Source organism: Vanellus vanellus (assembly GCF_965231255.1).
Source record: "Vanellus vanellus genome assembly, chromosome: 2".
Taxonomy (NCBI): Eukaryota; Metazoa; Chordata; class Aves; order Charadriiformes; family Charadriidae; genus Vanellus; species Vanellus vanellus.
Window position 1 is genome coordinate 115,676,826 of NC_138906.1, and position 144,179 is coordinate 115,821,004.

General features: G+C 42.1%; 2 protein-coding genes across 2 annotated transcripts; both read left to right on the forward strand.

The window, feature by feature from the left end:
• Positions 1 to 29,500: 29,500 nt before the first annotated feature.
• EPB41L3 (erythrocyte membrane protein band 4.1 like 3) lies at positions 29,501 to 91,941 on the forward strand. Its single transcript, XM_082479073.1, has 25 exons — positions 29,501 to 29,682; positions 48,812 to 48,916; positions 51,331 to 51,373; positions 54,922 to 54,997; positions 56,475 to 56,693; positions 57,014 to 57,101; positions 60,673 to 60,825; positions 62,859 to 62,956; positions 64,233 to 64,408; positions 66,560 to 66,780; positions 70,430 to 70,996; positions 75,213 to 75,266; positions 77,799 to 77,834; positions 77,996 to 78,061; positions 78,546 to 78,737; positions 82,097 to 82,171; positions 82,572 to 82,673; positions 83,414 to 84,142; positions 84,675 to 84,797; positions 85,328 to 85,717; positions 86,804 to 86,935; positions 87,369 to 87,467; positions 88,591 to 88,671; positions 88,929 to 89,045; positions 90,303 to 91,941. The coding sequence occupies exons 1-24, from the start codon at positions 29,629 to 29,631 to the stop codon at positions 89,037 to 89,039; spliced, it is 3,990 nt and encodes a 1,329-aa protein (XP_082335199.1). The 5' UTR covers positions 29,501 to 29,628; the 3' UTR covers positions 89,040 to 89,045; positions 90,303 to 91,941.
• Positions 91,942 to 114,926: 22,985 nt separating this feature from the next.
• On the forward strand, positions 114,927 to 121,327 carry ZBTB14 (zinc finger and BTB domain containing 14; the record flags this gene model as incomplete). Its single annotated transcript, XM_082499218.1, has 2 exons — positions 114,927 to 115,022; positions 119,597 to 121,327. 2 exons carry the CDS (start codon positions 114,927 to 114,929, stop codon positions 120,938 to 120,940), a joined length of 1,440 nt encoding a protein of 479 aa, XP_082355344.1. The 3' UTR covers positions 120,941 to 121,327.
• Between the last annotated feature and the right edge of the window lie 22,852 nt (positions 121,328 to 144,179).

The window sequence follows — 144,179 nt, forward strand, 5'->3', positions numbered from 1 at the left end:
AAGCACCTTGCTACCTTCTTTTAAGGTTCGCCAGGGCTATCATTGTTCCTAACCCACAGAATTGTGAGTCTTCTTCCTGGATAGTGTCCTCTGCTCCTGGGATGTTGCAAGAAGGAAAATCACTGCAGGATGGGATTTGGCAAACTAATCAAAGTCTCGGCCGAGGAACGGCATTGTCTGTTCATTTTCTAAACAAAAGTAGTTCAGCCAAAGGCGAGTGTTTTGTATCTGGTTTCCACTGGCTGTATTTTGATTTGGTAAAGTAGGCCTGATAAGCAATTATTTCTGCTTACATGCCGTTGTTTAAAAAAATACTAGCGGTTAAATATTTCTTAATTAAATGTTGGCTGCTGAGCCTGAAAGAAGCTGTCCAGAAATTCAGAAAGGATAGCACAAACGTTGACAAGAGTCTGAATAAGTGTTTACATGATGAATGAGATTATTTCCTGCTTAAAAACATACTAGTTTGAGAGGTGGGCTGAGCAGAAGTCACTCTTTGAGTAGTGGCACATTTAAGCCCAACATCTTGGCATTCTCAAGCAAGGAATGCTGCTTTCTGGTGGCGTTTGGCCTTCATTTTAGGACCTTGTGTATAACTTACTCTGCTTTAACCTAGTCTTCTGAAATTGTGGTGTATGGAAACCCCGTTTTAAGTTGCTCTGTGGACATTTTTAGAACTTAATTAGTTCTAAATTAGAACTTCTAGACTCTAGTTAGATGCACAATAAGGAAATTATTGATCAGTAATGTTAGAGAGATACAAAATGAGTACCCGAGAGTAATATTTAACATCACTTAAGGTGACAGCTCTGCAAAATGCGTGGTATCTTCCAGAATTGGGGTGGCAAGGCATCATGACAAGTGTACTCTGTTAGAAAAAAGGCAACTCCTTGAAAACTTACCGGGAGCTTGCAGTTTTTATTGCCTTCCGTAGGGAAATGAAGTAGTGACTGGTAATAGGTGAGGCTTTCATTCTGATGTGAGTGAAAAGCTCCTCGAGCTCCTTGGTGCTCCCTGCCAGAGCTGCCGGCAGAGAACGAACCACTCTTTCCAGGTGCAGATAAAGCCCTCAACTTCGTTTCTCTGTCACCTTCCTTGCGAACTGCGGCATTTCTTATCAGTGGGTCCTCTCCCACTTCGGAAAACTGAAGATAGGAGGTAATGGTGGGGGCAGGGACAGAGGTCCCGAGCCCTCCTGGCTGCGGCGCCGGCAGGGAGAAGGTCTTCATCCTGGGGTGCTGCAAGACGCTGCTTCCCCATCTCAGGGATGTTCTGTAGTAGCTACTGGGGCTGGTGACTGACTGACTGCTCCGCTTGATCCTTTGTTGTAGGCGCCGCGAAGATTAATAATGCAGTTTGTCAGGTGAAAATTTAAATTGCATCAGGCACACCTCTTGCGGAGTTATCCTGTGATTAAAAATGACAAACAGCGTTCCATGAAACACGGTTTTCGCCTTCTCCTAACCTCTCAAAGCATGCCTATTTGAAGCTTCAGCATGCCACGTGCACGCCTCAAAATTCACTTTTAAAATGATATGTTTAATGTAAGGAAGGAGGAAAGCTTCACCTAGAGTTTAGATAGAACTGAAAGCATATTAATTTCCACTTAAGATGTTGACCTTTCTTGCCTTGCCGCTAGGAACAAGCCATAGCTGTCCGAGCTTTGAATTTTTGCACCTGTCTGGTATGATCTCTTTGCTAAGCAGTGATGCTTTGAGACTTGACAAGTCCCGACTGATTAATCTTGTGGTAGCCTACCAAAATAGCCTTTACAGTAGCTGCTAAATCCTGCGCAGTTACTGAAGTATTTTGCAACTTTAAGGCCTTGATGTTAAATTGTTAACCTCAACCAGCGGGCTAAAATCGAGAGCGAAACGGGTTCCCCTTCCTGAAGGTGCCCCCACTTTGTATAAATAGCAGATAACCTTCAGCAAGGCTGCAGCCTTCAGCCCCTCTGAAACCAGCCCGTGGTTCCTGAAGGGTGAAGGCTTGCATGGAAACACTCCATTTATCTCTCGCCACGTGAGGCAAAAGGCGATGCCAAAGCACTCCGCGACTCCCAAACACGTCAAGAGGAGACACGAGGGTGGCTGGCCCCCAACATCCCTGTGTCTTCGTGGGCAGGCGACGCTGTTGCTGGGGCCTGGTGGGCTGTCAGGATGGCCGGTGGCCACTGGCCAGGTGTGTAATGAGTGGAGCCCGCTCACCGTTTGCAGTGATAGTGCTTCAGCGGTCGAGCAGATGTTGCTCTGCTCTGTAACAGGTAATACTGGGAGATGTTGGCTCCTGGTGCGCGGAGTTGCAGAGCTCTGGGATTGAAGGTGCCATGCGTGGTTATCCAACCTTCAGGTTTGGGGTGGGGGAGCTTTGCGGACTCAGGAGGTGAGCAGATGTCCTGGATATTTGGGGCTTACAAAAGTAACACCGGTTTGTGACTGTCTGGTGGGGTTTTCTTGTCCTCGATCTGCAGGGCTTGTGTCCAAGGCCAGGTTGGATGGGCCTTTGAGCAACCTGGTCTAGTGGGAGGTGTCCCTGCCTGTGGCAGGGGGGTTGGAACTAGATGATCTTTAAGGTCCCTTCCAACACAAACCATGCTATGATTCTATGATCATCATTCTCCTGAAGCGCCCAGGGTGCGTGCATGGGCATTGTGCTGCCCTGACCTGCTCTGTTCAGCTGTGCCCCAGCGTCCTGTCAGGTCGTGTTACCCAAAAATACAGTGTTTGCTTCAGACATCTTCTCCCTTCCTTTTTCAGCTGTGAAGCCAGTAATTTTCTCATAAAATATCAAGTCATCGTGAACGCTGTAACAATAGCATCAGGCAAAAATGTTGCCGTCCATCTCTACTGTTCAAGTAATCATTTCCATGAATGTGAAAAACAGATTTCTTAAGATTGAAGTGCTAACCCCAATTTACTATTGCAATCTAAAGAAAGATGTTTGGTCACTCATGCTGTTTATTCGGAAGGTCTCTCCAAATCTTAATTCTTTTATCTCAGAGCTGCTGTTTAAACTTTGGGCTTGGATTGAACAGCTTTGTAAGTGATGGTGGTCATTATACAGCTCTTTCCAGTGTATCTGCCGTGCAAAATGTGGAAGTGCTTGCAGCATTTATCCATCAGTTTTCAAGCTCTTTGCACTCCACCTATTAGCACTATAACAATGCATTAGTTTAATTATTAAGATAATACTACTCGGCCATTTAATTTCCCTAGTAAAAGATGGGACAATTTCTAAGCAAATGGAAGGTTTTTAGCCTAAAATCTGTAAGTGTAAGAGGCTTTGGTCCTAGCCCATGGTCTTGGAAATTGGAAAAAGAGCTTTTTAGGGACTGTGCTTAGAAACAAATGATGGATATTGGTGCCATCTCTGAGCACGGCAGCTGGAAAGTTTAATTATAGGCTAGAAAGTCAGTGAGGGATTAAGGAAAGTGTTAGCAGAAGGGGTGAATGTTAATGACAGCTGTTTGCTGTGGGCTGCAGGGAGGCAGAGTACGTATAGAACATAAATAAAGTGTATTGCCAAACATACGCTGGCTTTGAACATCCAGAAACTCCAGGTCACTTGTTCCTGGGCACTCGAGCCTGGTGTGTATGAAATCATTTTAACAGCTTGTACACACGGAGAGGTGTGCGTAGGGGGAGGAAAAAACTCCTGCCTTCCTTTCAGAGCCCTCGGCACGGCGGGCTCGTGTTCGCTGTTGGAAAACGGCACCTGGGCTGGGGATAAATATAAACCAATAAACCAGGAGAGAAGCACGCGCCCCATTTTGGTGAGGGGCATTCCTGAGGGAGGGAGATCCGTGCTGTTGGAACGTCTGGGGATGAGGACCTGACGTCCGCTGGCTTTGCTCGCGTCCCAAAACGTGCACTGCTCACGCCTGCCCAGACCTGCAAAGCAAAGCGAGTCGGAAAACCCACGGCAGCTGGTGCGGGGTTCGGAAGCGCACTGTAGCTCGTGTTGGGAACCCACACCAGTAGTTTGAGGGGGAAATTCCAAATCTTTTTGCCTTTAAAAATGTATTGGTTGGGAAATAGATCTGCATCTGCATAAGGTACCTATAAATCCTGTTGTACAGATCAGGCAGCGCTGCTGAGATTAGTAATGGTGCAAATTGCTCGGACAGTCATAGCCCATACAGGGTTAAGGCTGAATCAGTCTTCCCTTTGTCATTTTTCTCAGGACTGAGTTTAGGTTTTTTCATTCAAGTACGTTTGGTCTGGTCTGAAAAAATAGAATAGCTTTTCTCTTTTTTTTTTTTTTTTTTTGGCTTCCATGGCACAGGTTTTTCACTATATAAATTCTGTTTGAATGAGGAGGAGTTGGAAGGGATGTGTGCCAGGCTTAAGCTTGCTAGATGCATACATGACTTAACGAATCTGCTTTCTAACACACTACAGTAACCAGAGGTCATCCTCTGAGAGGACAAAGAATGATAATATGAGCCATCTTTTGGAAAAAAAAAAAACCCCGACAACAGAAACCACCCAAACCAGCAAAAACCCAAAAGCAACCAAAAACACCTCCCACACCCTCCCCCACAAAAACGAAACAAAAAATCTAGCCTTTTTACTTTGAAGAGTGTTTAAAACAAACATGCAACAGTGACTTGCTGGAGTTTCTATTCTTATGTCAAAGGATAATAGCCTATATGGAGAAATTTGGATTTATCCCTGTTGGATGCGAGTTTTAAGAATGCCTTTTATTCAGCTGCAGTAATAGATCTGCTGTACCTTACAGACTGCTGTTGCCAGAACATTAAAGGGATAAACTAAGGGAATCGTCTTCCCCATCAAATCAAACTAATTTGAACGTGTGGCATTATTTATAATACATTTTGTAGATTTATAGCTGTACATGATCTTCCTTGACAATTAAAACCTTGTAGAGCACAAAAATGTGTCTAGTTTAACAATAAGCTACAAAACTGTCCTGTATGAGACTTCTGGGTGTTACAACGCTGAGGCTGTTGCAAAAAGGGAATAATTGAGTCTTTCCACACATAGTTCAGTATGACCGGCCATAAGGAACGTATGGCTGCAGTATATAGGGTAGTACAGCCGGCGGCTTGAAAAATAACTGTGTGATCTTCATACCAAAGATTGGTAGCTTTTGGGTACTTGCCGATTTCGGTTCCAACTGGGGCTGGTTGGTGGTGGAGTGGAGGGGCTGGTTGACTCCATCTCTGGCCCAACTGCTTCCCGCTCGCCGGGGAGGGACATAAGTGTTTCCACCTCTCTTTCTTGGAGGGCTTACGGTCCTTGGGAAGCTCTCTGGCAATGGAAAGAAAGCGCTTTGTGTGGTATTTAAAATGTTGGACAGGAATTCACAGCAGGCGTTTCCTCTCCTCTGAAGTGTGAGCGGGGGGTGGGAGGGTGAAAAAAAAAAAGAAAAAAAAAGAAAAAACCCTAATAAAACGCGGCTTGCTTTGGGGATGGTGAAAGTGCATACTTGAACCTGGTCTACTCAAGGTTATGTCAGCGTAGGTCAAGCAACGTGCTGACCTGCAGATGAAATAATGAGAAATAAGAACAACACTCATCTTCCTGAAGGCAGCACGCTTTTACGAGACCATAAAAGATTACACTTGGGGTGAAACAGGGAAGAACCTCGAGTATGTGTGTTTTGGGAGTTGTGCCCTTTATTGTATGCTTGCGTGTGAGTGTCTACGTGTGAGCAAGAGAATAAATCCTTAACTTGCACAGTCTGCTGGGTTGGTTTTTTTTGGTTGTTTTGGTTTGGGTTTTTTTTTCCCCAGTTGACTCTTTTTTTCCCACCCCAAGCTTGGAAAACCCATTAATTACAGCTGTAATTCTGAGGCTTAGATGCAGTTGTGGGTACAAAGGACCTTGCCATGTTTCTGGTCTTATTTAGTACCAATGGATTAGACAAAAAAAAGAAAAGGTCTCAGAACCCCACCCTGAAATATTGCAAGCTGCTTTTCCTCTTAAGAACTCCTAAATATCCAAGTCCACACTTGCATCTACTTAAGCCAGCTTTAACTAGCGTCTCTGCAAGTTTTTAGTCATCCGAATGCCAGCCATTGTCTAGTGACTGGTTTGAATGAAATGGTATCCTCTCTCTATATATATCCTGTCAACCCCCTCCTTGGCACCGTGTCCACATGGCACATTTACTGTTGATACCACGGATGGGAAGAGTAGATGTTCTCCTCAGGGGTGTAATGTAGGTTGGGGTTTTGCTCCTTCTTAAGAAACCACTATGAAAACTGTTCTTCAAATACAGCTTAAAGGAAATCAGCCTCAATCAGTCTTTTGTGTTTTTCTTTTGTTTTTCATAGGCGAGGCATAATATGCAGTTCATTTCACGAGTGTATTAAGATGCCCAGATTAACCTGAAATTGCAGTCTTTCCTCACCATTTAACTTTTGGTTCAGTAAGGGTTGAGGCAAACATTTGCCAGCAGACCAAAAGGGACCTGACACTTCTGTTGCAAATAACTTTTCCCCAAAAGCACTGCTTGTGTTGAAACAGTTTGGGTTCTGGCTTGCAGCCATGGGTTCACCTAAGCATATTACAAGAAGTGACAGGTAGACAGAAGTAATACATATTTTAATGTGCTTGACTCGGCTAGAGACCATAAAATGGGCTAGGCTAGACTTTCCTTTCCCAGCAGATGTGAGCTTGCTCCCAATTTATTAATAAGTTACGACACCGCCAGCACTGCCACTCGGGTCACCTTAATGGCCCTGAGGCTCTTGAAAGCAGACGAGAACGTTGGAATGCCTGTGGTTTTCTTGGAAGATGGGCTCAGCTCCTCTGAAACCTCTACAGAAAAGGCGCTGAGGAGTCGGCCCAGCCAAATTGCTAATGCCCCTGACCCCTGCCAGGGACTGAGGGGACGGTCTCTGCAGTGGGTGTTCCCGCAGTGGACGGAAGCTACAAGTGAAATTGGAAATGTTTCCAATTGGTACTCCCTAATACTTGAATGAATAAGAGAGTATCGTGGCTTTGAATGTAGTTCGCATACAGGCAGCCACAGTTGTTCTAATATAAATCATGTGCACTCTGTCACTGAAACCAAATCTCGTACATTAATAAATACTTTACTTGTTTGAATGATACTCAGCACAAGAGAAGGAAAATTTAAAATATAAAATGGAAAAAAAAAAATCAAATAATATCTATGTAGTAGATGGGATCTATTCCTTACTTCTTATTGAATATAATGTAGTTCAGACAGTTTTCTCCCACTTGGGAGATCTTTAGGCGGGAGTTTGGAGAAAACAGCGTGGAATTATGAATGGATCAAAGGTTAAAACTAAGTTTGATAAGTGTCTTAATATGGTGAAAATATTGAACTCTACTAGCAGGAGGTATAAAGAGGAGTGTTGTTTTCAGACGTAAAGCCATCCTTGCAATCTGCTCAGCACCAGTAAGCCCAGTTGATCTTCAGCTGAAAGTAGGGTTTGCATGCTATTGCTCGGGGAGGAGGTGGACTGATGGGAAAGAGAACAGAGGAGAGAGAAAAGAGCTTGAGAGGGGACTAAAAATAGGAATTGCCAGAAGAGGCAGAGGAGAGAGTGGTCTGAGGGGAGAACGGCAGCCGTCTGCGCACTGCAGAGCCGCGTTACGCATCCACTGTCGTCAGGGCGAGGAGCAGTGTGCCTACATTTGAAGTAGGAAGAATTAGGTCAGATGTTTGGGAACATTTTCCTAAGCTGTAAGGCTAGGGAATCAATGCAATAAATGGCCTGTGGGGAGCATGGAAACTTCAGCATTGTGGGATTTTAGTAATAGGTGATAGGCTGAGAGAGTTGGGGTTGTTCAGCCTGGAGAAGAGAGGGCTCCAGGGAGACCTTATAGCGGCCTTCCAATGTCTGAAGGGTGCCTACAAGAAAGATGGCGAGGGACATTTTACAAGGGGATGTAGTGATAGGATGAGAGGCAACGGCTTCAGACTGGAAGAGGGGAGATTTAGATTAGGTATTAGGAAGAAATTTTTCACTCTGGGGGTGGTGAGGCACTGGAACAGGCTGCCCAGAGAAGTTGTTGATGCCCCATCCCTGGAGGTGTTCAAGGCCAGGCTGGACGGGGCTTTGAGCAACCTGGTCTAGTGGGAGGTGTCCCTGCCTGTGGCAGTGGGGTTGGAACTAGATGATCTTCAAGGGCCTTTCCAACCTAAACCATTTTATGATTCCGTACTATGATTCTGTAAATATATACCAGGTAGGCTTTAGGCGAGGGGGGCTGGGAAGGGGGCCATGAAGCACCGATGTCAGTATGCAAGACACTTTGAAACGATGAGCCCCCTAATGAAGATTCGGCACCGTTATCTGATGTGCTTGTTTTGTTGGTGGTGCTTTTGGCGTACCTGTGTGGCTCTACCTCTCCAAAAAATGTTTGGTGGCTGCTGCAGTAGGGATAACTAATGCTGTTCTGGAGCCGGGGGAAGGATTCATTGTTTTCTTGCCTCTTTGCAAACCTTTTTTTTTTAAAAAAAGAAAGATAAAATTTCTTAAGGGTAAGGTTTCTGTGGCCCCAGCTGTGGTGAAACACATACGTATAGCGAAGGCGACGGCGAGCAGAGTGGGTTGGAGCCCAGCTGCAGGGTACCGCTTCCCCAGGGCATTCATCACAGCCAGGGAGGGGGTGGATTACTTCATTCATTTTTCAGTTCCGATGTAATGGCCATGTGAATATTGGCATGGAGATTTCTGTCCCCATGGAAAACAGAGTGCAGAGTGAACAGCAGAGGGGAAGGAGAGGTGAAAATGCAGCTCTTGTCATTTATCTAGTATCAGCCATAGCTACTAGGAGAAATTTTTGGGTGTTGAACCACAATTTATGATGAAGTAGGGAGTAATTCTCTATATTTTCTGCATACTTACTAGCTTCTGAGAAGGCTGAATTGTGCCCTAAGATATCAAAATTATTTGATAAGTTAAACTTTCACGGAATCACGGAGTTTTCAGAGTTGGAAGGGACCTCTAGAGATCATCTAGTCCAACTCCCCTGCCAAAGCAGGATGGCCCAGAGCACATTACTCAGGACTGCATCCAGGCGGGGCTTGAAAATCTCCAGAGAAGGGGACTCCACCACCTCCCTGGGCAGCCTGTGGCAGTGCTCTCTCACCCTCACCGTAAAGAAGTTTTTCCGTGAACGGAACTTCCTGTGTTCCAACTTGTGCCATTACCCCTCGTCCTGTCACTGGGAACCAATGAAAAGAGCCTGGCTCCATCCTCCTTCAGCCCACCCTTTAGATACTTGTACGCCATAATAAGGTCTCCCCTCAGCCTTCTCTTCTCCAGGCTAAAGAGTCCCAGCTCTCTCAGCCTTTCCTCATAAGGGAGGTGCTCCAGTCCCTTAATCATCTTAGTTGCCCTTCGCTGCTCCAGCAGTTCCCTGTCCCTCTTGAACTGGGGAGCCCAAAACTGGACACAGTATTCCAGTTGTGGCCTCACCAGTGCAGAGTAGAGGGGGAGAATGACCTCCTCGACCTACTGGCCACACTCTTCCCTATGCAGCCCAGGATTCCATTGGCCTTTCTGGCAACAAGGGCACATTGCTGGGCCATGGATAATTTACTGTCTACAACTTTGAAATTATAAATGCCTTCTTGGGCAAATCTTTCTGGTAAGGAGCGAGACAAATACCCCACACTGCCACGTAATGTAGCATATAAATAAATTAAATTTTACACACTGTGATCTGAAGGGTACTGAAGAAATAGGTTGGCATAAAACAGTCAGTAGATACAGTGCACAGCAGTACTTTATCACATGCCTTGCATTGGTTCCTGCACAATGTCAGGAGGAAGGACGGGAAAAGCCACTGTTTATGGACCTGTTTCACTGATTTGGGCACTTTCCTGGTTAGCGCACGAGACAAGTTTGAAACTCAGCACACAAAACAGGGTCTCTTATCAAAGTCTTGTATTGTGTTTCTGAATTGTAGGATTATCCTTTAAATAAACGTAGATCATTTGGATTATTTAGGAGCTGCCAAATTAGTGGTTTGTAGCCTTAAAAACACACCATCAAACAATTTACCAGAGCTATGTGTAAGAAAAAGTATGTGGAGAAGGAAATAATTTAGATTGTAAAGTCATTCATGCCTGAGTTAAGAAATAGCAGTATCCAGCTTAATTACCTTCACTTCTGCTTTCAAATGATCAATTTGATACAGAGTAGATTTTTATTTTTTTAAAATGCTCAACTTCTGTTCAGTAACCTGGAATGACTTCTGTGACTTATTTTCTTTTTTGAATCCCCAATGATTTATAAGCTGCGATGAGTTTTCTTCTTCCTTCTGCTGCAAGGGTTTGTCTGTTCCCTCTCACTCTCTTTTTTGTGACTGAGCTGCATCACTGCCACACTCTCATTCTCCCCCTCCTCCTTTCATCCCCCATTTTTTTCTGACCACTGTCTTGCAGGGGCACTTCAAGCCTCCTGGCTGTCCCCATTGCCCCCAACCCCTTCTGTTCTCTCTGAGCTGCTGTCACTTCTGTGTGTCTTAAGTCCAAGATAGTCATACACGTTGAGGAAGAGATGCCAGATTTGGTGACATCCATCTTCAGACGCAGCGTAGTCCAGTATAATACTGGGTTGGGAGTATATAATGTAATTACTATATAGCTGTATGTATAGCTTTTGGGGGTTTAATAGGTAAAAAGGGTTAGACCCTCTTTAAAGATAGCTATTTTCTTAGGCTGTATTGGACGCTGGTCTTCAAATCCTCATAATTCAGTGTAGCTGCACAGATGGTGAAAGGTTTGGGCTTTATTGGGGTGTTACGTGAAGATGCAGAAAGCTTGCTCTTAATTCCTTGTAGAGTTCATCATGCAAAGGACCCTCGGGACTTAATTTGTATGCATCGGGACGACATGCGCACGAGCTTCCCGTGCTTTGAAAACACCTACCTAAAACACGTAACCAGAGCATAACTGAAGCTGGGAGGGAATCCCGCTTACTCCGGGATGTTAAGTGAGATGGCTCTAGTCTTCAGACGACATTCTCGTCGTCCCCGCGTTTCCGCTCTTACCAATTCGTTCCTAGAAGCCCCGGCTCCCACACCATCTGTAGGTCTTGGTTTGCATCCAGCACGTTATTTAACAGCTGGTGGCTTTGAGGCGTCGGGGCCAACTGCTAGTACGGGCACTTGAGGTTGGTGGGGGGCGAAAGGCATGCTGAACTGCATTTTTGGAGCTGGCAGTTTCTCCCAGTTGGTGGTTCCGGCGCGCCGTGGGCTGCATGGAGCCAGGAGGATGGTTTTGGAGTGACAGCAGAACCCGGCGCCCGGGTGTCACAGGCTGGCTGCTGGTGGCAAATGGACGGTGTTTTTTTGGTAACCTGTAGCAGGTAATTAAAGCGCTGGGGAGCGTGGGGATCCCAAAAGAGTTTAAGTATAAAAAAAAGTCTGTCTGATGCCACGAGTTTGGTTGTTTAGACTCGCAAGATTTTAATTTGTTTGGGGAGCCGGTGGTTTCCTGATGCGGTGCTCTGAACTGGAAAGTCTATTACTCGGTATCGCAGGGTGTGGTTTACGTTCAAAGCTGACGTGAAAGCCCGGGAGATTAAAATCTAAATACGAAGCGAATAATCCATTTCAGAAAAACAAAAGCTATTAGGATTGAGCACGCTGTGATTCCTCATCATCATGTAGCCTTACTGCATCAGACCCGTTTAATGCCTTCAAAAGTTGAAAAACGGGATGTTGAAATGTATATTTGGGGGGTAAAAAAAACCAAACAAGGCTAACCTGTGTCTTGCTGGGACGGAGCAGTGGTGGAAGGTGGAAACGGCAGTGACTGGCTGGAAGAGGCATCGGCCGGATGGCTCTAAAACATCCATCTTCTCTGCCCCAAATGCTTCCTTTTTTCCATCTCTGAGCCATGCTGGATTGGAGAAAAGGCTACAAAAATATAAAAAATAATCCTCCCCCCTATAAAAATGGGGGAAAAGTATCTATTCACTGCAAAATAAAAAAAAAAAAATTGTAATATATATATAATATATAATATATAATATATAATATATAATATATAATATATAATATATAATATATAATATATAATATATAATATATAATATATATAGCTTCTGCAAGTAATAGGCTAGGGAGGGTTTAATTCATCGTCAGCTAGCAGTTCTTTGTGACTCTTTCAAGCACCATTCAGTAAAATAAAGCAAAAACCAACCGGTTTCTTTGCTGAATTCCAGTTAGTTAGGTGTCCAGGAAATCAGAACAGCCATGTTGACATTTTAAGTTATAGTTCATCACTTTTTTTTCGTTATACCTTGTAGGCTTTTACATCACCTGAGCTGGAAAGATAAATGTCCGGTGGGAGGGAACGGGAAGCCCTTGGAGGAGATGGGCTTGATGCTCTGATCGGTACCTTGCCTATCTGATTCCCTTGTTTCTGTGAGGTGAGGCGGGTCACCAGCTTGGGAGCAGTGGAGCACAGTCTATTTAGGTAGTGTATGAAACAGAAAATATTGTTCACAGGTGTTACAGTATTTTTGGCCTGAGGGTAGTGTGATAATGTAGCACACCTGCCGTGTGTCAGCAACTCGTGCAACTCTTGTTGGTTTGGTTTTTTTTTTAATTTTGAATTTATTCTATTTTCTGCTCAGTATAAGAGAATATGAACTTTAATGATCTGATGCCTGAAGCACTCTCAGTCCTCTGTAGCATTAAATACAACTTTTAAACAGCGAATGATGCACAGGGGGGCCCCACGTGAACGTTTGGCTCCAGAGCAATTCAGAAATGTCAAAACCTCACGTAAATGTAACCCAAGTAATCAAAGTCACTTGTCTGCAGAAAATCAGGGTGTGCCATTGAGGGCTCTTTCTTGCCTTTTTAGTTACTGAATGAAATATTTATCAATCAGTTGTGATCACAGCATTAGAAGCAGTTCTGTTGTGTTTTATTTTGCCTGGGGTTATTTAAAAAAAAAAATGAAATGAGGTAAAGGTGAAGTTGGGAGTGTTTCTATGCAGTTCTGTCATGAACAGCATCTGTGGGATGCTGCTGTATTCTCCATTACTGGTTTCTTCATTTCCTTCCTCCCCTCCTCTTCTTCCTCCCGTCTGCCTCCCCCGTGTAATTCCCTGTTGTTTCTCAGCATGCTTGCTTATTGAGTTATTTGTGTATTATTTCTGCCCCCCCCTTACCTTCCTGCAATTGCAGTATTTGTGTGGATTAAAGCTTTTCGGTGAGCGGACACCTTGCTCAAGTCTGTCATGAGCAGCAGTTTCTTGTGTTTCTCAGGAGTCCTCCTTTTACCTTTTGGGAGATTTTTTGGTGGTGTTTTTGGATTTTTTTTTTTTTTTATGAATGAAATATCTGTCAGGCTTGGGTTTAATCACTGCGCTTTTCTATAGTTACACCCAGTGCTCCCAGTCATGTGTGCGATGGCCAGCTTGCCGGCGTGGTTTCTCCTAGACGGGAGGCGTCTGCAGGAGCCACGGCATGAGTGATGGGCAGTGGCCAAGATGCTGCTTTTGGAGCTGGGGGATGAATCCTGGCACCGGGAGATGGGGGGGACAGAGCCAGCCCCCACTCTGGGTGCAGGGAAGACCTCTACAGGGAGTTTGGTAGGAGAATGCAGTTCCCTCCTTCCTCCGGTAAATCCATGTCTGCCTGTTTGGAAAACTGCTTGGATCAGCAGGGTGGGAGAAACCAGCCAAAAAGATTTATGGTGGCCTGATTTTTCTTGTCCTGTTTGGAAATTAGGGTAGCCTTGGGGTGCTCTAAGGTGATATGACCTCCAGAAGGTGATCTGGTGTCTTCAGGGAACCTGGTCAGTCGTATTCTTCATAAACCTTGCGTGCAGGAGGAGCAACAGAAATTGCAGCGATTCTGGGTTTTATTGCTGCGGGAAGTCACCCATCAAGAGAGCAAAACAGACCCGAGTAATTTGACTGAATCATAGAAATGAAAGGTAAACAGGAAAAAAAATAATGTTATGTGCTGCGTACAAATCCTCTGAAGCAGAAGCAAATATATACATTTTGTGAATTCAGAGTTGCCAACCCAAGTGGAAGGGGTAGCAAAATCAACAAAATTTTAATTGCTCGTGCTTTCTGAAATTGCAAACAGACAATTTTGCTGCTGCTGTTTATCTGTACATAAGTCTCCAGCAATGACTCCACACAGCTATAGATAGCCTCTTCTTGACTGTGATTATACTTGATATACCATCTACTGTAAATCCTACTTGATGCCAATCAAGTTCCTGCTCCACTGTTAGCAAATGCTTGATTACTTTCTGTCTGCAAGAAGCATTTATGTATTGCAAGGCTCTTCTGAGCTCCCCTCTCTCTATTCCCTTTCCCAGCGTAAACAAATGCAGCTCTATAAACCTTTTTCCCCTGGTCACGTTTTCTAAACCTGTTATCGTTCTTCCTGCTCTCTTCTTGACACTCTTTAATGCCTATTTTTCTAAAAATATGAAGCCCAAACTGAAATACAGTATGCCGTATACTTCTCCCTGGTGCTGCAGAAGGCAGAACAGCTCCGGCATCGTGACCCAGACTGAAATTCATCTTGCTTAACGCATAGCTTCAGACCCTCATGCTGGTTCATTCCTGCTACGTAACCCGTAGCTTCCCCGTCGCTTTTCCCTTCTGAGGTCCCCACTCCTATTGCCGTTACCCTGACGGGAATGTAGTAAGATTCGGGATATATATGGTTTTCTGTCAGACTGCTTTTCTCTTTAAAGCTGGTGAGGATGCCGCCAGCATGCCCCAGCCTCCCCGCTGTGATGCTGAGCACGGATCGGGCACTCTCCCTTCACTGGTGCTCAAAGGACTGTGATTCCCTAAATCAATAAGTTCTCACAGGTTGTCATTGTGCTACTGATAACTGTTCGTAGGCCGGGGTTTGGGGTTTTTTAATCGCTTGTACACCTTTTATTTTTTCTTTTCTTTTAATCATTTAAACTATTTCTGTGGTTCACTCATGAAAAAGTCATGTGGGGCTGTTCTAAAAGCCTTTCTAAAGATAGGCACTGTCATCTGTACCACTTTCTTTTTATCAGCTGGGACAGATGCCCTGTCAGAGAGAGCGAGAGACATTACACTAGTTGGACGTGACTTTTTGTTACATTCGTTTTGACTGTTTGTTGCGGTTTTTTCTAATCTCATTATTTTTACAGGATTGGAAATCCTTTAGCGGTGTGCTCCAGTAACTTCTCTGGTATTAAAAGTACACTGTAATTTCTGGCTTGTTCATCCCTACTTTCCTTTGTAAGATTGGGTGCTGTGTTGGATCTTTTAATTTTTTTTAGACCTTACCTGGCCTCTCTGGCGTCTCCAAGGAGGTGGTTAGTGGTTGAGAGATGATTGCTGGTAGGTCACCAAGCACCGTAGGGACATTCCCAGGGGTTCCTGCTGACTTGAAACCGCCTGGCTTACTGATGTGTTTGCTCTGTCCTTGCCTTGCTCCATCCAGCCTGCGCTTGCACATCCTGCACGTCAGGTGAAAGATGCTCCGAGTATCCGGTCCCAGCTAGCTGCTGTGAAAGGAGGCACTGAATAATTCAGCCTTCGCTGTGTTCACTAATGGGCCTGATTTTCCTTCTAATGTATTTATAGACTCTCTCCTTATTGACTGCCATGTCATTTGCTGATTGTAAGTCACTTTGCATCTTAGTCTTCATTTCTCCTCTTAAGTCGATGATGGTCTTTTATGTTCGTCCCTGAGTCATGTGCCCTTGGTTCTGCTTGTGTGTACAATCCCTTTTTGATATATATGATATATTCTCCCTACCCCATCATGTAAAAGCTCCTGATGCTTCCTGTCCCCACCCTTACTAGGCAGAGGATAATCTCTCCAGAAACACTGAGCTTCGTTTTCTTTCAGTGGTGGTGCCAGAGAGGTGCATGCATGCCTTGGGGGGGAGCAGATTTTTGGGTCCTTATGGGTAATTCAAGTCTGCCATCACCTTTTTGTCCCCTCTGAACGGTGTGTCTGTTGGTTTTAAGGTGTCTCCTCCATCTCTTCCATCTCCTCCGGATTATACAACTCCTTCCTCAGATGTTGCCTCCATTTTTCCTTCTTTCATCTTCATCAGGAAACTTTAAAGAAATCTGTCTCGTGCACCTTATTAGAAGGCTAAACAAATATTTTACCTCATGCTATGTGTTGCAACACCTCCAACCAGCCTTTTTTTATTATTGCTTATTAACACAGACTTGCAGAATGGTAGGGGTTGGAAGGGACCTCTGGAGATCATCTAGTCCAACCCCCCTGCCAGAGCAGGGTCATCTACAACAGGTTGCGCAGGACAGCGTCCAGGCAGGTTTTGAATGTCTCCAGAGTGGAAGACTCCACAACCTCTCTGGGCAGCCTGTGCTAGTGCTCTGCCACCCTCAAAGTACAGTTTTTCGTCATGTTGAGATGGAATTTCCTAGGTTCCAGTTTATGCCTGTTGCCCCTTGCCCTGTCACTGAAAAGAGTCTGGCCCCTTCCTCATGGCACCTGCCCTTTAGATATTGATAAGCATGGATGAGATCCCCTCTCAGCCTTCTCTTCTCCAGGCTAAACAGACCCAGGTCTCTCAGCCTTTCTTCATAAGAAAGATGCTCCAGTCTCTTGATCATCTTCATGTTCCTTTGCTGGACTCTCTTCAGTAGTTCCTTGTCTTTCTTGAACTGGGGGACACAGAACTCCATATATGGCCTCCCCAGGGCAGAGCTGAGGGGGAGGATGACCTCCCATGACCTGCTGGCCACACTCTTTTAAGTGCACCCCAGGATGCCATTGGCATTCTTGGCCACAAGGGCTCATTGCTGACTCATGGTCAACTTGTTGTCCACCAGGACTCCCAGGTCCCTCTGCAGAGCTGCTTTCCAGCACATCAACCCCTAACGTACTGGTGCGTGAGGTTATTCTTCCCTGGGTTCAGGACCCTACACTTGCCTTTGCTGAACTTCATTAGGTTCCTCTTTGCTCAACACTCCAGCCTGTCTGGGTCTTGCGCAATGGTGGCACAGCCTTCTGGTGTGTCAGCCACTCCTCCCAGTTTTGTGTCATCAGCAAACTTGCTGAGGGTACATTCTGTCCCCTCATCCAGGTCGTTGATGAATATGTTGAATAAAACTGGACCCAGTACTGACCCCTGGGGAACACCGCTAGTTACAGGCCTCCAACTGGACTCTGCACCACTGATCACAACCCCCTGAGCTCTGCCATTCAGCCAGTTATCAATCCACCTCACTGTCCATTCATCTAGCCCACACTTCCTAAGCTTGCCTATGAGGATGTTATGGGAGACTGTGTGAAAAGCCATGCTGAAGTAGAGATAGACAAGGTCCACTGCTCTCCCCTCATCTACCCACCCAGTCATGCCATAGTAGAAGGCTATCAAGCGTGATTTCCCCCTGATGAATCCGTGTTGACCACTCCCGATAACCTCCTTTAACATCACCCTGTACACCAAGTCTCTCTCCTGCACCTGTGCTTGGGCCCATCGCTTGTGCCATCAGATCTGTTAAGTCATTTAACCTGGAGCACGCAGTGCTGGCACGATAGCAGCTCATCCTGATACTTTGCACCTTTCTCCATTGTTTTTCTCTTGTCTCTCGTGTTATTCCTTTTTTGACTTTCTTTTCATGTTTTTTCCATGTGCTGACTGATGTGTTATATGTATACGGTTGAGCTGCAATGCTAAACTCCGTATAGCCAGTGTGTTTGTGAGTTAAAGGATGAGGGTTGCACTTGCTGGGCTGAGCCTCGTAGTCACGTTAGAGAGACGGGGTGCCCACTGATGCCCGAAGGAGGGTGGCTGCATCCCCCTCCACATGCCGGGGAGGTTCAGCCCTCCCAGCTGAACCACTCACCTTCCCAAATTCCAGTGGCGCTGGCACGAGAAAGGTGACAGGAGCGTGCGGCTGGGACGGGGCATCCAGTTGCCCTTTTTGGGGTTGTTTCGCACTGACGTCCGTTCAGGCCGCATCTCTGCAGTCGCTTCAGGTTGTTGGTGTTCGCCAGAGAAACCGGTGGGTTTCTTGCTGGGGAGATGCCTCCTCTGCAAGGCCAACGGTTGCTGCTGGCGCCAGAAGATGGCAAAGGGTGAAGAAGGAGCTGGTCTGAACTCCTGGTGAAGTGCAGCAGAGGCCCTGCCTCTCGCAGGGATCTGGGCCAAGCTTTTGTGGTTTAGGTGCCTACAGCACCTGGGGGCAAAACTCAACGCAAATTAAAAAGGATCAACGAAAAATGGTCATTTTCCTAATAAGGAACCCAATTGGAATGGAGTGAGCTGAGACTTCAAGCAGTTTGATGAAAACAGTTTATATTGCAAGCTTAGAAGTTGGTGTTCTGGCGTGTATTCTCTTCTTGAAATGTATATTGACATTTCTGTTACTGCTCATAGCAGCAATATTGTTCTCCATATGCTCTTCTCATCAGCATCTCATCGTTATTGGATAAATATGTCTCTACTTATGCAGAACGTTATTTTTGAAGTATGGAATCATTATTTTGTTACGTAACTCCCAAATTTGGACCTTTGCAATGATTTGTAACAATCTTCAGAAATTACTGTAATTAAAGGAGAACTTTCCACAAAGAGAATTAATTAGATCAAAGAAGCATTTAAATGTAAATCATTAATCTGTGCACTACAGGAAATAGTTAGTGGCTATGTATAGTTCATTTAATTATACTTGGTTCAATTTTGTTTTGTCATTACATCACAATTTATTTGGAATTAATTTGCAATTTCTTCTGTAATGTGATTTCTGCCTGCTTAAAATAGCAGATATTTTCACTGGCATGTATTTATATATAAATAAAGGTTTATTAATGACTACTGGGGTTAATTAAACTGTGGACTCTGCTGTCAATTAGCTGTGATTTTTGTTGCTCAGTAGATGCAGCCCAGAAGGTCTGTGCAGTGAGAACGGGAGGCAAGGAGTCAAGCAACTTGTTGGATGTATGGATATATACAGTGACTGTCACTTGCTGGAGGGTACCAGGTGGCATACCCTGGGCTTTGCTCAGAGAATTATTAATAGAGGACAACGTGGTTTTGGTTCCTATATGGAGAAGAGGAAACGAGGTGCTTTAAGTCCCTAGGGAGTAATTGGTAGTGGAGATGGTGATCTCCGAAGCTGCAATATGTTGGTAGCTGTAGGTACCAAGGACGGGGTGTGTTGGCGGGTTTTAGGATGTAGGCTTTGCGCGAGTGGTTTGCAGGTTTTGAAATGCATATGTAACGTCTTTACTTTGTATCGTGTAAGGGTATGAGAAGACTTCTTTTCCATGATTTGACGTAATAAAAATTATTTTAAAATATGCCATGTCATTTTTTTTTGAAGGTGAGTTTTAATACCTTGGTAGTGTATTGATGTTTATCTTCCCTTAATTATTCTTTTGCACTTATATTTTAAAACTTTACACTGGTGAAAGTACATACTTTTTAACTTAATTTTTGAGTAGTCAACACAGATTCACATAAGCTAGTTCATGGCACTTTTTTTTTCCCTTTAATCAAAGCACTCGGTTTTAATTCTGAATGAGTTCTGTAGCCAAATTGACTTTAGCCTTAGACTATCCAGTATTAGCAGCATCTGTGTTAAGTTTGGACTCAGCTAATCTTTTGGAATCCTTGAATATTGGGTTGTAAGCCAAAACTTAGCTCTCCAAGAGCACATCTGGCTTGGATAGTATTACCTCATTTGTATAAGGTAGTGCTCTTAGTTTCTTTTCATTAGTTTGTTTTCTGTTTGCTGGAAAGGGGAATTTGATACGGGGGTTTTGCTGGCAACAGCAAAAGTTTAAGGGACTTCAGTGATTTCTTTCTTCCTGTACTGAAATTCACATCAGAAGTCGTGATTTTGGTACATAGCCAGGTATAGTAAATAAAGTAATAAAATAAGAAGTTCTGAGCAATTATGTGTGTTTGACAAATGTGTAGAGGCTACTACTAGCTATTCTGTCAGGTTTGCTGCATACAAACAAAGGTGGAGTACTATTTATGTTGTTAAATTTCTTAAGGTTACTGTTATTTCTTCCAATAAGTGCATACCTCTTCCTAGGAGGATTGTTGTGCCATTAATAAAAAAATGAAATGCCTTCAAAGTTCTTTTGGATAAGCAGCTGTTCGCTGAGGAAGACAAAACAACCTATTGGTTTGCACTGAGAGAGGAATGTTGTTTTTTGATTTGTAATTTAGGTATTTTCAACCTGCAGTAGGTGGAATGAGATAAATCTTGACAATACAGTCATCGGAGGAGTTTGTAAGAAATTGGATGCAAAATGTGTTTGCTTTGCTTCTATTTATGTCTGTAAGATAACGGCGTGAAATCAATAGTATTTTGTTCTCAGTATTTGTTATTAAACATATTAGTATGCGTAGGGAAATCAAGAAGACATTTGGAAATGGGTAACCTTGGGTTAATTAAATCCATCTGCTGTCTGACTAACGACAGGAATATTGTATCCAGGGAATCACTTATGCTAAAAGATTTGATAATGCACAAAAAGTTTTCTAACAAAGCACTCTTTGAGCAAGCGAGGACTCTCGCGTGTAACTGGAGAGAGAACAGCAGTGCCAGAGAGTAACTCACAGTGTTGTGAGGCTCTGCTTCATGCGGGGATGTCCCAGAAGAACTTGTGAACTGCGTGTGTTGTTCCCTGAGATGCAAAATTATAACCGCCAAGAAAATTAAGACCTGTTTTCATCTCGTGCTACGTGAAGTTGTGTTTTATGGGGCTAGTTTGAATGGCTGTGTTTCCATGCTCGCGAGCAGCCAGGATACAAATGTTCATTAGGAAGGAAGCTGTGTGATAGGGTGTAAAAATGAGCTTCCAGAGATGCAGTGGTGGCAGCTGAAGGAAGACAGACTTTTGAGATTGGTATTGACAGATGGGCTGATCCTACATAAGTTAATGCCTCAAGAGAACTTGGGGTGGCTCTTTGCAAACAGCAAGTATGATGGTTGCTTTCTGTTTATGCTTCCCTAGCTCATATCAATAGGAAAAACATTTAAAAAACCTCAAAAGACTTTGTATAACTTCCATATGGAACACTTCGTATTCATAATCTACGCTGTTGGGAGGTGTTTTATTAATGATTTAGTAGCTGTAAGTTGGGGTTTTGTTACTTGCTAATTCTTAATTTCTGGAAAAGAAAATCAAATGCATAGTTTGTTTTTATTGAGTTAATTATTTGATTAATTTGTATTTCACATCCTCGTACACTTGTACAAAACATGGTTTGAGACAGGGGGGCAAAAAGTTGTGAAGTTTGTGGAGACCTGTACGCTTTTAAAGCAAGGCAACCGTAATAGCATCAGATGAAGGATGGTTTATTCCATGTTGATCTGACAGATGGGCAAAACAAAACTCGGAGAGATTAACATTGTTCTGCAATTTAATTTTTAAAGCGTACGAAAAAGAGTGGCTTAATAGAATTGGAAATGGAGGATGGGTTTGTTTTATCTACATCGGAGGAACTTGTCTAGGCTTCCCTCGTAGAGAGTCAGACGAAGTTGCGCTAGTATGTGATTTATCTCCGCTTAAAGCAGGCATCGAAAGTGGGTCAGATGATTCGCTCTCCGAAACGCCTAGTTTTCTCCTCCGCGTTTAAAGTGACCATCTCAGATGTGGACATCTGAAGTTTGATTAGATGAACACCTGCCTGACGGTCACATTTTAAAAGACGTGAGGTAATTATTGCTTGTTGTAGATGCTAAAGACAATTGTTTAAACAATACATTCTAAACAGTAATCTTGTTATGACCGTTCCAGTTTGAGCATAGAAATTTATGATGTATTCCTAAACAAGTGTGTCACACCTTCGTACTTTGAAAACGTGGCCTGAGCCATATACCCACCATATGTGCTTCCCAGATCTGCTTCCCTGTAGTGCTGTTTTGGCGTGCAGGAGGTCGGAACGTGCACGCGTGTCCTCGCACGCGCTGCGGAAACTGAGCAGAGGCTGAGTGCTGGGCACGTGCTCTACGGAGACCTCTGTTCACTGGAGGGCTTAGCCTCGAATACATAAACGACTTTGAAAATACTGATTGGCCTCATTTAAAACGTTTCTCTGTCAAGCGATGTCGCTTATTAAACATTTAAGTAAAAAAAAAAAAAAGAAAAAATCCTGTTGGGTTTTTTTTTTTTGGTGATCTTTAATAACCCCGTTTCTCTACTAGTAAACATTGTAGTGTATGCTGAGAGTTGATAGTGACTTCGTAGCAGATGAATTAGCAGATGTATACTCTGTGGAACTGCTTGTAATTACGTAGTAGCTATGGTTACCAGGTTAAAGAAATCACGGCCTGATGATGAGCAGAAATAGATTGCAGCAGACTGGTTTGGTTTTGAGTTGCGTAAAAGCAGAATGCTGAAGGATAAGACCATGAGGACTCGGAGCGTACGAGTAACAGACATAACAGCAGACTCTATTTGCTGAACTGGCACAGAATTCGCTTTTTTAAATACTTGTTTTGATACAAAATCACAGTCTGTTTTGAAGTTGGGGGTTGCTTCTATATAGTTTGAGAATTGGGCGCCAACCACATATTTGTAACGAAAGTATTTGACTGAAATAGTTAAGTTTTTTAATTAATATTGCTAATACTTTCATTTTGATTTAGTGCTGGACAGTTATGTTCAAGCAGCCTTTTCACATTCAAGGAAAGTCATACTCACTGTATTTTAAATCTGACACATAGAGTGACTTAATTTATCTTTCTTTTTGGATGCTCCAGCGCTTAGAAAGATATGACCAAGGTGTGGGTGAATTCAAGCGGGAAGGACAGAACTGTGCTCAAGGACAGTTGTACATTCGCAGTGATGTTGGTGGGCCCACTCCAGATGTTTCTAGCGTGTATGTCGCTTGGAAGCATCAAAAGTACTTGAGTCCATTTCCAAAAGGGAGTGCAGGTGTTGAGGAGTTGGAGCCCTGTTGACTTCAATGTAAAGAACAAAAGATGGAATGCTTTCAAAAGTTTCCACATGGTCCAAACTGCAGTGAACTGTGTTGGATTTAGGGCCCTCAACCACACGAGCCTTTCTCAATGTGTTTCTCTCCTTTTATGAATTATGAACTACGTAGAACTGTATGTAACTTCAACATAATTCTTATAATGTCTATTATAATGCAGAATAAGTGTGGGAAACCTCGGCTGGTCCGAGGGATCAGAATGCAAGTTTAACACTGACCTTGAGCAGATATCTGTGTACCCTTGAAGAGACTGGGGAGTCCTGAGAAGAGCTAAGTAAAAAGATAAGGGTTGGCAAACATCCTGGCTTTGACCAGAGCGTGAACAGCGTGTGATGTGAGAGCGTATTGGGCAAAAGTAGAATGCTAGAATATATGCATAGATAAGCACCCGGGAAAAAGAATATAAAAAAGCACTGCTTTTTAAATAAAGAAATTGGATTGCTGCAACTTGATGTTCAGTGTCGTGTCCGTCCCAACAACGACAAATAAGATTTTATGGCATTGCGCTGTTCCTCAGAGTACGTGTGCATTTAGGTCTGTTCTTTTGCCCCAGGGAAGCTTTCCTAGGGATTCTCCTTGGGTCAGCAATAGCCACTTTAGTTTTAAAGGCTGGGGATATTAAAACTAAAGCTTTCCGCCTGATGTTTGAGAGTGGTGAGGCACTGGAACAGGTTGCCCAGAGAAATTGTTGAGGCCCCATCCCTGGAAGTGTTCAAGGCCAGGCTGGATGGGGCTTTGAGCAACCTGGTCTAGTGGGAGATGTCCCTGCCCATGGCAGGGGGGGGTTGGAACTCGATGATCTTCAAGGTCCCATCCAACCTAAACCATTCTATGATTCTTCATTTTGTAAGCCTAGCCTACAAATTCACGGTTACAAGACTGTACTCAGTAGGTCACCTCGTTTTACAGGATAACCAACCATGACTACAGAATCGGGATCGGACTCCGAGTCCAAGGATAAAGAGCAGGATCAGCAGGAGAGCCCCGCGCAGCAAGGGGCGGCTGAGACGCAGCCGCAGGACCAGCAGCAGCAGCAGCAGCTGAGCGAAGAGCATCAAAACGCACTCGAGCAGTTCTCGGCCGTGGCAGCCCACAGCACGCCGGTGAAAAAGGAGCAGGTAAGGGAACCCGAGGACACACGCTCGCTGTATCCAACTAGCTACGTGCCCGCTTAGTGCTCCTGGGAAGTAACGAGCCTGGTGGAAACGAGCGGGAAATATCTATTCAGATGCTCATGGAAGGCTGTTTGGTGTGATGCTGCAGATCTTGACTGGTTGGTCTTTTGCATTTAAAAAAATAATAGTTCTCAGACATAATGTTTTGAAATCCATGCCCTGCTCTGTTCTTTCCGTGTCAGTTGCTGTATTCAGCCACCAGCCAGATCTGATGCAAAGCGCAGTACTAGTATTTTACAAAAACCAGATATTGCTAGTCCGTTTCTACCTCCAGTGCTTAAATATAAGGGCAGTCTTATTCACTAAGCAGGAAACATCTTTCATTCTTTGCATTGGATAGCAAACAGTGCCAATTTTTAAGAAGCTGAAAATGTTTTCAGAGGTCATTTCTTCTTCTTTGACACCTGCTGAAAACTTGATTTCATGCTTGCTTGTCTGATGTGTGAGCCATGAAAAAGCTGTGGTCCCTTAAGCTTCTTGTAGTTCTGAAATGACTGCATTATAATTACTTTAACTTTTCATGTAATAGGTTTCAGAAGAGCTATCCCATGCTTTTCCATTTGGTTCATTGTTGCACTTATTAAATTTGTGGAAGCTGCTTTCTTTTTCCTGTTAATAATTTCCAGTCAATAGGATTAACGGGCATTGTTCTTCATGGGTAAGTGACACACAATTAATGAGGTACCTGCAAATTGCATCCCTTAGCTCCGTAAGGTTATGACCCCCATCTGATCGCATTCGTCTTTGAAAAGTGGAATAAGTTGGTCTAACTCCTCCTCTCCTCCACCGTCTAAAAAAAATCAGATTGTTGGAAGTGAGGTCCTGTTATTTTACCTGGTTGGGAGACAGTGCTGGTGAAGCAAGCAGATGTAAGGCGTTACTTAAAATCAGCATGAGTGCTCCCATAGAAGCTGTTGAGGGCTGGCTGTGGCCTTGGGTTTTAAGTTTTTGTCCACAGAGCTACAGCCCAAACTTGCTGTTGGTGGGGAAAAAATGGAGGCATAAGCAATTTTAGATACAAACAAAGTATTTTTGTGTCTTCCTGGTTTATGGATGCATAAACTAAATGCTTGGGACAACAAGTGTTTCTGGGACCAAATTAAAAGGGGTGTCTTATGTCTGACTTCTAGTATCTCAACAGGTAGACATAACAGGGCAGGATTTCTAAAGTTTATTGCTATTGAAGATCAACCATTGGAAGAACTGTGTATTTTTTTTGATTGCTAACCATTTTTACCATTGATAAACCCGGATCAGCCTCACTCCATGCCCACAAAAGACCTCTCCGCTCTTGCTCCCACATCCACTGGTTATGTGTTAGGACAATTTCGGTCTCTCAAATAGATCAGAAATTACAGGTACTTAGTTTGGGGGAAGAGGCAGGGCTGCTTCTCCATGAGAGGAAGGTGCTGCACAAACTGGTCATTAGTTTGAAATATAATTTGATCAGGCCTAGGCATAAGTATTGTTAATTTTATTCTTCCAGACATCTTCAGTAATCTTTCCACCCCTAGTTTCTTTTCATCTTAAACAAAACAAAACAAACCCCAAAATAACCACGAAAAAAAACCAACAACAACAACAAAAAACAAAACAAAACAAACAAACAAAAAACAAAACAAAACAAAACAAAAAAAAAACACCTTAGGCACCAAAGCTGTGCATCTGTGTTTACAGAGCTGTGAGTTTGGAGACCTGAGATGCTCTCGCGCACTGCATGATCCTTTCTTTTCCCAAAGAAGATCACCTGTGAGCTTGTGTCTGTAGATGCCCTGATAGAAGAACTGGGTTAGTGAAGGGATATGTGAGACCTTCCCATTGGGATTACGAGATTGAATCCAAAAGTCCCTATTGTAGACTGACTGCCAAATCCAGCTGCAGTGATCTGCCCAGTGTACTTCGTAGTGGCTTAAGTGCCTGTATCACAGGAAAGAACCACTTACATGCAGCACTAAGAGCTATTGGCAATGGTGTCATTAAAAAAAGCCAAAAACTGAAGCAATAATGGGTATCATTCTCTCTCTTGCTGTCTGTAATCACAGTGAGGAAGTTGATGGTTTTTGCTATCGCTCGTATGAGAGAATCTTGGGAAGAAAGATTTAAGTAACTGATCCATGACAGTGACTTTTTATTGTCATTCTGTACACATAAAGAAGAACATTTTAATGAAGACAAAAAGGCTTCTCTCATGTTGAGATTAGCAGTTACTACAGAAATAAGTCCTTTCCATCAGGTATAATGATGCAGTCTTACTGTCTTCCTGCCTTCCTATCTTGTTGAAAATGAGCAAGAAGGCATCGCGCGGGCTGGGCACGGACATTTCTGAGCGACTGTCATAAGTAGATGAGATTCATGCGGTGTGCAGGCTTGGTGGTATCACTTCATACCCCAGTGAGAAGCTGTGAAGCGTCAAAGATCATTACTGCTGAATCTTGTACCTTCAAAGGCTTGCTTTGAGAAGGGGGTCCAGCTTCAAAAAGGATTGAACATACTGTCTCATAGTAAGGTACAGTAATATAGATAGAGATGGGATAGCTTATGTTCAAAGCCCACAAACCCTGAAGCAACTGGTGCTGTACTAGAATTGAGTCCATGACACTGAAAATACTGCAGAAATACAGCACAGAGGTATCCTGGGGAAGAATTTTGGAGAAAATGCAACTATGTTTGCAGAGTCTAAAATAATTCACTGAGTACATGGGTTTTACACTGGCTGCTTTGCTTTTTTTTTTTTCTGGGATACCAGGATGTCAGGTTTCTTTAGGAAGAAGAGGTTTAATACAGTCTGAAAGCACCTCAATGCCTGAACACGTCAGCATAGTTTGGGGGATCTTCTCTAATAGTTCTCGGCATGTTTTGTTCTCCAGACAAATGAGAGAAAATCTTTTGTAGGATTTTAACCTAGACACGTTCCCCTGATCTTAATGTAGGTGGGAACCTTGAAAAACAAAATAACCTCAATAGTATTTTTTTTTTTAAATATTTATAAATAAGCAAGTGTCTGTTGTAGGCTTGAGATACCGAGCGTCTTCATGAAGGAAAACACTCACATTAGGCACATTAGGATTCACAGAAATTGTTTGCAGGCGGAAGATGGTTCTAGAATTTACGTGGCTGCTGGGTGCCCTTCTTCTGGGCTTTGCTCTCATGCAGCTTTCCCTTTTTCTCGAAAAAGATTAATTCCATGCATCTGTTTGTTTTTTCTTTTTGGTTGTTTTTTGTTGGGGCGGGGTGTTAACTCTCACGTGAGAGACCTAATGAGCCACCAGGTATGACAGTATATTTTTTCCGGCCCTGGAATGACTTTTGCACCCACGCACGTGCATGTGCACCTTCCCAGGCAGCTTGCTTTAACAAAACATACGGAAATCGTCAAAGACCCCCTCTGCCCAGCAGCAGCAGCTCAGCTCTTCACAGAGGCCCTACCGGGAGACATCTTCAGGCTTGTTCTTCTCTTGGTGCAGTAGGTTGCCCGCTGGCCACGGTTGTGGTGGAGGAGTAGCTGGCCTCAAGCCTTGCTCTGAGCCTGGGGGGACTCTCCCCCTTCGTCACAGCTGCTGTGAGCGCTAAATGCTCAGTGAGCAGCTAATCCAATGACATACATTGTGCCCTTCATCACCCGCCAGCCTTCAAGGTATGCGAGGACCTTGATGTCCAGACACAAAGCTGGTGTCCAAGTGCTGGAAGGAGAAAGTCCTCCAGTGCTGAAGGTGGATGGGGGAAGAGCCAGCTGGTGCTAGGCTGCTCCAGGGGAAGAACATCCACGACTCAGAGGATGAGATGAATTCTGAAAGCAGCTTTTGTGTTGCTTTTTTATCTTTCTAGTCCCACTTCCATCTCGTCTCCCCACCCAGGGAAGCCAAGGAGACCTTCGCTATGTCCTCTCTCACGGGGAAAGGAGGAGTGTGGGTCTTGCTTCGCGTCTTTGCAATTGCCCCTTTGCAGTTTGCTGGGTCTTTGGTGGGAGCTGGCGCTGCTGGTAGCAGAGCCAATTCCAAATTCCTCTTTCTCCCATTCACCCAAAGGCAGAGGGGCAGCTTATGGCTTGTTTGTATGAAATCTGTTGGGGAAAGTTCCCTGTGATTTAAACACTACACTGTTGTTGCTGGTTATACGATGCAAGGTTGTTCTGGCCTCAAAGCTGATTAAAGCTTTTGGACGGATTTACTCCGTCCTCATGAAAGTTTATTATATACAATGAATGGAAACAGACTTGGAGGATTAATTTACAGTATATTTCCAATGATGCTTGTTGCTTGTTACACTGAAAAATCATTCAGAGCCAAAACAGTTGGGTTGGGTTTTTTTTTCCTTGCAGTGAGATAACGGAAGGATTATTTTTTTTTTTTTTTTTTTCATTTAAGCTTTAGCTTAGGTATTACTGCACTCCTGTTGAGGTTTTGTTTGGAGAGTATCAGAGGCATAACTGATGAGAAAGGTAATGACTGCGGCATAGTGCTGTTGCTAGGAAGGGTGAAATGCTGTAGAGCTGTTCTGGCTTTCATCTGGCGCTGTGGAGAGGACCACAGGCTGTGCTGCATCGTGATAACTCTTCAAATGGTCTGACCCTCAGATAAACCCAAGCAAAAGTAACCGCGGTTGTTTCTTCTCTCCCCTTTCCCCTGCAGTATATTTGTCTTTCAAATAGCACCTACTTCTCGCTGGCTTGAGGGACTTATCGGGCATCTGTGGAGAGCAAAATTCAGCCTCTCATCCCGTAGTTATCATCCATTAGCCAGACAGCTGCACATAAAAGTTGTTTAGCCCCTCACTTCCATCCTGTTTGGTTAACCCTTTGCTCGGGCGCTTGGGGAGCCCTTCGCTCTCCCAGGCGTGTCAGCATCTCCCTGCGAATTCACACTGTCACGGGGGGGATCCGTCCCCTCATTCAGGGGACTATTTTCTCACTGACAGTGAAATTAGTGCAAACCTGATGGTCTTTTCCTATTCCATATGACACCGTGGAAGCATCATATGATTTAATAGATGCAGAACTTAAAAGTAATATTAAGAAAGTGTAGGAATATCTGTTCATCACGTTTATCCATTATTCAGCATTTCCAACAGCCAAAACAAACTGGTCCAGGAAGGCCAAGTGGGATTTTGTACTTATGGAAAAAGTAGAAGCCTGAAGTATTTTCATGCATGCTGCTCCTTCATCAGGCATTTTGGATGTACATTCTGGAGTGAGACGGGAGGACTGGGAGGAATATGGGGGATACGGGAAACCTTTTCAATAGATAAAGAAGACTCTGTCCTGCATCAGGGGCTTTCTTATCCAAGCCCCATATTAGGCTCACTTAAATGCTTAGGTGCAGGGTGCAGTGTACTGCATTGCGTGATCGATTTATCTCACTTCAAAATGTATCTTTCTTTCTCTTTATAGGCCACAGACAAAGAACAAGAGTTTGCTGCTGCGAGTGCAAAACAGCTGGAATACCAGCAGCTAGAGGACGACAAGCTCTCTCAAAAATCATCATCTAGCAAACTTTCCAAGTCCCCTCTAAAGATCGTCAAGAAACCGAAAAATATGCAGTGCAAAGTGACACTCCTGGATGGATCGGAATATGCATGTGAAGTAGAGGTAAATTACATTTTGTCTTCTTTTTTTCATCCTGTCTGGAGGAGAATATTTGAAATGGGATTCCTAATTTAAGCAAAAGAATGAATGGCCTGATATTTTGCCAATGCCAAGCACAGACACGCTTCCATTGTTTTCTCTGGAGGTTGAAGACGTTGCACAGATTTGAGCAGGATGAGAGATTGTGAGCAGTCCCTGGAACAGCCAGAGACTTTGAGTTAATTTCATATCAGCACACACCACGACAGAATGCAGAAAATGAATTATGGGCAGCAAAGCCCATAAACAAAGAAGGATTTGATCTCATGGGGCTTCTCTTTTGGTACTCTGCTGAGTTGGGACTCACACTGAGTCACTGTCCAAGGAGTAATTCTGACCATCAGATTAGCGGGAGCATGAGAGACACCCAAGGGGAAGCAGGGGAAATGTCAGGAGCAAATAGCAGTGAGAGTGGTGAGTTTGACGTGCTTCTCCGCGATGTCTGTGAATCATAACTGTGTCTGAACATTACTGGCAAAAGTTGCTGGTGGTTTTCTGCAAGGAAACTTGCCTTCCCTGCTGGGACTTTGCCAGGAGCCTACTTTCGGGAGGGATGGTCTTTGCTGCACTGTCACTTAGGAACCGGTCTGTGCCTGCAGGCAGACCCATGCTAAGGGGCTGCCTTGCCTTCAACTCCAGAAGGCCATGGAGAAGCAGAGCATGAGTGAATTGAGCATCTCATAGTGGGCATGAGCAAATTCAGACGCTCAGTGTGGACCCATTCCTCCATTCAGCCTTTCCAGCTGTGTCACTGAAGTGGTCTTGGGCAGTGGACCAGCCTGTCCTGAGCCTGAGCTTGTAGGTCAGGAGGCCACAAGCAGTGGCCGGGAGGGGAAAAATGTGTTTTTGAGGGCTCAGCAAAGCCAGCCCTCCTTCAGGCAACCACAGGGTACGGCGGCAAAAAAAAAGCCACCTGGGGAGAACAGAGGAGTTTAAAGGTAGAATGGGATAACCTGCAGGCTTGAAAGGGGAACCCGCAGGAACACGAAGAAGGAGAGGGGGAGGAGGAAAGGAGTATCTGACTGGGAGTCAAATCCTGATGTCTTTATAATCAGATCACACTCAGCCCTTGCGTCCTCTAGCCGCTCTTGTTTTAAGTGCTTTGGAGAGTGGCATGCAAGAAAGAACTTTGATTTTTGTTTAACCGCGTCTTTACAGTTTGGGCCAAATTATTCTATGCTAACACCGGAGCTGTGATTTTATTGCTCTTAGAGCAACTTGGCAGTCATGCTAAGTATCTTTTAGTTTCACTGGCCAAGTCCTGTGTTGTTTTCCTTTAGACTAGCAATAGGTATCTGGCCACATACTTTGTGACTGTTAAATTGTCATTTCTTGACCTGCAATCCCAGTTTTGTCTGTCAAGAGTAGTGCATGAACCATTAAGCTGGAAGAATGACTATGCTGGCTTTGATGGAAAGAGTCAAACTTGTTTCAGCTTTTGCCACTTGATCGTAAAATGTGAGTCACTTTTTGGAATACAATCAAGCAAATTTTACCAAATAGGACTTCTATGGAAATCTTGCCTAGCAGGCAAGCTTGTCTAGCTTTATGAGAATATAAGATGGAGCAGAAGGGGAGATTTGTCGTGTTAGACTTCCACTTATGCAAAAAAAATCCTGTGAATAATACTTTCTTTTAGGAAGTTTCACTTTTCTGCTAAACTTGAACTCTGCTGAAGTTGAAGTGTCAAAATGCTAGCATATAGAAGCCGTCATGTTTTATTGCTTGTCAGATTTTTCTGCTTTGCAAGTTCTGAACAGCTCTTGAATAATGTCCAATATAAATTTTGTATGCGTTTTTTCTATTTACACTGCTGAAATATTTTGAAGTTGTATTGACTGTCATCAATAATCACTTTATCTGTTTCTAAGATGGTTAGACTTCCTTGGCAGAATGTAATATTGATGAGAATTCAGCTCCTAAAAGGATGATTCCTCAAATGACAAAGCTATGATGATGAACAGACCATTGGGTGCATTGAAACACAAGTTAGGAGGCACAAATATTTCAGGGAGCAGTTTAGAAGGCAGAAAAATTTCAGGGAACAAGTGCAACTGGAGTGACACATGCATTTATGTACCTTAAGTGGGTGGTCCAGATTTTGCATCCTTCCTAGGTGGTAGTGTCAGCATACTGTGTGGACTGAGGATGCAGCTGCAGGTACCTCTCTGGCACAGCCCACTCTGGCCTGTGGGAACACTTGGTAGACCCCCAGGGGATTCCACTTTCCATGTGCATAAAGTTCAGCTACAGCAAAAGGATGCTGTGTCCAGCCAAGAGAAATGATGTGACTTTCACTCCCAGGGAGAAAAGGGATGTACAAAGGAGTTAGTAGGGCAGGGAGACTGAGGGTCTGTCTCAAGAGACATCACAGGAAACCGTGCAGGAGGCTGAAGGTGAAGTTCTCCTACAGTAATTTTGTGTAATAACGAAAGTTCTGTGGCTGTTTCACAGAAGCTCAGTGCTGCAGCATGAGAAATAATCTGTCACATTTCAAGAAAATGCTATCGTATTTTAAGGATCACCTACATGTGAACTTACTGTATCCCTTTAACTTGGGGGAAAAAATAAAAAGGGATACTGAAAGACCTGACAAATTATGGAGGTCAGTAAATTCCCCAGGATTAATTCCTTAAAAGAAAGGGGAGAGGGGCAGACAACGCATGGCAATCAAATATTTAGTATTTCCATTCCTTGTGTTTAACCCACTTAACTACATCTTTCGGTGTGGTTGGTGGCCCAGGGTAGGGGTGTGACAGTCGGTGGGTGTGAGTCAGAAATGTTATCCCATGCTGTCAGCTCCTGTCCTCCAGCTCTGCCTGCGTGTCGTGCTTCTACCCACTGAAAGCTACAGAGCCGTGTAATCTAGAAGGACCGGAAACTTAGAAACCTAATTTTGAGCTAGAATAATAGCTCTGTCAGTGAATCTTGATTTGGTCGTGGGCCAGATATTTATCCCTCCAGAATTGCATTCCCTAGTCTGGGAGTTGGGGATCATTACAGAATCCATCAGTTACTCTATAGAGTGCTTTGCAAATGACAAATGCTTTTATATACGTTAAATATTAATATCATTTAAAGGAGCTTATTGCTCTCAAGTAGAGCACAACCTACAGCTTATCAATTATGCGTTCATCCAGTTAATGACCTGACAGCCGAAATTGCACGTACTCACAGATTGAGATGCTTCTGAGGCAGGTTTGGTTAATCCATTATCCCCTTGGTGTCCTTTGTTTCAGAAGCCCCTCTTTCTTATTCCATATTTAATGCCGAGCGTCTTTACTGCCTTCTGCTGTATTTTTCAGTCTCTCTCACGTGCAGTACTTTGCATTTGTGACACTAGGACTTTTTCATAATGTATGAGATATATATCTACAGGGGAAAATGTGGCAGAGGTAACTTCAAAGCTGAGGTTAACAGTGGTTCATCTAATGTGGTATCCTTTCGGTGAAAGGATCTTAAGCAAATGCCAGGTAAAAGCTTTCTCTTGAGGCCCCACAGCGTTGGCTGCCTGTGTGCCGTATCTGTCCTGACCCAGAAAGTCTTCCATGCGGTAAGACATTACAAGCCAAACCCAAGTTAAGTAGGTAACCCAACCTGTTCATTCATCCTCCTCCAAAACCATAAACCATAAGCGTTACCGTCTGTACCCCCACTGCCGGTCTTGTCTGGGAACCTACAGATGGTAGCGGTGGGCTTATTTAAGAGGGGTCTTTCCTTTCAGGGGTGGGATGGCCACCTAACGGTGCTTTGCCTGTCCAAGGACAGCTGTTGGCTTTTGCAGTAGAAGTATTTGCTGTACGCTGACATTGTCCCTGATACTGTTATCAAAGAAAGACAGCCTCAGGGTCACTGAGTGGTTCTCCCATGTCATGAAGAAGCTGGAGGTTTCTAGTGGGCGCTCAGTCACAGGAGTCGACGCAGTCTGCTCAGAGGGCTGCTGAGCGGTGATTTCCACCTAGATGTCAACCCCTGCTGGAAACGGTTCTCTTTGGGCTTTTCAGTGCACTCTGCCAGCCAGCATCAGAAATGGTTTTTGTCAAAAGTGGCCAAGTCCACAGCTGCAGCCCAAACTGCACTGCAGAGAGGGTGCTGAAGACTTCTCTGTTAAGCAAGCTAGACCTATACTTCGCATTTGTTGGTTTGAAGAACCAAAGATAAAGCAGGATCCAAGACTGCAAATTGATTTCAGATAACTGTAAAAAAAAGACGGTGAACGCTCTAGTTCAGGTTTCTCCTAAGATACAAAAAAACCCAAGTAGAAATAAATTATTTCTGGAGTCTTCCCACTTTAAGTAGGGGTTTTCAAGTGCTGTAGTACAGTTCGTAATTTCTAGGATTTATTGCCTTCCTTTTTCCTCTCTGCCCCCTCTCAATTTTCTGTTATCTAGACTACTGCGTTTTAATTAAAAGATACAAGTGGAACCAGCTGTCATCCTCTCCCTGACATGTAGCCTAATTTGAAGTGTCTTCCTAAAACAGCTTGGTATTTGCCTTCATTGTTTCTGCTCTAAACATATACATGTTATTAATCACAAAGTGAGACCAGAAAGCTATAACATAATCTGCCTAAATAAGTGGTAAAATAATTAGATTTCATTTTCAAAGGCTCAGCTGTCTGAGCCCATTGGTAATTTATACTCTTTCTTCGTTCCTCTACCGCTCAGACTTTCTTATCGGGCAGGACACCAGTAAATGAAAACAAATGTTTCCATGGCAGCCTGTCTGTGGCATCTCTGCAGCCCTACATCAAACGGGGTGAGTTGCCGTAGGATTGGGATAGGCTGCAGAGCACATTGGAAGCCGACTTCTCAGAAAGCATTCCTGGTGTCCCCTCTTCTTGGTGGGTGGGGGTCAGCCGAGGCAGGAGGGGACTGGTAAAACTATGCTGTGTTTTTTGGGTTTGTTGGGTTTTTTTTTCATGCAGTTTTCTCAGTCATGCTGCTGCTGGGGCCTGGGCGGTAGCTGGGTGTCCTGTAGCCGCCACTACGCCTTTGTGATGAACCTCTGGTGACTTCCTCCCTGATGGAGACCCCATTTTCTTAATGGGTTTCCCTGCGTCCTTGGGTAGCGTTCTTGAGTTGAAATGGTGGGAAATTTTATTTCCATACATTGGAAACCAGGGTTTATAATGTGGGCAGAGGTGGGTTCCTTTCGGCCCTGCACAAATATGTGCTGAAACTCCTCTTTGGAGACAAAATGGACATGGAATAAATGGATTCTCAAATAGGGTGGAGTATTGCGTTTCACGTGAATTTTTCTTTTTCCTGTTAAAAAGTGAGAGTACATGGATGCTTCCTTAAAAATTAAGTTGTTAAAAGATGGTCATAGGACAGGCTTGAAGAACAGAGAACAAGCAGACTTGTTTCTGCTCTGCCACCACTGCCAGAAATGAAAGAGCGGTAGCTAACTTCAGTGCCACGTGTGTTTCTTTTCCTGGTTTTCCAAATCTGGCTTGCAAGACTACCTCTGGAGGAAAAACCCTTCTGCCTTTCTGTATGGCAGTGGGGGGACGCATGGCCCCCTTGTCCCCCTCCCTGTGCGGTGTCGAGCTACCCCTTCACCAGGAGCCGTCAAAGCAGGGACCTGCCATGCCGCTTTTGCACAGGACGTTTAATAACGTTGAACTTCTCATCCATTTTGAGATAGGCTTTAAGGTCAGGAAGGAAGCCTCTGTAATAAGATGCACTCTGCTTTGTGAAGGATACAGTTTCAGTTACCCCCTGCACATTTTAATTGTTTAATGAATTCCACACAGTCTCTCGCAAATGGCTTCACATGTGAAACTGATTACTGAATGCAAGAGGGAATTTTTTTTTAATAAGTCTTTTCCTTTTGACCTACTCGTTGCTTACATTTCAGTTAATGTAATATGAAAAGCTTTGTTTTAGGTTTTTGTTCCTTCCCCGGGACGTGTTTCAGTAAATGCGACTGGGTTGAGATGCGTCGTCGTCATTACACAGAATGTTTTCTGTCCCCATACCCGCTAATTAGGGCTGACTTAGATTAGCCAGGGGATTCAGTTAAGATCTATGTTACCTGACACATGTCAGTAGGAGTCTCAGTATTGCCTGAATGTGTTTCAGCTGAATAGAGTTAATACAAAACTCTTCTGGCTTGCTTCTTTAAAATACTGTGTGCAGCTTTTTATGAGTTAAAATACTTGTCAATTCAGGAACCATAATGTTCTGGAGATTGATCCCAATGTTGTCCAGTTCGTAATAATCAACTGAGAGACTGAGCAGAAAAAAGGCTTTTTTGCTTCGGTTTGGTAATTGAAACAAAAATAAACATGTAAGGGCTACCTTTTTAGTGTTTTTTATTATTTTTTCCAAGGTTTTTCACTGAAGCTAAATAAATCTAAATTAAAAAAAAAAAAGTCACTTCAGGTTGAACCAAGCGTTTTGGAAATGCCACAAGGCAGCGGGAGGATGCTGGTGTGGCACTAGTGGGGCTGGAGCATTTCCACCTTGCGAGGAGAAGCTTGTCTCCTCCTGCTCCCCCACAGCTCCTCACAGCTGGGAACATCTGGGCTGCATGGTATTCAGGGAAAAGGTCTCTTATAACCTTGGTAGGAAAACACACCTAAGCAATTAGACAGCTGGGGTCTCTTGTATTTCCTCCAGTTAATGTGCAAGTATTTTGCAGAGACTGAAGGAGAACCAAGAATTAAACCCAAGTCAATCCTTCAGATGTCGCACCAAGTAAACAGCAGTTTGGGCTTTAAATTCCACCTTCTGGTGCAGTAGAGGACATGGTCACAATCAAAATAAATGCCAAAAGTTTCAAATAACAAAAAAAAAAAAAATTGTACATGTCCTCTCCACATCTATTTTCTGCATCTAGACCTCTTATCTTTTGCCTTTCATTAATAGTTTCTGAAAATGGTTTGGGCAGTGAAATGATGGGTTTAGCAGAGAAAAATCTTCATTTTGATACTTTGGAGGCACCAGCCGTTTTTCATAATGGTGAAAACTATTGAGGGAGGTCGACCTTCATTGACAAATATTTTCAGCTGCCCTGAAATTGTATTTTCTAGGGAATAAATGATTAGCCGAAAACTTCCTAGTTAAATGTTGCCTCCAGTTCACTCCCCTTGGTGCACTAGTTGGGCACGAGCCAGGCAACAGGAGCTCGTTTCTCCATCTGGCGAAGTTTTTAAAGTTTTTTTTGGTCATGCACACTTAAACCCAGGTTCTGCAAGGCTCGTTGCTGGTTAACCTGTTTGCAGGAGCCCATCAGAGGATGATCTTTTACCCACCTTCTACCCTAGACAGATAGAGGTCTATTGGCTCCAGGGCTCCTGTCCTTGTCACCATCCTTGCTGATGGCTTCACCGGGGTGAGACTGCATCAGTCCCTCCGTGTTTGTCTTCTCCAGGTGCGATGCCCCAGGTAGACCTCACCCCAGAGCGCCTGCTGCTTCTTATTTGGAAGCCTGGTGCAGCCAGCACCCAACCTCCACCTGTGTTTTTAAGCACTAGTGGAATGTAAATCACAAACAGTGGATGAAGGGCTTTGCTTACCCCGTTCCCTTCCCCAAATGGAGGGTCGGCTTTTAAAGCCTCCTGCTACTTCTGGACAATGTGTCCATTCCCGCATCTTCCCCATGCCCATCCTCCCAGAGAAGTTGCTGGTTTTCTTGGCGCTGCCTAGTCACACTTCTGCCAAGCCTCCCTGTGTTTTGTCACATTTTCTGCCCGTTTCTGTGTTAGTTACCTGCTCCAGCCATCTGAATTCATCTCCAAGTCTGTTGCTAGTCGTTCCTGTTTTATAGGTGCTGCCCCTGTATTAACACTTAAGAGTTGCTGTTTCCAAACCAAAAGTAGGTAAATATTCACTTTATTACCATCTAAAAATATCAGCTGTCATATAAAATTGTAACACCTCGTACGGGTGATTTTTTCCAGATGGTCCACTTTTATGTTTTCTTATCCCTGTCTGTTGATCCAGTGAACAGAATATCAGAGATGGGACTGGGTGGTGAGGAAATACCTGCTCATAAAGCAAAGCTTTGATAGGAAGCGAGGTCTGTCTCTCAGGGTTTATCTTTCTCTGGCAGAAATGGTTATGGTCTGTAGTAGATAAAGCTTGGATGTAGCTTGAGAATAGGCTACGTCGTTCTTCTCAACAACCCCAGCGTTGATGGTGTGATACTGGGTAAAGTACCCCAAATCTAAAAGCCTGATCATCGTGCCACCTCTCCTGCCTCAAGAGCATCTTTCTCTGCTATGGTTTCTGTGGGATGTTTTGGTGGTGGTGTTTTTGTTTTTTCTTTTCACTCCAGCCTGGCAATGTAGGTCAGGGAGAGCTCTGCGGCTTTTAAATTCATATGGCAAGATTACTCTGTAAATCGGACTATGTTGTCAGCCGAGCTTTTTTTCAGCTGAAAATAAACAAAAAGTTTATGGTTGATTTTTGCTGATATATGCCAGAAACTCTTTATGGTATAGGTAGTGTTGGTTTCTCTTACCGTGTGGGTGCCAGGCTTGTGCAGCCATTGAACACAGGAGAAACGAGTGTTTGCTGAGCTCATCCAAGTATAGGCAGAATAAGGAAAACCATTTATATTTATGGCCCCCACTGGAAAGCTTCAACTGCTGTATTGAATCCCAAGGGACCCGCTTGGGTTACTGCAGAGGGCCGTGCAGGAGGTGGTCGGGCAGTCAGGAGGCATTAAGTCAGCGGATCAGCTGCATGGCTAGTTAAAATCCAAGCCTGGATTTTAATTTAAAATCTGTGTGCTCAAGAAAGCTTGAGCAAGGTGTGTGTGGGGGGGTGTTTTCTCTGATGAAAAGCCTCCAAAATCATGGAGTACGGTTTATTATTTTATGTCAGGGTTTAGCAAACGCGTGAGGCTAATCAACGTGCGGCCTGTATCAGGAATAGTGTAGCCAGTAGGACCAGGGAGGTGATTTTACCCCTGTACTCGGCACTGGTGAGGCCGCATCTCGAGTACTGTGTTCAGTATTGGGCCCCTCACCACAAGAAGGACATTGAGGCGCTGGAGCGCGTCCAAAGAAGGGCAACAAAGCTGGTGAGGGGTCTGGAGCACATGTCTTATGGGGAGCAGCTGAGGGAACTGTGGTTGTTTAGCCTGGAGAAAAGGAGGCTGAGGGGAGACCTTAATCGCTCTCTACAAGTATCTGAAAGGAGGTTGCAGAGACGTGGGAGTCGACCTGTTCTGTCAAGTGACAGGTGATAGAACAAGAGGAAATGGCCTCAAGTTGCACCAAGGGAAGTTTAGATTGGATGTTAGGAAGAATTTCTTTACAGAAGGGGTCATCAGGCAATGGAACGCATTACCCAGGGCAGTGGTGGAGTCCCCATCCCTGGGGGTCATGTAGATATAGTGCTCAGGGACATGGTTTAGTGGTGGGCTTGTCAGTGTTAGGGTAATGATTGGACTAGATGATCTTACAGGTCTTTTCCAGTCTAGGAGATTCTGTGATTCTGTGAATTGAACTGCTGTTTGAGAAATAGTATCCACTGTTTTTTTACCTTTATTGGAGAATGGTACTTGTTAAGGTCTCAATTTTTACAGCGTGAATTCTATTCATGCACTTGGGATGCCCAAGCGTTTGATAATCATCACGTTTGACAGGTATTTCTGTAGCCGTTATGCACATGCAGCCATGGCTGTTTGGCTTCCACGTATAAAGACGTGCTCCAGAGTGTTTATTATTTCTCAGGTGCCTCCTTTTGCTGCTTTGCATTGCCATGAACGAAGTGCCCGCTTTATTCCTAAGCCTGCAAACAGGGTAGTGTGCACATCAGGATGCTTAGAGCTTGTGTGATGGTGTGATCTCTCTGCTGCAGAGGTCGCAGGCGAAGACCCTAATTTGTTTTGATGCCAGAATCGGCACTAGGTCACCAATCTTCTTACAGGGATTTAGCAGTCCCCTGGGGTTTTTTAGATTAGTGCTGGCTTTTTAGGATTGCAAGCTCAAGCGGCATTAAAGAAGGTTGCCCCTGATAAAAACTATGTCATGTTATACAATGTCATTGACACTTGGTGCAGGTATGTAACTATTGCGTAGACAGCGTTAGATATTTATCTAAATGCTTGTATTAAAATACATGTGAGATAGGTGTCAGAAAAAGTTATTTTCAGGAATGCTAATACATTTCAACATGCTATATTACAATAAATATCAAGCTGATAAATTATAGTACTGCCATGATGGGGGAGGGGCGGGAAGAAAACGATCAGTCGTCACTGTATGTCAAAATAGCTTCTATTCTAATGTAAGTTTTCTTGTGTGACGTTCATTTATATGTGCAGAGCAGTCTGGGATAGAATTCTAAATTAACAAGCAGAGATAGGCAAAATAATATTGCAGGTTTTATTTCAGAATGTTAGAATATGTTGGTCACCTACTGAGATGTATATGCAGGTTCACACATAAAAATGTAAATAAAGAAACAGAACACTTGGGGAGCTTGTATTGGCATGCATCTTTCAGGGAAAGCATCTCTTTATATGAAGTACATTCATATTGGAAAAAAGAAAGTCTTTTTAACGTGGCTTTTATTCAACTATACCTTTCTGAAATTGCCTGGCTCTTAGTTTTTCCCACATCTGGCTAAACTGTTTGTTCAGTAGATTGTATTTGGAACTGTGACCTGGGACTTCTCCAAATGCAGTTTACCAGTGAAGTTCCATTATAAGTATGTAAAAGATTAAATGGTATTTCCTTTTGACAACCAAAGAAATGAATGTGTTCTACTTTGAAACTTTTATGTCATTGCCTTTATTTTCTTTGCCACTTGAAAGGCTGGCAGAAAGGTCTTGTTCAGTATCTTCTACACTTGCTGGCGAACTCCTTACAAACTGGTTGAGGATATTATATCCATCCAAGGGGTACATGTGTCCTCCTAAGTGTTCATTTATAATACACTGCATGTGCCAAAACCAAGACTTTTCCCTAAGAAACATAAAATAGTTGGAGTAAAAAGACTGGATGAGTTCAGTTCTTTTATCTTTAAGCTTTTCTCTGTTTGTCTGTGTGGGAGAGGGGAGTATAGGGTATCTGTTGTTTGCTTCGTCACTTTGTATATCTTACCACTGTCTTTGGTATAGAAGGCTGTATGGGAACTTCAGCAGGTTTTTTTTTCAGTAGCAGAAGTGACTGTCTTTAAAATGTTTTATGTAATGCCTAGAACATCACTCTCAACGCTCTGAACTTTCAGATTAACTAAATGTTGATTTTTCTGGAACTGCCAGTGCCATTTTCGGCAAGCACAGCGGGAGACGTAGGGGCCTAAATTCCAGTGGTTAAGTCATGTTATGCCTTTAAAAGCTCTCATCCTGCAAGTTATACATGTCATCTGTAAGATGTACTTCAGTAAACCAGAGGAAAACTTGCTGATTTTCTGCCAATTGATGCTCCAGGAAAGATTGTCCATCCTATTCTTCTTTCTGGATGCTCCCCACTTAGATTGCCGCTGGGGACTTCAGTTGAGAAGTGATAGATTTAAAGAAATTCAGGGTTTCTTGTCTCCTGTGTTGCCTTTCTCCTTCATCTTCTTCTCCCTGTGGAGAGAAACTGTGGAGAAGTGTAAGCAACACAAAAGCAAATCCTCTAAAAATGTAAAATACAAATGTGTAGAATTGAAAGGAAGTTAAACTCCTTTGGAATGATTTCTTCCATTTATCTTCCTTGGGAAAAATAAACCTTCTGCTATTTTTTTTGCATCTTTTAATCAAGTTTTGTTCAAAACCCACATTCTCCCTATTTGAAAATTTTCTGGCCTACAGTCCAATGCTTAGCTTTTCAAATTGTTCAGTTCAGCCCTTCGTATCTTGACCAGCTCAAACTCTTTTGGAAAAGATATGGGAAATGTCATAGGATGTAGATTTTTATTTCATTTGCAGATAAAGATGTTCTCCTTACCAGAATGACTGCATGAGTTTAGGACCTCTGATTGACTCTCCGTCGATGGAGAAGCGCAGTGATGTAGTCACCAGCTCCTCTGCACTTGGAACCACACTGAATGTTCATAAATTTGTATATGTTTGTGTATGCACATATTACATGCATTAAACGCATATTAAATGATGACATATTTGTGAGGGTCAAATCCCTCCCCCCAGAAATGGGGTTCTCAGTACAAAAGTGCATCTGGGAAGCTTGCATACCCTTGAACTTGCAAGTAATGACTACTGGCTCAAGTAATGTGTTTTTCTGGGATTGGGCATATTTTTCTGTAAACTGGGTAATTCATGAGGAAAGAATGAGAAAGCGTGTTGTCAGGAGGCTGGAATTCAGCGACTCAGAGACTCAGCTGGGGGAATTTGCGGGAAGAAAGCGCTCACTGCGGCAAGTACAAAGTATTCCTGACAACCAGTTAATCATTTACATTTGTTTGTGTTGCAAGAATAATTGCAGAAGCTGCAACCTGGGGAGGAAGAAACTTCCCCTTGTGTATGCTAGTTATTTGTTGCCATATACATTTTAACTTTTATGGGTGTTTTCCTTGTGTTTGCACAGAGGAGATCACCACATGGCCCGTGCAGTGTAGAAATCAAAGTGTCAACCAAAATAACTTGCAAAATGCAATTTAAACTGACACAGGAAAATGAAATAAAATCAGCAGTCTGGACACAATCGGAATCTTTTTCATCATGCACATTGTAAATTAAAAAATTAGCTAATACTTCCCCACCAGAAAGAACGGGGAAAAAGGAAGAGGTTAGTACAGCCACATGCCAAAATACATTCCAGCATGCAAGGCTCGAGCCAGCCCCCACATTTGTACAGTGCATTGTTAAGATCCATAGGAGAGTGCAAATGCTAATTAGGAATGTGAACCAGATAACCTCAACCTCAGTCAAAGTCCAATTATTCCTACCGGGATTTCGTGATACTAATCTGTTTGTCCTTCTTCCAGCGACCGTGCCCAACCAGAGTTATTACAGTAATTGTACAGAGTTTTAACACCAGGCTGGTGCGAGCGTTGTGTTGTTCGCTGGCTGCGTGACAGCTTTTCCAAGGAAAGTGGCGATGGCGTGTTTGCATATGTGTTCGCGCAGAAAGATACGTGCCAACTCTTTCCATTTAAAAACCCGGGTCCACAGCTGTGATGCTCGTTCGTCTTGCTGTGCTCCTTGACTGAACAGAAAGGGGGGCAAAGTTGCAGTTCGTGGGGCTGCCCTGACCTTATAGGTACTGCGCGCTGGAGTTGATGGTTAGTGGTGCCAAAAATGAATCCCTTTATGGCAGTTTGGCCGTGGGACTCTTTCTGTCTGCGGGTTTTCCCTTGTCTGTAAAACTTGGTCTGGATGTGAATTCTTGTAATTGCTTTCTAAGAGGAGGGGTATACCTGGCGTGCTGCAGACAGCTTCCTCCCCCAGCCCTTGCTCAGCGTTTCGCATCCACATGAGACTGCAGCGTTAGATGCAAAAATAGAACCGCTCCAAAATGCGACACTTTGGAGGCTGCAGTGGCTTTCATTTCTGGGGAAGCTGAGAGGGCTGTTTTCTGCCTTTCGGCTCCTCATCCTGGTTCCCTATCAGTGAGAGGAAGGTAATCTGCTTGTAGGTAAAAATAGAGTATGAGAGTAGACTCTCTACGCTTAAATCAGGTACACGACGATTAACCCCTTAGCACCTGCAGAGGTGCAGGGGGAGCCCAGTATCACAGTGGTGCTGGTTGGAAGGGACTGGAGAGGTCCCTGATTTGAGCAGGGTGATGGCCGGCGCTGGGTCAAGATGGCTGTGGCATTGCCTGGTCAATGCGTTGAAACCAGCTGAGAATGGAGGCTCCTCAGCCTTGCTGAGATACCAGTCCCAGTGCGGCATTGCCCCTCCAGGTAGAAATTTGTCAGACAGAGGGTTGGATTCAGTCTGGAAGAAGACAGAGTGGGGACAGGTCCTCAGCACAGGCGCCTCTCCGCTGGAATGAAGCTAGGAAAGATGGACGGTCCAGTAGGTTGGTTGGAGGATACTCAGCAAGTAAAGGTGTATTGTTCAGGGGAAGGGTGCATCAGAAGAGAGGGTCGGGCTGCACCTCCAAGGTGGGTGCCAAAATGCCCCACAGACAGCTGCAAGTGGTCATGTTTCAGGGGCAGCACAAGACTGCCAAATGAGGAGCTACAGCAGCTTGAAGGTCACGTTTCTGAGAGATGGTGCCTCCTGGCGTGAGGTAGCCAAGCCTGTGCTCTTGCGAAGAAGTGAAATTTGCCTCTGGGAGGCAGCAGATCTGGATCCTGGTAAATTTTCCTCTGTCACAACTAGCTTCCAGTCTGGGAAGCACCATGCAGCACGTAACATTTGAAGTCTTCCTGATCTCTTCACTCTCTCACTAGATAGCAAAGAAGGTTCCTGGGGTCTTATTAGCACCTGCATGACAAGGAAGTTGGTGTCACATCTTTGTATTAAGTTGTTGGTTGCTCATTTCCCATGTAATTTTCCTCATTGCTTATCACAGTACAGTAACATATGGTTTTGGTAGCTTGATTGCTTCAGTACAGGGTTTATCATTACCTGAGGGTCCTGATGGACAGCAAGGTGAACAAGAGTCAACAATGTGCCCTGGCAGCAAAGAAGGCCAGGGACATCCTGGGCCGCATTAGGCAGTGTTGCCAGCGGGTCAAGAGAAGTGTTCCTTCCCTCTGCTCGGCACTGGTGAGACACTCGTGCAGTGCTGGGTCCAGTTCTGGGCTCCCCAGTACAAGAGAGACATGGATGTACTGGAGAGAGTCCAACAAAGGGCCACAAGGATGATGAAGGTACTGGAGCATCTCTCCTATGAGGAAGGGCTGAGAGAGCTGGGACTGCTCAGCCTGGAGAAGAGAAGGCTCAAGGGCACCTCATTGATGGTTACAAACACCTGATGGGAGGAGTAGAGCCAGACTGTGCTCAGTGCTAGGACAAGAGGCAATGTCCTCAAAGTGAAATACAGAAAATTTCATTTAAACATAAGAAAAAAAACATTTTTACTATGAGGGTGGTGAAATGCTGGCACAGGTTGCCCAGGCAGACTGTGGACTCTCCATCCTTGGAGCTTTTCAAAACCCAAGTGGACACAATCCTGAGCAACCTGCTGTAGGTGGCCCTGTGCTTCGACTAGGCCATCTCCAGAGGTGCCCGCCAGTCTATGATTTTGTGATTATGTTAATGCCCAATACGGATTTTGTGACTGAAGTGACAGTGTATCTGTAACAAAGGCTTGCGTTTATTCACTTTAATAATGTTCATTTATCATAAGTACATTACAGCTTATGGGCTTAATCATAATAAAGGAAAACTTCCTCATTATTTTCCTGCATTAAGAAATACCAGACATTGTACCCAAATGTTTGCCGATGACAATAATTGACTGTATAATAATCTTGTTATCCACCCAGAGCTATGATGGAAGTACTCAATTTTTGAGCTCCTCACCTTCAGTGATGTACAATGTGTTATCTTGGTCTGGTGGTCTTGTAAGGGGAGCAACTTAGGGGACGGGAGAGCCTTTTGTGGCCTTCGTGTTCCCGAGGAAGGTGATGCTCAGCTCCAAAAAGCGAGGAGAAGCTGGTGAGGAGAGAGGCTGCCTCTCCTCCCCGTTGTGTGTGGGAATGGCTGGCAGGCACAGGCTTGCCAAGTTCGCTGCTGCTGGCTCCTTTCCCTGGGAGCTTGACCAGGAGGCTGTTTATTCCCATTCCAGCTTCGAGCGGGAGCCCTGGCCTTTATAGAGCTGCAGGGACCGGGCTGTGAAAAGTGTAAAGTTTTTGCTGCTGGACTTCGGTACTCATTTACACAGTTCAGTCTATGTTTGGTATTCTCTCTGTTGTCTTGATTACCCAAAGCTTAAGCAAAGTGTCTCTCTTTCCACATCTGCACATTTCATTTCGTCCCATTCATGCCTGAAAAATAGCTAAGAATATTTCTGGAGGAGAATCTTGCCATATTTACCTTTCAGAAAAAAACCTCTTCATTTACAGGGCCCATATTTTATAGCATGAAGTCTGATATTTTTGTATTTTTTTATCCACATTTTTTGGACTGCTGAGGATTGGTTGTCATCTTTGGCATTAACCTGTGATCCATAGTAACCAGCAGACTGTCAGTCTTTCATCGCCTTAGACTTGTCACCCCGAAATGGTGGAAAGCAAAGGTTGAGGAGCTGTATGAATTTGTAACTTGACCTTTCTCTCCTCCTCCTCCCATTCTCTCCCTGCCAAAGCAATTATACCCATGCCTTGTCTGGCATGCTTATTTGGGCACACAGTAAAATAAAAGCAATTAACAAGAGCACGGGAAGTCTGCTCAGTTGCTTTAATTATATATTCCTAACTAAACCTCTTAATTTCCCATGAATTAATGCAGTAGCCTCCCTTCACTGTGTTTTTGTGCGAGGTTGTTTTAGAGAGAGGGTGTGCGTGCTGACGCTGCGTGGGTATGAAGCAGCAGTGCTGCATCTGTGCAGGTACACGAGGATTTGGAGGACATCAGTGATGGCTACGTGGTCAGGCAGCCCCCACGCCCCTAATGACAGGAGCCCTCTAAGTCCTGCTCCCATGGGTCAGCTTTGACCTGGGAAGAGGTGCTCAGAGGCAGCGGCGAGGCTGCAGTGTGAGGTTCACGTGTCTGGATACCGATGGAGATGCTGGTTTCTGTGGAGAGTGAGAAGGAAAGGGGTCCTCCACCATCACAAGTTCACAGCTGGTGTCTGGCAAAGAGAGGATGCTGTCCAGGAAGGGCTGTCAGTTATACATGGTATTTCTTGACATCCACTCGCAGCACCCAGAGAGCTTTCCCATATCCTGATGCAGCAGCAATTTTGTGGGAAGCGGTTGAGTACAACTTGGGCATCTTTGTACAGGAGGAGGAGGAGGAGGATCCATTTTGTCACGGACAAAAACTAAGCTATGCAAATTCTTCCAGGCTTGCCATACTCTCACTTGCCCCCGATGTGTAGCCAGACAAGAAATCCTGAGCATCAAGGTTTTTTTCTTTGGTTGCTTTTTATTGCAGCAGAGCCCCACACAACTGTTCCCTGCAGTTCCCCATTAAAGCACCGTACCTTGCAGCTGCTAGCTGCTGTTTCTCCAAGCTGACATCTGTGTAGCTGCACAGATCAGCCACATAAAACAGCTCCTGTATTGGCCTTGTGTGACTCTTAAGAGGACATTGCAGTGTCACAATTCAAATGGTGCTGACACAGTGGTTCTCAAAGCCGGTATCCTGTAGAGCTAACCTGCTTATTTCTCTCCGTTCAGGATAACCACTTGTTATCCTGAAAAGCCAGAAGTTTGGCAAAATACACCATTGCTTGCTGATAGCGGAAACATGACTGTTTTGGCTTGAAGGCTCTGACTTGGTTCCTCTCTGCACACCAGTACGCAAATCTTTTTTATCTGCTTGATCATCTCTGTGGAGCATCAAGTTTTAAAACCACCAACCTCTTATTATCTACTTCTAAGTTCAGGGCGTGAAGAATTAACTAAACATTTGTTTGAAATTATGAAGGAGCGGGGCTATAGTTAGGCTTCTGACTGCAGGGTGGAAAGCGCGTGATAAGCAGAGGGAGGCCCTAGAGCTGTTTGCTCAAATGATGCTGGAAGACACAGTAAATGAAGTTACAGCAATGTGCTTGCAATGCACTTCTGCTGTGCCTGTGCTTTTCTCAGCTGGAGGACACTTGTTAGACTCCGTCAGCCACACTCTTCAGTTTCCCCATCAATAAAAATGCAGAGGGTATCCCCCTGCTTCTTTTCTAATGTACCACCAGAGCCTCAGTAGAAATACCGAATACAACATAAATGAGGTTGCGCTGCACAGCTCCCTTCATCAACTCGTAATGTTTTCGCAGGGTGCTAAGCACCAACCCTCAGTTCTTTTTTTTTTTTTTTTTTTTCTTCTCCTCTCTTGGCTTGCTTACCACTTCTAAAATAGTTTGAGGCCAGCGTTGGGCTCCACGGGTTTGTTGGCATAGCTGTGTCAGCTTGGATTGTGAACTATCCCTCCCCCAGCCAAGGCTGCTGGGCTGGCAGCACAGTCCGGGCACAGCGCTGTCGGTGGAGGCACCTAAATTCGGAGGCAGCGTTCTCTCCTCTTTTGTGTCAGCCTCCTGCGCTGCATTTGAAGCAAGTAGCGTATTTCCAGTCTGCTTCGAGTCACGTGTATGCTACAGACAAAGAAACTGCGGCACGGACATCAACTAAAATATTTATGTATGCGCGTGTTTGATATAAAGTGGGGAGATTATTTTTTTCCTTTAGCTGAGTTGCACTTAGGGAAGCAGGCAGTGATGAAACAGTGGCCCAAATAATTTTGAATTGTTTATCATAATTAATGCATATCAAAGTTGGCACGCGTAGCTTATAAAGAGGATGTTTCTCTCTGTGTTTGTTTTTTTTTGGAGAATTTTTCTCAGCGTTACATAGAACGCTGAGAACTCGGATGACCTGAATTTTTACTGTCCAGTATGAGAGATACTATGAAGCTTCTGCTAAGGGCTCTGGCTGTTGACAGTGAGAGATCTTCGTGTTAGCAGTAAAGAGGGTTAGTGGGACACTGGAAAGCTGCTTTCTTACCCAGCTGCCTTCCCAGTGAGATACCAGGCTCTTGCAGTGATTTCAGTAGATGGTCTATCGCATTTCCTCCTATGTTAGACAAAAAAGGATCCTGGAATCAGCGTGGTTACTGAAGCAAGAAATATCTCTGCGTTTGGTTTTTCCTCCAGTGGATCGTCCCCCAGGTCACAGCTGTCATAGTCCATGCCCAGGAATATTTTGTACCCTTGTTTGTTGCTGCTGTTGCACACAAAGAATGCTCCGGTTTGCTGAGATTACCACCTCAGCATGTATTTGAAGTTGCAATTTCTGAAAGGCAGAAACAATCTTCTCATTGAAACTTGAAACATGACAGGTATTGACATATTTTAACTCCGCAAGAAGGCTTGAACTTTTATGAAAAGCAGATTTGCCCCATTCAGCAGATTCTTATGAAGGTCCAGATCAATAGGTTTGACAGATGGATGAATTGAATTAAATCATTTGGGGGTTATTGATTTGAGGATTAAACAGAAAAAGTGTTACTTTAATGCTTATATTATGTTATTTTGCAAACATGATTTTTTTTTTCCTCTGTTCACTTCCCACAGAAACGTTCCAGAGGTCAAGTGCTATTCGACAAAGTGTGCGAACATCTGAACCTTTTGGAAAAAGACTACTTTGGGCTAACATACAGAGACGCGGAAAACCAAAAGGTAACCCACAAAACTGTGGCTGGCCCCTGGCATGTGGACTTCAGAGCTCCCCCGAGACACCCCCCAGACAGTTGCAGACAGTCCAGGAGTTGTTTTTGTCTTCCTTGCCAAATTCCATAGACATAGCTTGAGCTATTGTTTTTTGTAACTCTCTCTGTCTTGAGAGCATCCCCTGTGTTTCCTTGTTTCCTCTGTGTTGGCTATTTATGATATGAAAGAAGTTAATCATATAGCTGGTACTCTTTCTGGTGTGATTTATTTCATCATTGCCGTAGAGGAAAGTCAGATTTACATCCATAGATACACTACCTAACATATCATACTAAAATACTGTGTTAATAATACTGTGGTTGGGATACAGATAGGCAGGAGTTGATTGACTGCTCCTACTAACTGCTAAGATAAAGTAAGGCTTTCAGTCTTGACTTGCTTCATCTGAGTGTTATTGTTGATTTGGCTAAAGACATAAGCTTCCAGAAGCAGTTGGCAGCAACAGAGAATCACACTCTGCTTGTCTGCATCTCGACTTCAGTATTAAATGAGCTGTATATTAACGGTCTCCAAGATGATCTAACGTGCAGGTGAGATATATTTATATCTATTTTGTTTTGGACACGTTATGATGAAAGAGAGACTATCAAAGGATAAGTTAAAATATGCTGTGTGATTTTGGCATCTTAAGATAATATTTTGAAAGAAACCAGTACCAAAACTTCTTAGCAATATGTGCCATAGCCCAGCAGACCTCACCACATGAAGGTATTTTGCATGGCCTGAAAGGTCTTCCCCGATGAAGCTGGAGCTATTGCTGCTTCTTTAGCTGTTTATGTCTTGTGAGAACAGTTTTATTTTCCCTTTGTTTCAGTTATATACGATAAAAAAAAAATCATTATTTTTGCCTGTCTTTTCCCCTTTCATTATAGACTTCTAAATATGAGGATTTCGATTCTGATTCAGAAAATCACTTAAGCAGACACTTGGTCCATGCCAGTGCAAGATAGCACTTTAGCATATGCTTAGTTTTGAGTTGTGGTAAAAGTCAGGCAGATGTTTTAATTGCCTTTCCAGGTAGGTGTGCTTTCTTGTACTGGATAGAGAAGAATGTTATTTGTTATTAACAGGTGGTTTAGCAGCACTAAACATTTGTAGATCACCAGTTACTTTACAGAGCTAAACAGCTCAAAGCTCAAAAAAAAAAAGCTCAAAGCCTGCCACCACGTTTATTGATCAATAACATGCATGTTTTTAATGTCAAAGCTCTTAGCTATTCACCTCCATCCTTTGCCAGATAACTTCCAGGCAGAAAATATATGTGCCCACATCGCATGTCATCTTTGAAAATGGAAATCCTGATGCATCTTTAATTTCTTGGTGCCTACTGTGCTTTTGTGCTCAGCAATAGCTGGAGCTCTTCAGCCTCATGTTTTGCACCACAGACAGGGTTTAGACAGCTGCAAACTGGTTGTTTTTGTTGGGGTTGGGGATTGTTGTGTTCTGCTTGTTTGATATTCCTTTAGTATTTTCTTTTTCTCTGATACATTTGTTTATCTTTCTTTGGAGAAAGTGGAACTTTCCTAGGGGAAGCGAACTTTTTGTTCTGGGCTGGTGTGACGCATTTTAAATATTAATTTGACTCTTAGAGGACAAGGGAGAAGCGCCTTTAAAGGCAGAAGCCTTTACCTCCCAGTGCCCGAGAGGCAGGTACAGAGCAGGCTCCTCTACTAATTGTAAACTCTGGCTGCAGCAGAGACACTGAGAGACCCCAAGCTGCTGCACGCCTCCTCCAGGGGAATTTCACCTGCTCCTTGTCGTTCGTGGGGTAGTGACACATCACCGTAAGAGTTCCCCACCTCTTTGGCAGGGGTTTTGTCTCGCGTGGTCATCGGGCTCTGCGCGGCGTGGACGGGGGCAGCCCCGGTGCTGCGGTTCTGCCCCCAGTTTTCCCTCCACGCTCCCTCTGCCCCTGGGCAGCCCCTCGTGTCCACGTCGGGTTGCAAGTGATGTAGTACCCTGTGCCATGCTTGCTTATCCTCCGGCAAGGCTTTTCAGCCCTTCCAGGATTAGACTGAAAAATCAACCAACCAACTGAACAAAAAAACAACCTTGTAGAAATTTAATTTTCCCAGAAGATACTCTGGAAAAAGGTGTCTGTGGATTTATTTTACTGATTTCTATTTTTGTATTTTTTATTTCAAACCGTTCAGCCCCTCACTGTCTGGGAAGGTTAATAAAAATCCTGCTTCTACCCAGGGCTGCATCTTGAAAGTTAGTGTTATCCCTGCCTGCTTCTGCTCCAAGGAGAAAGGGGTGGCAGACCTTCACATGTTCTAGCTTTGACTCATAGAACTGTTTTAAAAATAATGTTTATTGTGTTTTCTAATTCTAATTGAAAAAAGGAAACATTTTCTTCGCAGAATTGGTTGGACCCTGCCAAGGAAATCAAGAAGCAGATCCGAAGTAAGTTTGTTATCATTTGTGTGTTTAATTCAGGGCATCTGGAAAACTTCCATTCTGGTGTATCCGGACTCCAAAAATCTGCACAAAAAAGTCTCTTCCTCTAAACTGCCATCAGTGTGTGTGAAGGCGTTGAACCCCTGTGGCGCCTAATGGGGCTGCAAGAGGCAGAGGGGACTCCCGGCATGCAAGTGGCATGTCACAGCCACCACGTGCCCATCACTGCCCGGCCCCTCTGATCCTCTGGGCTTGTTCCTGAATGGCTGGGGTAACTCACCGCTCTTGGCTCGAAGGGCCCGTCCCACTGGGGGTCTCAGCAGCTCCTTCTCCCCAGCTTCTTGCCCCGGTCCCGCTGCCCCCAGGGTGAGGGGACAGGCAGGACAGGACCACAGCCACCTTCTCGATGGCTGTCCCCAGTAGAGCGCTCTCCCCCAGGAGCGACAAAGCCTATTTCACAGTCGTCTTTTGCATCCTGTCCCGAGTCTCTGGCAAATGAATTACCTGCCTATTTTAGGTATTCTACCTCATAATGAGTGCAGGCAGTTGCTGAGGCTCATAACACATGAACTTGCACTACTGAAAACAACTTGACATTTGCAGAGATGCAGAAACCTGAAGTTTGACATTAAGCAGCGTAACCTCAGGAACTAGGCCACGTATATAAATTATTTCTTTGCGTTACTGATATTTGTATCGTATCCAGGAACGCTGCTCATGCCCCATACTGAAATACTTTGCTGATGCAAAGATAGCACTCTATCTAGAATATCTTTCCTTTCTGCGTTTCAAAAGCTTGAACTTTGCTCCTCAAATGACCATTCCCTTCACAGAGAACCAGTCAATTTTCTGCTTCACATGAATATTTTAAAAAGCTCAGTTGTTAAATTTAGCCGTCTGCTACATTAGAAATTCAAAAACCTCTTGGAGGAAAACCTTGTCAAGACTGCCAGGCTTAGAATTTGACCTGCCTTTTTTTTTTTCCCTTCACTATTTAAAATTGGTGAAGTGTTTGTGTGTGTGTGACTTCTTTGGGCAGGAGAACCTCCACAGTTTTTTCCTTTGCACATTTTATAAATTATCTCTTCTAGCACTTGTGTTTTCACAAGCAAATACATCTGGTAGGTCACATCTGTTGGGTCAGGCCTGGCAAATGAATTGCTTCCCTCTCCAAGATTCAAAAGGGTTAATTCCCACTGGCTGGAAAACTTCCCCACTTACTGTGAGCAACCATACCTTTCCACCAGTATTGTTTTCATTAAAAGTAAGTGATCTGCAATAAAAAGTAATGAAAATCTGCCTTTTTTTAATCTCTTGAGAAGATGGATCTGGAGAGGAAGGTGCTGTAGACCTCGATGAGTCAGATTACACTGATGGTCAATGCAAGTAAAGCAGCTCAGCCCCACACCACTGATCTGAAATGCCTTTAATGTGTGCCCGAGCCATGAGACAGACAATGAAAAGTTGTGACAGTGAGAGATTAACTGCGGCAGAAATGTCTCGGCCTCGACTTGATGTGGGGGATGGTTGTATTTGCAGAAGATGACAGGGATAATTTGCTTACTCTGTACAGTTCACCCCTGAAGTTTAGAACCAGGACAACAGTGGAAAAGTAGGGCTGTTACCCACGACGCTTTCCAAAACACATACATATAATCTGCTGAATGCTGGTTGAGTTGTAGAATACTCAGATATCCATGATTCCACTGCAGACCACAGGGATCTCATGCCAGTGGTTGAGAAATGAGGCTGTCACCATGCTTGTGGCCCCTGGTTCGCACCCCATTAGTTATAATCTGCAAACTTGCACAGAGTTAGGTTTTATTTAAACCCCTGTAAGTGAGGGGTGAAGGCCTCTTACTTGGATATCTTAACCATCCATGTTATATCATAGGCTATATCATAGGGTTTGACTTAGTTTGTGTGTGCCAGAATAGATTTTTGGGCCGTGGCCCCTTGCCTCTGTCATGGGGCCAGGTGTCACCCACAGGCTCCGCTCCCACCTTGGGCCCAGTCCACTCCCTGGTGGGACCATGCCCCATCCTCGCTGCCAGCCACATCTTCCTTCCACCAATTTTTATGGTCCAAGACAGTGGAAAAGTTCCTAAAATCAAGGAGCCCAAAAGTCTCACCAAAAGCTGAAGTCCTGATGGTAAATATCAAAAGTCTTCTCGCGCATTGAGCCTGTTTTCTAGGGTGCGTGGGTGACCAAAGTGGATGGGGCTTTGCATGGGATGAAAGTTCCTTGTGGTCTCTACATCAATACTCCCAAACACCCAATTAGGACAGCCATATAGTACTTCCAGGCAAGCAGACCTGTCCAGCATATAAACTATCTGACCGGAGAGCGTACCAGATACACCTTCAAACCCTGTACTCTTTAGGAGGTTCCTAGTCAGAAAGTGCCCCTGCATTGAAGATCATGGGAAAGCCCTACCCTGGCGGGTTTGGAAGGAAGAGTCGTGTTTTTCACAGTGTTCACGAGCACTTTCTAATTACACGGCCAATATGGGACTTTTCAAGAGAGAGATTTATTTATTCATAGTTAGATTTGTAATTTGACACCAGTGCGTTTCAGAAAACGGAAGTGTCATTACTTTGGCTTTGGTTTATTGACTACAGAAATACAGTCATTTATGTGGTAGAAGTCCATATAAGAAGTATATCCCACAACAGAGGCCTCGGTGAAAAATCTTGGTTTTGAAAAACTACTGTGTTGTTTGTAAGAACACTGTGGTTTGGGGTTTTGTTACTGCTCTTTATTTGCATTTGAGACATGCACTAGTATAACCTGTCCCTTTTTTCAGAATAGCTTTTATATTTACATACCGTGTTCGACTCTTCTTTAGTCTTGGTATTCTTTCTTTACAGCATGTAAAGCTAACTCTCCAAAAAAAAATTCACAAACTGGGGTGACGCAAACCAGTGTCCATCCCATGGGTCACCTAAACTTACTGAAATAACTAAATAAGAATTCCTCAGTGCTACGTACTGTTTTCCAGTCCTGCTCTCTGTGTTTGTCCTGGGCAGTTTTGTCTGCGCGGTAATTTATGTCTGCTGGAGACAGGAGCTATGTGCTGAGGCAGCACTCTGCGAGGATGCTGCGAGCTGGTTTGGGCAGCCAGACCTCGGCACATCACCCCGCCGTGGAGCCCGTTCGTACTCTGGCTTGCGGTGTTCCCAGCGCCTCTGTCTTTCGGCTTACTGGTTTTTAAAGCTTTGTATAGGCTGTGTTTTCAGATGGTTAATTCCAGCAAACGTTGTTTTCGCACTGAGGGTTTTTTTAGTGTTAGTAATAAATTACTGCTCCCTTAGGGGCCTCGCTTCAATGGGAATCTTACTAAATAAGAAAAGAGCTGTAAAATCTGATCTAATACTGTAATTGTGAGAGGGAAAAGTAGTTTCTTCAGAACGATGTATGGGAAAAAGATACTGTATCCTGTTCTTATGAATTGCTTGGCTGGGGTATTTTTAAGTCTGCTGGTGATTGAACAGCATGAGCATCTCCATTTGCACTTACAGTTTACTTTCAGTCAACCTGTGTTCTTTTGCAGGTGGTGCTTGGCAGTTTGCATTTAATGTGAAATTCTACCCTCCAGACCCTGCCCAGCTATCTGAAGATATTACCAGGTGTTTAAAACATTAAATACCGTTCTAGAAGGGGCTTAAAAGCTGTTTGTAGTAGTGCTTACACCCTAGTTTTCCAAAAAAAGGGATGTTTTGTATTCCCATTGGCTTCCTTTCTCTTATGAGCTTATGGAAAATATGTGATGTTTTGGCAGAAAAGACACTGTGAACAGTGTTTGTCCTCTGAGCTAAGACGACTTTTTCATTTCTATAATTTAACTCTAAAACCAAGCTTTTCCAATACACGTATTCCTGAGAGTCGATTTTAATTTTCACAAAGATGCCTGATGCCCAGTTTTGCCAGTGGTAACAAGTTTTTGTTGTCAGTAAAATCATGACTACGAAAGGAAAGAAGTGGGATGAGAATAAGCGTGCGTGTAAATTTTGCATGTCGTTTTGGTGAGGTAAGCGGTTGATGTGCCCGGTACGGGGAATATGGTGGTAATGAATGGCTGCTCCCTGCTATCCCAGTCAGTTAGCTCTGTCATCTGCACCTGTGCTCTCTGGTTTTGTATACAGATTGCAAGCACAACTTAAAAAAAAAACCCAAAAAACAAACTGGGGAAAAAAATAATAAAAAAAAAAGCACAACAACAAAAAGCTCCACCTGGTTTCCTCCTTGGTATAAGGCAGGAAAACCTTGGAGCCATGGCAAATTTTATGCCATCAGCCTGTTCTAACCTTTGGCAACCTGTGGATATTTTTAACCTTTGTTGGTTCATGGACTACTTGTCACTTTTAAGGTAGCATGAAGCCTTTGGCTTAGATCAGCCTTTCCTGTGCTAGGCTTTGCGCAGAAAGACAGTGTGCCGAGAGCTCACACTTCAACAGGTGTCTTCTAAAAGAAAGGATTGCTTTTCTCCTCTTGTCGCCCTCTAATTGCCCCTGGGAACTCCATGCCTTCACCACCAAGCCAATGCTCTTCACTTTTTTTTTCTTGTTTTCTTCTGCCTGGTAATCCCTTGCACTGCTTCTCACCGCATTTACTATTTAAATGTATTTTTGAGAAAGCTCAACAGTTTACTAAAGAGACAGCTTACTGTTTTTTAACGGCTTGGGGTTCAGCTACCCTGTAATGAACAGTATTTGGGGGTTTTAATTCATTTTTTCCCCTTAAAGAAAAGAATTATCAGGTAGCCATATATCTTAGTGATCTATGGTAGAAACCTGGTATGTTTAATGGGTTATTCTCCATCTAGGTCCCAAAACAAACTAATAACCTATTTTATTAAGAAATCTCCATGCTGCTTTATAAAGATAAATTAGATGTTGCTACTCATAAGTTAGTCAAGGTGTTTTTTGGGTTTTGTTTTGTTGTTTTTGGGTTTTCAAAATTATTATTGTCCTTGTTAACACCTGAAAAACCTTGCTGTCTGCAAATTAGTAGAGGAGCTCAGGCCTCGTGCCGGTCCTTGGACAGCACTCCTTTGGGGCAGCGGTGGAGGAGCGCTTTCTGAGCCGCGTCGGTGCTCCGTTGCAGGTACTACCTCTGCTTGCAGCTGAGAGATGACATCGTGTCGGGTCGGCTGCCCTGCTCGTTCGTCACGCTGGCCCTGCTGGGCTCCTACACCGTGCAGTCGGAGCTCGGCGACTACGACCCGGACGAGTACGGCAGCGACTACGTCAGCGAGTTCCGCTTCGCGCCAAATCACACGAAAGAGCTGGAGGATAAAGTGATCGAGCTGCACAAGAGCCACAGGTAGGCGGAGGGCATCAGTGTGGGCCGTAGCCTGCCTTCAGGTACCGTCCTGGTACATCAGGAAATGTTAAAATCTGCTGCAGTGTACGTAATAAGAATATTTTTTGGACAAGACTCCTCTCCATGTCTTTGGTTAGAGTGGAGCTTTGCAGCATGAAAGATAACAGGGTCTGAACCAGAGCTTTGGCTCTGGTAGGTACCCGTCCATCTAAGGGCTACGGCTGTAGTTCTGACAGCCTGAAAGTGTTTTCCAGGTGCTGGATTTTGTTTTGGTCTCCATTTCCTTAACATTGATGCTGGAATTGGTTGCTCTTCCTCAGGGGAATGACACCTGCGGAGGCTGAGATGCATTTCCTGGAGAATGCCAAAAAACTGTCAATGTATGGAGTAGATCTCCATCATGCCAAGGTATGGATTATAGTTCTTGCACTGGTTATCGTCCTCCTCTGTCATAGTACTTGAATCTGCATGGACTCCCTGATTTATTCTTCCTTGTTGTTTTGAGATGGGCATTTTGTGGGATAAATCATGTGTCAACATAAGGAAAGGTGACTCATGGGGTAAGCAAAAATATATCTTGTAATTGTAACATAACCTAGCCTATAGTATTCAATGATGTTGCACATCAACCTTTCATGTTGATTAAATAACCAAATCCTTCAGGAAAATATTGAATGGACGGAGTAATGAGGAAGGATATTAGAAGCTGTCCAGAGGGTGATCAATTGTCATTTCATTCAGCTACATTTTCCAATTTAATAAGGCCAACTGTGGTATCTTAACTAGATAAGCAGATCATTTCTAACACTGCAGAGAACTTTCAAGCAATTATTTAGCCATGCTGGAAACCTAATCAAATTGATAGTAATGGGGAGACGGTGGCTTTCTCTCTTCTGAAGCGTGGTCGTTGCAGTTGACTGGAAGGGCAGCAGTTTTGCTGGAAATATTCTCCCATGATGAAGTAGTTTCTCTAATCATCGTCAGGTTAAGTTATGAATAAAACATGGTCATTCTTACTGTGACTTGGGAGAGCCTTGTGTTGGTTATCTGTTTTTTGTTTTGTGGGCTTTTTTTTCCAAGTAAATAATTACTTTTTTTTTTTCTTCACTCTTCAAAGTAAGGCTAATGGATTTTAACATATTTGAGGTTAGCAAGCATCCTTGGCAAATGAGTGCTGAACAAAGAATCCTGATCGGCGGAGAGCACTGCATTTTCTGTAAAGGTCAAATTATTGTGAGCCTGTTTCTATGCTGCAGTAGATCCTTTCAAGAACCAAGATAAATTTGCAGCTTGGATCTTGAAAGGGCCTGCAGCCGTGTCCCTGGGGCATTTTGTAGGAGCCGTGCATGTGTGTTAGAGAATTCAAGGCCATCTTTTGTATTCTGTTAATTGCCTTCACTGAAAATGAAAAATCTGAGTATGGCTCAACGGGCAGCAGTCTACCAGGAGGCAATCCGCTGCTCTCCCTGTGTCTTGCAGATAGGCACAAAATCTTGAGGCACATTTGGAGCAGAGATAGAAACGGATTGGCAAATGTCACTCAGTAGCTTTTTTTCAACATCCTTCGTCCAACACAAAGAAATCTGCAAAACAGCAACAAAGTGAGTTCCTGCTCTAAACATGTTACAGACTTCCTTACTGAAAATCTAACATAGCATAGCATTAAGGATGAAGTTTGGTTTTTTTTTTTTTCAGAATATTGGAGAAAGGCTGTGAAATTTAAGATAGGATATCCTGAGAAAACCATTTTAATTTTTTTTCCTAAAAAAATGTTAGTATCCAGTTTTAGTCTTCTGTTTTTCATATGGAAAGACTCAGAGCAAGAGAAGTTGTTAGGCAAGCCAATTTCTCTCTAAAGTGATGTTCTTAATTAAAAAAGCTGCAGTGCTCACCGAATTGGGTCTGTCTGTGGGTTAAGGAACACAACAGTAATCTTGGAAACTGAGCTGAAGGTGGGAAAAGTAGACTCTGCATGAGAAGTAATGTTTAGTTTTAATTAGGTCTGCCACTGAGATCTGATGGTATCAGTCTAGGGGACAAGTATCTCTGTGGATGCCTTTTTGAAGTCACGTCGTGGCAGATGTCTCTATGTAAATGTCAATTCATTAAGGCTGTGCCAGTATCTTAGGTATTCAACAGATGCTGGAATCGCCAGCTGCTGTTAAAACTAGTTCCCAATTATCCAACACAAGGCTACGATAAAAAATGTGTTCAAATAGACAGATTTGTCCTCTGAGCTGTCACTGCTCTGATAAAGCCCCCCATTCATATGCAGAGCTGCGGAGATGTGCAGCTTGGCGTCTCATGCCTCACACATTACAGCGACAGTTTTCTGTTGCATGCAACCACATCGCTCCCGAAAAAAGCCAAATTCTTTTATTCGGGTTTCGTGTTACTCCAGTAGTATCACATTGAAATGCAGTCTCTGACCCCGACAAGGCACAGAAGCCATGAATGGACTTAGATCTGCTGCAAAGGTGGGGATGAGGGAAGAAGACATTTCTCAACAAGTTTTTGAGAAGGCGTATCAGAAGAAGGAGCCCCTTGCACCTGCAGTCATGTGCCATATGTGAGCACGTGTGCATTTCAGGCATTTACCAGGCAGTGGGATTACTGGCAATGAGACTTTCTGGTTTTAGAATGTGTTCACTGTGTTTAGACATTACTCGTTGCTCAGGAAACTGTGAAATTGAAGTCCACTGAAAAAAAATCAGCTTTGTCTCTTCTGGAGTACCTGACAATGATAGCACATGAGAGCTTTATTTAGAAAACATCTACCTTTAAGGGGTGATACTGTCATTGTTGGAACGTACATCCTCTGTTAGTATGTTTTCTAACACTGCAGTGACTCTGTGGCATTAATTCTGTGTTCTGTCTCTGATTTTAAAACAGGGTTGTTTTTTTTTATTTCAAGCTTTGCTGTAGCCTTCATCATGACGGACCATGCATGCCTTTTTGTTCATCTTAAAATGTAATCAGATTTTCACTGTGTGCCTAAAAGGTGGCTTGTTGGGAAAACCAGAGGAAAATGATGAATTCATTTCATTTTTATCATAGGGTGACATCTTCATAGCTTCTGTTGTCAGACTTCTGTAACTTTAAGTTATTTTAAAATAATGACTGAAGAACTCTGTGCTTTAAGGTGGATCCTTCCTTTGTCCAGCAGTATTAATACATAGCTAAATGAAAAATCAGAATTATACGGTCTAGTGGTGATAGCAAACAGTGAAAATTGGATTTAGGCTATTTGCAGGCTTCTAAAGGAAAGAGAAGTGTATACTTCTTACTTAAAAATACATATTTATGGGTATAGTCTCAGAAGATTGCGGCCAAATCTTTTATAGTGCTAACATGTCTGACCTACAGCTTCCGTGTCAAAAATGGGTTATAGCACAGGCACAGTCACACACTTTTAAAAGAATCTTTCTGGTCCAACTGCCCAACTTTCAGCCTGCTGGTCATTTCAAAGTGAGAATACTGAGCATAGGCACAACAGCGTTAAAGAAACCAGCAAACCAACTAAAGCCAGGACGAGCAAACTACAGAAGAAAAATCTAAGGCTTCAGAAGGCTTGGTCATGGAGATGAGTGATGCCAGGATAAGTAAATTTGTATGCTGTCCTACTTATTTTCAATCTAGTATTTATGCTATTAACACTTTTTTTTTTATTTTGCTAATAAAACTTTGTTATATGGTTAATATCATTCTTTTAATAACGTCTAAAATTTTCCCTCTCCTTTTGCAGTCTTTCTGAAATACACAGAAACATTCGCAACGCTCAGTTTCTCTCACTCTGCCCAACCTTACTATTACTTGCCTGAATGCAGTCAATGAGTAGGGTAGCTCTCAGAAATCAGGTCACTACAGCTGGTGCATTAAAAAGACGTCGCTCAGATAGAAACACGGCATACAAGAATCTGTGGTACTGTGGGATGTAAGGAAAGAAATAGTCAACAAAGTGCACTGCTTGTTTTTCCAGGATTCTGAAGGAGTGGAAATCATGCTAGGAGTTTGTGCAAGTGGTCTCTTAATATATCGAGACAGACTCAGAATAAATAGATTTGCCTGGCCAAAGGTTCTGAAAATTTCCTACAAGAGGAACAACTTCTACATCAAAATCCGACCAGGGGAGGTAAGGGCATCCTGACACTCTTTAGTGAATGAACCTTTTCAAAAAACCCGTGTGCTCATTGATTTCTTGATTTGTCATGTCTTACAAGCCTTTAACATTCCTCTCCATTTATATTTTTTAATTTGTGCTGATTTTCTTAGGAAAGATTAGGTAAATACTTTATTTAAAATACAGATAAAAATCTGCTTTGGTGTTTTTCTGTTTACATCCATGAAAAAATGAAGAACAAATATGACCATCTGCATGTAAAAAGCTTATCCATGCTATGAACATTTGGGGAATTTAAGTAACATATTGCTTGTTCACGGAGTGCTCATCCTCCACCATCGTGTTGTATATTAAATTAGCGTCTATTTGTCTTGCCCGCTAAGAGATGTAGACAGGCCATACCACATTTTGTAAGTGTATCAGACTAGTAAACTGGGAGTCTGAATAGAAATCTGGAGACTGCTAAAAATGGAGTCAAACATCCACCATTCAGCATTTTTGGTAGCTACAGACTTTAGTCCTCCCAGGCCCGCCGGAGCTGGGGTTGTGGCTCTGGAGAAGGTGATGTGAAATCTCGTACAGTGAGTGCCCTCTCGTGGCTCAGCCGGATGCGCAGCAAATACCTACCTCCTGGGTTGAGCCTGCACCAGCTGAGAAATGAGATGATAAATCTTAGCAAAAATCCCAGGGAAGACTTCAGGATCGTGAGAGGCAAAAGAGTGTCTCCATTTTAAGTGCTGGTACAATAATCTGTCTGTGATACGTGAAAAACCTGTATCTATTTTAGAGGGTGGAGCTGTACAGCAGGACAGATGTCACCTGGATGAAGACTACCATTTCTCCCTTTGTGCAATATGGCATTTGGGAGTCCAGAGTCAATGTCTCCAGTACTGGTTTCATAAGTGACCTGGGAAATCTGCTGGGCCCCCCAAGGGCCCCAGGGGCTAAGCTATTTTTAGAGTCCTATACTAAAATCCACAAAACTACATCTTCTGCCTCTCAGCAGCCACAGTTTTAGTAACCGACTGCCTGGTCCTGAGTTTGATTTAAAAAAGAAAAAAATAGCCACTGATATTCCCGATGCCTGCACTCAAGCGCTCCACTACTGAAGTCCTGTTGAGCTCTGCTGGTCTTGGTATGCAGCATCCTGTGACCAGCTCCTAATTCCTTATGCAAACTAATCAATGCAGTCTCTTTCCAAATCACATTCAATGATGATGTGATTCACCATCCCGTGTGTCGCTTTCATCATCTTCATTGTTTTGCTGTTTCCCGCCTTGTTTCTCTCTGTCAGCCTCCCCGTAGGGATCCGGGCTTCCTTACAAGTGCCCTTCTGCCTACCTTTCCCTGGTCACAGCAACACTGTTCCACCTACTCAGCTGTCTGCATGTAGCCATCGACATGTGACAGCGGTTGTAGTTGGCACAGCTTTTGCATCTGGAATATAAATCTGCAGCACGACCTAGAAAGGTCTCTTGGTATCCCCGGCCGACTCTTACAATTACCTGTCTTTTCCTCATCCTCCTCAGGAGATAAATTAGCTAAAAACACTGTGATTTACGAACGCTAGTTCTTTCACTGTACATCTCCTAAATCTAAGGCTGTGTGAGACCAGATCAGTCCCTGGGGACTATCGCTCCCCTCCAGGCTGCTATCAGGCTTCCCACTGTTTAAACTGGTGAAGTTAAACCAACAGGGTTAAAACACTTAAATGATGTTTTTCTCAGAAGTCTCCCAAGTCTTAACTGATCTCTTTGTTACTATAGGCCATAAAACATCACTGTCACCATCAAAAACCTCTTTCTTGCTCATTATCTGGGTTTCCCGCAAAAAGCAATCCTCAAAGGTTGCCTTTGATTATCACTCACAGCTCCCTTCCCCGACAGTAGTCTGTAGAATATGTATATATGTGGTTATATACATAAGCATATACGTTCATCCTTGCAATGAGATGACACAGACAGAAGAAACTAAGATGAAACTGTGTACACTGTAAAAACAGATGCACAGCATCAAATATGTACTTTCTCTTTTTTCCTACCTAGTTTGAGCAGTTTGAAAGTACTATTGGGTTTAAGTTGCCAAATCATCGTGCTGCAAAGCGCTTATGGAAAGTGTGTGTTGAGCACCATACATTTTTCAGGTATGTGGTTTTCTTTTCCTAAAGGTGTGATATGAAACGCAACAGAAAAGACTCAATTCTGTCAGCAGAGAAGAAACCCTTCAAATCAAATTATCTTTTTGATTATGAGGTATCTCTGAGCAGACAAGGGAAGGTTATTGCTTCTTCAAAATTTGAACTGTTTCAAATTATTCATACTATTTCAGATAGACACTGAATATTTAAAATCACCATATGGTCCCAATTAATCGTTTCGCTTTATCTGTGCCATGATATTATCAGCTGCTGTAATTAAAGAGAAGAACTCTGCTGCACTTCTACACATACACTTGTATAGGAAGAACAGCTTATATGGAAAGTTACTGGGGGTGTGGGTAAGAGTTTTAAAAACAAAGGGGGAGATTTTTATTTAATTCAAAATGAAAATACAGACAGTAGTCAGTGAATAGCTGTAATTTTTGTATTACTGAGGAATTTTGCAGCTATGTTTTTGATATCTAAGAAGACATGAAAAAAACTTGGGATAGTGGAATAAACGTCGTAATTAGTTTGTGCTGAGATAGTCAGCACAGAGATACTTAGCAATGGGAACCCAAAAGGGTGAGATTTTCAATGGCACGAAAGGGCATCCAGTGCTTAAAAACCCCTCTCAAGATGTTTGTGGGGATTGAAGAAGTTATCTCCTTTTTTAAAACTATTGGTTCAGGCTGTCTGTACGTTCATATGAAATGCAGTCTTAGTAGCAAAAGATCTGAAAAGAAATTGAGTGTGCATTTTTTGTGTGTTTTCTGATTTTTAATGGAAAATCAATGTCTAAAACATAAACTCCATTGCACGAGAATGGCTTCTTCAGCAAACTCCCATAGCCAAGATACAGAGGGTGGGAAGGCTCTAACCTGAAAAATGTCTGCATCCCTGTGAATGAATACTGCCCTGCATCCACTGGAAATCTGTCCTGGCCCTTTCCTCAGCTATAGCACGGTCATAAATTTCAAGTATAAGAAACATATGTATATTTCAGCCCAGATCAGAGTCCCTGATACAAGGAACACCTTATTTTTGGGTTTGGTGGTTAGAAAATAATAAAGTTAGGAAGAACTCGGCTTTTCAAATGCATTAGATGAGCATTTTTTTCATGCTTTATGAGGGGCATCCTTTGATTCCCTTTTAGCCACAGACCCGTGAGGCACAGGCTGCGATGAAGAGTGATACCCAGTCATCGTCTTTCCTCTGCAGAAATAGTGAACTGATTTTTGGAGGAGGGGGAGTAACGGGTGCACTGCTTGGTATGTTTTAGGCTCCTGCTGCCAGAAGCACCTCCAAAGAAGTTCCTCACGCTGGGATCCAAGTTTCGGTACAGTGGCCGGACACAGGCCCAGACGAGAAGAGCCAGCGCCCTCATAGACCGTCCCGCACCTTACTTTGAGCGGTCTTCTAGTAAACGTTACACTATGTCACGCAGCTTAGACGGGGGTAAGGTCCTCTTAATTGACTTTGTCAAAAGTTCTCATGACAATGGTCACTGCTTTAGATGAGGTATAAACCTCTTGTCATCTCATCTCCTTGAGCTTCGGCGGAGCGGAGGCTGTGAGTACCGGCGCGTTCACTGCAGGGCTAAGGGAGGAAGCAGAGAAATACTGTGCTAAATGTACTGCTGCGGTCCATGCAGTGTTTGCCTGGAGGAGGTCCTTGGGAGCCCGTTCTTTGGGGAGCCCCTCTCCTTGGCCTCACACCTGCAAAGCGCTTCCCCGCTTTGGGGAAGGACCTGCCAGCCTGGATCTGCCAGCTTGCCCAAGCAAGTCAGGCTTCGTTGCTTTTTCAGGGTTTGCATGAGTAAGTGTCTGGGTTCTGCTTAACTTGTGTTTTTTTTCCTGTATAGCTTTTTCATTTAAGTATATGTTATAATTCATAAATTAATTGCTTCCCTTGATTGAGTAATAACACGTGTTTCCGATTACCTCGTGTCCTGGTGGGATGAGTTGCTAACAGGCTTTTTCCATACTTTACTTTTGAAGGTGTGAGATGGAGAGTAACATATGCAGGTTTATATAGTATGTCCTTCCTCCTTCTCTCTTTCTCCATGGTTCAGGGAGGTTCTGCTGCTCCCTTAGGTTAAACCAGCGTGTGATGCAGTCTCAGCTACTTCATCAGCTGTTTCTGTTGTCAGCTATTGAGTAAAAAGAGGTTGTAGTTTATTTTTGCAGAAAAAAAGACTGAGACTATTCTATGACTCTGTGACTAAGTTCAGAATTGCTACAGGGTTTTTTTTCAAAAAAAAAAAGGTGAATTCTCCTGCAGAATGTCACAAACAAATTGCAATGAGTACAGCTGATGGTGGGGAGGGGCAGAAGCTTTGATTTAAAAGTACTAGACAAGCCTTCTTTTCTCCCTCTAAAGGTGCTGCTTGTCATTAATTATTTTGGAATCTTCTAATTCCGATGTGCTTCTTGCTCGTTACCAAGCAACTGGTGACCTGATTGCTGTGCATGTATCTCAAAGCAGAAATTATCCTTCTGCATTATTTTGTTTGTAGCATCTAAACAAGATGTCTCCCTCTACTCCCTTTGCTTTCTCCCGTCTCCTAAGCTCGTTCCCAAGAGATGAGATGTCCGAAACGCTTTTCCCCAGCATTTGTTAGACTCCGCAAGGTTTTTATGATGCTAATTTGCATAAGTGCAAATGGGGGAAAGAGGTTTTTTTAATCAACGCTTATGATTTCTTCACTAATGTTGTTACTATAACGGAAATGTGGCTGTAACATTCTGCATCGCGATTACGCTGTGGTCCCGGCCCTGTCATTTCTTACAGATGCAAGTAACTTTATAAATTTGAATAGTCCTATTGACTTAAAAATTAGTTACGCAATTGTCAAGAACAGGGTCTGGGTATATATTAATGTTTTGATTACATTCTATCTGGAAATTTACTATTTATTTCAAAATCATTTTTATATATTTAAGTTTGCTGAATTACCAAACATTTACATCCTAAAATATTCTGGTTTAGCCCGCTGAATTGAATGCCATCGCTTCCCAGAAATTTTTAGCATAACGAGCTCCCTTAACTGGCAGACTTTAATACTCGGTAATACAAAGATCCCGTTTCTCGATTCTCAGATGTTATGCCTGTGTTAGATCAATATTGTCATCTCCTGCAATGTAGCGCACTACTTACTGTGCATTTGATCCGCATTGTTATATTCTGGCAGATTTCAAAAAAAAAAAAAATCTCTTCCACCCCCATGGCTGATGTCATCGCTGGTTTTCCTTATGTTTCCTGCCTGATAACTGTGGCAACGCGTTGATTTTTTTTCCCCCCGGATGTTTTACTACGGTAGCACTTTTAATGGCTTGCTAACCTTTAACAACTGTGTAATGCGCGCATTAGCTACGCTAATGTGTGTATACACATCCATAATATATGTTTATGCATATAAAAGCTACAAGCTTCATTTCAAGTAAACAGTTTATTTAAATGTATGCACATGCTTCTGGTTTCCTGAAACATGACATAGTTGTGTTTTCAGCAGTATCTCAAATGTTTTACTAACCCAGCTTTTTAATTTTACGCAGCTTCTCCGCAAAAGCTATTTCAGACTTTCCCTCTTTAAATATTTGCTTTTAGCATCAGTGAATGAAAACCATGAAATGTACATGAAGGATTCTGTGTCTGCTGCAGAGGTTGGTACTGGCCAGTACGCCACAACAAAGGGCATCTCTCAGACCAACTTGATAACCACTGTGACTCCGGAGAAAAAGGCAGAAGAAGAGAAAGATGATGAAGAGGGCAAAAAGAAAAGAGCAGAGGAAGTCACCCCGGTCTCGGCAGTACGCCATGATACCAAGGTAGAGTTTGGAGGGTTTTGTATTAAACTGACCTGCTCGGAGAGCGCTCGGAGAAACACAGAAGTGTTAGGGAGGGAGAAGATGGCTAATTCAGTGAGAGGAAACTGGAATATACATGGTCGTATGTACGTGTATATATGTGTCTTGAATCAATATTTTTATGGTCCTTTCGCATTTCATACAATGCTGTAAAAGTCAATTCCTGCCTCAGACTGTTTTTTGAAAGGTAAATCCATTTAACAGCCAGCACAGTGTTTTTTATGTAGCATTCGAGAGCTCTTTAGGAAATACCCCAAAGGAGCCTAGCAGTGCATGTTTTGCTCCTGTGGTCTTCAGTTGTATTTTGACTTTAGTATGGGCATCATGTTTTCTATTTTTTGACAAGGCAACAAAATAGTTCTGTGTTCTTCTATGTAGCTCTGTACTTTAAACAATCGTATTTTTCTCATTTAGTTCTCATAATGCTCTGGTTCCTTGCACGTATTTCAATGAGCGTTTTTTCTCTATTAACTTTTGGGTATTAATATACTTTATAAGCTTTTTTTTTCTGGCTTACAAAAGCATTTGCTTCCCTCATTTGAAGTTTTGCATTGAAGAAAACTGTTTTTGTTGAAGATTCTCTGCTCAGGTGTTAAATCTGATTCATCTGTCACCATCTCCAATCCCACCACCACCGCACACACGTGCACACATGGCTGTGCATTATATCTACTGAGTTACTAAGAAGGGGTAAATCAAACAGAGAGAGACAGAGAAGATACTGAATTTCAGAGACTACCAGTGAAAATAAATAAGGTAGAATCAGAAAAGATTGGATGTAACATGTCCTCTGTTTCTTTTACACTGAGGAGAAGAAAACAGAATATGAAATATTAAATCTAGGCTATCATTCAAAAAGTGTACTATGGAATGCACTTGCTAAACAAGTAAGAATTACCCTCTTCATTTGTGAGGAAAGACCTTAATGTATACCTTTACATCCACAAAACTGTCGTGCATGCAAATGTTAGAACCTGAACTTCTAGCCTTATTATATAAGGCCACAATGAGCTACATAGCTAAGGGATTAAGTCCTCAAAAAGAGTTGCAATTAAGGTACTAGAAATCAGAAACAAATTGAATTACTGAAAATATCAGATGAGAAAATATTTTCTTTTGAAACTGTGCGCTGTAACTATAGCATTAAAAAAATAATCTTTGTAAAATTTAACTGGGGTCTTCTTGAAACTCCATTGGTTTCTGCATGGAGAAACATTGATGAAAATCAAATATGCGGTAAATACCCAATAGAAACTAATTCTGTTGCAAGTGTTTGTTAATTTAGGTCAATGGAGAGATCAGCTGCATTTCGAAGATCATCTGTTCCTTATACATGGCTAGAAATAGTCAAAGATATTTTTAGGAGAATATTTTGATGGTACTTAAACATGCACAAATGAACAATTTTTGCCCCCCCTCCCCGCAGAAGGTGGGTTCTGTTTAAAGGACCTGCTAATGGAGCTTCAGTTCTGTAAGCCTATAGAGATCTCGGTCCTGCCTCCACTGGACCTGCTAACACTTCCCATCATTCATTATAAAGAGAGTAGGGTCTCCAGAAGCACAGGACAAATTTGAAATCAAATTCCTTTTTAAGGGCACTTAAATTTTATAGGTAGGTTATCAACTTTTCCACTATGACATTTTCCTTTGTTTTATCCGTATGTATTTAAGTACCAGAAGTTATTCTAAATATTAACACTGCAAAGATGTCAATAAGCGAATAGTCTATATTAGCAAAGAATAAATTTACTTTGGCTTTTTTGCCTTTGCAATGTAAAGAGAAGTTCTGTGTGTTCAGCTCACATAAAGTCCTGTAAGTCCATCAGCATTAAATTTTGACTTGAGCTTACTACATTAAGCCCATAAAGAAGACATTTGTAAGCGGTTTGAAGTTAGGCTTGGTTTTGGTTGCTTAATTCGAGAATACAGGTTGCCTGAACTGAGAAATTGGGTTTTTAACTGTTCTGGTTAGAGCAGAGGGAGAAGCAAAACGTTAAGGGGAAGGGAAGGAGCTCTTCCATGTAAATATTTGGCTTAAATCCTATTCCTACTGTTAATATATCTGGTAAAGATTAGGCTTAGTAGCTAGCATTGCTGCAACCTGTGTCTAAATTCTGCTTGTTGGCTCAGATTTGGCAGCAGCTTGTACAGACAAATGCTGTTTTGGCTTCGAAGCCATTCTGCTGTGGGGAGCTGGGAGCAGCAGTGGGAGTGAAATGCCTTTTATAGCTCCTCGGGGAGATGCGTGGTGGACGGAGGACTTAGAGTTTGGTCACAGAGCCAGCGTGCCGCTTTAGCTAAGTGCAGCTAGTTGGCTTTGGCCAAAACATCTCGGATCCGTCAGGATCGTGGCAGGTCGGTTGTACTGGGGTATTTTGGTGGCGGTGGCTGTTGTTGTCCTTCCAAAGAGCAGTCGTGGCTGCCTGCAGGGAGCATGGTAGGCGACGGTCAGCTAGTCGTGAGCACCCCTCCTGCCGAATCGCCTCCCTGCTCCTACCAGTTTTGGGTCCTTGAATGACCTTAAAGACCCGTCGAGTGCCCTACAAATGGTGTATCAAAGCAAATCCTGCCTGTTGGTAGCCAATATTCTTTGCGTTGTGGTAAAATTTGTAGGAAAAGTGTTGGGTACATTTTTGCCTCTTCGCTACGGGTAAAGAGCCACTTTTTGACTGGGGAGAAGTGGCTGTGCGTGGCACGGACCTCTCTCTGCTCAGCCCCCCTTCAGATCCCCAGTGACAGAGTGGGGGGGTCTGCCTAACCAAAACCCTCAAGGTGCTGCCAAAGCGGAGGGGGCCAGCAGGGCGGGTGGCCAGGAGCCTGGTCTGGCTGGTGGCCGGCAGAGGTGAGGGCAGGGCTGTGTGGAGACCAGCCCGGGCGGCAGTGGGAGCCGCGCTGAGGAGCTGGCTGCTGGCATAGGTATTGAGCTAGTACAGGTTTTTCCATCGGTAACGGTTGGCATATAGATCTATGCGCCCCCCCCCCCCCCCCCCCAAACCAGAATGTGTTTTATTAAGGTTTAGGGCCTAGATTATTTTTTTTTTAATGTTGTGATGGAAGAATTTGGGCACATAGAGTTTTAAAATCCTTGGGGTTTTAATGTTTACTACTGAGGTGGTCCAAGGCATAGATGGGAAGCATCTGGCCCCCACTGGGTCTCCTCCTGATTGCAGGAGTGCTGTCAGAAGCAGTGTTGGTATTAGAAATACATTCCCTCGTTTCTTTGTTGCTCTCCATGTACTTAATGTTTGAAAGCTCCTTATGATCTGAAGCCAGTCTTACAGTAAGTGGAAACTGGCAGCACCTGAAACTCCACAGACGGCCGTGAAGGTTTTTATGTCAATCCTGTGCTGCAGATGGATAGACAAATGCTGACTCAAGAAATTGCCTTTTGTTAAGCTGTAACCCTGATTCACTAATACCTGTGGTGTGCGGCATGGCAACGTGCACCATTTAACTCAGTGGAAAGCTGTGGTGTTAAAATACTGTTTATAATTTTTTTAATATATATAATATATATAATTTATCATCACGGAAGAAAATTAACTAATTACAGTTTTCTTTTTGTCCTTTTGCTTTTGCGCCTCGTTTGCTGCTCTTTCTCTGTCACCAGCCATCTTTGCTTGGCACTGACTCCCGCCACCCCTCGCCATCCTCGCAGCCTGGCCCCCATGCATCTTCAGCAAAGCTTCGCAGGAGATGCAAGGAGAGCGCTCGAACAAAGTCCGTAGGTTGCGAGGCGCCCAAAGAGAGCGCTCCAAAGCACGGCGAGCCGGAGCCGGACCCTGACAGAAAGGGGCGAGTTTGCTCCGCCGAGCAAGACGTGGCTTTCGGCTATAAGCAAAAAGCCGGCAAAGGCGGAACGCTGTTTTCCTTCTCCTTGCAACTTCCAGAGTCATTTCCTTCCCTCCTGGATGACGACGGCTACCTGTCGCTCCCTAACCTCTCCGAAACCAACCTCCTGCCTGCCAGCGTGCAGCACTACCTCCCCATCCGCTCCCCCTCCCTGGTGCCTTGCTTCCTCTTCATTTTTTTCTTTCTGCTCTCTGCCTCTTTCTCAGTGCCATACGCCCTCACTCTCTCCTTTCCTCTGGCTATGTGCCTCTGCTACCTGGAGCCCAAGGCGGCCTCCTTGAGTGCCTCACTTGCCAATGACCTGAGTGACAGTTCAGAGGAAGAGGTGTGTACCTCGGCATCGAACACACTCTTTTTCGTGTTCAGTGCTTCAGTCCTAACCAGTGTTAGATTGCTGCAATAGTGGTCCTACTTTCAGAGCCTCATTTCTGTCTGTGCTGATATGTTAGAAGGGGTGGGTTTGTTGTTTGGGGTTTTGGTTGGTTGGGTTTGGTTTTTTTTTTTGGTTTGGGGTGTGGGGTTTTTTTCTTCTTCTTTGTTTTCTTTTCTTTTCTTTTTTTTCTCGTGTTGGGAGCGCAGCGTGGGGCCCAGGGTTAGGCACAACACTGTGTGGAAGTGGCTTGGTTTGGACTGTGTCGGCTGATGCAAAGTGACTTGCACTGAACAAATTGCCGCTGATCGGCTCGCAAGTATTGTATCTGAACCCACCGAGACCTTTTTCTTCCCCCTATCAGTTTATACGAGGGTTAGAATAGTTACCCTAAATAGTGGGAATTAAGTACAATCTCCTGCATAATTATATATGCATGCATATATATGTGCATGTATGGACATTCCATTTATATAAATAGCTAGCCAATAATAATGGGCATCCTCACAGGCTTCAGGACATCCGAAATACAGGTGAACTCAGCTTTTTGCGAGAGGCTGTGAGCTGTGGCCCGAGCTTAGGAGAGGCTTTCTGGTCCAGCGAAACCTGGATCTGGATTTTCAGCCTTAATCCCATCTCTGATGCAGATTAAATTGTTTTCCCATGATTAAATCCAGTGTATCAGTGAGAGGTCAGATTGGGACAGCTGTTCTGCAGCTGTTGGGGGAACATGCCACGTGGGCAGCCTTGCTATTTGCAGTGTTATATTAGCACTGCCAAAACCGATGCCTCAAGCCACCAGGGTTATCGCAGGCAGATAAACCAACTGCAGGAGAAGAGGAGTCCGCAGTTGGTTCTGGGAACTGTGGAGTTGGTAATATATCCAGAAGAAGGAAAGGAATCTGCTTATTTAAGTAACAGAGTAACTGGCATCTCAGTTTCTACTGGTGCCTAGTTATTCTTTGTTGACAGAATAAAATAATGAGTTCGTTCTTTCCTCGTTTTTCCTTTTTCCCTTCATCTTCAAATGCAAAAATACGGTTTTGCTTTGTATGTAAAAAAAAAAACCCAGATCAGGTAATCGCAGACCAGTTGGCCATTTGTAAAAAGCCATGTTGGCCACGTGTCCATGCCGTTGCAGTAGTTGTCTTCAATAAACCAGCTTGCACATCTAAACATTTGTGTAATCTGTTGCTGTTGGTTTTGTAAGGGTGTTGGTGCAGGATTTCATTTCCTTTTTACATAAAGCCAAAAGTTGCATCAATTTATCTTGTAAAAACATTGTCTTTAGATGCTTTTGGCTCTGTGATGCCTAACAACGAAATAATAATGTGCAATTTCTGATAAAAGGCATCCAAAATGTTGCTGTCTCATTTCGTGTCCTCATTTTGAGATAGCATTTAGGTCTCAATTTGCATTAGCTCTGCACTTGGATTAATCTAATAGCAATAACAGCATTAATACAGCGCCAGCTCCAGAGGCAGTAACGAGGCTGTGTTTATGCAATACATTGGTCTGTGCCTCTTTCAGAAATGAGCGCTTCTTTCTGTTAGTAAAGTTAGGAAGTATTGAGCATAAAAACATATAAAATAGGCTTTTTTAGTGTCGCTCTTTTATGAGGGTGATTACTCTGGCAGTGCTTCCTGGCAGACAACACAGACTTGTGCCTAATCCGGGGGGTATTTCTTGTTCAAAATATTGCATGAAAGTGAGTATGTTTTAAACTCGGGCATGTCTGCATTACATTGGCAAAACAAATCACAGCAATTACAATCGCACGTTAGAGGAGGTGCAGCGGCAGCATCTCAGGAGGTAGCTGCCTTCCCATCCTGCTCGGTCCCTCGCCCGCCCACGAGCCCCACCGGCAGCTGCCCATCGTTCGGCGCACTACCGCCCATCCCAGAGTTGAGCCCAACCTTTCTGACCCTCCGCTCAGCAGGAGACCTGCCCTGTTGAGCCTTAATTCGCCATTCCCTGCTCTGCAATAACTAACCCCAGATCTTTATTTCAAATAACTCAGTAGCCCTGACTTTGACTCCATGGCTGTTGATTGGCTTAGTAGCGGACATGTATGTTGCGATAAAGCGAATTTTATGCCTTATTTAGGATTGCATTGCTGTTATGGTGAAAGAAGTAGAAACCTTATTTTTCCCCCAGTCACAAAAGATTGCATACAGTGATGCCGAGGCTGCAGCCAGTATCCCGAACCAATCTCATACCTTGCTGAGCTCCGTTCTCCCTTGAGCAGTGCATCTGGAGGCAGTCTGTGCAGTCAGAGGCAGAATTTCTCCCTTTAGATTTCATTAGCTTCTGCATTCGTACCTTAGCAGCCAGTATTTCTATTGATTTCTTTTTTTACTCTGATGTTCCAAATTTCAAGTTCTTAAGTGAACCCTCTGTGCCAGACTCACGTGTTACGGTGCCTTGATGCAAATCTACAAATCTTTTAATTCCTTTTAAATGCCTAGATTCATTAATTCCTCCTTTTTTTTTTTAATAGGAGTGACAATGCATAGGTGGTTGGTTTTTTTTTATATTGCCACACCTTTACAACTGCCTGTGATGTTATGTGAGATTCTTCCTTAATAAAGAAAGAATTTTCTAACACTTTAGAGAAAGCAATTTGACCAGCGAGGTAGACTATTTTGGCATTACATTTTCATTTTAAAAACTAAAGCGTTCTATCTAGTGAGAGTGGTTATTGCTTGAAAAATTGCATATAACTTGCATTCATGCACTTACTGAATAATCCAAAATACCTGCTTATTCTTTTGCCTGTCATACAAGCCATACAAATTATTCAAAGAAAGGCACGATAGAGAGAAAAGCAATGGAAAAATATCCAAAAAAGCAGTTTTCTGAAACATGGCAGTTGTCAGAAAATGACAGAAGATCGGATATTCAAAGTTAAGACTGATAACTCCATCCACCAGGAGGTTGCTTTTTTTCTCTTGTTTCATACTGATGTGATTTGAGGATGAGATGTACCGTCCTACCTTTCAGTTACCTGCCTGGGTTGTCCAAGGACCACAGAAAGTCTCTAACCAAAACCAGAGCTTTCACTGATGTTAAAACAACTTGGATGTGTCAGTGTGGGGCAGTAGGGAGCGCTTTCTTTACTTACCAGTTTTCCATAAGCTTGCATAACATCACAAATAGTCATTTGAACTCTCTGCTCAGCCTGTAGTAAGCTACAGTCAACTCTCTATTAAATCTCAACACTTGCATTCTCCACTAAAATGTTCTTCACTACGCCAAGCAAAGCAGGGATAGATCACTCTGTGCAATGCTGTGCTTTGTTTCATTTTTATCACTTGTACCTAGTAAGTGTTTGGGGCTTTTTTTTTTTTGGGGGGGGGGGTACTTTTTTTTTTTTCTCCTCCTTTCATCCGTATTCTTCAGTGGAATGAGAAGTATTTTTGATTCTTTTAATGGCAGTTTTCTTTCTTTTTACTGTCGTTAACAATATCAGCTGCTCTTTATTGGAACCGAGTGGGACCTGAGCCTTACCGTTACTCCACAGACAGGCAGTAGATGGGCTGGGGGTGTGGTTATTTGAACTCCTTGGTAATGCAGACAGCCTCACGGTATATAAATGTGGAGACAAGAACAACTTCTGTACAAATGAGGGGCTGAAAGTCAGGTGACTGTTAAAGTAGCCTTTTTTTTTTTAATTCTCTTTTCCCCCTCCAGATAAAAAGTCAAATACCACATTAATCTATATTGGCTAGGAAAAAAAAAAAAAAAAAAAAAAAAAAGAATGAATAATTTTCTTTTAAAAAAATATTATGGGAGGAAAAGTTTGTTCAAAAAAAATTAGCCTTTTTTTTCCTTTTTTTTTTTAAAGCCACCTGGCTTTCTTAAGAAAAAAATCTGCTATTCAAATAACACTTTTCCAGTAATGTTTTGTTTGGCTTATAAATTTGTTCCAGTAAAGCCATATACTGTGTACAGTACGCCTGGAGTCTTCCTCTGAGTCTGTTCTGTTTACTAATATAGCATTTTTATTTTGCTTCTTTGACTTGTGCGTGGTTTGAAAAGCAATGCTAATGCAGTTCGCAGGGATGTTGAATTTAACAGTTCCCGGTGTGAGCCGCGTGTACTGATGAGCTGGGTTTATTCTTTATTCCTGCCTTCCTCTTGGGACCCGGTTACTTGTCTAACCAAATAGACTGACAGTGAGCAGACGGATACTGCAGCCGATGGTGAGACCACTGCCACCGAGGTTTGTACAGTCGCCGGCGCCCAGTTATGGCAGGGGGAGAGCATTTTGCCTCATCTCTTCCCCACCCTGAGTGCCGAACCGCATGTCTCCTACGGCAGTTCAGGATCCCTCTCTGCGCGCGCGTGCATGTGTTATGGTTTGAGAAACCCACAACAATTTATTGTTGTTTATAGACAATTGTTCTATCACCCGATGACCCCTCCCACCCGGGAAGGGGAATCGGGGAAAAACAAGGAAACACAAGGGCTGAAATATAAATAGATTTAATAGGATAAGACTAAATAATTAACATTAGTAATACTAAAGAACCAGTATTGACCCCAATACCAATACAGAATATACAAGGATTATACTCGGCCAATTCTGTCAGTGGGAAGCTGTGCACTCCCAGCAATGGACAGTAAATGTGGAACACTGCCAGCGCTATGGCTTCGGGAGGAAGGAAAGGGCGCAGGGGTCTGGCACCGGGGCAAGAAGTTCTCTAGATCGCTGCCTTCAAGGGAGAGAGAGAGCACTTCGTAGCAAACTTTCTAATGGATATTGCATGTGACATTCATGGTATGAAATAATCCTGTTGGCCAGCTTGGGTCAAGCGCCTGGGTCTCGCTCCTCCTCATCTCCCTGTACCTGGTGAGCTCAAAAAACACTGAGACCTTGAAACCCACACACCACAGCTGGCTATAGAGCAAATATTTTCACAAATTCAGACACTAGAGTCTTCTAAAAGTGCAGTTTTCCCAAGCATTAGAAGAGAAATTGGCCCTGTGTCACTCAAGCCAAGACAGCACGTGTGAGAGCTTTGCTCGGGGAGTTGAGTTTTCAGTGGTTTTTCAGAGTTTTTCAGAACTCCCTCCGGCTTCCTCTATTTCTGCATTCGGTTTGGAAACCGCAAGGCCTCTGTGCTGTGCAGAAGGCGGGGTGGTGGCAGCGTCACCCACGCCAACGCCGCCCCACCTGGGACAGCCGTCAGGCCAGGTTGTGCCCCGGGTTATTCAGATTGCTTGTTTGCTCTTATAATCTGCGGCCTGTGTGTGCGTGAGAGACAGAGGGGGCAAAAAACAGTGAAAAGCAGTTTTCAAATTTTCTGAATAAATGTATTTCCAGATCATAAATACCTAAGGTTTTCCATGAATGTAATTTCACGTGTCATCTTCGTGTATGGCCACCAGTAGTCCAGGTGTCTTCAGAAGAGACACTGTTATATTTTCCCTGCACTGAGAAGCCTCATATCCACAACATGGTATATGGACTGTGCAGGCAAATTCGACCCTATGTGACTCCGGTGAAGTGCATATAATGCTTTCATAATTAATATGGTTGCAGCTGCAAACATGAGCTGGATTTGGTCTGACATCTGGTAGAAGACAGAGTCTTAGCACAACCGCTACTCGAGGTTTTCAGCCGGGTCTCATTAATATTTCAGACTGTTAAAATTATCGTCAAGGAAAAACTCTCTGTATGACGTGTCAGGGCAATTCGGCCTCGACTGCAAATAGAATAGATTTGAGCTGAGTTATGAAGTAGTCAACAGATAAAGATTTTCCCATGGGTGGGTCATTCAAGTAATTAGGACTATATGAAAAATTAACAATAAAACAGTGGCATGAGCATGAAAAGAATCCAAATGGAGCAACAGCGTAAAGTCTGTCGAGATGAGTCTGGACTACAAAATGCTTTGAAGTGCCTCTTGCGCTCTATGGCTTCAGGTCTTGAGCCATACAGAAAGTAAAATATAATCCAAACCCCATGGCATTTAAAAGGCACGGTAACCTCCCGACCCTCCAGCTTTATTTTAGGGGAGAAGATTTTGTGAACCTCAGTTTTCCTTCTGGATACCTGATTTTCAAAACGAGTGGTATACTTGCCATCTGAAAATTCAGCCCTCAGCAGCGGGGCTGCTTTTGAAAATGTGAGCTGAACTGAATTTGGGCTGAAACCTGTGCAGCTCTGGAAGAACACCACTGCAGATAGATCCTGGAAGAATATATATAGACGAAATACGAAGTAAAACTATGCAACTATAGAAAGGGACTGTGGTTAGGGAAATAGCATTTTTAGCAAATCAAACGTGCTTCGATCTGTAGAAAGTGTTGCGGGTTGTTTACCTGTGGTGAGTTAATTCAAAGCTTTGTCTGTGGCCCAGGAGATGCCATATGTTTAAGCTCAGGGATTATGGGCTTCCAAGGAATTTGCTGTTGCTATTCGGTCCAAAACCAGCCGCAGTCTCGGTGAGAAGGTCCAATGGCTGCTCTCTACATAGAGATCTATGAACACGGAGCGCACCAATGATATTTATCGAAGGAAAAGGTTTAATGCTCCTCCGTTCACAATTAGCAAGTTTGATAAGACGAGGCTTGCTCTGAGTTAGGAGAACCATGCAAAGTCAACCCGTGTGTCTCCACCTTCTCCTTAAGCCCTTAACGTAGAGAAAATGTGATTTTAACCTTGTGTGTTCCTCTCGCTAGTTTTTGTAAATCCTTCGGTCATACGAGTGAGTAAGGTGTTGTTTTCCAATCTTTCTCATGCTGGCAGTCGGATCAAGAGGAGGACGGGGATCTAAAGGCACAGGTACAGAACCGAAAGGCCCAGATGTTGCTCGAGTATTGGAGGTGTTCACCTCTCTCAGCATGGTATTGTCGGTTCTCTGTGAAGAAATGTGTAGAAACAGCATTTTGTATCCTTTCAATACTGTGTCCCTTACCTTTCCCTTTCTTTTTCACTTCTTTCAGAATAGTCTGATTAAGCGAATACAGGGTGAAAATGTGTATGTCAAACATAGTAATCTTATGTTAGAGGTTGGTATTGGTATATACCAGTGCATGTACGTACATGTGTGTTAGTTTTAGTGGTAAACTGTGAATCTGCACTATGATGCATGAACTGTGTATTCCCACCTGCTAATAAATTCAATAGATTTTTTTTTTCTCAGAATACAGTGACTCCTCTAACTTGTACTGTAAATATATATATATGCGTGCGCGTATGTGTGTGTGCGTCCACGCGCATATCTATGTTGGTTTGAAGCCTCTTTATCAGGTGTAAATGATAGCGATACAGTTAAGCTCTTTAAGAGTATATTTATACTCACTTGTACGAGATATGCTATGCTGTTATCTTTCAAAATGCCACATTTTCACAGAGTGTTGTGTTAGTGCTGTGCTTCCCGGCTCCCTGAGATGTTACTTCCCTCTTTACTAACCCAAGTCGTGTGTTTTGGCTCTAAAATTTGGTCGGCTTAGGATGTATTACAAACTGCTCTATTCTTTTAAAACTGTCCAGGACCTAGACAAAACCCAGGAAGATCTGATGAAACATCAGACCAATATAAGCGAGCTGAAACGCACCTTCTTGGAAACCTCCACAGAAACGGCTGTGTCTAATGAGTGGGAGAAGAGGCTTTCCACATCTCCCGTTCGGCTTGCAGCAAGGCAGGAGGAAGCTCCTATGATTGAACCACTAGTGCCTGAAGAGGTCAGCGTGAGCAGAAAGGCTTCATTACGTATTTGTCTATTCGTTTTTACTTACAATAGCTCTCAGTAGGTTTAGAGGCCGTAGTTAGAGGCCATTCCCCACTTGCACGTGCTCCCTTTTTTCTCAGGACTTGGGCTCTAGCAGCAAACATGCAAGGAAGATACATACATGTATGTAAATATATAGTTAGAGTATGAAATTCACTGTAAGCCGCATGGCAGAATTGGGTCTCTCCAAGGGTGCGACATGCAGGCTTCCTTACAGGTTCGGTGAGCTTGAGGAAGTCCAGCCGTGCGTGAAAGAAGCCGTGAAGGTGACGGAGAGAAAATTTAAATAAGGGTGACAGGTTGGGAGCAGCGGTGTAGCAGGACGGATGGGGGGTATGGTACCAAGCTTGACAAAAAAATCACAGAGCAAAGGGCAGAACTCTCTTGGTCTTTGAAGGCAGGGAAGAAACAATGATGATAATTAGACCTGCTTGGCCAGTTCCATAAGGGAACTGATAGTTGCTGCAGTCTGCTGGGTACTGTTTCGTTGAAGACCCAACGCAGATTGCTAAGCCTGTGCGTTTTCATGCAGTGTGCATGCCTGAAAAAAATCTTGCTCGCTCTGCAGGCTTGAAGTGTTTGCAAGAAACCCGCCAAATAAAAAGCTGCCTTTTATTGAGTTTGTGGCTAGATAATGAGATGTAGAGGCAACAATGTAACATTCATGTTGCCCTAAAATACATAGATCTTAAAAAAAAAACAGAGAGACTTAATTTAAATCCAGTGGAGCAAAAAGAAACAATCTTGTGTGGTCTGCATCTTCTTATTCTATTGCGGATGGATATCTGGTTTCTGTCTCACGGGAATCATCTTTATAGTGACCACTTGTTTTTAGCATTACAGACCAATAAATGGTGATAAAATTTGCTTCTGTCCCCCCAGCACTGATGTAATGTTGTAAGGAACTCAGTGAGAATTGGCTGGAGAGTATAATTTGGAAGAGTCTTCTGCTTTCCCACCTTAGAGGTTGGCATTGCAGACCCGCAGCTCTCCAGGGCAGGGAATCCCTGGAGGCATACAGCCGGCACACGTCAACGTCTTCTCTTAGGGAAAGGATGTTGCTAAGAAAAAGGCTCCAGCTTCTCTTCTCCCACATTATCCCCATCTAACCAGAGGCTGATACTGGCATCAGACATGCATTAGAGTGGCCATCGAGTTGGGTTAAAATACCTGAAAAGCAGTCTCGGTGCCCAAAGCTTAACTTTTGGAGAGAGCGCTGAGGAGTCTTAATGTTGCTCCTGCCGCCTTGTTCAGGATTCATAGTAGGTCCTACAACCATGTTTGGTTGTACTTGAAAAATACGGGTTTTCTTTCTTAAAAGTAAAATTGTAAGTGTAATAAACTGAATGCATTTAACATATTAAAGACGTAAGGAACTGTTGAAAAGGGAGTGGCTGGCTAGCTGAGCCTCAATCAGAGGAATACAGGTGAAGCAAACTTACAACCCCCTCACTTCGTTTCATGTCTTTATGACTGTAGAAATTTAATAGCAATTTTTAATTAAAATACGCCAGCAGTAGCAAAGCATTACGCAGTTACAGGCTTCGCCCTGAGGAAGCACATCTGAATTTAACTGTTTGTTTGGAAAATAAAAAGGGCAAGAATAGCCTTGTCTGGTACCTCTTCTCTTATTGAAAGAAAAGGACTTGCTCAAAAGCAATGTCCAGTTACTCAATCTTATGTGTATTTAAGTAAACTACAGCTGTCCTACAGAATCTCATCCAAATGAAAGTGTTCCTGTGGAAAAATGTGAGTGGATTTGAGCTGTCAGAGCCGAACTCTGAGGTGACTTCTGGCACTAAAGGACCCCTGGTGTAGATAATATCTTACCATCCTTTTCGGTCGCACTGAGTGGGGTGGTTTCAGTTCACATGTCCTGCTGAGAGAGGAGTTTGTTAGGGAAAAGATGAAGTTGTGTGTAGGTCAAAATCAGCACCTTGACGTCTACTAAGAAATGTGGAGGCATTCAGGATAGAAAGCACATAGAATTACCTTCTGTAGTAGCTTCTTGTAGCCAAAGAAGTTAAACGTTCACATATCCACTTTAAAAATTTATTCAGTGCTGTTACCTGTAGCCCTTTAATACAATAAGACCAGAGCAGAAGGGAAAATGTGCCTTTTCAAAATGTGTGCTTTGAACATTTGGCACCTGTGTTGTGTTCTGTCACTTTGCCTTAAAGCCTGTCTAGTCACCAGTTGGTTTCTTGCAATAATAGGGGAAATACTTTGGTTTTCTTCAGTTATGAAAGATACAGTTTTAAATATCTGCCGTGATGGTGGCCAAATAGCCGCAGAACACGAAAGCCATCCCATTAACAAACTCCTTGACAATGTTTAGTCTAACCCGGGTTGGATTAAACCAGCACTTTAGAAATAAAGAAGTTATGCATCTCGTTGCAGTCAGGTAGATGAGTCGTTTCTCCCTCTCTGTCTCTAGTTTCTAGTTTTGTATCTCTCTTTAAACGTCTGCCTTTCTTCTTGAGTACATGGGAGTATCCATATTTAAAACAGGACCCTTTTATCGTGCCAGTCATAGCACTTCCACTGGCATGTCTAAGGAGTACACTAGCTGTTGAAGTGGGTAGAAAGGGTTTGGCAAGAAACCTGCTTTGCTCTGGCCAAACGAAAAAGGTGGCCAGCCCAGAAGCTGGGCTCAAAAGGCTTAGGAAATTGGGTTTTACCGACATTTAAAATTTTCCCGGTTGGTCAAGTTGTGGAGCTACTCTTAACCATTCTCACAGCATTGGGAAGGCACACATGGGATAAAAATGAGGAGGATTTTGGTGTCACGCTATAGCGATAATACAGTGAGGGTTAGTTTGCTGCATAGGAAAAGGACTCTGAGGTCTCTTGTACCTGTAAGGAGAAAAGGAGAGGTGAAATCTTTGGAGGACACATCTTCTGCCTGCTTCAGCAGGGAAGGCTGCAAACTCAGGAAAAAGCTAAAGCCAGGGTGAAGGTGGAGGGACCTGTTGTAGGATATTGATGGAAGCCATGGAAGTTGGCACCAGACACAGTTAAATGAATAATATAAGGTGAAACGAACACAGTGCATCCACACCCGGGTGTTATTCAATTTACTGTTTTTCCTGCTACGCAAACAATATGCTTGTGTCCGCGTTTATCACAGAGAGACACTGATTTCACTTCTTACTGGAAACCTCTTTGCTGTACAATTATTCTATTTAATTCCGTTTCCTAACTTCCATGCAATTAATAATTTGTAGAGTAGAGAAATATGATGAGCTATTGTAAAGTATAGTGGACTTTATACCCTCCATTTACTAAAACCATTTATTCCCCTGACATTAGACCAAAGAAGAAAGAGAAAAATCAGAAAAACTCATATTTTTGCAGAAGGGAGGTACTACATTCCTTGAAATGCAGGTAAAAACAAATAATACTTTCTTGAAATGCAGTCAGATAGGCTGGCAATTTTTATTATTTTATTATCTTTTTTTCCTTTCCAAGCCACTTTTCTTTTTAATTTCAGAAGTTGCAGAGAGAGATGTAATCTGGGGGCCAAATTCTGAGGAATGAGTCCCCTTCAGAGCCTATGGCTTCCTAATAGAGACTGATTCCTCTGCTAGTTAGAAATCTACTTGCACGGTGCTGTTTGTGGATGTTGTTTGCAGTTGTGCATGCGTTTCCAGCATAAGCTTCACTGAGAACGTTATGGTGAATGGGGCACTTCTGTCATTAGAATACATTTCCTTTATACTGTCAAGTGAATTCACATTATGCTGAGTGATGGTGAACTTTGTATTCTTATTGGTTTTTCTATTAGCCAAGTGTGATAGAGAAGAAGCTGCAGGAAGGAGAATCTGCTGGCACTTTGGTTACTTCTCATCAAATCATTATCCAGAAAAGTATCCCATCATCCCTAGAGGTTATTTTTAATTCATTCGATTTTAAACTACCACATTTGCTTAGTTAAATGCAGAAGTTACAGTCTTAAGGTCAAATAACTGGATGCTGATTGCATAGTTGAAGCAAATCACATAGCATATTTGCATAAGGAGGAAAAAAGATGCTGCATTAAGTTCAGTTCAGTATCTTTAGCAGTATGGGTTTACTGTGTTGTACTACTCAATTTAAACAATGCTGAAGGGGGTTGATGTTATTCTAATGAAAACAAGGAAATTCGATGCAGGCTACATCTACGTATAAATGCATACTACTCTAAAACCTTATCAACTGTGTTTGTGACAACAGCGGAACAGTTGAATGGGCTTATTTGCCCTATTTTTGTAATTTGTTTTTGACTGTAACGTTATGAACCATTGCAAGGTATGATTTTTAACCTCAGGATGATTCCAATTATTGTTTTAAATGATGCGCTAAAATGCTACCCTCCTTCGAATAGCTACAGAAATAGTGTAGCGAAAGTATATTTGCGTGCACGTTGTATGGGCCTCTATGGGGAGGGAATCTACGGAGGAATCATACTTTGCCTAAGGTGATCCTATTTATTTGTTTGATAACTGCTCTAAGAGGTACAATGGTAAAAGTTATTTATGGTTTCAGAAGAGGTAGCATTGATTTCTTAAAAGTCTTCATACTTTAGTGCTCCTGAAGTACAACTAAACCTTCAGATATTCTAATTTAGCTTTTATATCTCAAATATAGGGCACTGAGGATTGGGTTATTATAGACAAAATACCCTCTGAGGTAGTTGATGGTGAATCAAAAAAAAATCTGACATACAAAGTAGTGACTGTGAGCAGTAAAACTGCCTTTCCACCTGAGATATTAAAATCCAGTACCATTCTAATGCAGAGCTTTGAGGACTTGGAAAGTGAATTACAATCCAAAGAGGAGAATAAGCAGAAACTGCTCACCCTAGGAAAGTCCTATGATACCGTATCTGGGAAAATTGTAACCGTGGCAAGTAAAGCTAAAGAGGGCGAGAAAACAGTACAGCCTTCAGTAGAAGCTTTGCAAAAAATGGAAAGGGAAGCGCAAGAATCTGTGAAAATCATTCCGGTAGTGGCTGAGTATGAAATCCTCGAGCCTGTCACTGATGAGAAAGCCAGGCGGGGATCCGACGTGCAGAGCACAAAAAGAAAGCTGTCCGACTCTCTGAGACCCATAAAGGAAGCAGAATCTCAGTTGCGAAGTCCTGAAGAGGAGAGTTTGAAAAAGACACTAAAGACGGACCGGGATTGGCAGTTACATGGTACACTGGGAAGCTTGCAGCTTGGCAAAGCAGAAAAACACCTTGGCAGCGAAGCTGCAAAAGCAGGGGCAATTGCCCGGAGAGATAAGAGCCTGTCTGAGTGGAGATATTCCAGAGAACAGCCATTTACCATTGCTACTGCTCACTATGTTACCGAGTCGTCTGCATCAAAAGTAGTGGTAACAAGTGGCTTTGACTTCACGCCACGGTTTAAAGATTAAAGCATGACTTCTTTTAGGCAATCCCCCTCACGCCACCCTACCTTGCGGTTCTCTCGCTGCCTGGCTTTATGTTGACAGCAGCCAACCCAGCTTATTTTTTTCCCCCCCTCATACTTTGAATCCGTCCCACGGTCTGAAGCAGACATTATGTAAGGCTTTCAACCTTTCTGGTTTATTTAAAGATCCGTGTTACTGAAATGTAGTATTGCTGCTGTGGCTTGTTAATAAAAGGAAAAAAAAAAAAAGGGGGGTTGCTTGAACCAGCAAAATGCCAACGCTAACAACTATGCTTTGTAACTACTGCTTACTACAGCCATAATGAATTTGCTCTGATTTATTTTCCCATTCTTTTCCTGTTTCCAACCTCTCTGTACCCCTGCAACCTTCTCTCCCGTTCCTCTGTCTGCCTCCGGTTTGGGTAATTAATATGTCTGCGCATGTGGGTCTGCCTTTCTTCTGTGTGTGACTCTACATTTCTTTGTCTGTTTAGACTAAACAGTCCACCGGTGAAAAAACCTTGGATGGTTCAGACATCTTCAGTTTAATAGAGTCCGCCAGAAAACCGACTGAGTTCATAGGAGGGGTTACTTCTACTTCACATAGCTGGGCTCAGGTGGCTGTTTGATTCCCTCCATCAGCGTTACAATTGCACACCAATTACTTTTGCTTTTCTTTTGTTTCCTCTTTTTGTGCATAACTCGGAACCTATATATAACTAACGCATGTATTTGTGTGCCTTCTCTTTTGTTACAATAAACCACGATAGAAACTTCACCGAAAAGAAAAGAAAAACAAAACAACCCACCCAGGTTTTCTCTCATTTCACTTTATTTTGGTCATTTTGCAGGGTGCTATATTTTGCCTTTATAAAACTCAGGCAAAAATACCAATGAGAAAAACACTGTGACATTTCTCTTCACTTCTAAAAGTTGTGAATCTTGCTTTGTTTCTCATTTCTACTATTCTGATAATGTCCTGAGAAGGAAAGTCTGTGCAACGTGAGAGAAATAAACTGGCAAAATGTAATACCCGTTTTTTTTTTTTTATTTATATTCACAGTACATTAAGCTGAGGAGCTGCTGCAAGTAATGTTGTCTGCTTCTGACGCTGAAGGTTTGTGGTTTTTTTGCTCTTTCCCTGCAGAGAATAGACACGACGACATCTCAGGAGATAACATCCAGTGAAATGAAGCAAGCGGTTCAGCCGCATCAGGACATGCTGAAGAAGGTTGTACAGGAGACTGTGGTTGTCGAGGAGAGACACGGGATGAACGTGCATGCGAGCGGGGATCCGGCTAAAGCGGCTGGACTCGCGCTGGATGCCCAGGCTGAGGCAGCGTCGGCGGTGGCTGCTGGTGTGAAGGGGAAGGAGGGCTCTGCTGGGACTGAGGGGGCGAAGGAGGAAAAAAGGGAGGAGGCTGGGAAAGCCCTGACCAAACAGGACGGAGTCGCTGCTGCTTCCTGCGAGAAGGAGGAGGAGCACAGTACAACAGTCCACCTTTCAGAGTCCTTGGAAAGAAAACCTCATTTTGAGGTAACTCGTTGCTAAATCGGTCACGCCTGTGCTGAATTGTAACTGTAGGCAGTAGTGGACTAAGTGAATTCCTCCTCTCATGGAACGCCAAGTGTACCAAGCTTGTATGATTGCATCTTTGCAGCAGGCAGTTTATTTCTCCTCTTATTTCCTCTTTGCATGGCACCTTCAAGGCCCGTTGCTGGTTTCCATTATTGGCAAAGCGCCATGCCTATTTTACCTAAAAGCACCTTTCATGCTACAGAGGAATACCTAATTCGGTGACATGTTATGCAACGGATGAAAAGGATTGAGCGCCATTCTCTTTGGAAAAGTCCATCAAGATTGGCAAAGTTCACGCGTCTTCAAAGACGCAAAATACATTGGTTTTTTCCATGCCTGGTACAATTGTAAATAAGGTTACTATGTCTCAAACAACGCAGGTTCCTTATCTTAGCCCCATTAGCAGAATTTCAAGAACTGTTATGCAGACGGGTTTAAAAAAAAACAACCTTGTTCTTGCTCTTTTTTTTGAGAGCTGAATGGAAGACTAAGCCTGAGCAAGATTTGTTCTCTTGTCATTTTAAGAAAATGTAGAATCACAGAATCCCACAATAGTTGAGGGTAGAAGAGACCTCTGGAGGTTGTCTGCTCCAGCCCCCCTGCTCAAGCAGGGCCACCCAGAGCCAGTTGCCCAAGACCATGCCATGTCCAGACAGCATTTGCATATCTCCAAGGATGGAGACTCCATAGCATCCCTGGGCAACCTGTGCCAGTGCTCAGTCACCCTCACAGGGAAAAAATGTTTCCTGATGTTCAGAAGGAACCTCCTGTGTTCCAGGTTGTGCCCATTGTCTCTTGTAGTGTTTAGATCTTTTCTGAAGTTTGTTTTCATGAAATCTGGGACAGTGCTAAATGTTGCCAGCAGTATATACATGTATGTAGCACTATAATGAAGAGAATTTTCTCTCTTTTTTTTTTTTTTTTTTTTTTAGTGCAGGGCACTTTTCAGTTGTTCCTCTTCCTTTTCACAAGGAAAAAGAAAACGTTCTGAGAAATCCATAAGCTTTGCTAAATATTCCAATTCCTTTTTTTTTGTTCATACAGTCACCAGTTGTGAAGACTGAGACTATCAGTTTCAGCAGTGTTTCTGCTGGTGGGGAAAACCTTGAAATTTCAACAAAGGAAGTGCCAGTAGTCCATACAGAAACAAAAACCATTACGTATGAATCTTCTCAGGTAAGAAATTCGGCAAAAGCTAGAGTCTAATTTAACATGCCCTTAAGGAACCCATGTTTCTTCACCCATCTTTAAGCGTATGCCTTAGTGTAAAGTGTTCTAAGCTGTTCAAGTATTAAATATTAGCATCAGGAGGATGTACGTAAGTATAGCTTACCTGAGGGTGACTCGGGCATAGGGCCTTTTGAGAACATTGATGAAACTACAGATTTGAAAGCCCCAACTTCTCATCTGTCCTTCCAGAAGCAAAGGGGAGTCTCCAAATCTAGAGAGAAATACTGCGGCACGCTATCTCACCCTAATAGCAGTTATTTACCTACCAGTAGATGCTCGCTTTATTAAAAACTGTAGAAATAGGGCAGTTTAGCCAGTCCAGTTCTTGCCTCCCTGTGCTCAGGAGCACGTTTTTGATGACTGGTTTTCTCTTTCCTAGGTGGATTGCGGCGCTGACTCAGAACCGGGTGTATTGATGAGTGCACAAACTATTACATCTGAAACCACCAGCACTACAACCACTACACATATCACCAAAGTGAGTCCTCAGAAAATAGGGAGCTTTTTTTTCCACAAAGGTGTATGTTTTCTTAACTTCAGTTCTATTATTTATTTTTAAAAGTGGATGCATGCTTATATTGTGGACAAAATCTTGTCCGTTTTGGGTACGTGTCTTCATTCACCTGTCTTTGGCTATACTGGCTTTATTAATGCATCATCCATGGACTTGACAGGAGTCCTGAGAGTCATAAACCCTTAGGGTATGTCTGTGCAAGCACAAAATGTTGCTGTGCAGAGACACTTGAGTTGGCTACAAATACTCTCTGGAGCTGGAAGCAGTGTAGCCACGTTGGCATCTTATGGTAGCCAGGAAGGAATAATTTGCCTGAGCATGAGGCTCCATTGCCATGACTATGCTGCCTTTGAGTCCTGAGCTAACAAGTGTTTCAACACCTGCACGGTGTTGAAACCACATAGTAAATCTGTGTCATGTAGTCATAATAAGAAAAGCAGTCAGCTCAGATGCTGCAGTTGCATCGCCGAGTGGTACGCTAAGGAACTTGCCCACAGCCAGGCAGAAAGCTTATGGCTGCACAGGAAAATGATGTTGGGTCTTCCAGGTTCCAAGACAGCATCTAAAAAACAGTTCCTCCCTAAGCAGAAACACTGTTAGTGCCGTGACAGCTCTCCTACCAATATTCACTGAGAACAAGAGTTCATCTTTCTGCAACAAAATTCACCCTTCTGTAGATGAGCTGTACAAAGGCCGTGCCACCCTGTACGTCCTTCTGAAGCCTGCAGTTGGGCTGAACTAGGTCTTAATATGAGCTGTCTGTATGTCCATTCTTTTCTTCATGGGATGAATTTACCATAAAGACCTACCGGTTTTGACATACAAACGTCTCTCCTGACACGTGTGCAGGTTGATTACAATCATAAAATTATCTGTGTTGGAAGGACCTCTGGAGGGCATTTGGTCCATTCAGAGCAGGCTAACTTCAGAGCTGCTCTGGTTGCAGTTCAGGGTTGTCCCCTCTGTGCATGTTGTTTGAGATAGTTCAGTCCGGTCACATCTGGGTTCCTTCACTGATCATTCTCTGGATGAGTAGCAGCACTCTTTAAAGTAAGTTACTTTACATGCGTTTGTCTCTCCCATCTAGACTGTGAAAGGAGGCATCTCAGAGACAAGAATTGAAAAACGAATAGTCATCACAGGAGATGCAGATATTGATCATGATCAGGTAAAGTCTATAAGCTGCTAAAGGCTACCCCGAAGACTGCCAAAGAGAACGTTTCTAAACATGGCTTTAAAAGATACTATATCATGCTGGCATGCCTTAAATTAAACTAGTTAAATCAGTGATGGTATATTTCATATTTTAATCATTTTCCTCATTTGTAAATTGTGTAATATCTCATGAATCTCTCCACCTTGCTACTGATCATGCATGTTCCACCTCCTTTTTGTTTTTGCCCTTCTGTGGTTTCCTTGGGATAGGCGCTGGCTCAGGCAATTAAAGAAGCCAAAGAGCAGCACCCTGACATGTCAGTGACCAAAGTAGTGGTACATAAAGAGACAGAAATCACACCAGAAGATGGGGAGGATTGACCACAGGTAAGAGGACTAGATGATTTTCCTAGGCATTTCTTGGGCTGGCATGCTGCAAAGGTTGTTCTCCTACCATAATTCACCTCTAACTCTTTGCTTTCTCTCACTGGCATTTGCAAGTTTCATTTGTGCTGGTTATCAGTTCTGGTATTTGAATATAAACCACATTCAGCTCTAAACATCTTTCTTCATTTAATGGTGCCAGCTGGAGAAACTACTCATCTGCTTTTGTTGGCTCTCTTGGAAAGTCCTCATTGTTTGTGCTTTGATATAGTCTAATTTTCTAATTCTGAAGTAAAAAAAAAAACAAACTGTTGTCTGCTCTTACGTCATTTAAGAACAAAAATAATTTGTTCTTAAAGGTATGCATTTCATTTAAAAATGCCAAGGGAAAAACCTACAGCCGCTTTTTAAATGTCTCGTGCAGCTGTGTTAGAAGTTAAGCTTTAATTCCTAACTTGCAAAGATATGATCCAACTTGCTTTTGATTTTTCTTTGAAATCCAGTGAATTAGCGTGTCGGTATTTGGGTGTCTTGGCTTTCTCGTATTTAAAAGAACATTTTGTGTTTTAAAGCAGCATTGTTTATCAGGATGAGATGATAATGCAGCTTTTCTCGTGTCAAGCTTTTTTTTTGGTAAAGGCATGCTCTCCAATTGTGGCTGGCTAAACAGACGTCTTAATATTACTGTATTTATTCTGTGTGCCAAAACATGTCATGCATACTAACCTGCTATGCAAAAGCCGTTAATGCCAGCACCGTTGCACAAATTGCTTTGAATGCTGTATGCAGAAGGAGAAAAAAAAAAGCTGCTTGCCTGGTTTGTTGAAATCAATAGCAGCGTTTTATTCTTAAAACAATACATATTCCCTAGCATTTGGTGTAAATAACAGAGTATGATGCACAGCACCTTTTGAAGCTGTTTTGCTCTCCTGCTTTTGGATATACAGAGCCTAAAGAAAACTGAATTTCAGTATCTGTTATTTAATTGGAAGATGGAACCAGTCACTGAGGAGTGAGTAGCTGTGATTCTTGTGGTATTCTGCTAATTGTTTCAGGGACAACACAGTGTGGCTTGCTTGAAAGTCTATTGATGTCACTAATTCTTTCCATTGGCGTCAGTGGACTTTGGATTTGGGCCAAGTTGCTTATACTGGGATGATGCCGTTTTCAAATAGCTTTTGTTACACGAGCAAATTGACAAAATCTCTTTTGCAAGAGAGTAGCCGCTTCAAATAATTAACTCGGTTCTCTTTCCTGCAGGAATAACCTAGATTGCATATGAATCCAGACATACACACCAGTAGGAATACGAGAGCCTATACGGAGTCTCAGTTCCAACCTGACTGACTTGTATCTGTCTATGGAAAATTTCAGTACAGAAGAATCGATCTTGACCGTTAATAAAGAAACTGGCAGAGATACCTTCCCATAGAAAGCAATCTGAATCAGCAGCAGTTAAACAATATTGCATGAAGCAACGATAAAATTACAGAAAAGCAGCATTTTTAATTTTCTTAAAATGTCTAAGTTTTCAGCTATACCTGCACGTTCATAAACAATATAAACAGTGATCTCATGTAACACATAAACAGTTCATGCCTTTCACAGTTTATGAAAGTCTAAACAAATTAAAATTTGTTAGGTGGCAAGCCTTTTGTTTACGGATATTGTAAATGAAGATTACCCCCAAAATGCTAGAAGCTGTATAGGTACTGTGTATAATGTTTTACCACACATTAGATGTGCCAATAACACAGTTTATTCAGTAAACAACTTGAATCTTGTATTTGTTTCATCTGGTTTTATTACTGCCCGATAAACGATGACGAATCTTTACTCTTATCAAAATATTTAAATGCTTACAAAGTGTGCTTTGTATACCTGACTGAATACCTTATGAGGTAGTAATGATTTTAGTATATTAACTTTAACGATTTTTGTCAGCGTTGTTCAGAGTCGGCTTCCAGTCACCCTTCACAGATCCTAACCTTGTAAATTATATGTAGTTATTTTGGAGAAAAAACAAATCTGTATTTTACTTAGTTTGCAGCATTAGAAAATTATTAATCTGAAATAACCGTGATGGTTTTCTATTGATTTCCCTTTTGTTCTCAGAGGAAAAAAAGAAAAAAAAAAATCTGTTTGAGAATCTGGTCAGCATTTACTATCTAGTTCAGAGTCAAGCCTTAACCTGTACAGAACGTCCACTGAAAACTCGTTAGTGTCCAGCTATAATACCCACTGAAGGGATAGCGTCCATTACACTGTCAGCTGCATCACAACACATGGTGAATGTATGTTTCTGCATAGTGAAATAAAAGTGGTAAATGCATCCAAAATCGTATTGTTCTGTGTCTAAAAGCACCTAGTGTTTTCTAATGTTCAAAACGTTAAGTTACTTTTGTAAGACACCACAGGTTTTCCTCATCTGCACAGTAGACACGTTTTGTCTTCAGCGGCTGACACTGCACTGTGCAGACAGTTGGAGTTAGCGGAGAGCCCGAAGGGATGACAGTGTTCCCCTTTGGGCAAATGACGTTTGCAGAGGAAAAGGAGTACTTGGTTCCTTCTGTTTCCTCTAGTTGTGTAGTGTTTCACCCAGTCTAAATGAAGGATTTTGTGGTTGCTTAGAAAGTAAAGGCCAGTAGCGCTTGATGCAGATCCACTCTCTTTTTGTACTTTTGCTCTGAAAGATGGATAAAATTCTCTTTAAAGCTGTACTTACTTATCTGTTCCTTTTTCTCGCTCCTTTGCCACATCCCGTTGATGCTCCCCTGGTTGTTCAAGAGAAATTCGTAGCAATTACTTAACCCTTCTATCCGTATTTCCTTGCAGGATTGAAAGAAAGGGGTACAAGCAGACTTTTCAGGACATAAAGGGCCAAATTTGCCCATTGTTGTTTACACAGGGCTCCCTCACATTGAAGTCAATGGATTTGGCTTCAGTGGAGAGCAGGATTTGACCCGGTGACTTGTTAATAAATGTTTATTTTCTTAATTTAGAAAGAAAAATAGTATATATAGAGAGGATAACCTGTAGATAATAATGAAAAGTAATATTCCCAAGGCTTTTAAAGCTTTGCCCTTAGTCTCTAAAACGCCTTCCTTCCACCAGCCATTCTTCATGCCTTTAATCCAGAGTGCTAACTGTGTATCTCCCCCTACCGCCGGCATTGCTTACCTCTCGCCTAACGAGCCACGCAAAGATTACCGTCTGTTGTGATCTTTGATTGACCTCTCCTCCTCCTTAGTCCTTCAGATGTATAGAAGAGCATCTATGTTCTCGGCCCTCTCGGTGACGGTAGGCTCAGCCCTCTGGTGCTGCCAGCGCCCGGCGGCCGCCGGGGGTGGAGGAGGTACTCGCCCTGTGTCTCAGCAGACGACATGCCAGGTTCTCGCTACTGCATCAGGAGTTTAAAAATAGACTCTGAAGCCATATTGATCTTCCCTCAGGTGCCCCTCATGTTGTCAGCTAAGAAACAGCATTGTATTACCTCAGAGAGACGCGAGGCGATTGCACAGCCTTCTCTCCAGAGTTAGCGTTATATTTTAGCATGGCTTGAGGAGATTGTACTTTGGTGATACTGCACAGTATGTACGCTGTCTAAAGATAATTGTACCGTAAGAGGTTAGTCTCCTTGGAAAGGACGCTCACAGCTAAGATACGGCCTAAGCGTATGCAAACTATGAGGAGATGAGAGTGGACAGGCAAAGACGTCTCAGTGCCGCTGTTGGCAGTAGACCCTTGTTTGGGAGATGGTTCCTGGAAGTGATAGCTTTGGTTTTTGTTAGAAACTGTTTCTTGGGTTGTCTGCCTAATGCTGTGCCACATGAAATAAAGAACACCTGCCTGTTTCTACCAACCATCTTTTGTCTCCGTCTCTTCTCATTTATTGTTGGTCTTTGTCCAGCTTCTTGACACGAAACAGCTTAGAAAACAAACCCATCAAACATTTTATTACTTGAAAGCACCGTTACCAGCACAGGCACCAATACAGGAGACAGCCTCACTTGTTACAACTGGAGTCACAGCTTCAGCCCCGTGAGACCTGGCTGCTCTGCACCATTGAGGTGAGGGACCAGGATGGCCGGGAAGAGCTTTGCACACCAGGCGAGAATGGGCATAGCAAGCAGTCACAGCAATTGGGACCATTACAGATTCATAAAGAATTAATACATTGCCTCGGCATTTTTAAGGCTGCTTGGAATCACTTCGCATTTCTCCCTCTGAAATTTTTAAGGCTGTCACATCACAAATGGCAAGTAATGCTGTTCTGGGCTCAAGCATATAAAAAAACCTTTTAACGGGCCTCTAAATCCAGATATTAGATCAAAGCAAGGGTTTAACAGCTTAGTCTTATTTCTTCCCAGAGCAGATTTAGGCAGGTGGTGAGATGATGTGGCTCACCCGTACAACAATTTGTATCTGCTGAAATTGTAGTTCCTTATGAATAGTTCTTCATGGCAAATAAAATGGACATTGAGTCCAGGCTTCAGTTTGGCAAACGCCTTGGCAAATCTTGCTGCAGATTTCTTGCCTTACCCCAAAATCAGTTAAGATCACAAGGCCCATTTACAAACTTCACCTTTACATCTTCCCTTTTCACAGGTAATAAGGGTGAGGTAAAGAAATGTGTTCTCCATTTTTTATAAAGGAGCAATAATGGCCACGTTCTGCAGAGCTAGGAATCAAACCTTAATTTTTAATCATTTTTCCTAGTTCAGTCTATTAAAAGTTTGTGATCTGCCCGAGGCAATGCTGAGATGTGTTGCATGATTTTTTTTTTAATGATTGTTGAACACACCAGCAGCACGTATTATATACTCTTGACTGTATTGCCCAAACAAAATCCTGCTCAGTCAGCCATGTGTTCGATCAAACTGGCTGACATCATTTTTATATTGTTGTTTACCATACAGTCGGAGACCCTACACAAAAAGCTATCTCAAACAAAGTTCAAACTAATACCAAAGCAAACACCATTTTCATTTGACTTTAGCTACTACAAAGCATTAGGAAGTGGTGTTTTTCAAGGTAAGTATGTCCCAAAATACAGTTCACTGTTTTAAAAATTCCTCTCAGCTCTTCTGTATTGTTAACTTCAAGGAAAATCCTTAATTGGGCAATTTCACATTCCCAAGTCTTAGATACACATTCTCCTGAAGTACATAAAAGAGTAACACTCAGCTAACAAGAGGAGATTAAAAACAATTACTAGATTCTCTTCTTCCCCTTCCCCTCCATTACGTAAAGAAGCAGATACTTGTTTTCAAGTATTTTTTGTTGGTACTGAACCTCATTCAGTTGACCCTACTGATCTGTTCTCTTGAGATGCCTTTCCAATTTCTTTTGCTCCTGAAACCCACTATCTCTCGTTACAGGCTTTCAGTGTTGGTGTTTTCTATGGCTATGTGCTCATGAAATGACACCAAACAAACTCTCCATCAAGTGGAGTAATACCAAAGTCCTCTCAAACAGGATCTGGTGCTGTATGAACATGAAGAAATTATTTCTATGACAACAGGAGCTGAACTGGGCCTCCTGAAGTCCTGTGTAGGTATAGTGGTGGTTTGAGGTACTATGGATGGACTTTGAGATGACTATGGGTGGACTAATGGATGACTGATGGGGGTGTTGGTGGACAGCCGGCTGAGCATGAGCCAGCAGTGTGCCCAGGCAGCCAAGAAGGCCAACACCATCCTGGCCTGCATCAGGAATAGTGTGGTGAGCCGGACTAGGGAAGTAATCATCCCCCTGTACTCGGCACTGGTGAGGCCTCACCTCGAGTACTGTGTTCAGTTTTGGGCCCCTCACTACAAGAAGGACATTGAGGTGTTGGAGCGTGTCCAGAGAAGGGCTACAAAGCTGGTGAAGGGTCTGGAGGACAAACCTTATGAGGAACGACTGAGGGATCTGGGCTTGTTTAGCCTGGAGAAGAGGAGGCTGAGGGGAGACCTTATCACCCTCTACAACTACCTGAAAGGAGGTTTTAGAGAGATGGGAGCCGACCTCTTCTCCCTGGTGCCAAGTGATAGGACAAGAGGAAACGGGTTCAAGTTATGTCAGGGCAGGTTTAGATTGGATATTAGGAAGCATTTTTTCACTGAAAGGGTTATTAAACATTGGAATAAGCTGCCCAGAGAGGTGGTGGTTTCACCATCCCTGGAGGTGTTTAAGAAAAGGGTAGATGAGGTGCTTAGGGACATGGTTTAGAAGTGGTGGTGTTTTTATCAGGGTAGGTTAACGGTTGGACTTGATGATCTTAAAGGTCCCTTCCAACCTCACTAATTCTATGATTCTATTCTATGATTCTATGACTATGAGAAATGCTTACTCCATTGCACTTGTTGGATTTGTTTTTTTTTTTTCAAGAAAAAGGAAATTAAGCACTTTTCTAAAATCTACAGATTCCAAAGGCTTTTTGAGTCTTACACTGCAAATGATGCTTCATTGTGTCTTTTGTCATTAGTGCAATGCCACATCAGCAAAGAGGTTGTCTGTGGTTGGTCTGGGTTCCCTCAGAGCAACACAAAATACCAGCTTTCCTAATAAAAACTGGGTCATACACTTAAAAAGACTGTTACACGTCTTTTCATTCTGTCTCAAATAGAGATTTAGGTTTAAATAAACAATAAGGAATATTGCTGTTAGTTTTTATACAAAAACATTTTCCAAAAATTCCTGTACTCATTAACTGAAACCAGATTATTCTATTATCTTGGAAGTACTGTTAGCCCTTGTGCATACTGTAAATTTCTCTCGTGTATGCTATTTGATTCCTCCTCCACCCTTTTTTCTGTCTCCCATTCAACATCAGTCCTGCTTCTCAGCTAGAACTAATGGCTGCTGTGAAGACTGTTAGGAACAGAATTTCAAAAATCCTTGTTTAAAGGAAAACCAGTACGCTCAAATTATGCAAAAATCTCAGTCAGCTCTCTTCCTTCATCTCATGCTCCCAAACGCAGCTATAACCTCCATAAATCAATGACCTCACTCTTGCAGCTGAAATGACCATCGCTCACTGTAAGTAGGATTAATGGCCTGTCTTTGAGAACGACTGCAGTGACATAGAGGGGAAAAGAACAAAAGAAAAAGATAAAGAGTACTGACACTAGAAATTATTTTCATTTTTAAACACATTAGACTTTTATCTGTACAGTCTACCAGCTCTGTTTTCTTCAGTGCAGAACTTTGCTGTCTGCTTCTGTGGCGAAGCGTACCATGGCTTTCCACTTCTGCACAAAACCGAAGCTCAGGCAAAGATGTCAGCTAACCTCAACTGCAAAACACAGATCCCAGAATGTGCGGAGCTTTGGAGCTGCCTGAATTGCAACCCAGAGCGGCATATTTCCAGACCAGTCCTGCCTCACAGTGCATGTGTTGCTTTTAAGCATGTGTTCTTTGGTGGATAATCCTCAATGACTACAGCGTAAAAGAGATAATATTAGACAAAACACATTAAAGGTCTCAGAGAAGGGCATATCGTAAATCATACAACAGAGCAAAGAAAAAAATGAAAGACATAGATCTGAAGGTACCAAACCAAATCATTAAGAAACCTTCAAAGCTTCTTCCAGTAGGAAGAGCCCAGCTAGTATGATGCTCGCTCTTTCCTTAAGAGTGCTACGAGCATAGATGTCCTTCCTCAATGGATGTACGAGGTTCTTTCTTGGAAATACTGGTTTTCTGGCCAAACTCAGTTAATGAATTTGGCATATGAAGGTTTCTAAAGGCATTTATATTCCTTTAGTCCAATCTCCAATCCATATACAACTTAGAGAAACGTGAATCTTGTTATATACTCACAGAAGTGTGACCGTTTCACCACTCATCCTTAGAGCTCCTAATCCCAAGCTACTGGACAAATATACACACACACAAACATGTTCCCACAGAACATTATTTGTTCTAACGGTATTTTTATGAAATCATCCTTGAATATGCATTAAACAGTGGATTTTTTGTTTTGTTTTTCCATTCAAAATGCCTTCTGGTGATTGACATGTCACAAGATTATTTTTTCCTGCAATCAGATGCAGTATGTCAGTACAAATACTTTTTGTCATATCGACCTATAAAAGCAAATATGTAACATGAAAACACTGCAACATGTGGCCTGCCATCACAGAAATAAAGGACTGTCTTGAATATCTGCATGAGGTGGTGCTATGACAAGAAAGCTTCTGCAAAATCTGGGAAGACAGCCTGTAATAGTGGCATAACCCACCACTTCACAGCTATTTTATATTCTCTTTGTCCCTTCTTGCTTTCTTTCATATTCTCCAACTTAACCCATCTGTGTTTGATCTATCAGGCTCCTCTCCTGCATCTTCCCTCCCACAATTTCTCCTGGCTTTTGATCAGACCACATATGCTGCTTCTCTTTCCATTCATTCTTCTGTTACATCCTATCCTACCTATCAACCTTCTTTAAAGTCTTGCTAATTCTCTGTGTCCTGCAGTCTTACCCACTCATCCTCAACAACTTCAACTCCTACAGTGATGATACATCCAACCCTTAAGTGCATATTTCTTTGCTTTCATATCTCTCTTCAAATTTCAGCCTTGGTTCATTCTTCTCTTCTTATCACTGATGTCTTTCTCATGATTGTTTTTATCAAGCAGTAGTCTCTGATTATTTTTTTTATAGCCACTTTCTCCCTCTTCAGCCGTCATCTGATCTCTTTCAGTGTCAGCCCATTCTCCCTCACAATGATACTTGGCCTTTTCATGTTTTCTGGTCCATTAGCTTTCATGGGTTACCGTCTGCTTTCAGACCTTTCAAACCCCAGCCCTAGTTTCTCTGGTCCTCTTTCTGACCCATTGCTGAAATGCATGCATGATGGAAATCCTGTAGATACAATAAACGTTATTTTCTCTAACAATGTTAAACAACACTCTTCTATTTAAATAAAAAACCCCAAGCAGACAATATACGTGCTGCCTTGTTGCCTCTTCTTCTTTCTGCATGGGGTCCTGCCCATACCTTGCAATGAGAATGTATTTAAAAGCAGAATGATTTTTATCACCCTCTCAACTTCTGTCCTCCTCATCCTCAGCTTCCACTTGACCTTTTCACAGATACAGAATTTTCATGTCTGCTTCAATTTCTGACAGCCTTAACACATCTTCATGGTTGCATCCCAAGGGATCTTTCTCCTCAAGATGTCAGGTTTCTTTCCTCTCATTCTGAAAATGTCTGCTCTGATCCTCACCAACTTTCAGTTTCACATCCAGGACCATGTTGTTGGCATTATCTACAGCTGCTCTGTCCCACTCTGCAGGCCAGCATGATTTCCCCCACAACAGCTACCACAGCATGTCTGGTTGTCTTCTCCAGGCTCAGGACCAGCACTCTACCATCATTCTCTGCAACCTGTCCTCTCTGTAGACACACATCCCGCTTTCCTGTCTGAATCCTGTCCTCCTGTCTGTGCTCAGTTAAATCCTCCTGACTCTCCAACTGATCTTTTAGCTACAAGTTCCCTTTCTTTCGCACCACTTTTCTGTAGGAATCTTTGGAGCTCAGGGTGTGTGTCCCCAGTCTCCCTTTACACCGCCTCACTGTGACCTTCCCCATGAATGCAGAGTCAGCCAGCCCATATTTCTGTCTCACTTGTTGAAAGTAAGGTTAATATTGCTTCTCTTGAACCAATTTTTGTGTACTTACAGCTGCAGCACTATTTAGCAGAAACAGCTCTGTCACTCACGTTAGCACATTACAACTCCTGTGCGAAGGCAAAACAGAAACACCCCCAGGAAATGTGATATTTATTAGTGTATGAGAATAAAGAGGTAACATCATCGCTATGTTGACACCTAAACTGTTCCGGAACAAGGAGCCAGTTTTATTTCACCAATAAAGAAGCCCCATGAGCAAAAGGGCATCTTCGCTGGGGCCCAGCATTGCACAGCCTCTTGACCCGGACATGGTTTCCATCTGCTCTGCTCAGAGCGAGGGCTGAGGAACGGGACTGTCTTCTCCTGTTCTTGTACACGTGACCCTTACATGGAACCCAGGACTGCAGTGAAACTGTACTACCCACGTGAGGCAGGCTGCTACGGCGCAGGCCGAACAAGTCAGGTACCAACTGGCTGATTATACGCCTCAAAGCATTTATACTGAAATGGCGCATCAGCATTATTTGTTCGGTCGTGGCACTAAGCTCTCCTTCAGCGCGTTTAATGCTGTCCTCGCTTATAAGTCCGAGTGGTTTTAGGAGGAGGAAGAGACAGCAGAAGAGAGACAGGCAGAGCAAAAGCTCTGCCATAGCCTTGTGGATGACAGAATCCTTGGCTGACACCCGGCCTGTTCCTACTGTGCTGTCAAGTGCATCAATCACTCCAGCAATTAAAGCTAATGGATGTTGGGACAACAGTAGCACCAGTTGGCTCCCTACCCGAATTTTATCATTACATGTCCTTGTTTGGCCGGAAATATAAGTACATCATAGAGAGCTGATTCCAGTTTCTCCAGGGAAGTAGGTTAATCTCCTATTGACAACTAACCCTGCAGTGTCAGGAGAGCCATCTGGTGCTGTGGCAGGCCAAAGCCCATTGATCTACTGATTTGGAACAAGGTTTTTTGTTATAGGAAACCTAATTTGGCCAAAACAAAAAAACTGCTGGTGATGAGGAAAACAATCCCTACCAGCTGCGTTAACAAAATTCCTCCAACAGCAGCAGTATTGTTCACGTGTTATGGTGGGTTACGCTGTCACCTCATCTAGCCCATACTTCCTCAGCTTCCTAATGAGGATGTTATAGGAGACAGTGTCAAAAGCCTTGCTAAAGTCAAGATAGATGACATCTACGACTCTCCCCTCATCCAGCCAACCAGTTATACCATCATAGAAAGCTATCAGATTGGTCAAGCATGATTTACCCTTGGCAAATCCATGTTGACCACTTCCAATAACTTCCTGTTCCTCGACGTGTTTGGAGATGTGGTATTTGAGAGCATTGGATCAGTTGGTGTCTTTTCTATCTGGTTTGCAGCAGTCTCCTCGCCAGTCTTCCCTGCTCAGTTACACTTTAACTAATCTAGAACTGTAGTGAGAAGAAACCTGCCTCTCCTTGTTCTGCTTCTGCTTTCTGTATTCCCCCCAAGTGTTTCTCACTGTATGCATTATGGGCCCCTTGGCATTCATCACCCCACCACCATCTTCTAACAAAGCTTTCCACTTCATCTCTCTCCTCTCTGGAATGGAGTCATGGCCATACTTCATGATAAGCTTTACTGCCATTTTCCTGGTAAAAGAAAACAGTGACACAAATCACAAGACCTGAAGCTCTGACCTTACTAGTCTTCTGGATCCAACCTGCAAATACAGTATCCCAGTGCAGCACTGCTGGAAGCTCAGCAGTGAAGGCTAGATGGCAATATTCTTGATTAATTACCATTTTCATCTGATATGCAAGCAAAACAGAACGAGAAATTAGCTGATAAAATTTGCACTTTGAATGACAACAGTGTCACTGTCCTGCACAAGCTCAGGGGGTTCAGCTGCTAGGTTGGGTTTGGTGTTTGGAACAGAAGTGGTAAAGTTGGGGGGCACAGCTCTAAAAGGCCATGCTTCAGCCGGAGAAAGTTATCTGTGACTGGCAAGGGTAAATATAGGAGATCAGAGTGTGGATATATTTGCCTTACAGGCCATACAATATGTTCTCCATGTTCTCATCATAGGCAGCCAGAAGTATCCCGTGACAAAGACGTACCCGCTGGGTGAAAAACCTGTCATTTTGATTTGATATTATTAAAATAATCTAGAACCTCCTAACCATGCCGCTAGGTTTAAGGCAATGTATTGAACACAAGTTGCACGTCTGGCATGACGTTTGCTGACTTACCTCATACAGAAACACAGTAAAAAGGGAGAAACTAATAACAAATTATGTTCAACATCGTTATAGTATATGGTTTGTTTTACCATTCTGTCTTGGAGCCCCAGTCATGAGCCAGGACTCCGTGTTGCAAGATGCAACACACATGCAGAGCAAGAACGTGGATTCTTCCAGCAAACAGCTTACAGTCAAACAGTAATGCAGGACATGACTGGATAAAGACACACAGGTGTGTATAAAGGATCCTGTGGCTTATCTATTATCTAGAGTTTTGAAAGGGGAATTTTTAAGTAGGGCTCGAGGAATACCTTATGCATAGAATCATAGAATCATAGAATCATTATGGCTGGAAAAGACCTTTAAGATCATCAAGTCCAACTGTTACCTATAACGGCTTTTAAATACATCCAAGGATGGTGATTCAACAACTTCCCTGGGCAGCTTGTTCCAATGCTTGATAGCCCTTTCAGTGTAGAAGTTTTTCCTAACGTCTAATCTAAACCTCCCCTGGCGCAACTTGAGGCCATTTCCTCTTGTCCTATCAGTTGTAACTTGTGAGAAGAGACCAACCCCCGCCTCTCTGCAACCTCCTTTCAGGTAGTAGTAGAGAGCAATAAGGTCTCCCCTCAGCCTCCTTTTCTTCAGACTAAACAACCCCAAGTCCCTCAGCCGCTCCTCATAAGACTTATTCTCAAGACCCTTCACCAGCTTCATTGCCCTTCTCTTGACTCTCTCCAGCACCTCAGTGTTTACAAAGAATTCCCAGAACAATCCCCAAATAGTTCCACAATGGACTGCCTGGGAAAAAAAATAAGGTAAACTAGGAGAAATTAAGACATGGCTTTTGATGGCTGGACTAGCAACAGGACATGATGATGAGGGCGAAGACCAATGATGCAAGAAACTGAGCTGTATCAAATTAGAATGGAGCCAAAGATCACTGAGGGTTTTGCTCAGTGAAGACCCAAATTGGGTAATTATCCTTGTGGGGAGTTTTGAGCCAAGCTTATAAGCCGAGCAGAGGTGAGGATGAGGAAATGGGCAGCTAAATTGTCATAAACAAGGAGGTCACTGAAAAGGAGCACGAGAAGCTGTAAGAAGAGCAGAAAGACATTCAACAGAGGACTGTAAGTCAAAATTAGAGAAACTGGCCTACAGGGCCCAGGTACCCAGGAGATAATAAGAGAAGAGTCAGGTGAGATCAAATGCTCTGAAAGTCAGAGGTGGTGAGAGTATTTGAAAATAATAAGAATGGAAAGGCAAAGCTGTCACATCCTCACTCTGGTCCTGCACCAGTGATCTTTTGAGGTGGAAACGGCACCCAAGTCTTCTCTGAGTTATTGCCTATGCAGAACTATTAGCAACATATTGTCTGTTTCAGGAAAAGCAAAATAATTGCCTGAGCAGAATTCATGGCTAAATTGCTCCTGCAAAACAAGCAAGCAAAAAGTTTTAATAGCATGTTAGAGGACTGTAAGAAAATATTGCTGAATCATTAGAGTACTGTAAGAGAATAGTGCTGAATCAGACACCTGCAATGCCTAAGGCTGCCCATATTTAGCCTCTGAGTTGATCATACATAATCCTGTTGATCTTGTAACTACTACAGCAAAACATGAAAACATATATAATTATGTTAACACTTAGTGTAACAGACTAATAGACAGCATACCGATCCAAAGATTTGAGGTGTTCCTTACTTGAGTGATACATGAAATACTTAAATATTATGAGCATAAAGTCACTGATTCAATAAAAACAGAAAGTAAAAAGTTGCATTAACTTGCCAAGCTATATGCCTTTAAGCTAATAAATTTATTTCCTTTTTTTTTTTTTTTTTTTAATACAGCTGCATGTGAGCTTTTAAAGCTAGTGGGCTAATAAGGGCATTCTCAGGTTCTCCAGAAACAAGATAACAATTACGTTAGCAAATGACAATCTTGGAGGATGCTCACTTATATTTGGTGATCTTAAAAAAAAGCAAACAAAAAAAAAACCTGCTAATTTTCTCTAAATTTGGCTTTGGAGAGACTTACAACATGGCTAAGTGTGGATTGTATATGGTACACCACCTTACAAGCGCTTGCCCTCCTAAGTGCCAAAGGCTATGACAGAATGTGATGTATACACAGGATAAAAATGAAATGATGACGGTTACTGAAATGTTTTGTGGCCATCATATGCCTAAACAGAGGGGCTTCTCCTACCGAAATGAATGACACTTACAGAACCTATATCAATATAAGAAAGTTGTTTATAGCTGCTGTCATTTCACTCTTGCTTCTGCCAAGTTTCAGACTGTTTGAAAGACTCCTCTGAAATCAGGGCTTTTACTGTTAAAGTACCGTTCATGTGCCTTAAGCTGCTTCCAGCATGTGGGACGACTTGTCCCATAGGTACTGATGGGAGAAATTAACAGGATGGTCTAACGGAAACAACAGCCACATCCTAGCGCTTTGATTTGCTTAAATGTGTATGGAAACTTGCTTGTCATTTTATCAACTATGACAGCACGTAATTGCATGCACATAAGGCTGACACAAAGAAATTTGGTTTGCTTCCATTACTAACCATAAACCTTACAAATATGAGAGCGAATCTGGAAATTGTTGCAGTCAGAAAATACCTCTAACTAAAAAAAAATGCATAAATAACTGCTCTGATTATTATTTCAGTGAACGCCACCATTATGAACAGCACTGGCCAGCACATGGAAAATTCTGGTTTGCTGATGGTAAGCTCAAAGAACGATAGTCCAAATGCAAGAGCAGTGTACCACACACCTGCTTTATTTGTGCACATCTCCACCTAATGGGTATGAACATCAGCAATGGCTCGTTGCCGTTTAGGGAGAGATGATACGTGAGATGGAAAAGCCTATGAAGGGACAGAACCTCTCCAGAATTTCCGTTGACTTCACTTGCACGAGACCCATCATCCAAGCATGATCCAGACTGGAAGTATTACTTTCCGTAAATTGCACTACTTGAGAGACAGTAACCAGAGCTATTATGCTGATATTATGAAAATTGTTCTCCTTTATCCTCCCTGTCCTTTCCTTCTTTGACCTATGTTACATACAGACACTGTGACTGAGAAGGGCTGTCATCATCATTTCTGAACTGTGTATGTACCTTGTGCTATCTATGCAAAGGCTTTGAGAAGCTGTTGTATCTTTTCCATTATGACAGTCAGGTGATTTGCATCTTGGTTGTGAAGCTCCTATAGAGTTTTCCAAAAAGTGGTTCCTTTTTTAGCACGTGTTTCTCTTCCCACGTTTCTGAGACCATCTGTATTCATGTCAAAATAAAATCGGAAGGAAAACTGCCAAAGCTAGAAAGCAAAGAACGATGCTTAGCCATCCACCTTGAATTCCATGAATAAGAAATTGGGATTAAACAGTAAATACAGATTAGTTTAGTTGCCAATGCATAAAATAATCCAACTGTAAGATGGCAAATTTTGCTGCAGATGTACCACAGATGATTAATGAAACTACCTTATTTTGAAACTGTAGCATATATCAGGCAAAAAGGTTTGTCATATTACCATCACAGGCTGCAGTTATACCACTAATAGCTGAGGCTGAGATGTTGGCGGGCACTTAAATTCAAAGTATGCATTAGGTAAAGAAAAATGAGTAATGTTTGGGATGACCATAAGGCATGATTGTTATTAAGTCTCTTTGTACTTACAGAGACTGAGCAATGTTCACTTGCTCCAAGTAATTTGGCAGTCACAGCTGCTGGAAATATTTGTATGTGTTCTGTGGAAAACACTCTAACGGACTGTGGTTATAAAACATGAAATGTTCAAACCAAGCAAATGTAACTTCTATTTATTCCCACGAGACTAATAATTCACATAAGCTTATAACTTATTGCAAGTTGTGTTTCCTGTATTTCGTGCAACTTGTACAGTCCAAAAGCACACGACCCGATTGCGGCTGCAAAGCCCACGTGCATCCGAGAGCGTGTAGCAGTTTGAAAAATACATACACGTATACCGGGGACAGGAGCAGCTGAAAGACCTTTGGTCAAACAAGCTGGTAAGAAAAGTCTGTTTTGGCAGAGGTTTTGACAGTCCTGTGGCTGAACAACCAACGCTGTTCTCAGACCGAGTCCAACTGTACAACATCATCACACCCGGAGAAGTGGGACACCACAGCCAATTATCATTGTAGTGCAGCAGCTACATCCCATGGATCTTTTCCAGTCTTCCCTTTTTATGCGAGCTCTTCAAACTTGGAAAATTGACAGTTTTCCTGCCTCAGTAAAAAGCACTCAGCAATGCTATAACTTCTTGCTGCAGCAGAACAATTGCAAATTGAACTGTTTGCCATACCTCTTGCACTATACCTTTTTTATGCTGTAGTCACAGCATCTGTAATTTTGGTAACTGTGTTTACCAGTTTACATAAGGACATATGTTATCCCCGGAGATTCTTATACATCAGTCGAATGCATCTAAACAGTTGTCTCCGAGGTCGAAGTCAGACTATTTTGCCATAGGTTAAACATTACCGGCTACAATGTATTTGGATATTTTCAAACTTCTCCCACGGTAGCAAAGCCAACCTACAGCTGCTAGGGTGCCCTCAAACACTGTTGAAGAGTGCTGTGTTTAACGTCAGTAGCAAAATACAGGCAAACTTGAGCTTCAGAAAGCCACAGAATTAGGGTTTTTGACACTGGACTTCACAGGAAACCAGTTGAAAAAAAGGAATTAGTGGTGTGTGCTCTGGATGTAGCTCTGGTAAGGGTAGGTTAAAAAAAAAAAACAAACAACAAAAACAACAAAAACCGAAACAAAACCAACAAATAAACCAAAAACCACCAAACCCTAGTCACTTCACTAGGAATATTCTACTCTGGTAATTTCTTGAGTGAATTGACATAAATGATGCAGTCATTTAAAGGCAAAATGAATAGGTCTCTACAAAGAAAGGAGAATTTAAACTATTGAATAATGCAATCCCTTGAAATCGTTTGTGGCCATTGTAGTACCTGTCACTGTGGTCCATACTGACAGTGGAGGAAAGTATTTTGTTGACCACTACATATTATTTGCCCATAACCACATTTTTTTGCAGCCCAGCAAATATTGAGGACTCTTTAACAAGCCTCTGGAAGATGCTGATCAGCCAAGAAACAACTGAAGGGGGAGAAAAGGGAAGAGCTGCTTAAGTTGTGTTATCTTAAATTAGTATTTTCTGTACATCTTCACTTTGATATACTTATCTTTGGATCTCTTAACAATTTAGAAAACTGCGGCAAAGCAATTTGTTGAAGATTGCACAACAAAAGAAGTATTGATCATGGTTCAAATCTATTATCCCTATCAGACAGCCCTTTTCCTTCTGGATGTGTTTTTGAATTAAAAGTCAGAACTATTAATTTGGATGTATTCAGGAAATTATTTGAAGTGTTTATAGGTGGAATGGCTGTTATATATACACAAAGTTATATTATACACAAAGTAAGGGATTGCCAACTATTTTCCCTTAGCTATCCTACCTACAGTTTTCACTTAATAAGACACTAAATTCTGACCTTATGTAAAGCTTTTTTGGGTGTTTCTGAGATGATGAAAATCATTCTTATCTACAGTATATATACTTCAGCGTCACTTAGGGTTTCTCTGTACCCACCAAATCCCATAACCAACAGTTAATCTCTCTTCATATTAAAATATCACAATGAGGTCCAAAAATGATCACAGGAATATTTTTTTTCCAATGTGGAAGGCAGTGTAGTTGGAGCCAATGCCTCTCCTGGTAACCTTTATAACCTAAGCATCAAAATGAGCACAGCTTAAGGGAAGAAAGAGAAAGAAACAGAGGTAAGTGACCAAGGTCATGACCTCTAAGAGAAGAATCAAGGCCAGAATGCAGCTTTCTGATCCTAATCCATCGCCAAAGCAAAATTTCCTTTTGTGTTACTCAATGCCCACTAATAATTTACTATTTTAATTTCATGTAAGGAGCTGATGGTCTTACTATTTTTTATTTCTCTTTAGAAAAGCAATGAAATATAAATATAAACTTGAATTAACTACATAATCCTACACTATAAAAATTAAGCTCCAATATTCTGACATGGTAATTATTTAAAAATAAATGTATTTGGGAATCTTTGGGGTCTGTAAACTTTCATAGAGGGACAGAACCAAAACCACCAAGCAATTAACGCATAATTTCTTTTGGGCAAGACAAGCAGCTGTACGATACAGAGATGAAGCATATACTACTATTGAACTTTGGAGGAGATCCAGACTAGTTCAAAGAGGATTGCTTCAGTTTTAAACAGTAAGTCTAATAGGAGTCAGCATAGTCATTGTATCCTTCCACAAACTTTGTTCACATTGAGTAACACAGAAGGATGCAAGTAACGGAAGTAGTCAATTAAATAGTTTTTGCAAAATCCAGTCCTGAGAAAGCAGACAGAGAAAGGCAGTAATAACACTTACATTGATTCTAATAGAGGATTTTTACTTTTCCAAACTCACATCAAACTAAACAGAGACATAGGTTTTTTCACCTTATAAGAAATGAGACTGATAATTTACAGTAATAGCTTCAGATTTATCAGACTAAAACTCCACTACATCCGAAGAGAGCTAGGATACGCTCAAACCTATCCTTAACACAGCTGGACACTGTCTCCCATGGAAATCAGCGGGAGCCATTCTATTTATTTTAGTGGATGTTGGGTGAGATCTCTGAACGGTACGACATTTGGGAAGGGCCTAAAAAATAGCGGGGCACACTGGAAAGAAACAAAATGTAGCTTTAGGTTTTTCTTTCATACTGCAATGTACAACATTTCAATGTAATGTTGAGACTGCTAAGAGACAAAGGCGGGCAACATTGTAAATTAAAACCCTCTTTCCTCTCTCCCCTACACACCATTACTTTACTTTAAATTAGTAAATCTATTTCCTAAATACTCTGTTATGTACAGAGCCATAGAAAGGGATATCTTTATAATGGGTTTAAAAGATAGTTACATAGCTCTATACATTTTTCTCAATCAAAATTTGATATTATTTTCTAAATATGAAGTGAGGTGTTCAAAAATTCATGTTAGTTGATAAGTCAGTTTTATCTATGCACTGGATTATAAATTCTAGATTCACATCTACTTCCCTTATGAGTGGCAACATTCCCACTGACTGTAAGGAGAATGGATTCAAGCAAAAAGCTGGGCAGCAAATTTTCCCAGTCTCATTCCTTTTCCTACCAGGCATATGGTAGTCTCATGATGTTTGTGTGCATCTCAGGTAACACACATAAATATGAGAAAGAAAATTCTCCCTCCAAAAATATGTTGTGTTCTGCAACCGGGCTGTGACCAATGTCCTGTATCTGCATTTATGAACAGAATATTTGGTCTTAATATGACAGGATCGTGCCTTTTTCATACCCATGCTGCCTTTCAGAACAGACAGGACAAGTTTGATGGCCTAATGAGGTATCCTCTCGTCGAAGATCCAGAGTTCCCATACTTTCATTAACTCGACATTGATATAAAGTGCCTTTCCTTCTGCCAGTCCTTTATGCAATTATTTGTTCATCGCACCCCTCGCTAAGGGCTGACCCACAGAAAAGCAAAGAGGTAGGAGCTATTTCTTTGGCTCAAGCAATAGAAGAGTCTGATGTCTAAGGATTTAGGATTATAACTTTGGTAATGGTCCATGTTGAGAGGAAAGTCTGAGTGACTGAGCAGTTAAGAGTGTGTCATAATGCAAATGCACAGAGGATCATAGTAAAGATTACTAGAGTAACCTTAATTCTGCCTTCTTTACCCTTGGAGTGCTTAACTTCAAAGCATTATTTTTCTTTTAATGTAGGCCTTTGGCAGTTGCAGTATTTCATAGACTGGCAAGCCAAAGAGAACTATTACAACCATCTAATTTGACCTCCTATATAAAGCAGGACACAATGTCACTTGCTGCTTTTGCTTTGAGCCAATTAACTAGAGTGTGACTACGCAAAACTTTCAAAGGCATTCATTTTTTCACTTGAGGATTTCAAGAGATGGAGAATCCATTAGTTTTCTTGCTGGATTGTTCCAACAGTTAATCACTCCCTCTGTTTAAAAAATGTATGCTTCATTGCCTATCTGAATGGTTTCATGGTCTCAGCTTCCAGCTATGGGCAATTCAGGTCTTTTGTCTTCAGACCAAAGATCCCTTTATTCACTCGGTATTTTCCCTCCATTAACTTAAGTAAGTGTCTTAGTCGCTGTAATCAAATCATCCTAATGCATTCTTGTTGAGGAAACTAAATAGCTTGTGCTTTTAAAGTCTCTCACTGTAAAGCACTTCCTGCAGCCCTCCGAATAATTTTGAAGATCTTTTCTGCTCCATTTTTTTTTTTCTTGCATCCTTTTCAGAACATAGGAACCAGAACTGTGTGCTGTATTTCAACAGCAAATGGGAGACCAATATCCATTATGAGCCCACCAACCAAAACCATGCACACCACCTCCCTATCTTGGCTTACCCATATATATATATATATGTATACATTTACTTGGGCAAAAATTATGCAGCCTTTTTGGGACAGATACAGACTTAGCATGAGATTCATTTTATATTATGATATCTGTTACATCCCCTTCTGCAAAACATTAAATACAGAAACCAAATTCACACAACAAGAAGTCCTGCTGCCACCAATAGCAGAAGTACAAGCAGATGGTAAGGGGAATGCTTTACCATGGGACCTGCCACTGCTCCGATGCCAGGATCCATTGTGGAAATGCCAGTCCTTGCTCCAAGGATGCTCTGACCAGCATAAGCCAGGGGAGACCTCCCTGGTACTGCTGTCTTTATCAGACCTCTGCCAGTCCAACCTTAGACTTCACCTTCCCGCTTCTGTATTATTTTCCTTCCATACCTTTGCTTTTTGCCTTTCGTTTCTCTTCCTGTTTCTCCTCTGCTTGAGAAGCATTTGGGGCTGCCAGTCCATCTTCTGCAGCATTCCTATAACTCTGCGGCCAAAAACGTCAGCAAAAAGTGGTATCTTAAACAGCTTTATTGCTGGTGCAAATGAGTTGCATCTCAGAGTTGCCTGAAGGCAATGTGTGAGACTTGTTTTTCTGAAAGGGAAGGGTTGCAAGCAAAAGTAAGCACTGGAAGAACTTAGATTTCTATGTTTGCTATTATTTTAGGTATGCCGGTCATTGAATAATTGATGTTACAGACCATTAGAATTAATTCTTTCTCCAGGACAGTTAATGCCCCCTTTAATACAACCAAAGAGACTGTCAGTTCAGGGAAGAGAAGTGGATACAGAAGTTGTTCCTTCTTTTTCTGTACTTTTAATGACTGGTTCTGAAGGTTGCATGGCTGTCCATGGGACTGAGAAAGTTGAAAAGCCAAATCTTAACTCCTTAATATTGTATGACATCAGGATAACTTTTAGCTTTCTAGGCCCATTTATTCCCTCAAAATGAATCAAACACTTCTCCCATTATCTAAATCTTTCTTATTCTTGAACAGGTTACAGTCAATGATATTTAACAGTTCTGACAGAGCACTGAGCTTTTTTTTTGCCTCTAGCCTGAATCCTGCTCAGTTCAAATGTTTTTCTGTGGTTATGTTTTTTTTCAGTGATGTGTTTTCCAGTGATCTTTAATGACTTCTCTGTTAGACGGGACCAGTTCTGAGTTCTACTTTGTTTCCATGCTTTCTACAAATATTCAGATGAAACAATGAGATAAAAAAAATGCAGGTGTTAACAGGCTAAAATCTTTCTGATCTCCTTGGGGGCAAGTGCTGATGAAGGCTTGAAATGCGCAAACTAGAATAGTCAGCAAAAGTGCTCTCCGTTTTTAAAATTCGCACTGCATAGAAAAACGTTCACAAATAAGTGTCTGCAGCCAACTAGTGAAGAAAGCAACTGTATCACCCAGAAGCAGGTAAGCTCTCTGCTAGGGGAGGCTTGCTTCCTCTCTACTCACGGCGTTTTGTTAGAGGTTTATGAATACAGGAATCCTGGTCATTCAGTCTCAGCCACAGAATTTCAAGCATTTCATGTAGTGCGGACAAGGTTCCATTTCCATCTGTTGTTTTACCCTGTGTAGCTGACTGATGAGAAACTATCAAATTAGATATTGCTTTTTAGTTTACTTAAAGGGCATTAAATAACAAAAATAGCAAAGCAGAATTTAACAAGTTGTTCTTGCTGTAAACAATAAACTTCTAACTTTCAGGAATAACAAAACATGAGGTTGACGAGAATGAGGGTGAAGGGGGACTGAGGACTGTAGCTGTGAGATGACTGATTTTTGAATTATAGCCTATCTCTAATTGTGAGGGACAGTTGCCAATAAACAAACGCAAGTAAAAGGCTTGGGGTTTTTGACAAAACAAATACATCATAGTAAAGAGTATTGGTTTACATTTGGCAAGCTTGGCTTCTTTCAGAAAATGCCATGTCCAAAAATTCACATTTGAATAAAAATTAGTTTCGCGTAGGCGTGACAAGATCCACGATAACTTGGTAACCACAACTCCACCTCAAAGGGTTAAATTGTTCAGCTCTGCCCATCCTCACACCAGCAGATCATTCATCCAAAAAAATTTGTTTGCCCTAGTTATGCAAACAAACCGGCCATCACGTAAATAATTCACAGAACAGCAGTCTCTTCTATTAACTGCATACTGGAAGACTCTGCCTTGACCATGAAACGTGGCTGAAACCGAGATCACCATGTCAGTGTTACAGGACCAGACGGTATACGTGCGCTGTAAATCAGAAATATACCTGACCTGCGAATGAGAAGCCTGTTCTTTTTTGATACATCAGGCACAAGGAAGCTGTTGTGGACCGGTTGTTTCTCAGGCGTGTGTTCATAACGTTAGCAGGTCTGCAACACAAACAGGGATCGAGCACAGAAACAGCTCTTGCCTCGTGAATACTAATTCACCAAAATGCCTCTATTCCTCTTATATATCATACCCTTAAAAGTCAAGAACTATCCAGGTTAAGACAGAACGTGTAGTTTTTTAGGCTTTTGTTCATTTGATACCATCTTTACCTCGGGTGAAAGATCCAAATATACGTAGCACTCTTTCTTCCTCCCCTGGGACCTCTCACGTCTGCTCAGTGTCCTCCTTCCACTGGGTGCCGCGGATGACAGCACCCATTGCTGCTCCCTAAAGCCGCCACCTGTAGCACTTGCCAGCTTCAGCACCAGAGTACGGGATCACAACTGAGGAAGGCAGGAAGACAATGACACAAGAGAGAACACTGCAGGAGAGGAAGAGAAAATGAAGTTTCATGATGTTCCTCTGGCACTTGACGCTGGAAAGTGGTACCCATCCCTCTTCACTCACTGCCCATATAGTTCTAATCAAATAAGGATGTCAGACAAAGTCAAGAATTGGGTCTACAGTAAGGTAACTGACATTGAAAGAGAAGAAAGACAAGGAAAAATGAGAGGACAGTGGGGATATTGGGAAGAAATAGAGAAAATTAGCAAAGAAATGGAGTGCAAACCCCAAACCATGAAGAAATACACAAAAAAGAAGGGAGAGACACAGGCAGCGAGACAGTCCAACAGGGACAGTAATAAGGTGTGTAAAATTATGCAAGTTACAGCTAGACCTGACTATTTTGCTGAGAAACAAAAAGAATATGGACTGCCTTGCGTGGGCACAGAGCGTGGACTGCTGTGTTCACACAGCCACATCTCTTACCTCCCACAACTTTTGACAAACGCCTATCATCACGTATTACTTCCTATACATGACTGTAAACACATCACAAGGTGTGCTAGAATTGATAAGAAAAGTATGTAATTAAGATGCTCTTCTACTTAGAATACGCTACTAGTAAATAAGATTTGAGAGATCAAGGTCTCTAGAGAGGACTTGTGTCCCTTCTGGCACAGGTGCAAATGATGAGTGCTGTTCAGTTATTCGGGCGGTGAGATGGCCTCTCACCATCTCTTCCTGTTCCTACAGCTCAGCCAGGGGTTGTGCCGCCAACCTCCATCATCTGTGCTCTGCTCCTCATTTGTCTCTCCTATTCCTTCTTTTATGGGGATACTTGAAAATCCAGAAGTGAGTAAGTGAAGCAAAACCATGACTAGCTCGCACGCAAATTTCTGCTGGGAAATTTGCCAGGTTGCTATGGGAAACACACACTGCAAGGAGCATCTGCTCCCTGACTGTCCTCCTCTGTCCTAGCGCATTCACTTACACTCTCGGGAGGTTTACATAGACCATCCTTGCTGATGCGTGGGAATACACTAACAGGCTCCACCATTCCCTTTTGCAAATATTGGACGTTTTGCATTTTCACTTTCTTTTGCCCGCTTGGCCTGACAAGAAATCCAACCCGTGAAAATCAAACATGGAATATCCTTGTATGATGACCATTTCTGCAAGACCAAGATACAATCTGAATACATGAAAACTGGCCATACTATTGCAATGTTCATATCATCGCTTGCAACTCACACAGACTTTATAAACCTAACCATCACAAAGACACAAGAACCCACCGAAGCTTAATATACATTTTAAAACCAGTTGCCACTTAGAACATACTAGATGATGCAAACCTTCAGCTTTTCCTGCATGCCGTCTCCCATGCCACACGTATGATTGCAGAAAGCACCATTTGTCATTCTTCGTTCCCATTACACAATTTTCTAAACAAAGAGGCACATCTGACAAAGGGCTCTTTTCCCCCCACAGATATCCCTGCAATCCAAACAGTCTGGAAACAGCCTGTTGGTTCAACAGCTCCAGTCTCTACAGTCTGGCTCATCAGACAGGAAAACAGCAAAACCGCTTCAAAGCCCGAATGTTGATCTGTGTTAGCTGGGTACAGGCTAATTTCATAGGACGAGCGCTTCAGTCAGATACATGATCGGAACATTCTTTCCTCCTGGTTACGCTTTTTCTGCAGAAGGGTATTTTCCAGTAGATTGAAAAAATACTTGCTGTTGGCAACTGATGTGACTACCTGTATTAGCCCACTGACACACTAGTGGAGATGTGTTTTCTTATTGTTATGCTTTACTTTCAACAATACGTATTTTCAACCCCAGGTCTTTTCAGTGGAAATTTCTGTGGCCTTTACCTTTTATTTCCAAAATCTAGCGCAACAAGCCCAGATTCAGACCTGTTACCATGTTTCAGTTTTATACTTGCAGCTATTCTACCTGTGCTTTCCACACACCAGCACTTGAGGTGACTCGTAGGCTCCTCTGCTACTTTTCTGCACAGGGCGTGAGTGAGGTGTACAGGGTACATGTTCACAGGCACACTGTAGACAAGCAGGTTTAACCAGAAAGCTGGATTCTCATGTGATGCTGGTTTCCATTTCTTGCCCACTTCAATCACTCAGCAAAAGTAGTCCCGGGGACATGCGTAATTGTCTCACACGCAGCAGTTTAAATAAGCCACTTACCAGCAGCTGCTTGAACTGCACCTGCATTTTTATTATTATTACCTGGTACTGTTAGATTCTAACAGCCTTTACTCCTGCTGTTCACTGCACGCGCTCTATAATATTATCATCTCTAGCATTTACAATCCAGCAGTGTTCCAGCACTTCCACACAGAAACGAGGAAGTCTTTCTCTCCATTTGCAAGTTCACCAAAGAGCACTGCCAAATTCAGACCACACGGCAAACACCTGGGGCATCGTATGTAATGAAAAACACGACACAGTTAGGCAGTAACAATGCTTTATTTTTCATTAGCCACAATTCATAGTTAATATATCTGGATATTCCTCTATTTCAGTATCTCAGTGAGACCTACTAACAATACAATTTGAAACATGCAGTACATACGCAGAAGTAGCCTGTGGCACGGAAAAGCAGAGAGAAAAAACAGAGCGCCATACCTTTCCTACAGTACCACGCTTTTCTCCATCAGGAGCTTAATTCCGAATATTTGCATTACAGAAACTGGCCCTAGACATTAAGCGTATCCATACTGTGCCAGGCGCTGTACAGATAGCACTGAAACAGAGAGCAAAACAAAAGGAAGAGGCATAATTTGCTGGTCGGCATGGTAAACAGCAGTTACGTGTTTCTCAAGACTAATAAGGTTATCACAGGAGCGTCTGAGGCACTGCCAAAGAAAGAAACAGCATGTCATGAAACTGTAAAAGGCAAGCTCCTTCCACACTGGAGGGAATTCTTGTATAGGATTCAGAAATCCTTAAAAGATTTAAGACTGTCAGTTCTACCTCCTGAATGTGAATCGCTGACATTACTACAAAAACAAGCCTGGCAGTTTTGACTACCCAGGCAAAATATGGACTTCATTTCATTCTGTCTAGAAGTGGGTAGAGAAAATAAAATCTTTTCATTAACAATTTAAAAAAGACAGCATGGTCCAGCTGGAGAGCAATTCACAACACGTATTAGTGCATCACACAACATCAGAGGTGACTCAGGAAGGGACAAGTTATCAACCTGATGAAAAATGTCACCGTGTTGCTCCCAGAGGATGATTCCAATATTCCAGTAACTTGTTTATATTGCTGTAACGTTCAACACAAGTGGTTATTATGTTGAGACTTTTTTTTTTTCTAGCAGAAGTGCTGCATTTTACACTAACGGCAAAATTTTAAAGTTCTATTTGCCCCCAAATTATCTCGCTGAACGCTGTGCCATCAGGCTAGCGCCTCGTGAACTGGTTTCGAAATGAAGAATCGGAGGGGGGAAATCAGTAGCGCAGTCATAGCTTCCACCTCTTTCTGGTGGCCGCCCCGCTTCTCTAAAATTCAACCCCCCAGGCGTTTAAACAACGGAAACGGAGCGACCGCGGATTTCGGTTTGGCGGCCCTGTTCCCCCATCCCCCCAACCCCCCCCCCGTGACACACGCAGAGGACACAACAGCCTTTAAACCACCGACCCCCGCGATAGCACCGTAACGCGCCTGTGGACACCCGGGGCTCCGAGACCCCAGGGGGGCGCCCGCCAGCCCGCACCCGCCGGATAACCGCTTTTTAAAAAATCCCGCCTAAATTACTCCCCCGCCTTCCCCCCGCCCGCCGCCGCCGCCGCCGCCACTCCTTTCCGAGAGCCGCCACACCGCCGCTGCGGGCGCGGGCCCCGCGCGCACTGCCGGGCGCGAGCGCCCCTTCCCGCTCCGCCGCGCGGCTCGGCGCGGCCCCGCCCCTCCCAGCGCCGCTCAACGGCCGCACGGGCGCCTCGCAGCTCGTTCCCTCACACCCCCACCCCCTTTTCCCGCCCCCGCGCCGGGCTCGCCGCCGGGCTCGCACACGTGGGCGCAGGCGCGGCGGGTGCCCGCGGCGCGGCGGGAGCGGCTCCCCGCCCCCCCCCGGCTACGACCGGGGCCGCCCCCAGTCGCCGCGGTGCGCGCCACTGCTTCCCCCCCTCCCCTCCCCGGCCCGACCCGGCTGGCGCCGAACGTGCCCCCCGAAAAGGGAGATGGAGCCGGCGCGCTCCCCCCGCTCCCCTCCCCACCTCCTCCGCCTTCTCCACGCTCCCCGGCACCGGCGCGCCCTCCTCGCACCGCGCATGCACGTACCCCCCCCCCCCCCCCGCCCCCGGCGCGCGCGCGCGCACTGAGTGCTCGTGCCGGAGGCGGCGGTGACGGCCGGAGAGACGCGCGCAGACCCCCCCCCCCGGCCCCCCCCTCCCCAAATTCCCCCCCTTCCTCCCTCCCTTACCCCCCCCCCCTTCCCCGGCCCCCCTCCCGCGCGGCAGCAGCGGCGGCAGCAGCGGCCCCCGCGCTCCCCGGGAAGTGCGGCTCCGGGCGCGCGCGCGCGCGGGCGGGCGGCAGGTAAGCGCGAGCCCTCTCCCCATTTCCCCCCCCCCCACTCCCCCCTCTCCCGCCCTTCCCCCTCAACGCCCCAACGGCAGGGCCGCCGTTGCGCTGCGCGCGCGCCCTCTTTCCCTCGCGCCCCCTCTTCCCCCCCCCCCCCCCCATTCCCCGGCTCGTGGCCGCCGCCTCCCGCTGCTGGCGGCCGCAGCCGTTAAAGCCCAGGCAGCTCGCGCTGGGTGAGATGGAGGCGCCGCGGGCGCGCCCGCCGCCGCCGTCAGCAGCTGGGAGCCGTCGCGCGCCCTGCCTCCCGCGCGCGCGGCGGGGGGAGGAGGGAGGGCGAGGAGGAGGAGGAGGAGGAGGAGGACGACACGTCCAGCGACGGATGCCCACGTTGGGACGCGCGGGCCCCGCGCGGCGGCCGCAACAAAGGGGCGCGCGGCCGCGGCTTGGCAGCGTCCGGCTGGCGCCGCGCGAGAACCGTTGGGGCGAGGAGGGGGGGAGGGGAAAGAGGGCGCCGCCGCCGCCGCCGTCGTCGTCCCCGCTCAGCCCCGTGAGGCGCCGCGGGGCGCGGGGGGGAAGCGCCGGGCTCGCTCTGGAGAGAGGCCGCCTGCTGCTCGCGGGCGCCCCCGACGACGGGCCGGGAGCGCGGGCGGCGTCTCCCTGCCGCAGGGCCGCGCCGGCAGCCGCGGGTTCCCGTGGCGGCGGCGGTGGCGAGCGGGCCGCGGCGGCTCGACAGGGCCGGGCCCCGCCGGGAACCCGCCCGCGCCGCGTCCCCGCCGGCGGGTGCGTGGAACAGGCGTGCGCCTTGGCCGCCTCTGCCGTGGCGGGCACGGCAGCCAGCGCCGCGCCGGTGCGCCCTCCCAGCCGTGAGGGCTAACGCGGCGAGGCACCGAGCCCGTCTGGGACGGCGGCGGCAGGAGCTGCACCGACAGTTACAACCTCAGACATGTTCCGTTCCTGTGGTGGTAACGGCAGCGTAAAAAATGTGTGTGTCGGTGTAGGGATAATTAGAATTACCCCGCGGAATAAGTAGCCCGCTGGCAACGGGAGTTTCCCCCTGCCTTGACCCAGCGCTGGAGGTGCTCTGGTCAAACGCCTACTGGGCTCCACTCGCAGAGTAGTAACTTTGTTTCTTTCACCCATTACTTGCCCCAGTGAACTCGGCAACACTGTCTTCAGCCAATTACTTCTCTTGTAATTGATTCTCGCTTAGTAGATCTCAACAGATTTGCAGCAAAATTGCATATTGTTTAATAAAACGGGGTGGGATTGCTGCTAGATTACTAGCCGTGATGTTTTGCTGTTTGCTTAAAAAGAAAGCAGCATTTTTTCCCAGCTTGCAAAGAGCTCTAAATGGATCCTGTTGAAATAGTTGTTTGTCCTGCCCTTTTCGGTGCTGGACTGATAAATTTTCACGGGGTGGTAGACCCAGACAGCCCAACAAATTACACGCAGTGTTTCTTGGTTTTGTTTTCTTTTGTGTATTTCAAATATTTACATGCTACCTATCTGGCTGTGTTAACATATCATTACTTAGGACTGAGAAAATAATTTTGGCTTTCCTCAGTTTTCTTGTAGCCAGTGGCACTATATGCTGAGATGCCAGACCTGCAAAGGTATTTGTAGGGAGCCAAGCGTTCCCATACGTTGTTAAATACCCAGTGGTAAGAGTGGAAGCTGCGTACCTGTCAGCTGCTTTGGTTTCACGTATAGTCAAGGATAAATTAGAATTTAGGTAAGGAGTTCCCAGGAGCTCTGTGCCAGGTGATGGAGGATTTGTTCAGAACCAAACATTAAATTTCCTTCCTCTCTGCTGCATTTCCTGATTCTGTCACAATTAGATGCCTGTGGGAGATTGGGACTGAATAATTTAAATTACACATTTTGCATTATCCTTCTGCTGTTCAAGTATCTCCATTGCTTGGAGATCTGGTATCCTTGGTGTCTCTTTCCCTGGTCCTGGATGCGCACCCATCCACAGCCCAGTCTGCTGTCTTTGGGGATGTGTGCTCTGCTTCCCGGATGCTCCACTAGGCTTGCTGAGCTTGCTAATTCAGCAGGACACCAATCACCTTTTTGATGGGTTGGTTACTGGATTTAAGTTGTTGATTTCTGTAGAGTTTTCTCAGACTTTTAGATGTAGTGCAAAGTAAGTAGCAGGAAAGTGGAGTCAGGGAAGTGAAGCAGGCAGAGGAAAGTAAATATGTGGTTTATGACAACAGTGCTATCAGATCAATTTATGCAGTCACCTGCAGAACCAGTCAAAATAACTGGATATTTTAACAGTGCATTTTGTATAATTTTAAATAATTGAAAATGCCGTGTTTTAACACACAAATTTAAAACAATTTTTTTAACAGATTTTATCATTTCTTAAAATGTTTTCATTTCATTTATGTCTTTCAGGCTGAAGGTGGCCCATTGTAAGTGTTAATCATCTGTTAAATATTTAATAATCAGAAAATTTCCTGCATTGTTCATGGTAAGGCTTATATTTGATATTTCATGTTTAGTGTGTTATGCTGACACATTTAGAGTACATTTTTTAGTACTAACATTTCCTTTAGCTGTAAGAGTGTCTTCTACTGCAGTTGGATCATAAATTTACTGGGAATTCCAACCTCACAGGGCAAGTTTCCATTTTGGACAACTGAATCAATAAATATTTGAATAAATTAATATATTGATACAAAAAATTATCCTTTAAAAATCACTATGTGTCCTGTAAAGTGTATAACCTAGGAAAAGAACTTTATATGTTCACAATTATAGAAGAAGTTTAAGAGTAATGCTTTTATAACCTGAAAGGCTTTTTCTGGTCATATTAAGCAAAAAAAAATTGGCAATTCTTTCAGTATGTAAATGACATTGATTATTGGGATTTTATGACTTACACTACTTTATACTAAAAATTATGAAACTTTCCCTTGATGTTTCACAGGAGTTTTTCATCAGTATGTCTGAAACCATTAAATATAATGACGACGATCACAAAACTGTCTTCCTGAAAACATTAAATGAACAACGTTTGGAAGGAGAATTTTGTGACATAGCTATTGTGGTTGAAGATGTTAAATTCAGAGCACATAGATGCGTCCTTGCTGCCTGCAGTACCTACTTCAAAAAGCTTTTCAAAAAACTGGAAGTTGATAGTTCATCAGTAATAGAAATAGATTTTCTTCGTTCTGATATTTTTGAGGAAGTTCTCAATTACATGTATACTGCAAAGATTTCTGTTAAGAAAGAGGACGTAAATTTGATGATGTCTTCAGGCCAGATTCTTGGTATTCGATTTCTGGATAAACTCTGCTCTCAAAAACGTGATGTATCTAGTCCTGAAGAAAACACACAGTCCAAGAGCAAGTACTGTCTAAAAATAAACCGTCCTATGGGGGAACCTAATGATACCCAAGATGATGAGGTGGAAGAAATTGGAGATCATGATGATAGTCCATCAGATGTGACCGTGGAAGGAACTCCCCCAAGTCAGGAAGATGGAAAATCACCTACCACTACCCTGAGAGTGCAAGAGGCAATTCTGAAAGAGTTGGGAAGTGAAGAGGTTCGAAAAGTAAACTGCTATGGCCAAGAAGTTGAGCCTATGGAAACAACTGAATCAAAAGACTTAGGATCTCAGACACCTCAGGCTTTGACATTTAATGATGGCATAAGTGAAGTGAAAGATGAACAGACACCAGGCTGGACCACAGCAGCTGGGGATATGAAGTTTGAGTATTTGCTTTACGGTCACAGGGAACACATTGTATGTCAGGCTTGTGGTAAGACCTTTTCTGATGAAGCGCGATTGAGAAAACATGAAAAGCTACACACTGCTGATAGACCATTTGTTTGTGAAATGTGTACAAAGGGCTTCACCACACAAGCTCATTTGAAAGAGCACCTGAAAATACACACAGGTTACAAGCCTTACAGTTGCGAGGTATGTGGAAAGTCTTTTATTCGTGCACCAGATCTAAAAAAGCATGAAAGAGTTCACAGTAATGAGAGGCCATTTGCATGCCATATGTGTGATAAAGCTTTCAAGCACAAGTCCCACCTCAAAGACCATGAAAGAAGACACCGAGGAGAGAAACCTTTTGTCTGCAGTTCCTGCACTAAAGCATTTGCTAAAGCATCTGATCTAAAAAGGCATGAGAACAATATGCACAGTGAAAGAAAACAAGTTACTACAGCCAATTCCATCCAGAGTGAAACAGAACAGTTACAGGCAGCAGCTATGGCTGCTGAAGCAGAGCAGCAATTAGAAACTATAGCTTGTAGTTAAAAGCTAAAGCAGAAACTTTATCAGAAATAATATAAGAAATTAAATTGAACAAAATCTATTGTTGGTATACATTTAGACTGAGAATTATCTTTTCAAGAGAACATATTTTTAGAGGAATTGAATGCTACATAGGAACACATAGCATTGCTTGGGTAGGCGTTTTAAAACATTTCGGAGATGGGTATTAGAATATGAAATCGTTTTGTTGTCATTAGCAGTATAATGCACTAATACCTGCTTTAATTTGAGAATATGATTGAGTTCTCTATAAAACAGGGATCATCACTGGCTGATGTTTTGTTTCATCTAGTATGGAATACTGCATAAGATGTAGACATTGAAATCAGTAAGTTATATTTAAAAACGCTGAGATCTTGGAAAATAACAGCCATGGAAAGGCAATTTCATAATTGTTAAAGTGTTATACCTACAATTTTTGAGAAACAGATGTTGATTCCCTAAGCTTTTTAGTTCCTCCTTTTTTTCACCTAATGTAGGTGCTAGAGGTTGGTACAAGAGAGTGTAAGGGAGGATGGTGGTCAAAATGAAATTGCTTCTTATTCCATCCCCTCAGATATCCTCTTATTTTAATCAAGGTGGCAAGTTTAACGAAATACTTGCTTTCCTGAAAAAACTGCATTTTTCTCAGTGGTCCTGGCTGGCAAAGCGGAAGGGTCATGGCATTCACCCGTCCCTTCTGTGGAGAAAAGAGTCTGCCCCGTTTGTTTCTATGTTCACTCTTATGCAGCCCCCCTGAGATGGGACAGGGCCACAAAGGAAAAAGGGTGCAGCATGGAGAAGGAGATATTTTCCTTGCTCGGACCCCATAGAAATTAGTTGAAGCTAATACAGCCTTAGGCTGTAGTTTTTATTATGAAACTTTCAGTTCACCTAACCTAGCACAGCTGAGGCAAAGGAGTGTTTCTGGCAGCACAGGAGGATTAGCTGCGCTGGCAAGTGACCAGGTGTCACTGCCAGACCTCCGCAGCTACAGAGCACAACCACGGGCTGTCGCATGCCTTCCCGCAGTGATCAGGCTGGGTTCTGTGTCATGGCTGGTCATACCAGCTAATAGCTCCTGTTCAAGTTTAAACCCTTCTGCCTTCTGGCACACCACCTCTCAGCAAGAGGGAGACGTCAGTGAGTGATTTCAGTCATAAATGATCCAGAATCAGTGTTTGCTAATAGTCTGTTACTTAGAGTTGCCTGTTTTTTTTTCAGACAAGCTGGGGTAGATGCTGCTAATTTAACTGTTAACTCAGAGTCAACAAAATACGTGGTCTTTGGATTGCAGTCTGCTACGTGTAGTCAACAAGAGAAGACACAGTAACAGTGGTAATGTAATCCAAAGGGTTATCAAGCCTTTATTTTAAATTTGTAAATACTACAACTGTTGTCAAAACTTCATTTGAAGTTGGAATGGGAAAAAAACCTGCACTCTTGGGCACGTGGTTGAATGACATTGGTCACTTGCGATACTTATAGCATATGAAAGTGTTAGACCAGTTTCTGGTAAGTTACTGTATAGTAGAACACATCTTGCTTTTCTAAATAGAAATTGAAAATAGCATTTTTGGAACTGTTATATGGAACTATGATTATTGTTTTTTTGTTTGGTTGAGTTTTTTTTACAGCTTCATTTTATTTGTGTACTCACCAGGTTAAGCAGTTATCTTAAAATGCCAATAATTGTTTGAAAGCTGGTCTGTAAATAAAACATGAACTGCATATTTTAGAAAATGTAAACTTCGGACCTTTACCAATATATTTTTTTAAAATGTTGCTTCATTTTACATTCAGTAATATTAGTTTGTAAACAAACTATACATTTTGTATCTGTGCAACATCAGAGGATGTGTATTCATTGCATTTTATTGGTTCTCTTGAGGAACATGATAAATGACCATTGTTAAAATGTTTTACTGTATATGATCATAGATATAAAGATAGTAGGTCCAAAATGGGATCTACTTTTTTTCTAAATATTTCCCTTTCTATGTTTTCTTATCTAAAATTGTGTTCACTTAGATGATAAAATTGGGGCTGATAAGTCTGTACAAAACAGATCTGTTATGATAAGAGTTCAAAAGCGTAAAAGATAAAGAAAGTAAATTCTCTCAAGGTCTTCTATGAAGAGTGCAAGAAATAATGAGCTTAAATTACAGCCATGACCATTTACATTAGACATTAGGAAAACCTTTTAAGGAGTTGAATAATGAATTATTAGAACAGAACGCCTGGGGAGGCACTGCAATCTCCACTAGGGGTGATACTGAAGAATGGGTTAGACAAACATCTGTTAGAAATGGTTTAAATATAGTTAATTCTGCCTTGAAGCTGAGGGATAAGCTAAATAACCTCTCAAGAGGAGCCTCATTGGTTTTTTTGGAAAGTAGTAAATGAAAATGGAGCTTGCTGGGACAGCAGACACTTGAATGGAAAGACAGAGCTCAAGGCTTACAGTTAAAGAAAATTGCCCTCTGACATTTGAGTACAAGCAGTGAGGCTTGTGAATTTGAAATTGTTATAGCAAGCAGGCTTGCATTAAAAGACACACAACTGGAAGTGTGATAACATGTTTTACATCAGAGTAAATTTTGTTAAAGTTTACAGCTGCAAGAGTTATATGAGGTTACAGCTATAAGGGTTGCATGATGTTTGTAGATTTTTTTAAAACTGGGACGGATTGATACATACTCTAATACAAGAGTGTACAGAGGCAGGAACAAAAGTTACTGTCTCACATTCTTTGAACAGGCATAAACACCTTGCATGAGACTTGGCCTTAGCAGTCTGTCACAGGAAAAAAAATCAGTGAAATCAGTGGAATTGCTCCCATGTCAAAGACTTTGAAAGGAGCCTCAGCCTCTTACTAGTTTTTAGCTGCTTAGAGTCAGAAGACTGCTGTATGTTCCTAAGACCAACAGTGACAATATTGATCAGGAAGGCAAAGGCTCGGTTATTTTTGTGAAGTTGAGAATTTTATTTGCAACTTCTACTACTGCTATCTGTTTTAAGGATGTGAAATTACTTTATTTTTTGCTGTTTTTTGAAAGCCAGTAGATAATGTTTTCTTTCCTTCTTAATTGTTTTTATTCAAGACAGGGAGAAGGTCTAGAATACTTAAGCTTTAAGTTTTGGAAAAGGTTTCAGAAAGGAAATGTGGAGGTAACCTTAGCTGTACATTATTGTTAATGCATTCTAAATTAATCCTGTTCATTGTGTACATTCTGGAAGGATGTTAGCTTATATGTTTTGGGGGTCTGTCTGTGAAGTTCAGGTAAATCTGTGCATCTTAAGACATTACTGCTCCCATCTCTCTCCTGTCTGTGCCGGAAGACGTGATGTACAGAAGCAGATGTATGTCAGCTCCAAGTCACAAAGGTTTTCCAGCATGATAAACTGTAAGCTATGAGCTTTGTTGATCAAGGAATGGGCAAATTTTTATTTTTGCTTTTATAAGGACGGCAACTTCTTTCAGATCTTATAAGACAGTGGGTGATATTCTGTCCAATTAATGGGAATTTTACTGTTGACTTTACTGGAGCCAGACTAGCCTAATATTTTAAAAAGGTTTCCAACAACGGGCAAATTAGCTAATTGGTGTTTACGCAGGAATGACAGAACACTATAGAAACATAGATGGCTAAAATAACATTAGATATGAATGAATTGTTTTTCTCAGAATTAAGTAGCAAAAATACCACGCATGGAATGAGTCCTAAACATACACGTCTACATCTATGTTTTGTGAAATCGGAGTCAGTTATGTCTTTAATAGACATAGGATATCAAAAACTCAGTTACTCTTTTGGCTTATACCGAATGTCTGTCCATGTTACGATGTTAGGTGTCCAAGTGGCTTCAATGGAACTCTCTGTATTGGAACTAGGTGTATGAATAGGTATATGCGTGACCAGGGCTTACATGTATATAATGCAGCAACATGTCAGCTGATGTGAAATGAGGTTCTTCTGGTGATCCAAATGAGTCTAATAAGGTCAACACCAGTTGAGATGCTAAACCAAAGACTTCTCAGTTGAAAAAAGATCTAAATACTGAGGAAGTATAACCATTTAGTTAAAAGACTTTGTGCTTTAAAAGACTAAATAACTTAGAGTGAAAAGAAATATTTGAAATAAGAACTTTGCTTGTGATCTTAACTGTGTGTTCTTAAAAATAGTGTGATTAATTTCCAATCCAAATTGTGTTAGCCATGGGTATGCTGCTGGCTTTTTGGTACAACTCAATCTGGAAACTGTAAAAGTTCAGGAAAGAATACCTTCCAGCCCTTCTCCGCTCCCCACCTTGTCTTATCAATATTTAAACAAACACCAGAAAATGAAGCAATTCACAATTGAGTACATGTGTTTTCTTGCTTTAATGTTGTGTTTTCTTTGCTTGTGTTTACTTGCTTTAATCTTTTAAAAGTATTTAGACCTGAAGATTAGTATTTTAAAGGATGTTGTGTGAAAGAAAATGCCTTATTTTGACTTCAGTAGCAAAAGTTTGAGGAGTTCAGCTTCTATTTGTTCGTGTAAGCTACAGAATACTAAATACTCCTCAAAATGTTGCTGTTTACATACCCAAACTGGAGTTCTTTTGAAGATAGGGCCCCAATTTTCTAATCTAGAGGTTGTCTTAATGATTCCAGGGAGTAAGGATATTTAAATTAATTGAGTTAGGTGAGATATAGAATTAAATATCAGATGATATCAGAAAGCCTACCCTAAGCTTAGAGTATTTTTAGGGACAGATTAGCTATTAAGTCTTTTATCAGTTTAGACACCTCTGTGTCTTACAGAAGACACAAAGCATTTCTGAAACAAAATATGTCTACCACTAACAACATACAACTTTTCTGAATGGAAGCATTTACAGATTGGTACAGAACAGGTTAATTCTAGCTAGAAGGTACAGACAGATCTAAGGAATTTTCATCTTTCGGTTAGTCTGTAGATCACAGTAGTATACCCAGTCAGCCAGAAACGTGCATGTTTCATTAAAAATTCCATTACAGCAGTTGGTCTATCATTTGTCTCCATATAGATCTGAAACAATTATAACATTCATTCAGAACAGATGGAGGATTTCCATGAATGGATTTTGTTAAATATGTCATAAGAGTCAAGACATCTCTTCTCAGGAATGATTTTTAAATGTAATACAAGAAATCTGAAATAATAGAATAGCTAAAAATAGTGATTTATACAATATTGATATGTTTTCCCATGTATTTTTGTCCACTGTTCTTTTTATATTTTTTTTGTTTTGCAGGCCCTGTTCCTTTAGATATTTATAGAACTCTGAAACTTTATGAACTTCAGCGGTTCTAATATGAACAGCACTAGAGTTCTTTAAAATAGAAATAGACTTTTGAAGTCTTACTGTTTTTCTTTAATAATCTGTAGCTAAGCATCTAATTTTTTATAGATAGACTTGAGAAACCTGTAGACCATATGAATAAAGTTGTACCATGTCAGACCTGTTCAGTATATGGATATCAAAAAGCGTGGCCAAAGCAGAACTTCTGGATACCTGTATCCCAGATGCGTTCCAAGATACACATTTATTTTTTTTTAAGTCTGTAGTTCTTTAAAGAACATGGGTTTGTAAAATGAGTGGTACGGAAGAGAATCTGAAATTCTTACTGAATGGAAATTCTAAATATATTTTCTTTTTAATAATACTAAGCCATATTGAATAAGTATATAAGACAGTAACTACACACTACATATTGTGCATATAAATAGATTTAAAGCTGTATTTTAATGCAGAAGTAAAATAAATTAATGGATATAATGCATTGAATATAGATAATCTTTATGGAATCATAAGATCATGAGAGTTATGAAAATTGATCATTTCAACTTTTTTCGCGAAAGCTTAAAAGCACTATTCTGTTTTAGAAAAAAATATTTTATGATGCAAACCCATTCTGTTAAAAAACAATAGCCAAAAAAACCCAGACCCTACAGTGCTTACATTTGTAGTTTTCTGACCTCCTCCCAGTGGCCTATTTATACATTTGAGTAATCTGCATATGCAAGCAAATTAGATGCAGGGAAGCTCAATCTTTAGTATATTTTAAAAGACAAAAGTACTCCAAGTTTTCATTCTTCATCAATAAGATCTTTTTTTTTAAGGGTCAAGTGTACCACAAGCAGTGGTTACAGGAACAAACTGTTGTAGTTGCATTGCAGATGGCTCGGACAAGTGGATGCAGTATGGTAGAATTCCACTCTGAGATAAAAAAAAAAACTCACTTCTTTTTACTCTAGAAGTTGAAAATGGTACTGACATGAGATCCTGTGTAACTTTAGGCAGGAGTTCCTCTTCAAGGGAAGTTATCAGTTACCTGTGGATGCTTTATGTCTGTTCTGTCAGTGAGAAGGGTTGCAGTAAAAGCAAGAATATACTGTGAAAAATGTTCTAAACATTGCATTTATTAAACTCTAATACAAATTATATGCAAATTTTTAATTGATGTATTTAGAGTACATTATATTTAAGAACATGTTTTCACTTACTTAAGAAGTCAGTAGCCTCAAATGATAATTTGTTGATTTGTTTTGATTACCTTAACCTCCAATATTTAGAATCAGTGTATAGATTTATTTTTTTCTGGATATGAAAGCCAAGAAGTATTTGTTCATACAGCTCTATTACACTAGAAATATCTAGTTACACTGACTGTCTATATCTGAGCAGCATTTAACCCTTTTTTCTTTACGTTAGGGGATCCATCTTCTTTGTATCCCAAATAAACCCATTATCATTCCCTCATTTCCTGGTAGAAAATAAGGGAAGTTTTCCTGTGATGTGATTAGGACATTAAGGAATGTTTTCTCAGATAGCAATAGGATTTGACCTGACTACTTTGTAGATGTAGAGTTAATAGAAAGTGGCTTCTTCTGTATGGAAAAATAGTTTACAATGGAATGTTTCTCTATATTTATTTCAAAACTTAAGCATTGCTTTTTATTTATTTCTATTCTGCTATAAAACTTCTTTTTTTTTTGAGAATACAGTCTTCTAAAGGCATAGCAAAGTAGACTTTGTATGGTAAAGCTTAATTCTGCTGAAAGAGTGTGTCTTGTTCCTTCTCCCTTCCTTTTCTGCTCATAAAGGTGTCTGGTGAACTTCTGTGCCAATGCAAGGTAAGTAATGGATGTATTCAGGCAGGAGCAGGGATGAGGGTAAATGGAAGAGGAAGGAGCAGGACCTTCTCATTTCAACTGGAGTGAAATGAGTGACACCTCATTCTGTCTCAGTAGCCAACCCCTTAAATTTTGTCTTGTCTGGACAAATCTCATTACTAAGTTATGTTCATTTATTCTTGTTGAATTCTTTCTTTTTGAAAACTTTTCAGGGTTGAGAGGTTCAAGTGCAGCTGAAAGGAATTTCACCTATTTCTCCAGGCAGAATTTACAATGCATAGAACTATGGTAGAGCTAATATTCTGATTACTCATTAATATGCTGGATAGTATGTGCTATTTTCTTAACAAACTAACAGCTGTCAGCTTTGATCCAAAGATGATCTATTCTCAGTGTTCTTAGAGCACAGGAACAGACTTACACTCAAACCTATTTGTCTATCCTAGGTGATAACGAAAAGAGAGAAGTAATGCACCAAGGCAGTAGGCTTCATGTCCAAGCCACAGCTAAATCATGAGATGTTTCCCTGTTTGCAAGTTAAGGGAAAAGCTAAACAAGGCCAAGGCATCAGATCCATGGTGATTTAAGACAACCAAAGGTGTGGTTGCTGCAATTTATTGTCATTCTTTTGCCTGCAGTAGCACTTACACAATGTCTCTGTGAACCACTTCATGGAGAGCCAGAGCACCTGAAAACTAACTGTTTTGAGGCATTTTTTTCTTAACCTTCTTAGGAGCCCCCCATGATTGCCTCAATGCTGAGGTCAGTGGAAGAGCAGCCCCAATTTTGATCGACTTTGGCTATTGTGGAAGACAGCAGCTTTCTGCTTTGTCTGCCATAGTAAAACTGCAAATTGTTGCTAAAAGGGGTAATCATGTTCTCTCCTTTCCTCTCTCGCTGTTACCTTTTGCACCTTTTTCCTCCGTCTTGTTTGCCTTGGATTTAATGGCTTTTATGGCTTTAGGATAAGCCACTTGAGTGAGTTTCTATAACAAAGCAATTCCGTGCTTCAGTGAGTTAGTTTTAGGTTGACCTACCGTGTCGAACCAATTCATTAGATTTGATCCAAGGTAAGTGTCCGGAGCACATAGCTAGAGTTAGAAGAACAAATGGAGCGGGACTTGCCCAACTTTGGCATCACGTTGAATACAACATGATGAAACACAGCACTTGTTGCAAAGTGTTTATGAGAAGCAGCCAGGCGACAGAAAGGACCAGGTATAACTCCTTTGCAATAACTGCTGGTGGTAGACTTGCGGGATTTTTGAGGAGGGAGATGTGTGCACTTCTTTTCTACTTTTTCAGGAGAACAGAATCTGTGGTTTGGAGTTGTGGGAGTTTTTGTTTTCTTTCTTTTTTATTATTTAAATTAATCTGACCCTGTTTGCGTCATCCAACAGTCCTGCAAAGGCTTGAATTGTGACAAATTGCTCAGGTTAGGGAGAAAAGGATAGTTATAAAAGACAATCGGTATTTAATTCACTGAAGGACAAAATTCTGACCCCAAAAGGATGAAAAAATAGGGGTTTGCAACATAGGTTAATGTTTACAAGTGTTAGAAGTAGGCAATATTCACTTTGTACTTACTTAAGTCTATTTTAGATCACTTATTGTGTAAAAATCATCAATCTTTTTAGTTATTGCAAATAATATAAATCCAAAGTACAGGGATAGATTCTGTATTTCATTAGGTGATGTCAGCTAGACTGATTTTGTGCCAAGATTTTTTTTTTTTTTCTGTCTTTCTAGTTTAGGCTTCTGTGGTAAACTTGAAGTTTTTAGAATGATTGGTTTTCATGTCTTTTCAGGTATAAATATGAATCCATTTGAAGGCCTGAATGTAAAAATCGTAGGTATTTCTACATTTCCATTTGGTACTTCAGGTTAAGGAGATTTAAATGTAGTTCTTTGGTTGTGTAGCTGAGGCTGTGGAAACCATTTTTTGGTTGTGTAGCTGAGGCTGTGGAAACCATTCTTTGTCAAGAGTTGCCTTCTTTCACTGAAAAGTTCTTAAGTGGAACTGAATTCTGTTCTGTGATATTTCTCATAGTTTTCTGTGCTTCACTTTTAACAAGACTTTCTTCTCACCATCTGAGCTAACAACATTTGAATATTTTATTTTTACAAGATGCTTTATTTTATATTAGAACTATTATTGATGTTGTTAATTTACACAGTAATATTTTACTAATTCATCTAGATTTACCAGTAAGATTTGTAACAGTCATGGACTCTATATTTTTGCTCTTGAAGTGTAAAATAGAGCTTAAACCTGGATTTTGAGACATAAACTTTGTAATGCTGGTGTAAGGTTTCAATCTTTACCTTTTCAGCACAGTGTGTGAAACCTTATACCCCTGAAAAACAGGAAGATCTCAGTGAATGCTTCTGTGGGAGAGACTTGATTAAAAAAAAAAAAGATATATTCTAACTTTGTTTCTGGAATTCTTGATCGTAAATAAAGGCAAAGAGTTCAGCTGTCTACTTGGCAGAAAGAAAGGAGCAGCTATACCCTTTTGTATTTCAGATGAGTTAGAGGTCTGAAGATAATTGGGCTTGTTTTCTGGAGTAACAGTTATGTACAGCTATACACATCATAACAATTAAAATCATAGAATCATAGAATGGTTTAGGTTGGAAAGGACCTTGAAGACCATCGAGTTCCAACCCCTCTGCCATAGGCAGGGACACCTCCCACTAGACCAGGTTGCCCAAGGCCACGTCCAGCCTGGCCTTGAACACCTCCAGGGATGGGGCCTCAACAACCTCTCTGGGCAACCTGTGCCAGTGCCTCACCACCCTTAAAGTCAAAAACTTTTTCCTAATGTTCAATCTGAACCTGCCCTCTTCCAGTTTAATGCCATTCCCCCTTGTTCTATCGCTACATGCCCTAGTAAACAGTCCTTCCCCAGCTCTCCTGTAAGCCCCTTTAGGTACTAGAAGGCTGCAATAAGATCTCCCCAGAGCCTTCTCCAGTTTTTAAAATGCATGACAGGCGAGTTTGGTTATGCTAGAGTTTTGCGATTCAGTCTGAAAGAAAACCTAAAATAAATCAAAAATTCTTTCTTGAAAATGTCATGACTGCCATCAAAAATAGAGGTATGTTAGAAATGTCTTAATTAAAAATTACCCAATTACCCATTTTAAGGGTTCATAAATATTTTCAATATGAAACATAGGTTTAATTTTCCACTTCAGTAATTAACTTTTCTTTTATCCAGTTGTATGACTTTCTTGTAGATCTCCCATTGTTCCAAGGATGGATTAAATGCAGTCAGAGGGGAGCCCTGATTTGATGGATCTGATAAATTCTGCGAGAGTGAGATGTTCTATTATAGATACTTTTCAATTAGACATGGATTATGCTCTGAATCTTGCTAACCTAATCTAAAGTTTATTGATAATCTACTGATTTAAATCCTTTATTTTGTAACAAGGTTGATGTTTTCAAACATAATTTAAAATCAATATATTATTTGGCCAAGTTATTTAATTTTTAGCCATGCACGATGAAATCCACATCCTTTTGACACTATAGGACAAGTTAAGAAACTGCATTGTGTATTCACTGTTTGTATTTTATATTGCTGTAATTCAGTATACTTTCCCATTCTCAGTTCTTCAACAATCTAAGCTGTTTAGTAGCATGTTAAAATGATTATTTTGATATTTACATTTTTCATATCTTTGTTCTTTTCTTTGAGCATTAAATTAAGCATGTAGTTTAATATTTAGGTTCTTAACATTTATCAAAATGTTATATCTGAATTTATTGAGAACTTTAATGAAATAGTATTTTCTTGTGAGTTTGGAAATTTCTTCATTTATTTTAAAGCTGACTTTTCTTCTCCTTAGTTTGCTGGCTAGCAGTTTTTTTGACATGGGTCATAAATGCTTCTTTGATTCTGTCCTTTTAAGTTCTTTGAAGACTTTAGCATATGCCTAATTTTAGGACTTGTGTCAAGTTACACATACCAATAAGCTGTGGTATGATGAACACTTCTTATAGAAAAGAGGAAGACACATGCAAAAATATTTGTTTTTAATCTAACAAATGTGTTGTCATGCTGGTAGAACAGAAAAAGTTTGAAGATGAGAATTTTACTTGTGACACACTCCTAACCTATCCTATGAGTCTTTAGCATGGTGCAGAATGATATGGCCTTGTCCATGTCATGAGTCAGTGACTCAGAGTCAGTATGTGAGGTCTCTTTAAAGTCTCTTCCTATGTTTCACAGTGTCTCTGCTAGATCCAGAGTCATTAGCCAAGGACTTGACTGTACCGAATTCCTTGCTGTATAAAAGAATTCCTGTGTGATTTAAAGGCTCTGAATTTTGGACTGTGACTCATTCATCTGTCTCAGTGAAGGGACTCACTGTCAACAGAGGTGTGGCAGGTGGGAGCAGCAATTACTTTGGGTCCACTGATTTTTTGCACAGTTGTATACATAGTAATGTTTTAGGTGAATCATTCAGTCTTGTATTTAGATGTCTGAAATTTATCTAGGTTTTTGTTTCTTATTGGTTGGGGTTCTTTTTTCTGCTTTGGGTTCAGTTTCTCTGTAATTTTGACTCCCATCTATAACAAAGATACCAATTTACCTCTTATGGGACTGTTGGAAGATAATCATAAACGGGTGCGATGCATTCAGATATTGTGAGGGTGGTGATGTAATCAGCTAGAGAGATTCCCTAGATGGAAGTGGGACTTTTGGGATCTCTTTACATGCTGTGAGAAGTCCTGGGGTGCACTCATCTTTGTGATATTTAAAAAACAAAACAAAAAAAAGCAAAACTGTACAGCTGTTTCCCCTAGACCCTATCTAAAATTTATCCATGTTTGTAAATCTCAGCCCTGGACTACTATGCAGCTGATCAGATTAATTAAGAAAAATGAATAGACTAATGTATTGAAACTCTAATGGCCACATTTATCTTTAATCTAATAGTATCCACTTTTTCCTCTCTCTGGAAATGTTGCATGTTCTTGCTGCTGGCTTTCAAGGTCTCATGTCTTTGGCTGCTGAAAATCTATGCATTGCTGTTCTTCTGGAGTACTCATGGAAAGGTAATGGGCTTTTCATTTACTTCTTTTTTTCAGGAGAATGGTGCTTCTACCAGTTTGGATTTTTCTCTTTTCCCTTCTGTGTTTATTCCCTACATCTGTCTGTTAGAGGTGTATCAATCACAGAGGTGTTAATTATTCCAGTCTAAATTTAGGACACTGAATATTATGATGCCTGCAATACAAATTGCCATTTGACACTTCAAGTATTAATCTAAATAATTCTAGATATTTCTTGCTAACACTCAGCCACAATTATTTCCTCAAAACAGTTTCCTTGCAGTTTCAGATGTAACATATTGCACCTTGGCTGAGTAAAGATTTTTATTGTTAAACTTAAACATAAGATAATCCGTGACTGTAATTGCTTTTTGAAGACCATTATGATGGTACCTTGTTTAGCAAAAGTCATCGAGTAGTTCAGGCAGTTTACCGATCATATAAATATTCCCTCCCAAAGAGCTAGGTTTGATTATTAATGTTGATGTGCATGAGGAAATAAAAAAATTGATCAGAGCTAGTTCATTCTCAAAGTTGGGGAGAAAGCGTTTTTATAAAATACAAAATTAGCATTTGATAGAGAGATAACAGAATCTTCCCGATTATCGCTTCAAGATAGAAGATAATATAATATATATATATCTAATATAAAGATATATATTATTTTATTATAAAAAGATTTCATTTGTATTTAGGTGATTACTTCCAAATTATTCTTCCAGAAATGCTCAGATGCCTACCTGTAAAATGTTAGCTGTACGTACTTGTTAACAAAACATTGAAACATTGAACATCTTCAGGTAAAAATGGCTTCTTCCTTAAAACATGTTTACTAAGCTGTTGAATCTATGTGACCAAATAATTGTTTTCAGCTCCATTAGAATAAAGGGTTTACTTCAGATGTAAAACCACAGAATTACAAATAGCAATGGATGAATTAAAGTGACATCAGTCAACTTGATTTTTGTAACTGTCTAAAAATGTTAATGTTAACTGTTAAAAATGTTAAAGTTCTTAACAAAGTACCCTCTATGTAAGTCAAGCCTTTTTCAAAAAAATCTTTGGAGAGATATATTCAAGATTTTTTAAGTCTCCTGATGTTATACAGAGGCTTAAAAATGATATATACTTAAAATGATACACAAGGCAGGGACTTTATAATTACTGATAAAAACATATACAGATGTTTTTGTAAGTGCTTTTGTATTTCCTCTTTCATACAAGCTGTTGGTACATTTTTAAATGAACAAAGCCATGTATAGTATTTTAATGATATAACCTTATTTTTACAACTGTGCTTTGTTCTCAAGGGCTTTTTTTTTAATAACTGGGCATAACTGATATTCTTTTCCACTGATCTGAAGTTGAATGAGAATAATTATTAGTGCACTGTTTGTTTTGGTTGTACTGCGTTAGCTGCACATTTTTTTGAGGTGACAATTCATTACAGAACTCTGTCCTGTGAAATTATTTCAGTGATTTTTGTACATTTGAACCTGTGACCAAATCTGGAATTCAAAAATTAATTAAATGAAAAAAGAAGTCCAAGATACTTTTTCATAACCTTTTTTCCTCTGTCGGAAAATATTAATTGTTGCTAGCTTTTAATTTGAGCAAGAAAACCAAAGACTCTAAAATAAAATGTGCCTATTTTGGGTGGCTACTCCACCGTCTCGAAACCCACTCCATTAGAAACATACAGCTAATTTCTTTTGACGTTGTATGTAATAGAAGTATATCCAGTAGATTTTTTCTTTTTGAGAAAAGTGAATTAACATTTCTTTTTTTTCTTTTTTTTTTCGTGATGGCTGAATCTCCATTGAACACATGAATCAAGTATGTAGGGCCCACATAATGTATACTTCATAAAAAATACCAGTGCGAGTTTTTCCTACAGGCTTTCCAAAATACGTGTCTGTCCTGATTATAGGGTATCCTTGATCTATCTGTGAAGAATGCTGAATATTGCTGAGTGTAGTCTTTTCTGTTTTTTATGTGGGATACTTGTACTAGAAATTATTCCAATTCAGTTTGTAGGTATCCTGTTAGTTTGCAGACATAAGGTGGATGAGAAAGATGATAAAAGAAAAAAGGATTGATTAAAGATTTTTGAAGTAACATTCTTAGAGGGAACGCCATTTCTGAACAGTCAGAGGTATAATGTTCAGGTTAGTTAATTCAGTTTCCATCTGAGAGAAGGGAAATTGAATCTCTGAAATATAAGACAGGAAACAAACAAATGGCAATACAGAAACTGAAAGTGCTAAGGGGAAGATCTTGTGATAAAAGGAATATCCAGAAATCAGATAGTAGAAATGGTATGTGATGATGAATGTGGAAGGCATTCCCAAGGAGAAATTACCTTGTATAGCATTCCAAAAAAAAAAGAAAAAATTATCACCAGACGATTAGTTTGACTGTAATGGTGATGCCATTCTTGAGTTCTTACTGAAGTATATAGGCAGAATTATTTAAGCAGGTCAGTGCTTTCCTGTATCCGTACTTTTAAGAATAAGGTTTTGCTTGGAGACTTAAAATACTGTAGATTTAACTGGGGAATTCTATGTGCATAAAATGCTTGACTATGAAAAGAATGAAATAGGCTTGTAGGTATATCTATAGGTTATGAAAATGTGATTGGAAAATGTATTGCGTATTGCAAAAATTTACATGAAAACATTCATCCTAAAAATGTTGAGATTTTTTTAATCTACTTTCTCTAATTTGCACTGATTAATCAATATTTTTCAAAATATGTCTTGCAGGTGTAGGCTTAAACAGGACAGTTAGTTTCTCTAAATTGTGTCCCATCTGGTTGTTGTGCTTCTCAGTTCTGTTGTACAAATTCAGGATCCCCAGGAACTCTGAGCGTGGGTCTTAGAAATAAAAGCAAATTAAATGTGAAATATAAAAGTTGGTGGAAAATTTTAAATTTTGTCTTCTCTCTGTGCTTACCCTCCTCTTCTTTATTTTATTACTTATTCATTAATTTATTTGTCTTTTGGCCCTAATGTCATCTTTTGTAGGCTGAAACATTGATGTTCCTTCTTAAATCAAAGTGCTTCTGTTCAGTGGAGCTGGGTTAACAGGCCTGTGAAATCACAGTATAAATTCCTCAGCATTTGAACCTTTGAAAACTAAAATACTGTGACAAAGTCCAGTGTTGCGGGAGCCTATTAACAGGGCTGGTAGCTTGTGGTGAAAGCAGTGCACCCCGAAATGTCAAGCAGCGGGGCTGTTGCCGAGAGGTAATTGGGAGCAATTAGCCGGTCTCCCTGCTGGGCTTTACGCTATTACCTTTCTCCTCTTTGCCCTTCCCCCTGCTGCCGCTGCAGGGCAACGAGTTGAGGCAGTGATGATTCTCTGAGAAGCGTGTGTGTGTGTCCGTGCGGGCGGTGGAGGCGCGGGGCCGCGCTGCGCCCCGGCCCCCTCCCCGCCCCGCCGCATTGTGGAGGGAGGGACCGCGGCCCGCAGCCGCCTCCGCCGCCGTGCGGGGACCGGGCGCTGTCCGAGGTGCTGAGCGGTGCAGGGACTGGGCGCTGTCCGAGGTGCTGAGCTGCGGCGGAGAGGGGAGCTGTCCGAGGTGCTGAGCTGCGCCGCGCCGCGCCCGGGCGGCACCATGGTGTTCGCTCCAGGTAAGGGCAGCCGCTTCTCGTGCCCAGCCGGGGAAGCCCAGCGGGAAGGCCCTGACCGTGCCGGAGAGCTACTCCGGGGGAGGGGGTAACAGTTGAACCAGAGCTGCCTCCGAGTGGAGACACGCAGTTTCAAAGGAGGTGTCTTAGCTTAGGATGTGTTTAGTTGTGGAGCTGGAGGTTATGAGGGTCACCCCTGTGGTTCCCATCAGGGACAGGAGCCTCCTATACAAGTGTGCAGGGGACTGTGTTTGTCAGACTGCACTAAAGGGTCAGGAATGGGACATAGTCTTGCACTCACTCACTGGAGAGTGAGTCCCCCTTGGCACCCACACTGGTGGCTGCCAATGAGACAATCCCTGAAACTTGTAGAGATATTTTACAAATTTTCACACACACACATAAACACAATTATTGGTATGGATGAGAACAGAAAGTTTGTTCAGGCAAATTTTTACTGGGATAAAATTGAACACTTCAGCAGGACCTCATGGCTAATGCGAGACCTTGCTTTATAAGGGTGCAGAATCTCTACTGTGTAGTATATATGTGCTACACCATAGAAGAAGGGAAGCTACAGGGAATCTGAATTGGACTTGGTACATTCTGATTGGAAATAAGCAGTTTGTTGTTCAGAAAGGGATGAGAGGCCCAGTAGCTCCAGGATATGAATGTAAGTCATGTATAATGTCTTCTGTACTGAAATGACTTGCAATTAACTTCTTTAAAGATGTATAATTGTCAGTAAAAATAGTAAGTCAATAGAAAAGGGAAAATAAAGTCTGCAACTTGACAATGAGTAACTATTAGTACCTTTGTTTTGCAAAGGTAACAGAAATTTTGTCTTCCTTTGAAATTATATATCCAGTCTGAGAAGGGATAAGAATCCAAAAGCTTTATACCTTCATTAAAAAAATGATCGTGGGGTTGACTTTGCTAACGCGAAAAAGTCTAATTTTTGGAGAAATTAATATCCTTTTTCAACAGTCAGAAGTTCATTTTGTCTCTTTAACTGCTCAGTTGCTGTCTAATTTGATACTTTCCCATGCAGTCTGTTCTGAAATTAGGACTAAATTATTTATCTTAATAGAACCAGCCACTGGTTTTTGTAGTACACCTTTCGGTATTAGTGTCTCTTTTCGGAACTCCTTTTATCTGACAGTCTGTCACCATTAACTGAACTCATTTTTGAAATGCACCATGGGACTGGAATACTGCAGGAAGAGATTACCTCTAAAATAATGAAAACATGCTAATTTTCCCCAAAGGCTGACAATGAACAAACCCCAAATCTCATTAATAACTGCATGAATTGTTCTTTGCACAACTCTAATCCATAAAGAAAAAAAAATCTGTCTTATATAGTCATTCTTCTTCAGTCTGCTTTTACACAAAGAAAAGCCCATGGTTTCCTTGCAAATGTTGTCATAATATACATAAGGTAACTATGTTGGAATTTGCAGAAGAGATGATAAAGCAGTCAGAGGGGCTTGACAATCTCTTGTATTCAGACAGAGCAAGCTTGAGTAGATTGCATTTTTTTATTGCTTATCTTCACTGTAAATCAGCCCTGCCCTGGCATTATCTCTTTTTCAGTTATTAAAAAAAAAATAATCAGGGTTTTGTACATCTTTAGCATCTTCTTCTAGTATTTAAGTCTATATGATATAGGAATTTTTCAAGTTTACTAAGAAATTGAGTTTAATTTCTTGAGTCAACTTTCTGATTTTATCTTACTGTGATGAATGACCTTATTTTCTCTTTCTTTATTTCTTGCGGGGGGAGGCAGAATGAAGAAGATTTGTCTGACTATAAATGGTTATGCTCAGTATGGTAAACATCCTTCCAGGAGGGGTGTGGAAAAAAGAAAACAGAACAATAACCGAAAGGAAACTCTTTTCCAGAAAAAATAATGGAGCTTGTTTATCTGAAGACAAAGATTTTGCATATGAATAAGATGATGCCTGTTTCCCTAAGGTAGTGGATACCTTGTTGGAGAGCACTGAATTAACATGCTGTTTATAAACTGTGAAGTAGAAGAAGCTTACCAAGTTTAAATATACTTTTAAAAAGGTGAAGCCAACTGACTTACTGAATAGATACTTTCCAGTTAAGCTTCAGTTCTTTTCCCTAAATCTTACAACCAGCTATTATGCAAGAAAACCCCAACACCTCCCACCCAAAATGCACAAAACAAACAAACCAACAAACACACACCCTCCCCGCCCCCCCCCCCCCCCCCCCCCCCAAAAGAGGCCTGGATATTACTGATATAGATAGGTCAAATTTTTTAGAAAAAGACCACTATTTCCTGTTCAAAATTGGACTTTCTGGCTCATTTTAGACAGTATGTTGCTATTTACAGGTATGCAAAAAGCTACTATTCATGTGTGGTCTTTGTTCATACCCAGTGTTAATTAACTTTGAGTCTGTTGCAGAAAAAGGAACTGAGAAAAGTACATTTTTTCCTTACTTGTTTTGATCTGACTGGGGCTTCATTGTACTTTGTTGTGCTGGTTGACTGAGGATAGGTTGGTGTATAGGAAATACAGTGCAAACTTTGAGATGTCTGGGAATTCATTGTACTTGAGGGATTCCCACATGATGTGCTGCCCTTAAAACAGGGGATGATCCATGTCATGGAAATGTGGACGAAGTGCATGTTGCAAAGTTTAGCTTCTTTACTTTTCATGAATTGAACTGCTTCAGGCAGCCTGAGAAGTAGACAAAAAAGTTTCACTGGTCGTTGGATGTAAGGAGGTATGCATGGGACTGTAGTAAAGAAGCATGAAATTTCAAGGTTTTGGATTAGGTCAAAAAGCAGAGTCGTCATCATTTTTGAATCGGCAGATTTTCTTAGAAGACTTCAGAAGATAGTGTATTGCAGAATTTAAAAAAAAAAATCACTGACAAATTAGCATATAGAATAATGGTAACTATAAATAACTCCACAGATTAAATATCCATCCTTTTAAGTTAAGGAGTGAATCATTATTAAAACATTATTTGTTCTAAAGCATCAGCAAAAACTACAGAATGCAGCAAACTTTATTCTGTTACCACAACACTAGTTTACAAAGGAGTGATCATTTCCAATATCAGGCTATCTGATCAGTAATAAACTTATTTTTGGTTTTAAATGAACCCATAAGATTTAACAATAATTTTAAATGGTGCTAAACAATATCATACTAACTCTTTGCAAATTGCTTTCAGTTACTCTTCCCAAAAATGACCATGGGTATATTCCATGCTTATTTTCAGCCCTAAAACTTTTTCAAGTGGAAAGGTAAAATAAAATTTAAAATAATACTGTTTACTTCTGATTTGCCTGAACAAGTGGGATACAAACCTGTTTTTCATGGTCCAAGGATTTTTTTTTCTGATGCTAGTTTGCACATCACTCAAACGCTTATGTCTTAGACCTTTACCTTTATGTGTATGTACTAATATAGCAGAAAGATGGCCTGCATTTTTAAAACTAGGTTGGGAATAAAGTCAGAAACATGTTAAGGATATTTGAGCTACCTAATGGCTTTTCTAAGCAACTCTTGCTGTTTTATCATTTCAGTGGTTATTTTAGTATATTTTGAGAATTTTACTCTGTAATGTAAGACTGTAAAGACTTACCAAATTACAGAGTGTCATTGCAGGCCATTGCACCTGTCAGTACTGTACAGAGCTATGTTTGCTTGAATGGGAGTTTGTATTTTTGGCTAAATAATGTCTTTTGGAAAGGAATCAGTTTTGATCTGAATACATCAAGAAGGTTTACAACGTTTACATTGGCAGCTTTTTTCAATATCTGAACACTCCCATCCTTTAAGCTTGTATCTACTTTGAATTGTGTGATTTCATCTTTCAGGTGAATCTTGTTATTTTTCAGTGTAATTTGAAGAATTCCTTTTCACCTGACATTTTCTCCCTAACTAGGAGCACACAGGCTTTACTCATGACCCTGCAATCCCAAAAGAAGGAGGAGGAGGTAGAACTCATTTTTTGCATCAGTATTTTTATGTAAAAAAAGATGTGTGAACACACTTAAACTTTAAGATAGACATTAGAGAGGTCAGAATATTCACGGCTCAGCACCTTTTTCTTACAATAGCAACGCCAATAGCTTTTCAACTAGCTTTTCAGCAGCGCAGCTGTTCTTAACATTTTTAAGCTAGGAGCAGTATAGCAGACTTACATAATGACACTGAAGATCAGAAGCACATCCTGTACCAAACATTTTAGGAATCTCATTAAACTGCAATTGAAGACATAGCAGCTGCACGCTGAAACAGATGTGCTTACTTGTCTGAATAGTCCTGATCTTATCTAGCAGAAAAGCTGGGAAAGCAGCAAACCTGTTGTGCTCTGGGATGTGAACACATGAAATTTCTTAATAGCCTTTTCTTTTTTGATTATAGTGTTACAGGTACTGTGGAGAACCCTGTCCACAGTGCACAAATCAACACACTATGGAGGGACCTGTTAATGAATGGAAAACTTGCTACCAATAACCTGGTTTGGGATATCTCCAGTGTTTGCACAGAATGTGATACTCTGGGACTCTCAGTTATGAAGTGCTTTTGAGAACAATCGTAGTAAGGCAGGGCACAGTCCTTGTCCCTGCTAACTGCTGTACTACATTGCTTTAATGCTCTGCCCCTCTCCCCGCCTAAGATGTAATAGTATTTACATGCAGGTTTCCTTCTCATGAGCTTAGTGTTGACAAAGACCATGTCATGGACATAATTCAGAGGCTACGGGCAAGACTGTTTTGCAGAACTCATGCAATCTGATATATAATGGGTTTCTTTCCAGAATTTGTGATGGCTGGTATGAGTATGCAGGCCAGTTGCCCCCCAAAAGTATCTGACTGAACGTATTTGCAGCTAAGAGATCTCAACAATACTTCAAAGTGTTTGTCATCCGGTAGGAAGGAATCATACAGGAGGAAATCTCTTGGCCTTTTTCGATGAGGAAAAATTGTTTCTTATGGTGACCTCTCCCCAGTGACACATTGATCTTTCCCCTGCTGTGAAGCTCCACTAGCAGATCTCGTTAGTGAGGTGAAAGAATCTTAGTTCATAGATATTCAGAAATGTGATGAAATTAGCAAGCTTAAAAAGTAGTCAACAGTCCTAGGTGCAATATTTCTTGAAAGTATGAATGAATATAATGTTAAAAATGGGCACAGGATTTACTTTTTCAAATTATTTTTAACGGAACTGAAGGCTTAAACGAGTGAGGCTGGCACCTTTCAGTTCCTTATCACTAGGTTGAATCCTATTCAGGTTAGCAGAGAAAAGAATTCTGTCTTCACAGTGGTTGTGTAGTGGCCTATATTGAAAGAGGTGTTCATAGTTGGGGGATGGTGGTAATAAGTGGTACAGTCATTATTAACATCCTTACTGGGACTCTGTATGGGCCCCATGTATTGAGCAGGAAAGTCAAACGGTGAATGTACAAAAGGAATGAGTTACACTGACCTCTAAAGTTTGTCTCTCCAAATCGTTATTCTTCTAGATGAATTGCTCTGTTGTACTTGTTATAGACATAAATAATATAATTCCAACCTTGTAAGCTTTATCATGATAATGGAAATTAAATGCACTTACTGTAAAATACAGCAAGAGGTAGATTTATTCCTATACCTTCAATCTTGTCTATTAAGGATTTTATTGAGGACACAGTCCATTGTATTAAGTTTACAAATACTAAAGTAAGCAAAAATTCTTTGCAAGCAATGTATTCATAAGTTCTTTATAGACTTTCTGAAATTACCTGAGTACTGGTTACCCATTTGTAGTGTGTTCTTTCCATAATAATTTGCAAGGTCCTACAGAACAAGATTTATTATTTTTTAAGGGATTGCAATTGGAGCAGAATCTTTACTGATGTTAGCAGAAATGAAAAGCTGACCTGAATAGCCATAAAATGCTTCAGGTTCCTTTAGAATGCCCTGCCAGGGAAGTCAAGGCAGGTGAGCTCTGTGCTGCTGTCGTCTGACCCTGCAAATGCCTGTAGTCATGTTATCAGAAGATGCTGTCTTCCTTCATCAAGAGAGTCTGAAATTTTCTGCCTGAAGAAGTAAATTGACCCATATTCTACTCAAATATTTCTCTAATGGTAAGGCAAATATAATCTCCTGTGGATTACTTACATTTGCTTCACTTTGTAGTATGTATATTTGATATAATGACACTGTATTTTTTTACTTTGATCAGTGAATCCACTCACCATTTGTCAGTATGGAGGGGGTACATATCCATTACTACTTCTGCTAAATACTCGGAGATTGGCAGTACATTTTGTCTTGAAGTAAGTTTTCTTAATAGAACTGAAAATATTTCTCTGTGAAGCTAGAGTATTAGCTCCAAGAGGGGAAAACAGCATGTCGTGGCATCCTGTTGCAAACAGGGATGCTGTCAAGATTACAGCTATGGAAAAAAACCTGGTTTTTACTCTTTCAAGGTACACTTTAAACTTATATAATCTTTGATTCACTTTCTCTTGTGAGTTTGTGTAAATACATACATACTTATATATAAAAAATCTCAGTTCAATTATGAATAGCTTTATGTACAGCTTTCAAACTGCTCACATTCTAAGATAAGCACTAAAACTTTTCTAGACTGTTTTGTATATTTTTTTTGTAGGGTTTGGGGTGTTTTTTTAGCGATAAGGAAAGACTGCTTCAGCTGAGTTTTAGCTAGACAGCTTCTGAAATTAAACTCTGAATAATCTGGTATAAATTGACATACATCTAAAATGTAGCAGGATGTTTTCATTGATTTGCTGGCTTTTCACAAGTTACATAATCTCTTTCCTATTATCTTCACTTAAAAAATCAGGCTTAGATATTGCAAATTTTAACTAACCTGTGCCTAGTTCTGCGAGACCAAAACCCACAAGTATTGCAGAAATATAAACACAACAACTCGCAAAATAAAACTTTAGTAGTGGAATATGCCTCCATTGAAAACTTTCCTTCCACTTATGCTATACAGTGGTGGATACCAAAAGTCTTCTAACACCTAACAAAGCTAGGTACTTCAGTGAGTATTTATGCAGGTCCACCGATAAGCTTTTTGGTGCAGATTCAGAAGACCTAAATGTTATCTAGGTTTATGTACTTAATGTTTTCTTTTTGGCTGGGAATCTCTGAGCACCTAAACAGTAGAAAATAGAAGGCAGAGGGAGTTAGATGACATATGGGTCACCTGTATTAGTGCCATTGGATCTCTCCGTCCATGGGAGAGGGACAACATGTGATGCAGAGAGATTTCCCATTTCAGTATTTGAAGTATGTTCCCTAGAAGAAATAGCAAAATTGTAGAGATTAAGAGAATTTAGGTTTTTCATTAACTTTGGAGCAGCTGGTTGCAAAT

Bases quoted from the DNA above. Each gene is read 5' to 3' on its own strand.
- EPB41L3 (XM_082479073.1), top strand. From the start codon at position 29,629: ATGCAGTGCAAAGTGACACTCCTGGATGGATCGGAATATGCATGTGAA. The intron at 56,694-57,013 runs GTAGGCGGAGGG...GCTCTTCCTCAG, and splicing joins GAGCTGCACAAGAGCCACAG to GGGAATGACACCTGCGGAGG. The intron at 84,798-85,327 runs GTGGCTGTTTGA...CTTTCCCTGCAG, and splicing joins CTTCACATAGCTGGGCTCAG to AGAATAGACACGACGACATC.